The 121,896-nt window shown below is 40.0% G+C and overlaps 4 protein-coding genes across 11 annotated transcripts in view; 3 read left to right on the top strand and 1 right to left on the bottom strand.

Moving 5' to 3' along the window:
* Positions 1-23,291: 23,291 nt before the first annotated feature.
* FAM89A (family with sequence similarity 89 member A) lies at positions 23,292-29,605 on the top strand. Its single transcript, XM_074580167.1, has 2 exons — positions 23,292-23,608; positions 27,556-29,605. Exons 1-2 carry the CDS (start codon positions 23,357-23,359, stop codon positions 27,712-27,714), a joined length of 411 nt encoding a protein of 136 aa, XP_074436268.1. The 5' UTR covers positions 23,292-23,356; the 3' UTR covers positions 27,715-29,605.
* On the bottom strand, positions 24,787-57,423 carry ARV1 (ARV1 homolog, fatty acid homeostasis modulator). Of its 4 annotated transcripts, XR_012586163.1 has the most exons (9): positions 57,274-57,421; positions 47,022-47,141; positions 45,241-45,394; positions 43,743-43,967; positions 43,033-43,252; positions 40,902-40,945; positions 36,802-37,030; positions 35,569-35,710; positions 29,733-32,705 (listed from the first exon to the last, which is right to left on the bottom strand). XR_012586163.1 is itself a non-coding variant. In XM_074580166.1 (5 exons), exons 1-5 carry the CDS (start codon positions 57,370-57,372, stop codon positions 43,146-43,148), a joined length of 705 nt encoding a protein of 234 aa, XP_074436267.1. In that variant the 5' UTR covers positions 57,373-57,423; the 3' UTR covers positions 40,630-43,145. The 4 variants fall into 4 exon arrangements, 1 of the variants encoding a protein (XP_074436267.1); XR_012586161.1 differs by lacking the exon at positions 29,733-32,705 and adding an exon at positions 24,787-26,363 and having other exon boundaries at positions 40,902-43,252; positions 57,274-57,423; XR_012586162.1 differs by lacking the exons at positions 29,733-32,705; positions 35,569-35,710; positions 36,802-37,030 and adding an exon at positions 38,260-40,606 and having other exon boundaries at positions 40,902-43,252; positions 57,274-57,423.
* A 156-nt stretch (positions 57,424-57,579) lies between these two features.
* On the top strand, positions 57,580-99,128 carry TTC13 (tetratricopeptide repeat domain 13). Of its 5 annotated transcripts, none has more exons than XM_074580156.1 (23): positions 57,580-57,820; positions 61,737-61,831; positions 64,772-64,847; positions 67,649-67,719; positions 69,939-70,004; positions 71,469-71,561; positions 72,628-72,744; positions 73,584-73,694; positions 76,343-76,425; positions 78,530-78,671; positions 80,044-80,218; positions 80,641-80,797; positions 81,928-82,058; positions 82,414-82,546; positions 83,048-83,140; positions 87,390-87,473; positions 88,984-89,068; positions 91,217-91,323; positions 92,003-92,138; positions 92,842-92,921; positions 94,089-94,167; positions 96,159-96,238; positions 98,978-99,128. In XM_074580156.1, the coding sequence occupies exons 1-23, from the start codon at positions 57,616-57,618 to the stop codon at positions 99,099-99,101; spliced, it is 2,523 nt and encodes an 840-aa protein (XP_074436257.1). In that variant the 5' UTR covers positions 57,580-57,615; the 3' UTR covers positions 99,102-99,128. The 5 variants fall into 5 exon arrangements, 4 of the variants coding, with proteins under 4 accessions (XP_074436257.1, XP_074436256.1, XP_074436259.1 ...); XM_074580155.1 differs by having other exon boundaries at positions 91,214-91,323; XR_012586159.1 differs by lacking the exon at positions 92,842-92,921 and having other exon boundaries at positions 91,214-91,323.
* Positions 99,129-104,757: 5,629 nt separating this feature from the next.
* C3H1orf198 (chromosome 3 C1orf198 homolog) overlaps positions 104,758-121,896 on the top strand; it is a 21,574-nt gene continuing 4,435 nt past the window's right edge. Inside the window, exons 1-3 of the mRNA XM_074580154.1 lie at positions 104,758-105,198; positions 112,833-112,883; positions 121,369-121,896. The exon at positions 121,369-121,896 is cut by the window's right edge and continues 24 nt beyond it. Coding sequence (XP_074436255.1) covers positions 104,851-105,198; positions 112,833-112,883; positions 121,369-121,896 — 927 coding nt within the window. The 5' untranslated portion in view covers positions 104,758-104,850. The remainder of the gene's footprint in view (positions 105,199-112,832; positions 112,884-121,368) is intronic.

The following is a 121,896-nucleotide window of genomic DNA, read 5'->3' as shown; positions in this document are numbered from 1 at the left end:
TCTGTACTAGAAATGCAGCTACATATTGAATTTTCTCTGTCAGAGGAGTAAATCTGCCATAAAAAGTATAATTCACAACAGAGGACAATTCCATACAATGGAATTTTATTCAGACTGTCTGCTGAGTGTATGCTTGCTATGTTGGTTAAATGGCAAAAAATGGTGCTTGATCCTAAACATTGCATGACAAATACTGACACTTCTAAATCTATTTCAGCAATCTATGAATGAAATTTGACACAGAGGAAAATACTGCTTTAAACATCTATGCCAACAAAAAGTGATAGGTTGGCACGGACAAATTTCAGTAACAGGTCGGTTTCAACACTTCTTAACAAATTTGTATTGAAAAGAAAGCACAAAGAAAGCACAAAAGGCACTAACCTACAATCAGGACTCTTGAAAAATAAGATCTCATGTTTCTGTGATGTTGTAAAAATACCTCAGCCTGCAAGCCTCTGGAATTACTCCAGGGACATCTTGGCTTTTCTGGCTGCGTGAGGAGCCCTCTCTTTGTTGCTGTTCCTGCAGTGGGGTGAGATCCTTTCCTTCGCTGCTGCAGTTCGACCTGCAGACAGTGTCCTCAGGAGGCTGCTTGCTCCTTTCAGAGGCGAGAGGACGAGTGCGATGGACCCTGAGCAGCTGCGTGTACAGGACAGCAGGAAATTGTGCCCTGCTTTGGACTCGTTTCAGAACACCATTGGCGATGGGATCATGGTCAGCATATTCACAATAAGATTATTATAGAGACCTCTCGTGCCTTTGTTGTATTTGCTGCCCTTTTTGTTTTGAAAGTGCGTTAACTTCTCACGGAGCTGATTTGATTTCAGTGGTATTATGGCAGAGATTGGGTTATGGCTCCTCATTTTGTTCCCCGTGCCCACTTGAGGAGAGGGTCGTAGGAAGCTGTCCTGGGCACGGACTTGCAGTTTGTCTCAACCCTCTGCTCCCGTCCTGCTGTGGTTCTCTGCTCTCCCCAGCTGTCCCCGTAGTCATCCCACTCATGCCTATAAGGGAAAGAAGCTTATCTGGGTTTTTAAGAAACTACCCAAGGATTATATAAAATCCAAACCTGTCACAATATTCTCTTTTGTCAGGAAGACTGGAAGGAGGTAGGAAACAGTAATGGCATCCTAAGCATTGCAAGGAGGGAGGAAAGAGGGAAAAGGGACAAACACCCCCACCAAAACCAAAGGAAGAGCAAGTAATCTTAACATTGCAGTGCCAGCCTTTCCTAAGAGCACTGAAAGAAAGGGCTCAAAGAAAACAGGCATTTGGAAAGGAAGATAGACTGGATTAGGTACTTGTATATACAATTGTAAAGTAGAGGTAAATTGCCACCATGTGGCAATCTCTCCACATGTACGGAAAATCTTTACATAAAGTGGGTAGGGAATTTTGGTCCCTGGAAGGGCAGGCAGTATTCTGTGAACTGGGCTAGGGGGCTGATCCATTTGTGACTCACCGACAAGGATCTTTTTTCAAGAACCGAGGCTCAAGTAGCTTTTCTACAGCTTTACTTACTCTACATAAGAAAAGATAAAAAATGCTGTTGTTGTTTAGCAAAAGACAACTAGTGAGGAAATGTCTCTGAGCCATGAAGGATCTATAAATACCCTAAAAGATGGCTTTGCTTTTCTGTTCTGCAAGTAGATTGAGATCAGAAGCTCCCACAAGGTCTCCAGAAACTACGCCCTGAACACGTATTTTGAAAGACTGGGAGACCTGTGAAAACTGACTTAGCTGTCATTACTGGGAAAAAGTTTACATGGATTTCTAGTGGGTTTGACCAAAGCCACCTCTACTTATTGCAACATCACCCAGGAACATCGAAAATCAAGAGACTTGGAAGCTGCATGGAGAAACAAGGAGTAGGAGCCAAGAAAGCAGGATGACTGGGGAGAAATGTCGGAGATGACAATTGTGAGTGAGGCCAGATTGACGGACTGCAGAAACACAGGCTGCCTTGGGCTTCCTCTTCTCTTTTTAGCTTGTTTTCTGTTAGGTAAACAAGAACTCCTACATTGTTATGCACCAGAGACCTCTTATGAGCATGGGCGCTCGTGTCCTGCTAGTTGGTGATGAGATGAGCACTGTAATCTGGCATAAATCCCTGTCACTGCTGTGAAGAGAGGTCCTTTCTGCCACTACCCCTAGCTGCCCATTCTCATCGCCTCTCCTGCCTTCGTGGTGGCTTTCACACAGCCACAAGAATTAATCCAGCCCAGGACAGTTAGTTTCCACCATCAGCATCTTGATTCAGAGATGCCCGTGCCTGCACAAGGATGGGAGTGGGGTGGAGTGGCCACTTGCAGCACCACGGAGAATTTGTACCAGATCCAAAGAGCAATGTCCGTGTCCTGAGACATCAGCATCAGTCAGGTAGGGAGGCAAGTCCACAACATGCCAAGCATTATATATACCTTTTTTCACCAACATAACAACTTACCTACCTGACATTTATGTGCCCCTCTCTTCAGCAGCTCGTTGAGCTGCCCAGTAGGAGGGAGAAAAGAGGTGTCAGCCAAGACAATCGCACGTGCACCATCGATGTATTTTATTGCTTTGTTTAGCATTACATTTTCTGATTTGCAAAACAACTTATTTCTGCCTTTGTCCTCTCTTTCCCTTTGCCTTTTCTTTCCATCTATGATAGTATCTTTCAATAGTCTTAAATAAGTACAGAGATTCTGCTTCCCTCTTCCTTATGCTGCTTTCCCTCACTAATCTTCACTCTCTCCTTGTTGCAGAGAAACTCCCTTGAGAAACTCCCTTCATCCTCCCCTCCTGACACCCACTGCTGCCTTTCTGCCCTTCTCCTACCACTCGTCCCACAGACAGACACCTCCTCCTTCCAATACTCCTCTTGTTCCCCACCTCACACCCAGCCCAGCCCTGGGTGCACCTTTGTCTCCCCTCTGGACAAGTGGGAAGTGATCCGGAGAACATGGTTCCTACACAAAGAGGTGGAGTTTATCCCGTCAGTCCTTTGTACCGGATATGGCAAGAAGCCCTCATTCAAGGGAAGGACAATTTGCTACCCTCAGGCACTCAGATCGATCACACTTTTCCTGCCCTCACTGCAGGGGAAGGACCAGCCAGCTGATGGGGTACAATGCTGACCATGAGGTTTTCTTTTTCACATCACTGTGATACAAGAGGCAGAGGATCTTCCCTGGGGAGAACCCCTCACGTAAGAGATTTTATTCGTCAGTGTGCACTGCCTAATGCTAGGCCCTAAACAGAAGAACAGCAGAGAGGTTTGTATGAAGAAAGCAGCATCACCTGACTCCTGTGCACCTCCATCAATCTAGGTCATTGAGGGATGCAGGAAATGTTCCCATTTAGCCTACTGGGAAGTACTAACCTAGAAAACATGCAAGGCCCTCTCTGGTCCGGAGTCAGAAGGTACAAAGACATCCTACAGACACACCAGACAGTCTGGTCCATCAGATTCAAATTCTTCTTTATGTCAGTTTTGCACCATTGTAACCACTGATTTCAATAGCTTGAGCCACTTTTCACCATAGCATGTAATGTGAAGTATGCACAGGATCAAGTATATACACTGGCTGGTTCCTCTTTGTGCTTCTGCTATGGTCCTGTAGGAATGGCTAATCCACTTTCAGGCCACCTATTCATTCTTTGAGCTTCGTCATTTCCCTGTATGCAGCACGTGGGAAACCAGAATTCCATAAAACCCGCTTCTTAAAAAAAAAAACCCATCCCTCAACCATTACCAATCTGATTCAGTTTTCTCCTTATACTTGCTTTGATTCCCACAAAGATAAATGAAATGGCAATATTTGTGAAATACACAATCTACTGCACGCGTACTTAAAACTGAATTTGTCAGCACATTACCCCAGCTGCAGAGAGATTAGTCAGAATCTCCCCCCTCAACTTTTCCCTCCTAAGTCTCTTGCTGGGCTCTTGCCTCTGAGTTGATTCCACTTTTAATTTTATGTTTCCATCAATAGCAGAGAAGTAAAACAGCTGACGGGGATAGATAAGGGACTTAGCCCACTACAACCACCATCCGACTCCAAATTGGATTGACTGGCTGAGTGCCCCCAAATCCTCCATGGATATGCAATTCAATAGAAAGAAAAAACTCCACACACAAAGAAAAATATGCAGAAAATAATAAGGCCACTTTATGAAACATAACACTTTCAACAATGTGTATGTGATTATTTAGCCTTAATTCAAATGAAATGTAACATACATGCTCTTATGTTACACAAAGAAAAAAGAACCCCAGCTGATTATTTAATTTGTTCTTTTACTAAATGATTTAATTTTTAGCAAGCTGTTACCCAAGGAAGGCCATATCACATCAGCCTAACGATGAACCTGGTCCACTTTGTCTTTGACAGCAGCCAGGAACGGACACTGAGGGAAGACTACAAAACTGGAGTGCAACAAAACAGGTGGGGAAAAAAAATGCTAAGGAGAATTTGAGTAAGAGGAAGAGGAAAAATAGGTTAAGGCGGGTGGAGGAACTAAAATAATTCCCTTAGTTTTGTGGACAGCTGTATATGTGCCGTATCAGTGCACACAAGGCTTTACTCCCATGGGTGAGCGCACATGGATTCCTAGAGAGGCAGCTCCAGGCGGGAGCAGTGCTCGGCATGAGCAGCGCTCTTGGCTGTGCATGAGTGCTCCCTTACCTGGCGGCAGTGATGGAGATCAGCTCTCCTGCCCCCAGAGCAGTGGGGATTTGGACAACCATTTATTTTATTTTTTTTTTCTCTTTTAACTTGAGATATTGCCCCTAAGATTCAAGCAGAAACTGTGGATCATGTTGACATGTACATGTTGACATCTTCTGTAATTGTTCAGTTAATGGGAAGGTTAAGATTATAACAGTTTTACCAAACTCCTTTGTCCCAAACCAGGCAGATTGTTGCCCTAGTAGTATGCTGTGCTGTCCTTGTCTCTCCCTCTCACTAGTCTTCTTTTAAATTATTCCATTTGGCTTCACAACTTGCCTTCCCTTGATCTCCTAATAGGATGGTGACCCCCGGTCCCTTTCTGGGACCTGCCTGCAACCTAACCTTTTCAGACTGCCAAACTTCCATTTGCTCCTTGTTTCCCTCCTGCTGTGCCACCGGTGTCATCAGTCCCTTTCTACTTCTCCAGCTTTCCATTTTCTTTCATTATTTTTCTGCTAGGAAAACTCAGTTTAGCTTATTCACTGCTGAGCCACCACAGTAGTTGCTGAGTAATAAAAAATCAGTGGAACATTACAACATTTGCAGCAGCTCATTTAGCAGCGCCACAAATGTCTTGCACGAGGAGAGCACGGTGATTTGCAGTGATTTCTATTTGTCCTAATAATCAGAATGTCTCCAGTTTGAACATTGCTGGGTTTGTTTGGTTGTGGTTTTTTTTCTGATTTGATAAAACTGAGTCTTCGTTCGTGATGTCCGCACAGCGCAGGTCTGCAAGCAAGAGGTGGAGGGTGGGATTGATTTCACCTGGAGAGCGTGGCTCAGAATCACAGAATCACAGAATGGTAGGGGTTGGAAGGGACCTCTGGAGATCATCTAGTCCAGCCCCCCTGCCAGAGCAGGGTCACCCAGAGCAGGTTGCACAGGAATGCGTCCAGGCAGGTTTTGAATGTCTCCAGAGATGGAGACTCCACCACCTCTCTGGGCAGCCTGTTCCAGTGCTCTGCCACCCTCAGAGTAAAGAAGCTCCTTCTCATGTTCCTTCTCATGGGCTCATCCCACTGTGGGACAGGCACCTCTGGCCATGGCGACCAGACACACTCCATGCCACATGTGCCCCTCTGGGCCACTGGTGAGGTTAGACCAGACACCCACCCTTCAGGTAGGTCAAGCTGGATGAGGGAAGTGCTGTCTCTGGGGACTTTGCCTGCTAAAGTGACAGCAGCAGCCCCGGCTAGGGGCTGGAGAGGTGCTGCAGGCACGAACGCTGGAGGAGATGGGGGCATCGTTCTTTTGGCAAAATACCAGTTTGTACAATAGATCCCCAGTCTACTCCCTGTCCTGCCTGCTTCTGGGTGTCAGGTTATTTCTGGCGCTGCTGACAGCTGTTCCTGTTCATACGATGTCTATGGGTAGCACTGCTAGCTCTGACATTCAGACTTAATTGACCCTCATCCCTCAAGGACATGGAGCAGAATAAAGAAAGGCTACACTATAAATACACTGAAGTAGGCCACGCATCCTTGTCTGGAGAGCCCTTCATCTCTCCTGTCATCATCTTGCCCAGGGGCTCAATGAGACCGTAGGTTTTCCGTGGTGTGCAGGAGCAGCCGCATGGCTGTGCAGCCTTCCTCTGGCCCACAGAGATGGTCCAGCCCCAGCCCCACTGAGCGCATTGCGCCCATCTATTACTTCTTGCGTGCTGAAGGATATTCCCCAGGTCTTCCTTGTCTTCGCAGAAATTGTTACTAATCCCGGATGGCTCACTTCATGGCTTGTTGGGTAGGGCCATGTGTTCAAGCATTTCTCCAGTGGAAGCCATAATTACCAATATTTCAATCTAAGGTGCAACTGCCACCAACAAACACCCCCGGCTCAAGCAAAAGATGGGACATTCTAAGCTAAAACTTGGGTGATACACAGGTTGTCACAGGTAGTGACATCATCAGTGAAGTCATTATCTGAGACAACAGAAATCTCAAAATAGTAGTGGAAAATTTTTTTTTCATGCATGTAAACCTATTCTACATGAGTATATATACATAAGACATACCTCTTGATCACCTCTGAGTCATTTCAGTCTGCTTTTCTGTAGCTCCATCGCAATCCAGAGAAGGTGGATGGGAATCAGGGGAGAATGAGGTCTCCAGGAATTCTGGAAGAGGCTACTGCCATCCGCTTGCTTCTTCCTTTTTAATATTTAAAATTTCAAATATTTTTACTGAGTCATTTGTCAGTCCGTTACTAACAATGACAATGATAATCACAAGATCACCGTAAGTATTACAGTGTGGGTTTGTGATGCTGTAAGACACCCAGTTGAACAGTATTACATAATAAGAAATTCAAACTATTTTTCACGTGCATTTTTTTTTATTTATTTACATCTCTATTTAAAAAGTAAAGATAGTATGCCTTCTATCTGTAACATAAAAAAGCAGCTGCCTTCACATTCCAGCAATATGAATGCAGCATGGCAAACTAAATACATATATATATATCTATATGCACATACACACACCCCTCAGCCTGCACAGCTGTTAATAAATATGTATTTTACGTTTATCCAGTAACTGCTGTTCAAGGTTTCTTTCCAGATGCTCAGGGACGAGTTAAACACCACTTTGATTACAGGGTGATGCATTCCCCATATCAAAAGCTAGCAAAAGGAGCTCCTTTGATAGCAAAAGAGACAGCCAGTGGTGATTAAAACAAGCAAATGTCCTGGGGAAGTGTTTGAAGCGAACCGCGGACCCTGATCAAAGCACAGGTAATGTAAGCAACACAAGGCTAGTAGGAAGAAATCCAGTCTTTTATTAGACCGGCACACGCTGTTGGAGAAAATGGGCAACTTTGGATATAGAGGCCTTTCTTCAGGTTTGTCATTTGGTCGAATAAAAAAATGTGTTGTGCCTCCCTGCCTGTGTTGCTTTTCTTGTGCTCGCAGACCGCTGCTGAGCCAATACTCCTGCTGCTACAGACGGCTCCCGCTTGCTGACAGGCGTGATTGATGCCACGCTGTCTAACAGTTTAGGGGAATAATCTCAGATCTTAGTTATTCCCGTACAGAAATGCAGCTCCCAAGGAGAATTTATTTGAATTATTGAAAGAGAGCTCTGTCACCGGAAGAAGAAACACGCAGTCGAAAGACGTGTTTGTGGAAGCCCAACACTTCTGTTACAACAACGCCAAAAAACTATTTTCCAACGTGGTGAAGGTTATCGTGGAGCGAAGCTGTCTGAAGTCTCAGTCTCTCACAATCACTTTCTGGCTTTGCCCAACTTTATTGCAGTGACTTCAGATATTTATTGGTTCCTTAATTTGTAGCTACACACCCCTCTGCCCTACCTGACTGTCTGGTTGCCTGCCCAAATTGAGACAAAAAAAGCCGCTCTGCCCCTTTCTCCCAAGAGCTGCAAGACTGACAAGAAGCACATCTGAGAGCAAGCAAAGAGCTGAGAAGAACCCTCTCGAGCTCACGTTTGCAAAGGGTTCACTGCTTCTCCGCTCTTCCTCATCTCTCAGCAGCAGCTTCCTTCACCCTGAGGACTTATGACCTCCGCAGGGAAGGTGGCTGAGCTGACAATAAGAGCCTGAGCCACATGTGGTAAGGCAGAGAGAAAACAGCGGGACAGGGAGGCAGAAGGGAAAGGTGATCAACCAGGGTGAGAATTTCTGCAAAGGCAGCATTTGACATAGAGGTGATGGGCAACAACTTGGAGAAGAGCCTCAAGTCTGTGTTTGGGCTAGATAAAGACATAAAACAGATGTTGAGGTTGGAATTGATTTATCCTGACCATCAGCTGGGTGCTTTGGAGAACTGTGGGATGGGACTGAACTGGGAGGGAGGTAGGTACAAGTCCTGGGAGGGGAGTGGGGCTCTTTTGTGAGAAGCTTGTTTAAAACTGCCTCCCCTTCGCCAGGGTGTGCGCGAGGTTCCTCCAGGGAAGGAGTGAGACAAGGACGAGAGGGACAAAACATTAAGCCGAGCCTTTATTTTTTTGTGCTACTGAAGTGAATCCTTTAGTGAAGCATTTTGATTGAAGGTAATGCTGACACATGCTCCCGTTGTAGATCTGCCAGTTTGCTTCCAAAGCAGCTGTGATCGGAGGAACATTTTCACCAGCCTGCTCTGCTGCCAAACAGGTGGGCAAGCAGGAGCGAGACTGGGTGGCTGACTAATTTCCAAATGTCAAGGTTTGCCTTTAACTCTCTCTCTTCCCCCAGTATGACAGAGGCACGGTACCCATTTGTGATGGCAGTGCCTTGGGCAAAAGGACTGTTATTGCTCTTGGGACACGGGCTATCGACACTGCACACCGCTCCTGAAGTCTCGGCACACAGTAATCCCTGAGGAACACGTCTTCATCTGTTTCTTCAGGGGCTGTTTATTTCTTAGGCTGTGTAATATTGCGTGAGAAGCTGCTGCAAAGTCCTGCACAAATGTCACTTGCACTTTCCTTGTAAATGAAGAGCTGAGCTCATTACAGATCCTGTCTTTGTACCAGCATGTACCTGCTTATTCCTCTTACAGAGAGATACGGTACATTGTGTACGAGACTCTCCAGAGACCGCGTATATAGTTTAACAATAACACATTGCCAAACGTATTCCATCTCAGAGACAGACGAAGAGACAGTATTTCCTGAAATAAACATCCCCCATCCATCCAATCCTTCCACATTCCAGCAGACAAAGACCTGGGGAAAGAAGCGAGGGAGGGACTCCTTCTTTATGAGGGAGCGGAGTGATAGGACAAGGGGTAACAGTTTTAAACTGAAAGGGGGGAGATTTAGATTAGATATTAGGAAGAAATTTTCTGTGAAGGTGGTGAGGCACTGGAACAGGCTGCCCAGGGAAGTTGTGGATGCCCCATCCCTGGAAGTGTTCAAGGCCAGGCTGGATGGGGCTTTGAGCAGCCTGGTCCAGTGGGAGGTGTCCCTGCCCATGGCAGGGGGGATGGAACTAGGTGATCTTTAAGGTCCCTTCCAGCCTAAACAATTTTATGATTCTATGATTCTATAAATTGTGACCTTTCCCTGAAAGCCACTCACAGTCCCTGCCTGACTAGGACATGGCTCAGTGGAGGTATTCACTGGGAATGTTGCAGAGCTGTGGCACATTAGACCTAGGCACACAGTTTGTAAACCTACAGCAGCTCTTAATGAAAGAATTTGCTCTGTAGCAGCCCAAAATCAAATGCTGAGGTATATGCAGAAGTAAACAAGAAATGCCTCCAACTGTTGACAAGCTGGGTCTCGGAAATGTCCATCGGTTACTGCCCATCAGGTCACTTCACTCACACTGCAAACCATCAGATGGTTTTGACAGCTGCGTGCTGCTGAGGCTGTAACTTCTCTAAGAACTCTCAGGGGTGATGCAAAATGGGGCAACCCCATCAGTGAGTCACATATATATGGGTAAACATAGAAAAGCTATGCACAAAGGTGCAGAGAGATGCGAATGGAAAAAGTAAGAGCTCTTCACTATGTGCATTAACATGAGACGAAATGGGGCAATCAGAGCCCGCTCTCCCCTGCATGCATTTCAGCATAGCCATTCTTGTTTTTCTCTTTCCCCCCTTCTTTTGGCTTCTCCTTTCTGCGTTGCTGACCATTTTAATAACTGTTTTAAGGGTGCTATTTTTCTGAGCACTGTTTCCAGCAGATTTTCTTTCCCTTTGCCACGTGTTTCTTTTTATTTCTTTATTGTCTCACTGGTTACATGGTCACCTTGCTGCTGGGGCGATATCCCCCAAACATGCACTTCAAATTTGCTTATTCTTCCCCGTTATCTTTGCTCCAGCTCCAGCCCCGGTGATCTTTGAACTCAGCTCCTTCTTCCTTGCAGAGGTCTTAACCTCACGAGCAGCTCTTCTTCTCTCTTTACCTTTTTCTTGTTTCACCGCTGCTTTTTCAATGTCATTACCTCTCTTTTCCACCACCAACACAACCACATCAAAGCTGCCCCTATGTTTCTTGTCTTCCAGCCTCTCCTGAGACTCTCCTCATTGAATTTCCCATAAGGATCCCTGCAAAGATCACAGGACCCCTAGAAACCCCTGCCAAAGTGATGAAATATGTATCGGCCCTACCTGCGCTGACAGCGATAGCCCTTTCGAGCCTCCCACGTCAATCATGAACTCTGCTGTTCACATGGTATCCTGCAAAGACGATAAACTAAGCACGGGCTCCTGCAGAGAAAATAAAAGCCGGAAGGGCTCCCTTGGTGCTTCACATTACATGGAAGCTTCAAAAAGGTAGGGATAAATATATTCAACCATTTCAAGACAAGGAAGTGCAGCAAAGTGTTGCAGAATGACTCATTTAAAGGTGTTTCAGAAATGTGAAGGAAATACACAGCGCTGGGTTAAGACGCAAGGGTGATACTTAGGTAAACTCCATCGAAGAAAAAGGATATTGGGACAAATTAGAGCCTGGAAATTCAAAGTTAAGTTAACCAAACTGTTGCATGTATAGGCAATCAGGACCACATTGGCTTAATCTGTCTCAGCACCTCGCTGCCCCAGGCTCTCTAATAGACAATGTTTGTCCCTAGACTATAAAGTATTTGACACCCTAAACCCTCTGTAGCTTTATCAGTTCTTTGGCCCATATTACTGTCATCCTAAACTAGGTCTAGCCCAATTTAAGTTGCAGAGAATACACATAAGGGAATATCCTTGCACACAGGGCTGTAGTCTTTTAGAAAATCATAAAAGCTTAAAGTAGTTAGCAATTTCCCAACTACTGACATCAATAAATTATATGAGGAAAGCGGATTGGAAACGAACTGAATCTTTGGATGAAGTACAAGAAGAAAAAGAGGGCAGGCACTGCTGCTGCTTATCAGAGCAAGGACAGGAGAAAAGTGTGTGAGCGTCTCATGGCCCTTCGAGCAGATTCTCAGGTACAGCCACGGCTCACTCTGGGGCAAGGACGCTAAGCAGACTTGAGCTCTTCCTCCTTTTAGCATGAGGCAGCACGAACAGGCAGCACCTCCAGCCAGATCATGGATGTGTCCCTCCTCCACTAACTACCTGACCCGGAACTTCTGACATTCATGTATGCAACTCATTTCACAGAAACAAATTTTGCAGGTGAAGCTTTTGCTCAAAACCAATGGATTCTGCTTCAACTATATTAAAATGTAGCTTTTTTTTCTCTAAAGGCCCATCACAACTTGATTTTTCCACTGGTTTTATATAACCATTTGCTTCTACACCAGAGAACAGATGATGCCAGCTAAACACAAATTTATGCCAGTATGACTTTAATGATTTCAGTGGAGTTGAATTAAGAGTGATGTGTTTAGCCTTGCTTGGTAGTGTTTCCTTCCTTCTGTTTTTGATAAATTAACCAGTTGCGATTATGGGTTTTTAATAAACGACAAGGTCTAATTTCTTCTTACAGCTGTGGGCTCCCTACCTGATGAGCATAAAACAAGACTTACTAATACCACTGTTTTAAGCCATCTTTTAACCTACGTTATTCTTGTTTGCATTTCGCTTGAGTGTTTAATTTTTTACTTATCCATTATTTTATTTTTTGCCTAAATACCAGTAGAAATGAAGTAATGCATGATGACTGCGAAAAATGACTATACGAGCAATAAACATTAATTAGTATTTAATTAATTTAAGGAAAAATACAATTAATGCATAAACAAAAAGTATGTAGTTGTACAGTGCTGTAAACTGGGAGGAGAGGAAGCGCCGGGGGCAAATAATCCTGTGTTCAGGCTAGGCTGCCTCTGTCACCCGAGAGGACAAAATTAAGACAGTAGGGCATTGCCAGCCCGCACTTCCACTGCCATCTGAAAAGTGCCCAAGGGGCGTTGTGCTGTGCTAGCTCAAGCTATTTTCCATCCCATCTGCTCAAGTTGATTTAGGGAAGCGCATTATGCAACTGCTCTGCTGTAGTCCTGCTCTGCTGACGTTCAAATGGATGTAGCAGCGCACTTAACACTTCTAGGAGAAGTTTTGAGGAAAAGGAGGGATTATACCAAACCAGGCTTTCCAGTCTGCAATGGTAGAAGTATTGATGTATGTCTGTTAAAAAAAAAAAAAAAAAAAAGAGGGAAAGACCTGAGGAAAGAAAAAGATTAAAATTGAGAAAGGCTGAAGTACACTCAATTGTATCAGCAAGGAGCAGTAATAGCATGAGAACCAATCAGGGCAAGACTAAAGACGCGTAACCTGCACAGCTTGGGCGCTTGGCAGCGAAACAGCGATGTTATCGTACACCAACAATCCAGGGCACAGTCACCTGCAGTCCTTCAGATCGTCTCATACCACTGCCAGTAGGGGAAGTAGCTCTTGTAAATCACACATGTTAAGGGCTTGCACTCAGTTAAAACAAAAATAAAACCTTTCAGTGTCTATTTGCGAAATGTGATATAACATCCCTATTGGTATTTAGTTTAATAAAATCCTTCTTCAAATTCCCTACGTTTTCTGTGATGAAACTATCTGATGGTGTCCTTTACGCAGAATAGTATTACAAACGATGTTGTCTTGATCCTTGTTTATGTGACTGTTACGCACCTCCCAGCTCTATTTGGTAAATCAGTGTTGCTCTAAGGACCTAGCTCCCCCAGGGAGAAGGGTGACAACATGTTTGTTCATCAGCTCTTTTCTGAAACATTTGATGTTCAGACACCACAGACATCCAGTTCTTTTCTAAGAGTAGGGAGAAGTGGGTTGGTCACAATGATTTGTGTGACCAACCGTTCCCAGCTCAATCTACCCTCGTTTCTTCCAGAGGTGAACAAGAAACCCCAAAACCATCACTGCACTGATTCAGCAGGGCTTATACGGACCTGTCTCAGGCTGTTATGTCACAGGTTTGCACTAGTCCCAGGAAGCCCATTTTGCCCAAGAACAGTCCAGGTTGTAGTTCAGGAAGGTGTGGATGTTCAGGATGAAAAGCTAAAGAGGCCATACGTCCCTTGACAATACCCTTGCATCTGGTGCTAGCTTCAAAAATGCCCCATATGCCTTGATTTATCTCTATGCTGGGCTGTGTTCATGTATTATGAGCAGCTGTAGGAGTCATCGCTGCTGCTGGGATGCATTTGACAACCAGGCTGCTGCCCCCAGTAAAAACTGACATCAGCTCGTCTTTGAGGCTGAGTATCACTTACTTGATGAGCAGAACGTGCAGAGGCCTTCGATACAGAGCTCATTTCAGTCCTAGGACTTAACCCAATTCCCTCTACAGCTGAAGTCAGTGGACAGACTGTCACTGACTTCCACAAGATTTGGGTCAGGATTTGTGGGGCTTGTCTTAGGAATGCCAGAGGTCTCCAGAACATACTAGGAAGCATCTTCTTACATAAATCTTGGAAACTATCTTATATTGCACACTTCTTGCAGTTTTAACTAGCTAGGGCTTTGCTGATATTTCATTAAATGAATAAGAATTAAAAGTAAATGATTTTCAGAATCAAGTCTAGAGCAGAGACAGAAAAGTATTTAAGTTCCGAAATGATTCAAAAATCACAGTATTTATAAGTTATTATTTGTTTATCTTCTGATCTATGACAGTTCACCAAAGTGATACAAAATTATCATCTCACCTCTTTCTCTCTCTGCCTCAAAGCAATATCAGAGCAAAGAATGACTCAACAAGAATAAAGTTGGTAAATATAAATGGCTTCATCAAAAGAACGAGTGCCACAGGATGCAAGTAACCTGTTTTCAGAGCACTGACAGAATTATGTCGATTCTATTCTAAAAATTTTCATAGTCACTGAAACATAAAAGAGCTGGTTCTTGCTATTTTTTGCTTACAGTTGAAAATTGACAGGAATTGTGAGATATCTTAAGAGTTATTTCAGGTCACTGATATTCCAAAAAGTTCTGAAAACTCGTAATTAATTAAAAAACAATTGCACTCTGAAAAGTGACCATGTAAAAATGCTAAATTGAACTCAAAGCACGTATAACTTGCACTCCGAGTCTTATTTCTCACACTGTAGGGGTTTGTGGCCTTGTATAAATTATGTTTGGTTTACCCTGTCACAGTTTCTAAAAAAGAAGCTGAGAGAGTAAGGAAAGTGAGAAGGAACAAGTTCCTTTTGCCTGTCAGACCTGTAACTGCAAGAGCTGCAGAAGATCTCCACCACTTTTTTCTCGTTAGCACTCGTTGGATGCAAGTGGAAATCAAGTTATTGACAGGCCTTAAAACTGACTTTTAGGACATATTTTTTCCTATTACCTACATTTATACATCCATACAAAGTTGCTAGTTACTGACACGCTAAGCATACAGAAATAAAGAAACAGGAGCCTGCGAACCAGTAAGCTTGTACAATGTGATGTTATCAAGAGTCCATTTTCACGGCAAGTGTTGGCTTGTTACAATCGTATTTCTGATGGCTCCTGCTCAGGCAGCCTCTGTAGGCTTCCATCTTCCTTGGATAATTCAGCAAAGAAAGACAAAGAATCCTTTAGTTCACATTCGCCCAGGCAGAATGACTCTTATTTTTCCAGACTTGCCCAAAATACTTCAGAAATCCCTGTTCTTTCCTTCTAACTCGTTTGTATACCTGTTTGTTCTTGTCAGCGACTGCTTACGGCTGCAGTGATCAGCTGGATCTGATCTCATTTCCAGCACAGATGTTTGGTTTTCGCAGCTTCCCCTTTTTGCGGATATTTGTTGTCGCATTTCCCCCTGCAGGGGTTTTAGTCTTTTGTTTTGTTTTACTTTAGTTTTTTGTTTCCTTTTGCAGCTTTGGCAGATACTGCAGGTTGCTTTTTGGCTTAGGCTCCCTCTGTGCCATGCTCCGGACGGCACCAAGTTGTAAAATGGCAAAGAAATGGCTGGATTCTGGTGTGGTTTGATCCTGCCACGTGTGTGAGTTGTCTCCAACGATACAACAGGTGCCTAAGGTGTGCCCAGGAATCGTTGCACTCCAGCACGATTCCCACTGGGCAGCGACAGCTATTGGGATTACAGCTCTTCCCCAACGGCTCTGCCAAGGAAGAACAGCTCTTAGAAAGCTGGAGGGACCTCAGGGAGGGAAGGTGAACTGAGCCTTTGGATCCCCCAGTGCTCTGGAAGTGTTTCTCTTGGTCTACAGGTCTGTCTGGGACAATGATGAGCACAAGGGCTCAGCACATGATGAGAGGGAGCATCCTCCCTCTTGGCAGGCACAGCTGCAGTTCTTGGGTAGGAGTCGGAGAAGAAACCGTGCAGTTTGCAGAGCCTGAGAGGGGCATTTCTAATAGAAAAGGAGGGCAAAGAAGAGGGGTGGATTGGGTTTGTGCTATTTGAAATGTGAACTACTTTGACAGTATTTCTCTGACAGGCTCACGCCAGGTAGAAGTCTGATGTCATAAATACTTGCAACAAGAAGTTATTTTCAAGCATGATGTGTGCTGCATGGAATACATCTTATTTTTAAATACTGACAGTATTTTAAAGTTATTCCTTTGCTCATACCATTATAAAAGTTGATTGCCCATACTAAATAAGGCTCAGTCTAGCTGCTGTTTGGGTGCCACATGCTAAATTGCTGCAAGAAGCGACGATCATAGTTCAGCTAGTGGAACATCTGCCTCTGAGTCAGTAATTACCGAGTGCCCCTGCATTGAATTCAGGGGTCACTGGGCTGCTGAATGTGCTGTTCTTGTATGAAATATGAAACAAAAATTCTAATCACTTGTTGGCCATTAAATAACTGATGACAGCTTTCATCAGAGACTCACAATAGCTTTGCTCCTCTAACTGTGCCAGGTAATTACATTCTCTCTACCTAAATGAACTTTCAATTACAGAGAGTACTTTTCTCCTCTAAACTGTTTAGAAACAATGTTATGCACAGTTACGTTATTGCCCTTGTCCCACCTCAGCGGCGGCTCATTTTCAGCACAAGGCAAAGAGATCCAGGTCCATACAAGGACGCTCCACACAAGCTTTGGCCCAGCCTCAACTGGGCTTCTGGCTGCTGTGCTCTTGGGCATCCTCATCTCGGGCTCATCTGTCCTGCGCGACCCCAGCTGCTGGGAGGAAGAAGCCCAACTGAAATCTGCTCCTTCCGAGAGCTCCCATAGGTACACAGGTTGTTTGTACCAGCAGGCATTGCTCCAGCGCGGGCGGAGGGCGGTATGGGATAATAGCATTTGACCCAGCTGAACTGAAGGGTATGAATTGTTTGGGGTTTTTTTTTATGGCCTTGGTTTTGCATCTGATTATTCAGTGATTCCGTTCAGGCACAAGTCTGGCTGCTTGCATTGTGGTAGAGGAAGGTCATTTTTAAAGAACACCGGTACGTCTGGATATAAAATGATGCCCCCCTCCCCAGCAAGCATTATAGCCATTCACAGCCGAAGAGAAGTGTTTATCTCCTGAGCAGGGTAATCTACATCTATCTTGTGGAAATATGTTATCTAACAGATCTCCATATTCAGCCTGGAAAAAAAAAATTCATATATACATTTATTAAGAGAGAACACAGAAGAAAGAAGCAAGAAATATGATCTCTTTATTAACATTAGTTGAACACAACAGTATATAGAAACTTCCATGTTTGCTTACAATGGGCCATTTCGCAGAGAAATAAACAATTCTTTTTAAAAAATGATTGACGACTACTCCTCGCCCAAAAATGCTTCAAGGCAGATATCAAATTGCTCGAGAATCTGCAATATTCTGCACTCTGCAAGCACAAATCCTTCTTACCTCTCCTGCATACCTGCAGCCATCCCTGTTCGGCAGCGCTTGCTTTCTGCCGCGCAGTTTTGCCCGCAGATTTAGAACTCCCGTCATTTTTACCTCAAACGACCTCGGCCCAGCTTAGACAGCATCCTCCAGATTTGACCCCGATGCAGATCTCACTAAAGGAAAGGGTCTGCTCGGTGTCACTAGGATAATGAGGCAAATACCCTTAAAGCCTGTAGCTCTGATCCCCTGGCTATCTGCTTTCAGTAATCAGATTCTGGAGGGCCGTTACTGTAAGTCAAGGCGGTGCTGTTAAGAGTAAGCAGCGCCGTGTTGTGAGGCTAACTAACCGAACTAACGGCACAGCAGCGGTAATAAATGCCCCCTCAAGCCATCTTTTTGAAGCAGCAAATGCTTATCAGAACTATACTGAACTCATAGAAAAAGGGAGGGGGGAGGAATATCAAAAGGCACTTTGAAGTCCTTCTTTTCTTTTGTATTTTTGACACAGTTAAAGGAGACGAAGGGAAGATGTTCAGAGCCATTAAGAGCTGTGGGCATGAGGCTAGTTTATGACATAATTACCTCACAAAACTCTGCTGGGTTCTTTCATGGCTATGAATTTTCACATAATACTGAAATTACTAATTCCCACAGCCTACCATTGTTTCGCGTTTCATTTTGGGGGATTTGCTTTTACCAGCTGATACGAAATACTAAAATGGCTTGCTTTCTTAATTACAACAGAAATCCTGAAGAGAAGGACACATTGCAGGAATATGAATTCAGTGTGGTCTGAATCACAACTCGTTTTTTCTGCTAGAGTTCATATAATGGGGAAGAATCTATGATACTGGAGAGGCAGGAAAAAAAAAAGACTGATACCGCTACATATAATTTAATAAAGTGAGAGGACAGAGTGAGGAGATTTTAAAACCAATGTTGCGGAGCACTGAGTGATGTACTGTGGAGAAGATTTATAGTTTGATCTCAGGTTAAACAGAGATGTGAACAAGCCAAATTTTGGAATCATCAGGAAAATAAATGGTTGGTTACACTAACTGTAAGTCCCATCAACTTTACTATCAGATCACGTCCTTATTTCTCCCGGGTATGATCCCCCCTATAACCCTGAACCAGAATTTCTGATATGGAAGTGGAGACTTTGATTCTTTTTTTCCCCTTCACAACACAAACCAGCAGCACTTGGTAACTGATTGCAATGTGAAAAAAACAGCAGGAGAGAGGAATCAGACCCCTCGCCATTGCAGAAATGCAACTGCCTATTTGGCACATGCACACGCTCTTCAAATTTCCGTACTGCTTCTCACTGCTCTACACTGGGCATAAATTAGTTCAAAAACCCATACCATCCTCATCGTGAAAAGAAGAGAGGAAACAAAGCTCTGCTTTGAGTAGCTGCCGCTTGCAAACAAACAGGGAAAAAAAAATACCCCTACGTGCCTTCAGTGGTGAAACTGTTACTCACACACAGGTCTCTGCAGACCAGTCCCTCCATGTAACCTCTGATTCCTGCTTCCTTCTGCATCTATTGCCCTTGCTCTGCCCAGTCCTAATCTCCCTTCTGTCACGCCTACCCCTATACCCTAGACACATTCTTTCTCTCCTGTTGTCAAAACTTTGCTTTTTTGGATCTCCATGAAAAAAGGAAGAACTTGCAGTCTGACTTGGCTGCAGAGGGCTGAAGGGCAGCATTAGATATCGAAGAGAAGCTGGGGAAGGCAGCAGAGAGAGTGTGCACACGGCAGCTGAAGCAAGAGGGAAGAAATTCTTTACTGTGAGCGTGGTGAGGCACTGGAACAGGTTGCCCAGGGAAGCTGTGGATGCCCCATCCCTGGAAGTGTTCAAGGCCAGGCTGGATGGGGCTTTGAGCAGCCTGGTCTAGTGGGAGGTGTCCCTGCCCATGGCAGGGGGAGTCGGGACTAGATGGTCTTCAAGGTCCCTTCCAACTCTAACCATTCTGTGATTCTATGAAAAGCAAAAGGCAGACATCAGAGACCACAACTAAGAACATTGCTTCAGAACAGGGTCCATGCAAGGACAAGGACAGCAACTGGTGAAAAAACAGAAACAAGGGCAAGAGGAAGAGGCTGGGAGAGCAAATGGCACACACAAGGATTTATAACCACAAGAATACCATCAAGAACTTTAAACTGAAGCCTGGATCCCCAAGTCTACGTATTTCTGTGTTTCTGTCTGTTAGTTCTGAACCCCACAGACAAAGGCTGAGGTGTCCTTGGGTATCTATGTGGTAGCAGACCTATAAAAAAGATAAGAGCCAACTATTGCTCCTGCTTACTCATGGAGCTTAAATGGGAGGATCTCTGCTCTTCATCCGATACCGCTTTGCTAGGGACCTAGCTGGAAACCACTGTGTGCTAGAATATACCTGGGTTTTCGCTTTTTAGGCATAGATATGAAAATATACCTGAGAAAAAAGTGTCAAAATTAGGACTTGACCATTTTTATTTAAAACCACTTCTCTGGTGAAAAATGATGCCTAGGAATTGAATGATCTTTAGCTGAAAATCTAATTTCTGCTTGGATATGCCACTACGTGGCGTCATATATCAGATACCAATTATACCCAGCATCTTCTAAATTCTCCGTAGCCAAACGACAAAATTTCATGTAATTCCCCCAGCACCACAGAACAGCGTGATCTCTGTTCCTTCACATCAGTGATAAAAACCACAGGCCTCAGAAGAAATGGAGTGTGTTCAGGCATTCTGACTACAGCAGCAAATGGAAGAGTGTGTCACTAATTATTAATTTGTCTTCCATAAGCCCAGTTTGTGATACCTGGATCCTGACCTGTCCTTGACAAGCAATCCTGACTGCAAGTTAACCCAATGAGTAACATCTTGCAAACACAATAAGGACTTTAAAAGGCTGATGGCACTGACAGATGAGCTCTGGTGCATCTTGTTTGGCAAGTTTTGAGATATCCCTGCTGCACAGCAGACAAAATATGCCATTAGCGACATCACTGAAGAATCCGGAATCTTACTTTAAATCTCTAATGAAGGTGGCTTTAAGCAAAGATGCTGGTCTGCACAGGGTAGCTTGAAGCAGAGGCACACATCCTTCTGTCTGTTCTGTCAGGCGGAAAATCATCCCTAGGAATCACAAACCAGGCACTTAAAATTACTAGCCCTTTTTTACCATGACCTACCTTTAGCTCCCCGTGTCCTGGTTACAATGTGGATAACAATACCACCTTCTATCACCAGGTTGTCGTGAAGAAGAATTCATTAACATTGGTAGACAAGTCAGTTATTAGAAGGGAAAGTATCATAGAAACGGCTGTAGGAAACAGTCTTAATATATCAATTCAAGATACGCTATAAGAGTGTACTCAAGAGACTATTCAAGATCACCACATTTGGAAAGAGGAATGTTAGTAAATGATGTACAAATGATACACAGGCATCGCGTATCCTCATAATGAATGAGGAAAGGAAAAACCATCACATATGAACATGTAAATTAAAAATATACCATAATGCGTTTGCGTAAAGAAATGGTATGGGACCTCTCTTCTGGCACTTCCTAATTCTTTATGACATAAACTACATGTATTTTTAATGTGGGTTTTCTTAGGTAACATCCTCAGCAAAGGACAGTTTAGATAAGTAGCACATTTCTGTAGCTCAATTCCAGGAACCAACAAAGACTGAGAGGTTTATACAGCCAACAAAAGCTTACTCTGTAACCAAAAAGATACAACTGCAAAAGATTCTAGCTTCCATTATCACCACATTATAACTAGGTCACACTAAATAAAGCAGTAGATTTAGATTTTAAAGGATAGTTATGAATTTAATATGACTGAAGGCTAGACAAGGTTGCCAACTGCGAGAAGGATCAATGAGAAGTCAAAAAGTAATTTTTTTTATTTTTCAGATGACAAAGTTGAGCAGGAAGCGAGCACAAGAATTTTTGCAATAGTAAAGATATGGCACCAAGGTACCTAAACGACCTGAGTGTGAAGAAAATGCACTTAGAAAGTAATGAGATCAGGTAAGCTGAAAAAAATAACTAAGATAAGTTGGTCTAGATAAAATAAGAATATTCACAAGCTTTTCCAAATAGCTGTCATCTGTGAAAAAAGTGTGGGGGGGAGTGCATTGGAAGGAGAACAAATAAATGTATTTGCTAATAAGCAGGAAGATAATACAGTGCCTACATCCTTAGCAAACGGAATCAGTATTTTTGCTGTCAGGCACCCTTGGCCTGGAAGGACAAGGGGTTTGTTGACGCTTTTAATCAACAACAGGCATGGTTTTAAATCCTTTAGTTTCATAAAGGCTATCAGCGCTATTTTATTTTTCACAATCGACCTGGGCAGAAGTGGCATCATCAGGGGAAAAAATATCATCTTGATTCCAATGTACAAAGCATGAAAAAGCACATCAGGTTGTCTGAAAAATCAATCCCTAAAGTAGCGTGTAAACATGAATAAAGATTGGCAAAAGCTTCCTCCACTGTAAGCGGTTTTAAAACAATTGTCACAGAGCCTGACAACATTTAAGCCATGAAAAAGGCATGCGAGTCTGGGAACAAAATGGGAAATAATGTAGAGGCTTAACTTAAAATCACTATATCTGGTTATTTACTGAAGAGAAAACCCCACGGGCAAAGCAGGGTTGTGGCAATAGGACTGCACCTTTAATCAGTCTGTCTTTGCAATGGCAGCACATTCCCATTTTATACTCTGCTTCAGTTTGGATTTTGAATGATCCAAAATTGCCGTAATTTATTCAAGAGACTCCAGCGATACCAACATGTCAAGGAAACGGGGTGTGTGTGGAAATAAAAGGTGCAGAAAAGCACCGAGAGCTGGCACACTGAGGCTGTGCTCTTGTGGTACCAGAACCATGTGGCCGCACTGGCAGTGCCAGGGATTACATCCCCCCTGCCCAAAAACACCCTGTCCTGCAGCTTGGCACCTTTGCCATCAATCACCCTCTCACCAGAGTGCGTGGATATTTAGAATCATGGATTCATCTAGGTTGGAAGGGACCTTTAAGATCATTGAGTCCAACCATCAACCTAACACTGCCAAGTCCACCACTAAACCCTGTCCCTAAGCACCACGTCTACCCGTCTTTTAAATACCTCCAGGGATGGGGACTCAACCATTTCCCTGGGCAGCCTGTTCCAACGCTTGATAACCCTTTCGGTGAAGAAATTTTTCCTAATATCCAATCTAAACCTCCCCTGGCGCAACCTGAGGTCATGTCCTCGTGTTCGATTTCTGTAAGCCAGGGCAATAAACTGCTCTGTGAATACAGCTGGAATAAAAACACAGAACTATCTCCCAGATTGAGAGATTTGATTCACAGAGCAGATACACCGAAGTTTGTTTTGTTGCAAAGCTTGGAGATAAAGACTTTTGACCCAAAGCTTGGCTGTGAGGACACGAAAGCAAACAAACACCTTGGCGGGAAGATGAGAGCACTTTGCTGTTATCGGGTGACTGAAATCATGCCATCGCCACAGTAGCCTGCAGCATGTAAGCAGCTTTCATGCTTGCTTTCACTGCACTTCATCCCAGCCCGGCACCCCGGGATCTAGCCCCGGGGGCTCAGCCCCGTCCCCGCAGCGGCCTGCCGCTTCTCCCAAGCCCAGGAGCGGGCGGCTGCTTCTGCGGAGGACAGGCCCGCCGGTCTCCGCCCGACCCCCCGCGCTGCGGCGGGCAGCAGGCCGGCAGGCCGCCGGGCCCGGACGGAAGGGACGCTGACCACTGCTCCCCACCGCTTCTCGCCTCGCCTCAGACAAAGCCGCCGTGGTGCGGAGCGGCGGCCGGGCCCGCCCCCCGCCCGTCCCGCACTGCCGGCCACCTGCGGCCCGGCCTCCCTCCGCCAGCCCCCGCCCCGCCCGCCGGGCCTTCCTCCCCGGCCCGGCCCGTAGGCGGGGCGGGCTCCGGGCGGTGCCTCCCGCAGCGGGGCCGAGGCGGCTCTTTCCGTCGGTCGCCGCCGTCGCCGCAGCATGAGCGGGCCGGGGCTGCTGGGGCCCGGTGGCGGCGCGGGGCTGCCGCCGCTGCCCAAGAGCCTGAGCGGGCTGCTGAACTCCTCCTCCTCCGGCGGCGGCGGCCAGGGCGGGCGCTGGCGGGACCTGGAGCGGCTCTACGCCCAGAAGTCCCGCATCCAGGACGAGCTGAGCGGCGGCGGCCGGGGCTCGCCGCGGCCGCCCAAGCCTCCCAACCTGGACGCGGCGTTGGCCCTGCTCCGCAAGGAGATGGTGAGCGGGGCGGGGAGGGGAGGGCCGGGCCAGGCCTCCGCGGGGGCGGCGGACGTGGCCGGCGGCGGCGGGGGGCGCTGCCGCCGCCCCACGGCCTCCCCGCGGCGGGTGCGGGCCCGAGCCCGGGCCGGTGCGGCCCCGAGTAGCCCGGGACGGCTGCTGGCGGGGCGCGTACCGTGAAAGACGCCGATGAGGGCGTCGGGGGAGAGGGGGGACCCCGCCGGCCTGCCTCGGGAATGGTGGGGCTCCTCCGCCGGCGGGGTGGGAGCTGTTTAACCAGCGCCGCGTCCAGTGGCATCCATTTGAACCTGACACCCATTTAAAAAAGCTGTCGGTTAAAAAAAGAAAAAAAACAAGAAAGGAAAAAAAGCATCAGCCCTGATTCATTCAGTTGAAGTGAGGTGCGATTAAACATCGCTTTCTTCAGGACTTTGTTTTGATGCGGCGTTACGAGCGGCGTTCCTCCCGGCGACCTGGCGCACCTTGTGATTAAACACTGATTGGGGTGTTGGCGCTTTGCTGGTGCAGCTGCGGTTGTAATGACTAATAACAACCTAAGCGTTGTGCGCTTGGTATTCTGGACCATATAAAATGGGATGTGGCTGAAAATCTGCCCATTTTAAGGCCCGTTTCTCATGGTAAAAAGGTGTGCGAGCACAAGAAACTCTGCTGAAGGGCCTTTCTGTGGGCTTAGAAAGACAATGGTGTGTGTGGAAATCGTAGTCTGACACCAGTGGTTCAACAAGTAGCTCAAATACAGTTTGAAATATTATTAAAACTGTGTATTAGAGTTGCCAGTTTGCATTGAAGCGCAGGAGACACAAGTGGGTATCCACCGCTGGGGCATCTTCTACAGTGCTCAAAGGGGAAACAAGGATACGATCTTAGTCATCGTAATCCTTTCCAAAAAAGCAAAGATTTATAAAAGTCTAATCTATTTTTCCTAATGGAAAATCAAATTAGATGCTTGTTAAAGTCATTTGACAACTAGACTTCTCCTTTGATACTCTGTTATCCTTGATGATAACTTGATAAAACACTTCTGAAGAAAAAAAATACTTTATCTCTGAATGCATCAGAGACTGTAAAGCAACAGTCTCCTCTGTTCCAGGTGTACTTTTTTGTGGCCTGTACAAATTAGAGAGACTCTCACATACTAATAGGCTGCCTTTCATCAAGTAGATAATAGCACTTTATTATTTATATTGAACACTCTTTTTTGCAGCAGTCAAAGATGGCACTTCTACTGAGTAATGAGCTTGCTTTAAATTTTCAATAGTGAATGAGGAAGAAATGCGTAGCAGCATCTTCCCCTGCATGATCAAGCAAGGTACTATGTATGTAAGTTTCTAAAGATGAGAAAGTGATGGATTTAGATGCTTTGGAGAGGAGGGAGGAGAGGAGAGCTCACTTTGGAACTGTGATTCTGAGGAAGAGTTGATCGCGTGGGACTGTGCATTATAGGTTGTCTTGTAGCTGCTATGATAAAACTCTAGAGTCAAATGCAGATTGGCTGGGATTAAAAACTATATGCTTGTGCTAGCAGGCTTGGACATTTCTTCAGGCTTTTGCTACCTTGGGGATCGTTCTTGAAAGTTGTGAAGAGCCAGAGGCTGCATTTTTCTCAATAGACTTAATGTTCTTGTTTGATTGTTTGACGCTAGTGGCAGCTACAGAAAAATAAGATACTAAATGTAACTATTTGGTGTTAAGGCCTGTGAAGGTAGTTCTGCAGAGCAATTTCTGTCTTGGAGATTGGTCTTGGCATAGAACTGATCTTTACAGAAAGAGCTGAAGTGCTTTACAGAACTGCAACAGGAGATCTGCTGGTGAAAATGCTCCTGCATTCCTCAGGAGAGGAAAAAACAGTCATCTGTCTCCAGGCTGAGTTTTCTGGCTCAACTCACTCCTAATCAATCTTTGAGCAGTTCTTCACCACAGTCTTGTCCTTCAAACATTTATCTCTGATGCAAGCCTGCCTGGTGGGTCTCATGTTCGCACATCATAGCGTTAAGTCCAGCTTCACAGCATCCTTTCTTACCTGAGGCGAGCAGTTTGTGTAGGTGGGGCAAGCCAAACTTCATCGACTACCACCTCCAAAGGCTGATGTTCTGACTTTATTCTTGGGTAGGTAAACAGTCATTAGCTTAACAAGTCTGAAGAAATTACTTCAGCAGGGCTAGGTGGAGGGTCAGGATATGGTACAAATACCTCTCTTTTATTTTGCCTCCTCCAGTCTTGTTTGGTTCGTTCCTTTTTGTTTGACAAATTTTTGCAGAAGGAGATTTGTACAAGCACTGGTTTCCTCTTACAGAATAGAGAGAAGGAAGAGTAGCATATGTTTCCCGCGGAGTGCATGCTTAAACAACGAGGGGAGAGAAAGTTGTCATGTTCTTTAGAGAGGAAAATGGAGATGGGTAAGAAAAGCAGCATAGATCCGAGGTGGTGGAAAGGCTTGTCTATAAACTTCTGGCAGCTAGCGCAGCATTCCGCGTCATGTCCTAAAGTCCTCATGTTCAGTCTGTATGGGACACTGTGTCTTGGTTTCATGACCTCACAAAGTGTTATGTGTTGGCCCTGAAAGATGCTGTATCCTATTTTTCTGAGTTGAGATGGCGTTGTGGTGTGTGATACTTCCCCACCCCCTCCGTCTTCTTTCTTCAGAAAAAGCAGGTGATAGGATAGTTCAGCAATGCCAAAGGAAGGTCTTCATGCTAGCTTCTTGTGGTTTTCTTGTGTGCTGAGTGTATCTGTCCTTAGAATTTAGACATATGAGGAGAGATTTTTGAGGTAAGAGTTCTCATTCTGGGTAAAATGTGGCCTGGCGTTCAGGCTGCAGTAAAGGCTACTAACATACATTTATTCATTTATTTATTTCCTCTGAACATGAGTTGTAGCAAAAACTTTTATTTGATGAAGCTGAGGCGCTCAGTTTGATGAAACTGGGAACGGCCTGTCAACAGCTATTTGAAAATTTAGGCAAAAACGCCTGCTTCTCGAAAATGTTAAATTGGGTAGTGGTTTTAATTTACTGCAAGGCAAAACCTAGATTTAATTTGATCTGACCTGGATAGGTGACAGTGTCAAATGAACTCTCTGTTTTGCTGCCAGAGAGGGAAACTGCTCTGAGTTAAATGACTAGCCTTATTTTGCTTTGCAGTGCAACCTACTGGTTTTGTACCTGACATAAACATGCAGGCTACAGGGTAACATTTTTTCAAGGTTGCTCCCGATATTTAATTAGCTCTGGAACTAATACTTTTAGAAGTTTGGGGACCAAAATATTAGGCGCTTCATTATAAATCAAGCCTGTGCTTGAGTAGCACGTGAAAATATTCAGATTTGCAGGCTGCAGTGTTTTGCTGCCTTCAAGTAGCATGCTGTATTGTGCTAGACGTACTTAGACTTGTCAGATGCCTATATATATCGATACAGAAGAGAAAATTATAGCAGAAGATAACTTAGCTGGGAGGTGGAAAACCGACCAGAGCTCCATTTGCAACTTTTAATCCAGGGCATTTTAAACAAAACCAGAGAATTTATGATACTGTGTGAGAAAAATGTGTGAAAGACACAGAGTGTTACTGGAAAAGCATGTCTCTTGCATAATGAGGAATAGAGTTTATGAATTTATCTGTAGTGCTTTGGATAGGAGTAAACTGCGTATTGGACGTTAAGCAGGGCCTTGTAATACGACAAAATCTTGAAGAATACTGTGCTCATGTTCTGCTGTATTGCATCACATTGTTCCTTGTTCTGTTGTCTAGTTTATCCCATGGGGAGTCTGTCACCTTAGAAAATGAATTGTACTTCCATATTTCGTAACTGTTCAAGGCAGAAAGCAGCTTGATCCTCTTGTTTAGCAATGAAAGCTATATAGCATTATACTGCCAGTAAAATCACAATTGTAATACTGATTGTTTGTTTGTGTAAATTCTTCCCCTCAGGTTGGCCTTCGGCAGCTAGACATGTCATTACTGTGTCAGCTGTACTCCCTGTATGAATCGATTCAAGAATATAAAGGTGCCTGCCAAGCTGACTCTAACGCAGACTGCACATACGCTCTGGAAAATGGTTTTTTTGACGAAGAGGAGGAATACTTCTAGAAGCAGGAAGATTCACCTCCAGGCTGACCGAGGTTCTTTTGTCCTCCTCTCCCTGTAACACACCTCGGCAAGAACGACTGGAATCTGTATGAATCCCTTTTCCTGAGAAGGAACACCCAGCTACCCCGAGTTGTGTTAAATTCACTTATTTTAACAGGCTGTCAGTACAAGTTACTCATGCAAATACCACTTGAGGAAAGTGCTGTACTCTAACTTTTTGAAGAGTCCTCAGACATGCTTGACAAGAGTTTTCAGTTTAATTTGCAAGGTGGGTGTTTTCAACTTACAAAGGTTGGTAGCTTATAACTGGAATTTTAATCGTAGAAGACAGCAGCGACTTCCTGACTTGTAATAACTTTGTAAGGGGGGAGGGAAGCCTCCGCTGTGGTGTAAATAGCTGTAAGTGATTTTTTTTTTTTTTTTTTTTTTTTGGTCAACGGTATTGATAAATGCATTTTGAACAGGCATCTGGATGCACGCACATCCTCAGCTCTACTAAGCTAGTTCTGCTCTTATCAGCTGCATCCAGTTTTGTACTGGGTGGATTGTTTACACAGTTTACTTTTTTTTTTTTTTTCTCCTTAAGCTAATTTTGACTTTTCCTTATTCCTAGCTTACAAGCTGTACATGCGATAGTGAATGTTATCAGCAGGTTTTTTTCTGTTGATCTAATTCACTTTCTTGGTACTTGTCACTTGGCATTAACTTTTATACTGTTGTCTGGGTTTCTCGCATCAGCATAGCTCTTTGACCTGCTAAACTCTGTTCTGAAATGGTTTGCTTAGCTTTTACTGTACTGCATAGTAAAAGCACAGATTCAAACATAGTCTGTCTGCCACTGTGTGGCTTGGAATAACATGAACTCTTGTGCAAGTGTTCTTGATCATATGAAGAATAAGGAAACCTCTCATATGACAAAATGGGACAAATTGCAATATTTTATACTGGGTGAACTTTGTTTCTGTAAGGGTAGACTACAGCTCTTTTTAAAAGTGCAAAATAAGTATTTTGAGCACATACTTTGCATATGTTAAAACTTTTTATACTAACTTGTTCTTTGAAGTATAACTTATTTTTGTTTTCAGAACTTACTAAAGCAGTCGGTTAAGTTTTTATTATTTCACAGTGTGTACATGTAATGCTTAATCAGCTTGGAAAATGAGAGTTGCCAACTATCTGAGTCTTCACCCTTCTCTATTTTAAGTAAAATCAGCTCCCAACGCAGTTTTCATTTCTTAACTTTAATTCTAAAGATTGCTGTAAAGCACAGTGCCTGAATCTGGACACAAGCTAATAATTAAGGGCTTAAATCTCAAAGGGGTTTTGCATGGTTCATGTCTGGCATGCATACAGTTTACAGAAAGAATTGGAGGTCACATTCTGGGGTAGCTCCTCTCTTAGTTTTTAGCGAAGGCTAGGATGTTGCAGTGATAAAAGCCAAGAGACTCCCAGGGTGGAGTTTTTGTGTATTCTCTCTAAAACTGGCTTATTTTAGTGGAATTTAAAGGCCACAAGAGTAAAGACTGTGCTGTAATTGTGTATGTGTATAAGTTATTAATCTAGTCTGTGGCAATGGTTGGATTTTTTTTTTAAATGCTAATTCTGGTCTAATTACTTGACTCACCCAAAACTAAAATGAATGATAAGGCAAACACAGATAATCCAAATGGCTACATCTATATTTAAAAAGTTGTGTGCGTATGTGTGTACATATGTATGAGTATATATACACACATACGTACATGCAAATTTTATGCTTTGACTTAAGAATGTATCGGCTTTGACTATAATTTGCTGTGCTTTTGGTATTTAGATGAGGCTTTTTCTAGTCTGTTGAAGTACTACTATTTTTTTGCTCTTGCCCAAAAAATAAAAAGCATGATGTTTAGCATATCTTTTTAATGTTGTGTGTATTTTAATTTACCATTTCAATGAATCCAAACCCTCCCCCTTTCCCAATCTCCTCCTAGAGAAACTAGGACTAGTCATCACCGCTGGATTGAAGCAAGCAGTTTTTAAATTACAGTGGAAAAGGTTTTACCTGCCTATATTTGGAGTGGGAATTTCCTATTTCTCTGTCTTAATTGGTTTTTAGTTGTTTTTGAATTCAATGGGGAAAATCCTGTTTCTATGAGAATCAAATATTCTGTTTTACACATCCTTACACGGTGCCATTCTTTAATAGTCCCACTGGTGACAATGGACTTGAGCAAAATTCACAGTACTTTCTCTTATATAAATGAAACTTAAAAAGAAAAATTATTTCTGTTTCTAATTTTGATGCAGCATGCTTGTGAGTTGGCGAACGTGGAGTGTTTGGCTTGTAGTTGTTGTACCAAGAGAAGCATAAAAGTCTCAAGGCATCACTCCACAACATCATCTGCCCTGGAAAAAGGATGGATTATTAGGACTTGCTAAGTTTTCAGCACCTCGTCTCCTTTTAATAACACCTTTTTGCATGGGAGAGAAGTTATATTCGTAAGGCAAATTCAAATGCTGTGAAGGCTGGCCAGCTAGACAAAGGTTTTAAAAACAGTAAATTTGTTACTAAGTCAATAAGCAGTTGTTCCAGAGGCAGATTTCCATGCCTGGTGTTTCAGTTGGGAGCTCTATTTCTTCACCACGTTATAACAGCATGAAGTAGGGAAATTGCTTTGAAAGAGAGCTTAAGTTAAGAGGTTATTAAGCTTAAGCTTAAATACTGAGTAATTGTTACATGCAGCTTCAAGTCAGAGTTTGGTTGTACACATGACATAACAAGCTGTGTTACTACAGAAGCTTGCTGTCCTTGGTCCACACCACATACCAACAGCAATCCCTTCCCCATTTTCACACTGTAACACCAACTTGAATTACACATAACCTTTTAAGGATACCTTTTAAGGGTATAATGAAAGAAACTCTTGAAAACTTCCCTACCCAGTGAATACCGCACAACTCTCTCAGTCCCGCGCAGCCAGCTTAGCCAGTACTGAGCTGGTGCAGGAAAAGCCAGGTTTTCAAGGAAACGAGGACAGTCGGGCTCCTGCTGCTCAGAGATGGAAAACTGGGAGTACAGCTGTTTGGAAGACAATCTACCATGGGTAACTCTTCACTGGCCTTTCTCCAAAGGGCCTACAAATCTGGTAAAGTGGTTAGAAATAAGGAATTATTAGGTCTGTGCTAACTATATTTGAAGATTTTTTTTTTTTAACAACATGCCATCCTCATTTTATTGCTATGACAACTGCAGAGTTATACAGTCATTACATCATGTCTAGCCCCTTTGAAATCTTCTTAGTCTACAAAAAGAGAATAATCTGGAAGAAGCGCTCCACTCTTGAGCAAGAGGGTGTCATAAAAAAAAAAAAAATTATAGGTGGCTGATGCCCTGGCGGCTGTAATAGAGTGGCTGAAGGCCCAGCTTCAGCTCCTAGCGAATTTACTGTCAACCCTATTCATTTTAGCGGGGATGGACTTCCAAGCAGGGATCTTTCCCTGAAGTCAGGACTGCTGCTCGCTCTCGTTTATTTCCAACGCTGTGGAAGAGCTGCATGGTATCTCCAACAACCCGTGATAACACACAAGAGGTATGCAAATCCACACTGCAAATGTTTTCAAAGGTATTACTTGGTAACGCAGTGAAACTTGCAGTAGACAATCATTTGAATAACTTGTAAGAAAAGGTCAGTGTTGCTTCACAGGAAGAGTCTTCCAGTAAAGGTGGGGCAGAATTGCACAGGTAGCTTGGACTCATCTTTCAGATGCTCGCTAAAGTTGAGTTTTTAATATAAAATCTAGTGTAGTCATGTGAAACTGGAAGACTGGGAGGAACATGAAAAAAATTATTGTATTTGTAAATAATAATTCGGTTCCTCATTGGTAACAACATAATTTTGCATGAATTTCTAAAATAAGTTGATTTAAAAAAAAAAAGCTTACATTTTCTTATAAATAATTCGGTTTGCAAAATTTTAAATGCAACAAAGAGAATAGCAAAAATACCAGCATCTTTATGAAAAAGTTGATCAACTTAGTATCTTACTACTTACCTAAGGTCTTGCCTCATATTTAGTCTGCTTCCTTAGGAACCAAGGTTTATGCAATGACTGTCCATGCATTTTCCATCAGTCTGTTTGCTATAAACTACATCTGATAGGACGGAAGTTGGAAAGTTGCTCTGTTTTTATAAGCCTTTTAAGAAAACTAGCAGCTGGAGGACGAAAGAGACTTGCTGCTTGCTTACACGGACAGAATCCCAGGTAAAACTCACCTTTTCATTTCTGTTTGGCTACACCGCAGACAGAAAGCAGCAGCTGGGTGCTCCCCTGGCTGCCGGCAGCTCTGTGGCACCTGTACTGGGCACCGATGGGCGGTGTGGGGGGGGAGGTGAGAGCCTTCATCGTGTCTTTTAGCGAGTAAGGACGAAAACTGGGGATGCAGCAAAGGGGAAGGGGCCCAGGGAAGCCCCCAGACATTGCCTTCGGGACTAAGTTGGATGTTGCAAGGTGTGGGGGTTGTGGTGAGGGATCTTATAGAGCTTTTGGAGGATGGAGGTTCGCACAGTTTGGAAGGAGATGCTGAGGTCCTGGGTCACAAGTTGTTTAAGATCCTGCGTTTCATTAGGTTTGCTGCTCACAGCTTTGGGGGATTTTTCGTGTCCTTTTTCAACCTGTTTTAAAGCCTGGGTATATTCTACTTGTCATGTATTTTTAATGTTACAGTCATTCGTTGCAGGTAGACAGTTTTGCTTAACTGGAAAGAACACATTTGCCTTGCTGCCTCGCTAAAGGCATTAATTTTGTTTGAGGAATTAGGTTGTTCTAAGGACAAGGGGTACTAATTCCCACACTCCGTCCTTCAGCTGACCGCTGGGGAGGAATGTGAAATGGGAGGATTAATCGGGTACGTGCCAAAGGGAACCCTATCAACAGGTCTTTTCTTCTCCAATGTGCAGCTCTGTGTCCTTCAGCCACTTCGAAAGAATTTGCTCCTGTTTTTGTGATACCTGCCTGTAGAGGATATATTATCAGAGTAGTTTTGGGTTCATATTCCTTTTCATATACTACATGCATTTTTGCAGAAAACACTCCTCAGATGTACGTTCTCCATCCAGTTATCTTTGTTGGTTTACTTGAAGCTCCTAAATTTAACTCTAGACAATGCTGCATGACCTTGTTCCTTTTCTTATCAAACTAGTTAAAAGTAATACGAGCTAATGCCCTGTATTATTTGCAAAGTCATTTTATATTGATTTTAACATTTCCTGGGAACTTCAAAGCTTCCTAACTGGCTGTTCTATGGTCCTGGCGACCCTAACCATGCAATTAGCTTTGCAAATGTCCAGGGTCTGCTGCAAAGACTAGTTTCTGCCCTGGCTTAAAGAAGCTGGGGGATCTGTGTGTAGTGGTCTGCACACGGTGACAAACTCTCCCAAACTGAGGTTTTCTGGAAGAGCGGAGGTGGCCCCACAGAACCCAGATGTTCCGCACGGCAGATGGGCTGGATTAAACTGTAGGTGAGGCTTGATGTGTCCTGGACTGGTGCCTGCAGCTTGTGGGGTGATTACTCCTTGTAAGGAAGCAGTAGGATTAGCAAGGAGTTCTCACTCCAAATGACCAGCAGTGAGTTTGGCCGTTTGTTTTTAAATAACGCAGGAGGGGATGAATATTCACTGCAGAAGTCTGTTTCCCTTATTTTTCTGGCTCCCTTTCATCCTTTCTGTTCAGGAAAATTCATTAGATGAATGTGGAAACAACCAGCCCTGAGTAATGAAGCCCACATCTGATTTCAGAGGAATGTGCTTTTAGCAGTAGAATTTACATTTTTCAGATAAGGTTGGTATGCAATTTAAAGAGACAAACCCATTTGCTACTAAAATATGCAGGTTTGTGACTATTTCAATCTTTCACTGAACTTTTGCCACGATTTTTAATGCATTCATGCTAAGCCATTATTAAGATAATGTCTTTAAGAGAATGTAATCTTTGAGAATTCCTCCATTTAAAATGAGAGGAGAAATCCTGTGGAAATCGCGGATTATTAGAATTTTAAAAAATGTGACCAAAGCAGACTGTTTAGAATTGTCAGTGCGTAGAGAGTTCAATCCTGTGGCAAACCGCTGCCTTAAATTCATGTTAGCAGAAGTAGTTCAATCCTCCTCGCAGCGCTAACTGCTCTCAGAAATCACAAGCATTTCTTCTGTGGGTCAGAAACGTCCCTGTGATTATCTGGCTAGACACATGAGTAAGAGTTTGAGAGCTCATTTTGGTTCAGGATACCAGGGACTGTCACAAGCAATAAAATTGCCTGTCTGAGCCCTACCAGCTCTTGCTTAAACTCTTCTGACTCGTCAAACAGCAGAATCTTTTAAATCATTTACAAAAAGGCAACATAATCAGGTCGTTACTTCAGTTATAAAAGCACCTGGATGACAGGGACAGTACACTTCATTGTTTTTCCTCTCAGCTCGACCCTTTACAGTGTCTTCAGTTTAGCTGAATCTGGAATTTAACAAAAACCCATAGCACTATTTACTTGTATTGAAAGCCCTCACAGCCTGCAATTTCGTTAGGGTTGCTTAAGATATTGGAAAGTTCAAGCAGGGCATGCAGAGGTGAATTAACAAGGCGTGACGCAAAGTTTTACACAGGTAAAGTGCAAGCTTAAACAGGACCACATGTCTAACTTGTTCCATTACTACAAAATAACATCATAGGTTGTTCATATCGTGGGATATTTTTTTTTTTTTTATATGCTACACTATACAAAAGGTAAACTACTGAAATATTAAAATAGTTGTTTGGTATAGGGGAAGGACATTTTATCAGACTTGGCTGAAAGAAAAATAATACATCGAATCAGAGTGAAAATGAATTTTTCATAGCACTACAGTATCCTGTTACCGTTTGGTTTTTATCCCGTATGAACACAGCGTGTCTATATTCTCCCTGAGATTCTTGATATTCCTTTTTCTTCTGTTTACTATTGTACAAATCATGTGCAATCTTGGCTTGTGTCTTTGAATTACCCTTGCTCTTTCTGACTGATGCTTAGTCATGTTGCTCAAATTGGAGAAGCATTTTCTTAAATACCTTGCATCATACAATATAACCTATATAGAGAAATGGAATATATAGTGCCTATTCACTATATAGTTTATACCTCTCTCTGTGTGCATTTTTAGAAGAGGGAAGACACTTATGAACAATGCTCTAGTGTATTTTGGGGACCATCATTGTGCTTGCATAAAGGATTAAAATTTCATGATGAGAGAGGTAGAAATTTGCAGTAATCTCTGTGGGGAAGAATGAATTTTGTTTTACGCATTTCTTTTATCCTGTCTCATGTCCTTTTCCATAGGATTTGCTTGAGGTCTGAGTTTTCATATGTAAATAGATTTGTCTTGTCTCCAGTGCTTTATGTGGTTACACAATAGGACTTTTTTCCCCTGCGCCACTTATCACTGGCCAGTCATTCAAAAAGTCCTTTCTATTCCTATTGCAAATGTAGTACTGTTCTAGGCTTTCAGTGTCACTTCTTCTCATAGAGAATAAAACTCTTTTCTATGCCTTTGAATGCAGGTGTGTATGGACAGAATACGTCAATCAGTATTAGAGAAGCCAAGCATATCTCACTATTAACGCAGACATTAATTTGTAAAAGCATCTGCTTAAAAGTGCGCTGACCATGGAAATTTACACTACAGTTTCTTTTGTAAATTAGAAGGGAGTTTGTACAGATGTGTTTATTCTCTAGGAACAGAGATCTCAATTCACTGTGCTCATTCTCTGAATTAAATGCTTTTGCTTGTAGGCAGTGATCGATATTTTTGTTTCAACTTAGCTGTGTGTAACCCAGTGTGTAAGTCCTTACCGGAAGCCTGAAGTAGATCCGAATAGGTACAGGCTGCCGTATTTATTTAAAAGTCTTAAATGCTTTGCAGTCCTACAGTCAAGGAGTCTGTCTGATGGATTTTCATGTTGCAGGGGGTAGCAGGGAATTGGAAGCTTGCAACCTGAAGAATAAAAGGAGGGGGACACAAACTTACTAAAAGATAAAGTCACCATCTTCCCAGTGGATTCCTCCAGTAAAATCTTGTATTTTCACATAATTGTATTGCTTGAATAAATGGTCATAGTTGAAGAACAACTGGGCACCAAACTGCCGCTGCACGCAGGAAGAGCTGACAGGTCTCCTAATTTAGGACAGGCGGCTTAGCTTTGGTCCCTCAGAGCCAGGATCTCTGCCTGACAGTGAGAACATCTGTCAAGAGCATCCACCCAGCCTCACAGCTGGAGGAAGGACCAGATGACCCCCGAGTTCACTTCTAGCCCCGTCCAATTCTGTGAAAACAAAACTGTTGCCATCAGCGGCGGCAGAGGCAGCTGCCAGCTCAGGACAAAGAGCTGAGCCTTCGAGAGCAGCTGCTGCGAGGAGTTTAGAGGAGCCAGCACTTTTCGGTATAATGGCATGAAATTACACACGGCACCTTCCAGCCTGCCATTAAAACAAGGAAGGATCCGCATGTGAGGGCTTCCTGCTTTGCCATCCTCTATCAGGATGTATTGTAGAGGATTAAAAACACCTCTCAACTTCTTATCAAAGCGCTCCTGCAGCCAAATTAGATTAGCATCACCATGCTGGCACTTTTTAAATGAAAGCAGATGAGTAACAACAGGGGAAGGGAGACATGATCTGTACATGTTTCTGGTGCTGTTTTATCAAGGACGTGACTCTATTTTTTTTTTTTTAAACTGATACAATCTGTCCTGTTCACGATAGTCAAACTATTGTGAGGATAAGGTGCTTTCTCCCAGGTGGCATTTTTTTTTCAGAGTAGGACCTTTATATGGTCAGAAGCTGCACGCTTTCATGCATAGATAAGGCAGAAAATGCACCGGCTGCAATGATTGACCTTCCCTCTCTCCATCTATATATATACATGCACACATCATTTAGCTAAATTGCACAATTCCATCGAGCAGGAAGGTTTTTAGGGAAATATCCACTTAAAATGAAAGAAGCGTAAAATAAAGTTTGAAAAGATGCAAGTTTTAATACAAACTAAGTCTTGTCATGTGGTTATGTAGAGAAACGAATACCTACCATTGTGTTCATCCACAGCAAAGTTAATTTGCTTTTCCAAAGGAAAGGTTTTGCATAATATGTCGACCCTTCCTGAAAAAATTCTTTGCTAATCAGCACTGTCTTATTTTCAATTTGCTCTCTGCCAGGACAGAATAAGAGATGGATTGTGTTTTCCTTGCTGTGCAACCCATCTGCCATTTCCATGCTCATAAGTAGGAGAAATGTCCTCATCGGGAAACAAAGATTCCTGTTGAAAAAAATCGATAAGGAGTATGCTTGCAGTGATACATTCACTTTCGCTCCCTATTCTGCAAAGTCCAAGCCATTTTTCCTGGTGCTGGTATGTGGCGCTTTCTTTTGTGCTCTCAATGGAGAATGTTTTATTCCTAGTTATTATTACACTCCTGATGACTTTTGATTACTTTTGATTTCTGGCCATCAAAAGAACACTGTAGTCCTACTGAGAGAAAGAGATGCTATCTTTGCTGTAGCCAAGACATGATACATTAGTGGCTTTGAAGGTTAGAACTAAAGCATTATACTGGAAGTGAAGTGAGACACCAAAGAAGGGATCAAAGTTTAGGAGCGCTGCATGTATGACAGCATTGGATGGGCTACAGCATGCATGGCTGGGAATCGCTATAAACTTAACACCCACGGATGCTTACAGAGTGAATTAGCAGTTCTGAGAAGGGAATGCAAGGTGAGTAAAAGCGCTTCTGTGTTGTTGGGATTTTGTTTTCTTGTTTCAATTTGTGCAATGTTACTGGATTCATTACTGCAAAGATACTGACAGTTTGTAATTTATTTTTTTAAAATAATTTTTACGCAAAAGCATCTAGCTCAAAGCCTCAAACTGTCACATAAAATACCTTAATTTTCCTTTCAGATAGCTGAAAGTAAGATCAGTTTATGTGCTAGCTCCCTCTCCTCCCAGTTTTTTAACTAATTTCATATTTATTTAGGCACGCAGCAGCTGCAGTAACTTAAAAGTCACAATAAGGGATTTACGATTTACATCTAAAAGTCTTCAGATATGTCTGTTATAGAACGGTATGCCAGCAAGGGTGAGAATTGAATCTTCCCTTAACATAACAACAAAGACTTCTTTAAACATGTCACCTTCAATATTCACATCCTCTGGCCCCTGGCATGTCTATTTCAGTATCATGGTGTTGACTGACTCCCAACAACCGGCAGCTGAGAGGACTTAATGCTTTTCATCTTTTTAACCAGACATGACCAAATTAATCCTCCTGTGAAGGTGGAGGTACAATCATTTTATGGAGCCACATATATGACTTGCTCAAGGTCACAGCAGTAGTTGGTCTTAGAGCCAGGATTAGGATTCAGGTCCTAATTCAGGTCCCCACTCCTCTGCTCAGATAGCTATGTCAGGCACTTCTGTGCAGCTTATGGACAACAGTTCTTTTGCCCAAAAGTGTACTCAGAATTACAGTTAGGGATTATAAGAAGTTATGGGGGTTAGCTGTATTTATTTCTGCAGCAGCCAGCACGTGTACAAACTGTATGAGTTCACACTCTTATCCTACTATGTAAAAGAATTTAAACCACATTTTTACCCAGGAAAAAAACCCCAAACAAACCCAAACAGCACCTGTTATCCGAATGAACAGCAATTAAAACATCATCGTCAGTATTTCCAGCTGCTTTGCAGACCTGCCATTTATTTATACAGGGCTCTAAAGAGCTTTGCAAATTTAGGACAGCAGATCATGTTTAGGAAAAAAGATTTTACAAAGCTCCTCGTGTTCAGATCTTCTTTCTAGCCACCTCAGTAATACAGTCAGCATTATTGGAAAGACTAAGAAGGTCAGAACAGCATTATAAGAGGCAGAAGAGAAAACAGGAATCTTGTTATATACACCTTCCTGCAAATTCTCACTGCAGCAACCTGGGTTTCAAATTAATTCAGCCACAAAATTCCTATTGATTTTTAGCAGTAGAGGAATGAATGCATTCACTATATCTTTTGCACCATGGATTTTCTCTGAGCTCACCAAGGCTACTCAGAATAATCCCGTCTTGCAGGACTGTTTATGTCTTAAACAAAGAGATGCTGTACTAAAATAATTTGCATTTTATAGCTTTCATGGTGCATATATTGAATTGACTTTGATCCCAAGTCACCAAAACAAGTATTTTGTGACCTGTTTTTCACCACTAACTTCACTCTAACACTTCTCCAAACTGAAAATGAATGGTAATTTTAAAAGCTTGAGTTTGTGATTTTACAAAACAAAAATTAATCAAAGAATACACACTCACGGTGCTTTTATGTTCCTTCCAGTTTTGGAAACAATAGTGCTTTACTTTTCAACTCCAGATGGCACTGTGGTGCTTAACGCTACCCAACTGGGGGAGAGCTGATGGATTGCAAAAGCATGCAGGCTCCTGAAAAACAATGGCTTTCTTGTTCTATGAGAAATCAGCAGCTAATAGCTTTCCAGTGCAGATGTCCTATTTTACTTTCAGTTCGGTGAAGACTGGGCTAACAAACGGCAGTTTATATGCCTGAGACACGACTTGTGGAAGAAAGGACTCGCTTGTCTGTGCTTGCATGAGGTCATGAGGGTAGTAGCACTTGCTTCCACCAGCCACTACTGCAGAATGAAGGAGGAAGATCTGCAGTTGCACAGCTCTTCCTATTCACAGGGATTAAATCTATCTCTCTGCAATTGGTAATTCTTCTCATAAAAGTGTATTTTCAAGGATAGAGTGCAAATCATTGAAGTAATGAGTAACTTTCTTAAGGAAACCCATAGACTTTACTCTTTGGAAGACATCCTTTGCCATTTCATATTACCACTTAGACTATTACAAAAATGTCTACAATAAATAATAGTCTTCTTTCACGTTCATCCTTCAAAATTTAGGAGTAGGATGTTCATATATTTGCTTAATCATACACTCATCTATACTGCATCTCTTCTTACATACGAATTTTTCTTGAGATTCTATCCCCTTAGTCTTCTCAACTCTTAATTTTGTAGAAGTCTGCCTGACGCCTACATTCTTTTAAGCCCTTCCTAGCTTATATGCTAATTCTCCAATTTTATATAGAGTAATTTCTAAATACTTGTTACCTGACCTATGGTCCCAGTTGAAGTTCCCAGCTCCCACTGTGCAATCACTAAACAGTTGCTCAACCCGAGTCTGAATAACATCACTGGTTCTTCTGTGCATTTCATCCAACAGGATTCTAGAATTTGCTCCGTAGGCCCATGAACTTCTCATAGGCCATGATAACCCTTTTGATTCCAAGCAAAACTCAAAGAGTTTACATGGGTTTATTTGCAGGCTGTTATATTTTTAACTCAAGTCAAGCCTTTCCCATAAGTTAAGGAAGCAACTGAAGATATATAGAAAGGGCAGGCTATTTGTCATACATCAATGACTATTTCATTACAAAGAGTTTATGAAAGAAGAGGAGCTCAAAAGACAAAAAAGAATAAAAGCAAGACTTGTTTTTGAACAGGCAGGACCTTAAAAATAGTCTTGGTTCTCTCAGGCACCATATGGAATCCTTTTCCAAAGGCAAAAAAAAAATGCACACAGACCTACACACACACAGAGGGCATCCTAAAGTTCCTCATGATTTATGAAATATTAGTGTATTTGTCATGTTAGTTCTGGTAAATGAATAGCCATAAAACCACAGAAGGCAATGTCCTACAGTACTAGACAATAACGATGCCTCTGAAGACTGACAACCTGTACAACATCTGCTTTCGTTCCACAGCTCTGTAGCTCTTCATTTTCTTCTCCATCCTCAGTTGCACAAGGACAGTGGTGGCTCCTGCTAGCATTACAGAGTGTATAACTGATATGTTATTGGCAGACATGAGACAGACAAGCATTTCTACTTTCGGGATATGTTCATGTCCATTCTAAGCCTTCTGAATAAAACTCATAAAATGTCCAGAAATCAATTTTTTTTTAAATTAAAAATAAACTTTAATTTAAGAAAACTGTTCCCAAACAAAATTTACATACATTGTATTTACAATTTTACTGCTGACTAGGTAATATCTATATTACATGTAATGCCAAAATCTTCCCCTTGCATTAGTCACACTTAAATGGGCTTCACTCACCCTTTAGACTGAAACCAGTGCCAGAGTAGACAAGGGAGAAATTTCTGAAAAAAGATAAAAATCTTTTGTGTATAATCACGACAAGATTTAAAAAGAAAATTAAAAATCTAACCTGAGAGGAACAAACCAAAGCACTGTTGTTACATCATTAGAAAAATAAAATTGGCAGTAGAAAGAACACACATTTCCTGAAGAGGGACACACAGAGTAGTGAGAAACTACTGGCTGCAATAAGGTCATACCAAGATGAACACAGAGGTGGGTAAAAGCCAAATGACAACTACAATAACAAACTGGCTTTGGCTCAGCAGGCACCAGCACTTTCCTAGTGCATATTCTTCTGTCATCCCCTCTGCTGCAGCACAACTTCATTCCCTCTTAAACTCAAGGCAGAAGGTGAAGAAGGAAAATGAAAGCACGCCTGACCAGCATCCCTGAAGCTTTTCTAAAAGATCTACTGCTCTTTCCCTTTGCACCCACTCACCCTGCAGCCTCCGTTGCAACGCTCTGTGCTGGTGTTGGGGGAGGAAGATGAACGCTACTCAAAGCACCTTTGGCAACATACTGTTTTTAAAAAAGCTTTTGGGGGTGGAGTATCTCCCCATATCTAATCATATACAGCAAAGCACGTTCTAAGTACTGTGTTGCCAAAGCTTCTGCTCAGCCAGTGAGCGACTACACACCTACACTCAATTTTCTGGCCACTGATTCACACCAGTAGCAAGGTGGATCCCTCATACACCCTCACAACTATGTGCTCGCTCGGGCAGCTGCAGTGCTAAACTGTCTCATGTACTTAAGAGGTGCGATTTGGGTTTTGTTTTTGCCTTCTCTAGCCATACCATCACATGCTCAGAAAGATGTCAAATTTAACACAAATGGCACGTGAGTGGTGTCAGTGTCTGACCTATTAAAACAGGATCAGCAAGCATTTGCCTTTCTGACCAAATAACTTACCGTGGCATGGGCAGTTGCATCAGACAAACATGTCTGATGTCTTCTGTGTCATAATCTAGACTTACTCTAAACCTGTTTGGAATTGAAGATGGAACTTGAAGATGTTGCAAAATGTTATTTGATGCATTTTGCAAAACACAGATGAGACTGCATCTGAGGAAAACGAAGAATGGAAGTAGTACCTACAGATAGCATAGCCTTCCAGAACTGAAGCAGGAGAATTAAACATTGGATGGAATGTAATGGAAATTGTGCAAAAGAAGGAGGTTCGTGTCCTAATTACTGTCTTGTGGAAAGTAATTCTGCCAGTTCCTTTGTGGGCCATCCAGCCCTCTCTTTGCCTGCTGGGGAAAAAGGTGCAGAACTTCTATAAATGTTTGTTCACTAATTTAGGCCTAAACATGTTTTGGTTTTTTGTTTTGTTTTGCTTTTTTTCTTTTTTTTTTTCCTAACAAGTACTACTCTATTGCTGAGCAGCCTCATACTTCACTGTTTGCTTCCACTAAACCTGCTGCCAGATGAGGGCTGGCTGCGGGGGATGTGGCTTAATGTTAAATGCAGAAGCAGCAGTATTCCAAACAACCTTGTATGCTGGGGATCAGAGCCCCTTCAGTCTGTTTTCAGCTTTCAGAACAAAGCAGCAGCATGTATGAGATCACATAAAATTTCAAGCCAGTTAAAACTATAGTTCCTAGAGACTACTCTAGCACTTGTTACTTTATTATTTTGGATCATTAGACAAGCATTCCAGAGAATGCAACTTAGTTTTCCCACTGTAGTTTGACTCTGCAATACTTGACTCTTCTCTAATAAAATGCTTGCATATGTCCACTTCTCTCTTTGAAAATCCGTTTTTGCGGAAATATCAATTTTGGCTTTTACATTTTTCCACTGACTCTTTTCCTTCCTCTTAAGGGAACGATTCATCCTCCTCTTTCTGCCAAAATGCAGTGACTGGAAGCAGTGATGAGCTTTTTTAGTGTACCTTTTTTGTTACAGCCAGATTTGTAAAGCTATTCGCATAGTGACACATTCATATTTTTTAATGGGAAAATAAACAAGCTAAGGCTGAAGATTTATGGCTCGCCACATTAAATAGCCAGACTTCTACAGTTTCTTATTTTAACTCATCCTAAAACTGTCTACACTCACCACTAATGCAAGTTTTTGTTACCTATCACCTTCTTTATCACTATGAAAATAGTGTCTTCGGAACCTGCTGGCAGACATCATTCTTAGAAAGTGATCATCACGTTGTTGGTATTTCTTCAGATCTGGGTTGACATTTCAAACATCCCACCCCATTTTCTGGAACAAGTAAACCACGCCATTTTCCAAAATTAATCCAAAGAAGATGGCCAACCAAGGGAGCATTCGGTTCAAGTTCAATGTAACTGCAAAAGAAAACAACAAATTTATCACTTACCATTTCAGAAGATCATAGAAACCATGTGAGAATTCATATTAATTTGTATGTATACGAAATCACACAAATCTTTTAAAAGCCTGCATTCCAAAGCTATACATAAAATTAACATGAAATTTTCATTTTCCAGACACACAAAGAATTCTATTTTATGTTTCAATGATCCATGATGAGTTGTCTCAAATTCTAACTGATGGATATAATACAGCATATACAGAGATGATGGTAAGATAAGAGGTGTTTTTTCTTTTTTTAATGAAGTATTTTTTTTCATTCACTTTCTGTTAAAATCTAAATAACACAGTTTTAAGCTAGAGCTATTTCAGTCACATATCTGATAATTAGAATTACAATCTTAATAATAATAAATTAAAAATTAATAATGACTTCTATAACAGCTGCATTCTCTCACACACGTTCTATACAAATAATGTAGTAATAAAAAACCAAAAACATACCTCTAATTGCCTGAGAGTTTGATATCAAGACAAACACTTTTATAAATGCAAGGCACAAAGGCGTGTAGTCATGTTCCCAAATAACAGCTGGAATTAGCAAAAGCTTTCCATAGCTGGACAACAGTAGTGCTTTGAGAAGTAAAATGAAGTCAGACTTTGTTTTCAGCATCTCAGGTCTCATCCACCATAAGGTAATAAAAATGCCAACCAAAAATGAAGTTTGTTCTAAGAGAAATAAGAGGAGTTCGAAAGAGAAAATGAAGCGCCAAATTCAAGTCCTTTTCTGGATGAATTTCAGTGAAATGATGTGTCCCAAATGCAACTGAGCCACTGCTATTTAAAAGACTTAGCAAATATGATGATGTCCTCCACCCCATCTCCTGTGTTCATTTTAATAGGCAAATAATACTATTACTTATGTAAACTAATTCAGTAGCATGACATTCAGAATAATTCTATCACAGAATTCTATCTGTAGCATTGTCATACTCGTAATTTCTGACACCATACAGCACAGGAAGTTTAGCATAAGAACCTCTTTACTTTTCCTTTTTAACAAAAGGAGAGGTTTTTTACAACTGTCTGTTAGCCTGTAAAACAAAATCCATACTTGTTTTCTTTGAAAAAGTCACCAGCAATGAACCTTTTCCATCCAGCATGAGAAAGAACACTAGGGTGAAAATATCATTGAGCTATTAGACTTTTTTTGACACCGCGTCCCTGTGTAACACCGGAATTAATGCAGATGTCAAAGCAACTCTCATGACAACTGTAATAGATGAATTACTGCTGAAAAATGAGTTCACACATTTTTACTGACATGTTATGAAAGCCTATTTAGAGCAACACTAGATAATAAATGACTTAAGTTAAACTCTGAATGTCTAAAGGAAATACTAGTTTTAGTCTGCAGGCTTGATTTAAACACTATCACCAGAAAAAGTATGAGAATAAAAGTATTAACCAAAATAAAACAAAAACCCTCCCCTGCCTTCAAATGTTGTCTTAGAGCACAGAAGTATTTACTATTTACCAGTGATAACACTGCTCTGTATCTTTGTGTATTCATTTAAAAAAAAACACCACAGATACAGCTTTTCCCAATTATTATTTACTTCTGTAAGGATCATCCTTAATGTTTTATCACCCTAATGAATAATAAACCTTGAAGTCAACATGAAATATGGAATAAGGCTGAGCTCTACGCTGATCTTCAAACTATGTAAATGGATTCAGACAAATATTTCTAAATATTGCCACTTTTCAGTGTTTTGATACCTAATGCTGATCATATCAGTATGAACTGTAATCAGGATCAAAATATGCATTTACATTAAATGAAGGCAAGTTAGAGTATGTGTATAATCGTTTAACCATACTGTGTTGGACATGACATCCATTGTGTACTCATTTGTGGAATATGGGCTTGTTGAAAGACTCATGAAGTTATTCAATGCTTGAAGAGTAGATAGTGACATGAACTAATCATTGATCTTACCTAAAGAAGCTATACCAAACATTCTATAAAAATCCCATTCCTTGGCATATCTGATTAAGTCATCAGGATCTGTATTTTGGCTTGAATCCTGTAGTTGCAACCACCTGAGATAAGCTTCACAGAGCAAACAAAATATGCAGAGCTTACCATGAATCTGGTAAATGAAAGAATAATAAAAGCATTAGTATGATATTGGTATTTAAAATACATTTCAACATCTCTACACAAACGTTTTTTTAGAAATACAAGCAAATTACTTTCATGGAGCCACTAGTTTAGCACATCATCCCTTTAAAATTAACATGATAGGCAAATTAGAGGGTGTAGAAAACTGCGTGAACAGTTCCATACAGAAGAAGGTATATAACTGTGGTTTCTAAAGCCTGCTCTATACTTTTTTTAAATCCAGGGAAGGCTTTTTCATTTAGGAATATAACAAAATTATGCCATAGCTATTACAATTATACTATCAAAAATTTCAGTTTAAGGGCAGCTGCTCTATTCAGTGAACTGGTTTAAATAGCCTTGTTTCTCTTTTTCCCTGGGACAATCTCCATTAGAAGAAACAGGTCATGTAGTTATACCAAAACCATTTCTTAGTTCAGATAAGGGTGAGGTACCAAAAATAAATGGAGCAATATAACCAAACAAAACTTAAAAATATCCTCTGAAGTGACTACAAAAACTATGCTGTGAGGGCCCATAGTTAGCATGTTTCCACATTAATCAGTCTATAAGCCAGTGTGTATGCTGGGTGAATTCTGTTTTTATACAGATGTAAATAAACCAATGCAACTTCTGTGCATGGATTCTGCTTTTCCCATTAGAGACTAGTTATGCCAATTGCACATACATGCACAGGCTAAGCCAGTTTAAAATTCAACTCAATTTCTTTGAATAAATGAAATTTCCACAGATGGAACAGTTCTTCCAGAAGCCTCACGGAAAACATCATTACCAGTCTCCAGAAGCATTGAATTAATTAAAAATCTGTAGACAGATTTATGCTTGAAAGATGAGGCGAGTATATTTATCTACATTGCTTAATACTGGACTGGCCAAGAGGTACCAACATGAACACAGCATGCACTTATGCCTGGGCATTTTGCTCTAGATTAGCTTCCCTCTCCTGGGAGATCAATCCTTAAAGTAAAAATATGCAATTCTGTCAGAAAAGCTGCACCTTTACACTCCAGCCTGGCGCAACTAAGGTGGCTACGTAACAATGTTTCATGTGAAAGCTACTATCTTTTGCTATAGTTTTGAGGGCATGGTTAATTAACTCAGGAAGAAACTCATGAGGAATTAGTACAGTAGGTTTAATTGGTATAGTATTGTTAATATGGTATGTTATGCTACTATAGCTCATTTCAGAGAGAATTGTTTCCAACAGAAATTTAATTTGGAAATTAATTTTAAATTAGATCTTTCTCTTCCACTATACTTTAGCACATCATCCTTTTAACATCAATTAACATGATAGGCAAATTAGAGGGTGTAGAAAACTGCAAGAACAGTTCCATACAGTTCCTTCTCTTCTCTTCTCTTTTAACGTGTAAGATGACTGCTGTATTTGCTGGCACAGTGGCATCACTACTGTGGAGACAGTAACTTTCTTAGTAACAGCTGGAGTTTGAGATTTCATGTGTTGCATTCATGATATAACTGGTAGAAGGGCAGGAGAACAGTCTCTAAAATTTTACAGCTATTACAATCAACTTACCAAACCGAAATATATCTTTAACCAAAAAAAGTCACAGGGTAGGGGCATAGCAACTTACATTTATCTTTGTATTGAAAAGAATGTGCCTGTATGCTTGTGCTTTACATAAAATAGCATTAATCAAGATGATAACAGGATCATACTCAATGTATTTGTCCACAGGTTTCTGGCAGGATTTCTGGAAGTCACAAAATAACAAGAATTAGGAAAAAAAAAAAAAGAAAGCAAGAGTTTATTAAACATTCCTCTAATCTTGACACAACTGCATGAATCCAAACTAGCTATTCAATTCTTATTAGTCTTTCCTTAATGTAATCTTTATTTTCAATAGGTTTTTAATCTATCGAGAAAAATTGCTTCCCCTCCCTTGACACACAGACTTCCCTTATAAAGACACATAAAGACACATTATCAATTTTTACACGCTTCAGATTAACACAGGTAATAAACTATGCAAGGATGTACTTAGTTATCACTTTGCACCCTACAGATGCAAAAAACCCAAACTATCTTCCCAAGACTCAAGAAATAGACCAGGATCATGTTACAGGTTAACTAATCATGGCTTGTCTGCTGGGTATTTTTGAAGGGTTTTCTTTGGGGAAAAAAAAATTAAAAAAAATTATTCTATCATTTCCTTCTTTTCAGAGATGCTTTACCCTCCTATCCTACTTTTTTCTTCCTTTCGAGAAGACAGTAAATGTTCTTTGCTGTTGCATTGTTCTTCTGTACTAGTAAATTGTCCAGATGTTTCAACTGATTTTCCATTATTGAACAAACACCAATATATTCAGAATACTGATAATGTAGTTTACACACACAGGTATAGCCAAAGAGTCAGAAGTTGCTACTCAACAGTGGTAAGACACTAGACCATTACTTCTCCAATACATCTGCTGGTTCCTGCTGCGCGTACTGGAGCACATTTCACCCAGACCACTGGGAACTGCTTGTCATCAGCCCCTTACTGACTTACCTGCATGGGTGACCACTCCTTGACTTGAGTTAAATGAGAAGGGCTAACAAAAGGCTGTTATACTAACTGTGAACAGGATGGTTAAATAACAGTCTTACAAGAGGCTCATCTAGCAGACCTAAAGGGGAAACAACTTCCAGCAGAGAGCGAGGAGCAGGAGCAGGTGATCAGAGCAACCCTTTCAGCTCAAACAAGTGCACTTGCAGAAGGGTGCTTGCCTGCAGGTCAACTTTCTCCTGCTAGGAACCGTCCAACCTGTTCTCAGCTAATCTCGCTCCCCCAGGCCTGCAGGTTAGCTGCCGCGTTCAGAGTACAACAGTCAGAGAAATAATCCCTCTTTCCATTTTAATGAGCGCAGAGCTGCGCACTGCCAGAAGAGAAATACATGCACACAGCTTTCTGAAATGCTGTAACGCTAAAAATGCAGCATTAGACAACATGCACCTAAAGACCAACTCCCCAGTAAGAATGAAAAGTTTTTTTCAATTTTATAGGGATTCCTTGTGTCCAAAATTAACTTTGCCTTGCTATTTACCAGAATTATTATTGGAAAATTTGAGACTGCAAAATTTCACTAGCAAATTGACTCAAAAGTCCAACATCCATATAAAGAAAAACATCCAAACAAATGCACAAGGTGAATAGAGTGTCTAAGGAATGTTGCTACTGCCAATAAGTGTTTCTTGGTCCAGCTCAAGAAAAAAACCCGACAAACTCATTTGCATTAGAAAAGTAAATACTGTGTATGAGAGTACACAAGTTAGAGGTAATGAATTCAAAAATTGAGTCAATTAACCATCAGTTTGATAGGTCTAAAATTAAAGTAAGCGAGATGGAAGAAAGGACATAATTAACAGAAGACCACAGCTACAGGATTTAATAGAGTGAAAAAGAAATTGCAACTATAATTAAAGGCAGTGTCTTGCTTCGTTTCTTTCTACAGGAAAATCATGAACAGATATTCTTATAGGTGGTAATTTACATATGTCAAATCTCTGGGTTGATGTAGCACAGGAAAATTACTTTTTTTTTATAGGCTTATTCACACAAGTCCTGGACAAGCACATATAAAAGAAGACTATTCTTGAACACGATGGGTGTCATGAAGGTTAGATGAAGGATATCCTACATACCTCAGGATTTATTATGCTCTCAAATTTTCCTAAAACAGAATATTTTTTGACCAGGGTCAAAAATCTTTCTGAGAAGAGTAAAGAATGATCTTTTCAAGTGGAGGGTCCCAACCAAACACTGATCAAAAAACTTGCAGTTAAGAGGTACTGAGAAATTTTCACTGACAGCTGACATGAATTCTAGACAATTGAAATATATATGACCAACTCTTCAGGCAAAACCAACAATACAGAAAATCTACTGCAGATATATAAGGAGATTGCTACAAATGAATACACAAATAGCGGTGCTACCCATAAGAATGGGTCTTCTGCTCCACAGCTTCTGGCAGCCACAACCAAATCTTTGCAGCTGTGAGAATGATGTTTAATTCTGTATTTCAGCATACCACCACCAAACACTTAAGAATCCTATTTATCTTGTGTTACATCAACAGCAAAAGAAAATGTGATGTATCACGAAAGAGCGGACATCTTTAAGGACTTTCCACACACAGACACATTCCTGTCTGCCTGTCTTCTAGAGCTGGATGAGAGCCCTATTCTTAATATACTTTCTTTCTATTTGAGTGTCAACTGTATGAAGGAAAAGTCCTCTGTTCTTACCCAGCCAGTAACCTAGCTAGCATGAGTTCATTCAAGACTTGTGAGACCTACAAACCACCTTACTGCAAAAGACTCGTGTGTGCACTGCCACAGGCTAATTGGACAAAATGAAGATGGCCCTTGCTATACCATGAAAAACATTACAGAATTAATAGACCCTCTAGGATGAAATTGTCTCCGTACCTGGCTTTTTTGTTATTTTTTCCAGCTGTAAGACTCAAATATCTGACACTGACCTTAAATGCCTAGGAAGTAAGGTTGAGATTACAGCCTGACTTCAGCAAAATCAGTGCAAGCAAGGGTTAATGAAGTTTAAGTACACATAGATTTAGGTAGATAGCTTTACATAGTTAAAGTGATATAACTTTATGGACATCAATTACCACCAGCACTTTCAGAGAAGATCAGTATAAGCAGCTCAGCTATGGAGACTGCTTGAATGCCTACTTTTAAGATTTTAGTCAGGCAGTTTAGAGAGAATACAATGTTGGTGCTCACACCTCATTCCCAATTGCAGTTCTGCACAGCTGTAGACAACAGCCTGTTCAGCATCACTAAAGAAGGCACATCTTTAACAAAACCAACCTTTTTCAATCTTCTTTGGGATTTCTCAAATAAATGCCTCAGTTATCATAACCAGTTCTAAAATGATAGAAAGAAATAACTGATTTCTCTATGTTTTTAACCATTTTTTAATTTCTTCCTTAAATATGTAACTGACATCAGAAATAACTGGTATCTTTCCCTGAAAAAAATAAACATTACTTTGATTAAAAGGTACTTTCAGATTACGTTGCAGAAGAGAAAGGTCAACCTTGACACCACAAATTCTATTTATGCCTCATCTTCTAATTTGGTAAATTTAAGGAAAATTACAAATGTTTGATACTGACATACAGAAGTCCAACAGATACAGTGCTCCCCTGAAAAAGGGTGTTGAATGTATTTCAAAATTCTAATTACTTTAAATGGATATTAGTTTGGGATTTGTTTGACTATTCAAATATTTAGGAATATTTGACTCTGCTTGTCTGTTTTTTACCAAAAAACCAAAAAAGCTTCCGTTTTCATAACTTAGAAATTTGCTTAGTTATCTGAAAAAATTTTTTTTAGAAAAATGAGCAAAGACAGCTTTAAGAAAAAGAAAGAAATCTTCAAAAGTTAGTACAGCCACGTTCTTTATAGTGTAGTGTATCAGATTCTATCTGATCAAAGCACTCCAAAACAGTTAGAGAAACTAACATATGTTTTAACATCTCAGTTGAATTAAATAAGACAAAAGAAGTACTGAAATGTTAATTCTGACTACATGTTTATCAGCCTTTTATAAAACACTACTCAAAAGACATACGTCTTCGTTGTTCATCAAAGATACTCAACTGCAAACACAGTTCACAAACATATGCCAAATACAATACAGTGTACAAATATTTGAGGAAATACCTACTGTCACTGAAGGGCAAAGTTCCTAGAGTATATGAACGTGACTTTTTTGGAGTGCTCTCTCCAACATTAAAACATAACTGAATTTTTAAGTAAAAGTATTTTGGGATGACGATGGTGAAGGGAAAAATGTTCTTGAAGACGACGACACAGGACACGAGAAAATAAAAATACACATTGAATAACCAAGCTTTATCCTGAACTAAAAATACCATGAAAACCACACCAGGAGTATGTTTGCAAATCTCTAGACTTTAGAAACACCAATGAAACAGTCTCATTTCAGCATTCCTTTCTCCATCTCCAGGGTTTGGAGTTTGGCAAAATTAAGCTACAATTTTTTTTGCTAGACTACATATACAGCAAATTTTAACAACATTTACGTAGCTTCAACATGAACATAGGTCCATTTGCATGGGCTCGTAGGGCAAACTAACACAGACCCATCCTCTTGCGAGAGCGCCCTTAATCCCAGTTGCACCCTTAAACAATAAAATGTAATTAGCTGTGCTGCTTTCAGGAATGGGTTCTTTATTAGGGATGCGGCTAAGTGTCATAATAACCTGAAAAACAAGACAACCCAGTTTCAGATGCATTCCATTTCAGAAAATTGAAAAAAAAAATATTGGTTTATCATTTTTTGCTACATGATGTGTTTTGCAGTAGTGAGTTGGCCTTTAGATTGAGTTACATAAATAAGAAAAATAATATATTTTGTTTTCCAGGATGATCTTTGTACTCTTGACAGATTCTTTACCTTACCACATAAATGCTTTGCATTCAGAGCACTTACAGTCTCTCTGCCTTGCTGCAATAAAAGAGCTTTTCAATTATTTTTTAATTGCAGAAAAGCTAAATGAAGTGTGCAATGCTCAGGCAATTTGGCTTTCTTATTACAAAACACAAGGGGGATCCTGACTGAGCTCTACACATTGCAATGAATAATTTCTTTCCCTTTGTTGGGATCTGGAACAATTAACATTTTTAAGCTCTATTTTTAAACACAACAACATACATGTAATTTAAACCCAAATTTTAAAAAAAATTGCATATTTTTCCTTCTATTTTTGAACAAGTCAAGTTTGCCAATTTCCTTTTATATTCATTGCACCTTGACTGCAGAATTTATTCCAGGTTAGCTGAATGTGGATTTAGTTCAACTATTGCATTAATACTATAGTGGCAATATTATCTGAACAGTATTTTTTGTTACTTTTGTTAATGGTTGGTTCTTAATATAGTCAGTGAAGATTTGTTGCATTATTTACAGATCATTTAAGTATTAAGGATCTGAAAATAATTAACAAACATCTCCTCTATAAAGAACCACCTAGGCTTACTTTCACCATCACTTCTGGTTTGGAATAGGGAAAACATCAGCACATACACAGCCTAGGACTAAAACCAGACCCACGAGTTGCAAAGCGACCACCAAAAGTCACCTTGTTGGAGGCAAGCCTAACATGCCTGCAGATCCCACCACCACCCCCCCGTTGTCACGCTGAAGAGAAAGAATCTTGAACAGGTCTCCCTGAGGAGGTGAGCTTCCTCAGAATTTTCTTAGCTGTTTTTAAGTACCTTTAAATTCTTTTTAAGGAGCAATAATCCACCTGTCTCTTGTAATGGCACTTGCACAGCAAAATATACGCAGGATGAGAAAAAGGATCATTCACTAAATGCAAATCTCGAGCAAGAAGGAATGCGCAATACCAGAAGTCCGGGCTAGGCTTCTGCTGAACTGACCTTGATTAAACAAAACAGATTAAAAATAAGTTACAAAACTTGAAGAATTGTGTCAGTTAGCCATGTTGCAGAGCTCTTAACAAAAGACGTGACCTTTCCATACCAAGTTTCATAGTACTGTGTGGACTTCTATGCTTGATAGAAGGTTTCTTTAGTTTCTTCAGTATCTGTTGCAAATTTATTTCCAGAGTGGATGGTAACACTTGTGAGGTCTTTAATGCTTGACCACATTAAAATTACAATATGGAGCTCAAATAAACTTTTAGTTATCTTAAGAGCAGTAACAAATGCTGCAGGAACTAAACTAAAGCAACACCGTGAATATTAGGCTGAGTTTCCAAAACTGTACTCTAATGTTGTGGGCTGGACACAGATGTTCCCTAATGGAAGCTTTTGTACTTGCCTCTGGAGAAAATCCATTCTTCTCTTCAACAGATAAATAACAGAATACAAAATCATGGTATTCTTTTTAGGCATTGAAATTTAAGTCTTCCACCTGAAAAGCATGTGCAGATCAGATTAAACACATCCCAAAAATAAATGCAGAAGATGCTGGCAGAAGAATTTAGCTTCTTCAACCTCGAGGTGATGTTCCAAAAGGTGTTAATGACAGGAACATCCTGAGAATGGCAAAAACCTTTTAGATGCAGATTTATTAATTTATCAAGGATAACTTTAAACTAGGGTTGGGGCAAGTCTGTAGGTCAGTATAAAACAGTGATGATCTTGGCAACGTTCTTCTTGTTCCTAATTTTCTGGGGCCCTTTATATTACATATCATATGGAATAAATGTTGGGTTGTTCGTTTTTTTTCTTAATGTCCCAGTATTTTCATGTACTACTTGAAAATGTGAATGAAACACAAGCATCCCAAAGCTTTTTAACAAAAAAATTATCTAGATAATGTCCACTGGCCTCACTTTGGCCAATCTTTCTATGTTCTTTTCACTTTTTCTCTCTTGAGCTACAATGGAGTGCAGTACTCAATGCTCTAATTCCACAAAGACAGATGAAAACTGTTCTCAGGCTGGGTGATAACACCTTCTAATCTCACCTCAATATTCCAAGTTTTTCTTAAATACCTTCACCTTTTCTTAAGTTTTTAGAAGCCCCACCTGATAGAAAGGATGTTTCATACTGGTAAGCGGGATCGTCATATTTTCTGAAGTGAAGAAGACTCCTAACCTATCATTATTTTCAGGTTAAGATGATTCATAACACTGACAAACTCATTATAATGCTGCTCATGAAATTTTATGAAGGGTATCAAATGACATTCTGTACTTGACTATTTTTTGTTGTCAATAGCGTGATGCTGACCAACTTTTCAGGTCTCTGGCCAGAGCACAGCATTGCCTGCATGGAGCAGAATGCCTGCAGAGGGTTAGTGCAGTGACAAAACCATCCTTCCAGTTTAAAAGTAAACCAAGAATTGCTCTGTTAGAAACCATGAGGTCTTGGTAGATGGAGACCATAGCAGTGCTTTCCTGCAATAGGCAGATAAAGCTGAATTCACATCAGTTCAATTGAAGGAATCTTTTGATCTTGGCAGTCTTCTAACATTCTTGTCTCTGCTTTACAAACTGTGAGCTAACGTGTTTCTTACTAACATGCTTTGTATTGTCTGTTCCTCATGTGGACCGCTCCTACTCTCAGCACTTCCTGGGTGGCCAGAAATGGAGAGAAAGGCTTAGGGATGATAGGACATGCACCATGTAAGAGCAACTACGACTAAGGCTGCAACTGAAGCATGACAACCCACAACATAGAGACTGGAAACAGACTGATAGGAGTAAGTGAAAAACGGTATTAATCTGGACCTGCATGCATGAAGAAAGGTGGACAGAATTCCAATTTGCTAGGAACATGTGATTCTTTGCTCTTTCTTTTACTCTGTCCTTTACTCTTTATGCAAGAGTTTGGCGTTAGTGATAAACACAGCAATGGGGACTTAAGTCTTTCATTCTACATGGGATGCCACAGCTCTGGAAGATCAAACTCTTCAGTCCTCAAATGGTTAAACACTAAGAGGAACGGGTGCCATCTACTGGCTCCCAGTTTGCCTTAGAGATTATCATAGCCAAATTAATCACCATAATTGATGACCTGGGTTTACAAGATGTGCTAAATCTTACGTGATATGGCTTCAGGCATAAGCTTTATACTTGTCCTTTTGTATCCAACTTGTCCTTGATTTCAAAGATGAGTTTGAAGCTCCACATGAAAGAGCTCCAACGAAAACCATTTGCATTCGTATCATTTACCAATGACAAATTTTGACTACGTGATTTGACTATCAATGATTTGATGTAGTTCATATCCACTACTAAACATGCTACATTATAGTAACAGAAAAAAGCAGATAAAAATAAATTTTTCCTTGCAGTGTACGTGTCTAAAGCCAGCAGCAATCAATATCTATTACTTTGTTTGTCTTTTACCTAAGAAAACTGCTGATCTCTCCAGTTTTTGAAGTATTTGCAGAGATTTTTGTCTAAATTTTCAGCTGGTTTATACTCTACAGCAACAAGCTATTTTAACTGACAGCTGGGCTGGGAAAAGAAAAGGATGTGAATCAGCTCTTTCTAATATCATCAGTAATTTGTACATATCTTGTTTTCACAGCCTCTTGTTGACAACAGAAGCTGAGACCTAACGTGTACATCTTTCAGCTTGAGCTAACCACTATTTCCCCAAATATAAACTGGCCACAGACCACTATGAACTGGTTGCATATGATCTCTATTTTTGATCTAAGAAATGCTTGAATGACTCAAAGTTATAAAGCCGTAAAGGAATTCATCACAGGTTTCATACAATGCTTTCTGGTCATCTGTTATGTTTATAGCTTCATGGTTAGTAAATTAACCCGTCTTCTATCACCATTCTCAAAATGCCAAGGGCTACAAAACTGTGGGAAACAACCACAATGGAAGTTGGAATGGTACACAACTAATTCCTTACAAAATACAAAATATCCAACAATTGGTTCAAGCACAAGGTTTCCCAATTTTTTAAGGAGAAGACGGGATGTTGTGAAACACAATCACAGATAAGATCAAAGGCTTAGTCAAGATGTATTTCCAGATGCCACCATTCCAAAATTCTGTTTTTTCTCCCTATGCTGAAATATAGCGTGCTAAGTGATCCAATTTTTTTTTTACACTATAAAAAAGAACAATGTCAAAACTAACCACTGGAGACAAGTCTACATAAACCGTATCAAAACCTGAAAACAGTAATTTAGAAATAATTGAAAACACTGCTTAGAAAAGTAATTTTTTTTTTTACTGTGGCTGTGAAATCTCCAGGAAAATGTAGGAGACACTAAAAGAGAAGAGAGTTATTTCAACATTATGAAAACACTATGGAAAAAAAATGAACTCTGTGAGAGGCAAAGTGGGAAGGGAACAGCCTAGAACGTGCCAGTACCATTTTGTAAAGTACAACCACTGGGTAAGTAATACAGAAGTACTTGCATGCACACAGATTCATTATAAAATCATAGAATGGTTTAGGTTGGAAGGGACCAACTTCCTGATATCTAACCGAAATCTACGCTCTTTCAGTTTGAAGCCATTACCCCTTGTCATGTCACTACATGCCCTTGTAAAAAGGTCCGTCTCGAGCTTTCTTGTAGGCCCCTTTAGGTACTGGAAGGCCACTATAAGGTCTCCCCAGAGCCTTGCCTTCTCCAGGCTGAACAACCCCAACTCTCTCAGCCTGTCCTCATAGGAGAGGTGCTCTAACCCTCTGATCATCTTTGTAGCCCTCATCTGGAATTGAATAATCATCAGTGAAAACCTGACATTTAGATATCATGAAGACATTTTTCACTGTGAGGGCGGTGAGGCACTGGAACATGTTGCCCAGGGAAGTTGTGGGTGCCCCATCCCTGGAAGTGTTCAAGGCCAGGCTGGATGGGGCTTTGAGCAGCCTGGTCTAGTGGGAGGTGTCCCTGCCCATGGCAGGGGGGTTGGAACTAGATGGTCTTCAAGGTCCCTGCCAACTCTAACCACTCTATGATGATTTTACGATTTAGGTCCAACCGTTTCTCAACTGCACTTAAGTTGCCCAACCACGGCGCCGCGCCCAGATCTGCCTGTCAGCGAGGGAAAGACACGCAGCGCAGGGACAGGCCCGTTGCCGCAGGGCCCCGTACAGGGGCGCATCAAGGCCAGCCAGGAGAGCGCTGCCAGGCAGCTGCCCTCGGGGAACCGGGGAGAGATGGCGGCGGGAAGGACGGCCAACGGCGCCAACGGCGCCAACGGGCCAACCGACACCCGGGCGGGCCGCGGAGGGGCGGGAACGCCGCCACGTGCCAACGCCGCCGCCGCCGCCTGCTGACGTCGAAGCCTGCCGCTTGCACCCCTCCCCTCCGGCCTCCCCCGCCCACTACCCGGACTCACGCAGATGGAGATGCGGAGCACCCCGCGCTGGTAATCCCTGTACAGCTCCGCCGCCTCCCGGTTGCACTCGATGCAGCGGTAGGCGCCGAGCGCCGCCATGGCACGCGAGAGCACGCCCCGGCCTGTCAAGGCTTCAAACTGCCTCGCTTCCGCCTTGGGGGGGGCGGGGCCGCGCCGCGGTGCATTCAGGGAGTTGTGGTTTTCTGGCGCCTCCGCCGCGGCGTTGGTCATGCGGCCGCGGAACTCCATGTCCCAGGAGGCAGCGCAGCGGCACCTCCTCTCCCTGCCGGTCCCGTGGGAGGGGCGGTGGGGCGCCCTCCGGCCCAGGCGGCGGCGGTGCGCATGCGCTCTGGGAAGATGGCACCTGCCGGCGGCTGCGGGTCCGTGAGGGGGCTGTGGGTGCCGCTGGCCGTGCTGGCCTTGGCCCAGGCTGCTCTGGCCCTGACTGAGCAGTACCCGGCCTTGTCCTTGCTGAAGCAGCGCCAGGGCCCGGCGGGGGGCTGCGCCTCGGCTGGGGAGTGGGCCGAGCAGTACTCGGCCGAGAGTGGTGAGTCGGGGGTTGCTGCCATGGTGACCGGCCCCAGCCCCGCCGTGGGGCGGCGGGGCCGTTCCTTCGGCGGAGCCCTGAGGCCGGGAGTGGGCGCCCCCTCCCTTCGTCCCTGGGGAGGGGGGCGGGGGCGGGAGAGGGAAGGGCGGCTGGGTCTCGCCTCCCGCTGAGGTGCGGCGGGTGGTCGAGGGGGCGCTGGCCCGGGCCGGTGCGGGGGGCCGGCGGCTGGACTGCAGGCCTTGCTGCTGTTCAGCTGACTCACACCGAGGCGTCTGGTGTGTGTGAGCCGCGCCCCCGAGCAGCCTTGTGCCGCCGTGCTGTGCCGGGCAGGGACGGCCGCGGTGGCACCGAGCCGGGGAGAAGGTCTCGCCCCTTGAGCGGGTGAGCCATCAGGCCTGTACTGTTAAGCAGAAGGAGTCCTGTTGTCCCACTCACCGATCTGCCCAGTCTAGCTCCTGGACTCTGTGCGCTTTTTAATCCCTGCACTCAGTAGTAGACAGACTCCCCAATGCTTTGTGCTCCTGTTGCATCCAGCTCTGGAGGCCCCACCGTAAGAAGGACACCGACCTGTTGGAGCGGCTCCAGAGGGCCATGAAGATGATCAGAGGGCTGGAGCACTTCTCCTATGAAGACAGGCTGAGAGAGTTGGGGTTGTTCATCCTGGAGAAAAGAGGGCTCCAGGAAGACCTTACAGCATCTTTCTAGTATCTGAAGGGGACCTACAAGAAAGCTGGAGAGGGACATCTTACAAGGGCATGTACTGATAGGACGAGGGGTAATGGCTTCAAACTGGGAGAGGGTAGATCTAGATTAGATATTAGGAAGAAGTTTTTCATTATGAGGGTGGTGAGGCACTGGAACAGGTTGTCCAGGGAAGTTGAGAATGCCCCATCCCTGGAAGTGTTCAAGGCCAGGCTGGATGGGGCTTTGAGCAACCTGGTCTAGCAGGAGGTGTCCCTGCCCACTGCAGGGGCGTTGGAACTCGATGATATCTAAGGTCCCTTCCAACCTAAACAATTCTATGATTCTGTGGTATTTAGTTGAATATGTCTTGATTTATTTCCAGCTACAGTTGGAAATAAACCCAGGTGAACTGGGTGCTCTTCTTTACGAGTGCCAAGTTCAGGTAGCAGATCTGGTCTTTTTCAAGTTAATTCATGGCTTGTATCACAGGCACAGTTAAAAATTTTTATGTGCTTAAGTATCAGCTGCATCAGGATCATGGGACTTAAGTAATCTGTTATGATGTTTGATCATGAGCATAGCATGAGTGTGCTATACGAAAATGCTAGCCTGAATCACAATGTACATGTAATACAGATGAAGAAAAAGGTTTTATCAATTAAATGCAATATAGACACTCAATTATTTATATGAGAATAACCAGTGTTGTGGTATGACTGCTTAGCTGTCTGCAATGTTTTTCACTCTTATTTTTTTCACTCTTATTTCATAAAGTCTGTGCTCATATCAACAACTGTTGTGGTCCCCAAGGACAATATACAGTTAGAATAATCCACTCAAATTTCTAGAAATACCTTGTTATGAGTTTCCCACATCTGCTTTTCTTTTCCTCTGCATGTGGGCTTTTGTCATCACAGCTTAAAGTTCTTTGGTTAGTTTTTATCTATATCAGCTGTGTTAAGTAGGTATTTTACATCAGCTGCCTTTTCTTGGTGGGGGGGAGGGGAGGGCTGCTACAGATCATGAAAGTTATCATAGGTGACCATTGCTCCAAATCATTTAAGCTTAAGCATAAAACCAAAAAAACTTTCCCCCAGTGTTGAGATAAAATCTGTATGCCATATAAGTTAATAAATGGCAAAGCATGTAATTACATCTCTTATGTTACTAGCACATGAATGATTGACTTGGGATACTCCTTCAGAGGTATATTTGGAAGATTAGATTTTGATTTAGTGGTGGGTATTGTTTTAAAGAGACCAGTGTAACTAGGATTAATATAAGGAATTCTGCTTACATCATCAGGTACCTCAGGTACTTCGCATGCACTGACAATAAGGTAGCCTTTAATTACAGAACAGCATACTTACCACGAAATAGCTCTATACCGGTTCACTCCTTGCTATTTAAATCCTGTGGCTAAATAAATTTCCAGTTGAAAAATTCCCTTAAGCTCTCAGTCTTTGTTTTAGTACAACTTTCCCAGAAGCTGAGAATCTTTTTGTCTCAAATAGTTTCTCTTGCAGCCTACTACAAGCTCCAGGGTAATTTCTCTGGTTGGTGTTTCTACTTGTTCGTGAGGCAGTGTGGTACAAGTTTAACTGTATCCAACTTGTAGACAAAGGCAGATCCATTCTTGCCCATGAATAAAGCAGTTTGTTGCCCCAAGAATTGCAGTATTTGATGGGTCCTTCCCCGCTGTAGCTTGTAACAGATAGACTGTTCTTATTCCCTGCCACCTTATTAAAAAATTCTTTCACTAAATTCTTGCTGTTATGCAGAAAATTATTCTGGAGGTAGGCCCTGCCTGTACCTCTTTGTTTGTGAAGCAAAAATTGCTCAGTGAGTCCACTGCGATGGCTCTTAATGGTCACTCGCTTACGAGCACCAATGTAGAACAAGTACTGTGTTAATAATGCTGCCATAGCACAGGAGGGTTTGGTCAACATCAAAAACAAAGGGCAGTGTTGAAACCTTTTACTGTCAATGCTTTTTCTGGAAACCATGGGTGGTGAGCCACTGTGCTTACTGGACTTCCTGACTTTAAACTTTGACCTTCTGCTTTTCACCACTCTTGCTTCTGTTGTAAAACTTCTCCCACCAGTTATCATTTATGGTTCAACTTAGTTCCAAGTTCCTATTTACAGGGAATTATTTTAGATGTTGTTTCGACTTCTCTTTATAGGAAGACTTTCTTTTTCTCTTGTAGCACTGTACTTGTGAGAAATGGGGAGTTAACTAACTGCAACCCTTATGTAATCAAAATATAAGAATAGCACTGTCTATAAAAGTAAATTAGAAACACATGCTGCCCCCCAGTCTTTAAAATTAAGCATCAAGCTTATATTTACAAACGTTAGGGGAGATGATAAAACTTGGTATTTGTCACATGGAATCAAAGAGATAATACTGTTTACTTGTTCTTTCTTGTTTGCTCTTGAAATATTTCAAGTTAATAGAAACTTTAAGATCTGGAGATTTAAAAGCTAGCAATTCCCTTGCAATAGTAGTTAAAGCACCGTGTAGGTGAAGTAGTGACTTGTAGAGTCTATCAATCTGGAGGGTTTTATTGATTGTTATTTGTTTCCTTTTTTTAAACTTTTTCTCTGCTATGCCAACAAGCTGTGTTTTGACTTTTCATAGGTTTGAATTAACCTTATACTTTTTGTAATGTGCTTCCTAGTAATATACCTGTGAGGACCTTTATATATATTCAGTCAGTTACGGTTTATTATTCTGTCTGTTTTTTACTGTCTTCATATGTCTGTTTCCTTCATACCAGCTGTCTCCCTACCTCTGTATGGTCCATTCCATTTAACTTCCTCTCTGGGATTGAACTGATAATTTGGTCTTTAATTTCTTGGGCCAAAGAACAGAATCATAACGCTAAATGGGGATATGTCTATCCCAAACTTTTCTTATTTGCTTCCAGCTTCCTCCCTTTTTATCACCCCTTCAACCTCCCCCTCCCCCGCCATGTATTTTTAGCTGAAAGTATAAGTGGATATGGTAATAAAACTAATTAAATAAAAGCAGTCATGTCAATTATTGCTTCCCTGGCTGTGTGGATGTAGTGCTGCGTGCAGAAAGCACTTCATGAAAGTTCTGCCCTGTCGAGTGCCCAATGGGAAAGCTGTTCAGATGAACATGAGGAAACGTGAGATGTGATAATAGAACATACATGTAACTCTTTGAGTTCCTAAAGCTATTTTCTCTCTTTTTTTTTCCCCAGATTCATCATTTTTGCACTTCCGTGAATCAGATTGTGACATAGGAGGGTCTTCATCTTGTGAATCTGTGCTTTCTCTCAACACAGAAAAAATTTTGGTATGCTATCAAGAATATAATGTCCAAACCAATTTTAATAGATTGTTGAAGTCACAGATCACTTTAGCTACATAACCAGTTAGAATGAAGTTCAGGCAAATAACTACAAATAGAGTCTAGTAATCAGTAGGCATAGGTCCCCAAAAGGCTTCAGTATGAATGAACTCAAGTTGCTCATGAAAATATGACGTCCTAGTACTCATCATTAGTCTCTAAGGCTGTCAGCAGTTTCAACTAATTGAAGCTGATGTTTCCACTGAAGGCTAACCTTCACCTAGATTAGTCTAACAATTAATTTTTTATTTTCAGGGGTGCAGGGGCTATGGCTATGGAAAGGTCTGTTAGTTTTTAACCCAGATTAACTACCTAAGGAGGCTTACCACAAAATGCATGTAAGAGTAGGACTGATAACTTGCACTTGCTACAGAAATAACATTGTGCACAGATGACAGAGTTAGAAGCTTCATGCCATATTTCAGTAAATGTAATACAGACATGGTATGTGGAGAATATACTAATGAAAGAAGAGTATCTCTTGGTAGAGAGACTTCAAGAGGATTATTTTGGAATTTGGGTTTTCCTGCAACACTACTGTTAACCTATTGATCTTGAACAAATAAAATCTTCAGTCTACATCAGAACACAGGTTTGATGTTACTTGTCAGTTGAGTAGAGTCACAGATATTGAAAATCTTTAAATAATTCCCATGTGAGTATACAAAGAAGCCTTGGCAAATTTGTAGGAATTATTTGCTATGGGGGAGCGTGGAAACAGTATTCTAATTTGAAGCAACTTCTCTGAAGGTGGCATTTGGAAATAAAACTGCTGCAAATCCACCAAGTCAATTATTTAACTTAAATATTCTCCTTAGACATTACTTCACCAGATAAAGATCACATCTTCTGTCTAGTCTACTCTAGCGGTACCAGCAATTCTTTCTAAGGCTATGAAATATATATTTGTTAGAAATCTCCCTGTTTCAAAAAAAAAATTGTTTTGAAGAGAACAACAATTCAACCTATTGGGAGCTGTTGCTGTGATGAAAATTCTTCTCTCATTTCTTGAAGGCAGAATGACTTGCAATTTTTTGTGTATAGAGCTGCAGGATATTTAACTTACAACTGGATTCAGAATTTGTTGAAGAAGTATGAATCGCCTTCCTCCCCCACCCCAAGAACCAAACACTATTCTGTTGTTTTGTGATAACAAAAGAGACGAGGTGGATGAGGGTGGGGGAAACTTTGTGGTACTTCTCTTGCTGAGTGTCACATGCAGCTCTGTAATTCATAGGATATTAATGTAATGCCAGATTCTTTTGATTGTAGCTTATTCTCCAGTACCCAGCATGGAATCTTCCTATATCATATCTTTTGTCCGCAGGCAAAGTGTAGGCCTTTTTTTGTAAATCCACCAAGGAAGAGGCTGTACTTTAGTAAAAGTGATTTTTTTTTTTTTTTCTAATGTTAATACAATTATAGAAGAATAACATTTTGCGGAGTTAAATATTGAAGGTCACTTTCTGAAGTAGGTTTTCTGGAAATTACCTGAAGGCCATTGGCGATATAAAAAGGTTGTGTTTGGAGGTGTGTGATTTGTAAATATGTATGGTCTGCAACGTAGATTTAGTTTTCTCATCGGCATACTTGTTGAACCCTACTCTTGTGCTGTTTTTAATGCTTTTTTTTCTATGAGGAAAAGAACTTTTCCATTCTCTTACTGTAGGTGCAGCAGTAGGTGGAATAATAATTCTCAGAACCTTATAGCGTAATGTAGAGTTCATACATGATCTCTAATTTCAGTAAAAACAAGGCTTGTAAAATCCAATTTGCTAATCGTTCATACCCTCCAAAATAATCAAGTTTTTAGAGCAGACTGGACTTTCCTCTCATTCCCAAGATTATTATGTGAACAGGGTAGAAACTGTGCAATGGGATTTGGCCAGTTACTTTTGCACTTTGTAGATCATTAAAATCTCTGTGTCATGGACACATGTAATGAGGTTACCTTTGATTGAAGAAGCCAAAAAAAGTGGAAGGGAGGAGGACAAAGTGCAGTCCTCTCAGTAGAGAAAATAATGAGTTAAATATGTTCTCTGAAGTTTAAGGTGTTTACCTGTCTTCTCTGAAGTTAAAGATGTACATATGAGCTGTTAAGCTGAAAGAAGAGAACTGAGAGAAGTTATTTTTTCCCCTTCTTGCTTCCTAAAACAGTTTGGAAGACCTATTGATTAAATGAGAATTTTGTATTTTCATGACATAAACTGCTCTGGTAGGCTTACATCTGTCTATGGAAAATACTTGTGAAAATGAACAGAGTAGAGTATTTCTATATTTCTGAGGGGTTGTCTTTGGCAGTTTTTTTTTCTTTAGGCACATTATTTGGGGAACAGAAATCTTAGATGAGGTTCAGCTGGCTGAACAAAGTCTGTAACTGATAGAAAGTTATTGTTAAAATACTTCTTACTTTAGAATGGCACTGTTAAGTTAAACTTGTTTTTGTTGCTGAAGCGATACTCTTTTGAGCGTGTCATTTTCAGTGTTCTACTCTTCTGTAGTACCCTTGCCTTTGCAGGAGATGAAGGAATAATCAATGGGGTAAAGAGTATAAACTTTCCTATGGAGTGGCACGTAGTTCTGAAACTTCATGTTAAGCAGATGTAATGTAGAAACATCGGCCACTGGTAAACTGCTGACGATGTCCTTTCATCTGAGAGGTTTGGTTAGCCTTATGCTAGAGAGGATAACAGCAGCACCTGACTAAAGAGCAGTTTTTATCCCTGTGGAAGACTAGGAATTAATTTGTTTTCAGTTATTTTAAAGGAAATGCACTAGTCTTAACTTCTTGATTTAAGGCGTTCTCTTAAGAATTTAAGACACAAGGTTTCTATTGAATTCTTTATTGTTGTTTGCTGAACACTTAAAAAACATGATGTTTTACAGAGTCAAGCGAAGTTACTTGCAGAGCAAAAACGATTTCCATTTGCTACTGATAATGACAACACAAATGAAGAATTGGGTAAGATGCCTTATATAAGGTTTGTGCAGGTGAATTACGTGCTAATTATTAGCACTGAATGTCTTGAAACTAAACCGGTGACTCCTTAGTGATACACTCATTTTAAAGTGATCCTAATAAGCCTGAAAATACAGTGAGTTTTCTCTGGTCTTGCATATATGTATCTCTCTTCCTAAAAATCTTTTCTGCTTTGCTCACTAGAATTCTTCACCGTGTCTGCTTAAGCAGGTGTTCAAAAAGCATTTTGATTAAATCCTGTTAAGCAATCTCAGGTACTTCCTGCTTGCCTTTTTCTGTCATTGTTGATGACTAAATGGAATATGCTTTCCATCAAGCATAGATCTTGCCCCCCTTCCCCCCTCCAGCTCTTCCCAGCAACACTTATAGGCAGCAGGAGGACTTTCTGAATTGTGTCCTTAGGGAGGCTGCTACTTGATGTTTTTTCAAAGCACACTAATCACAGAAAATGGAGGCATTTCAAATAAAGCAACAGGAAATACTTTTCTCAAAAGACTTGAGGAATGATTACTTGCGCTGCTTCTCCAAACTGATATCCTCTGTAGGAAGTAGAGGTATTATGAGGCGGCAAAGAGATTGTTGAGGATGTATGTCAAGGAAGGCAGCAGACTGTCTTTTATATAAGAGCAAAGGGAGACTTTCCTCATAAGTTGTCTCATGAAATTAAAGCAATTGAGTAGTTTTTTGTTGACATAATTTCTGCCTTCACAGACTTATCCAGGAAAACTTTGGGACGTAATCTTTTCTCATATTCCTAGCATACCTGTGTTCATAGAATCTTGCAGGGAATACCGAACTTCCATCCAGCAGAAAATATTTGAGGCTTTTAGTATCTGCTCTGTAGACTTGGAAGACTATGCCAGAAGGTTCCCATCCTCGTGTTTGGCCTGTAGGCTGACACCTACCTACCCACTTTATTTCAAGCATGTCACGGTGTGAGGAGCCTGAGTCCTTGTTTGTGCGTGTTACTTTTAACTGTTCTGAGGAAAAGTGGTGTGAAATGTATGGGGCATTGTGAAGCGATGTTGGTACCCAAATGCTTGAGATAATGGACCATTGTTAACCCTTAGATTTTTCATAATAAAGTACTTGTATTTTTGTAGTATTTAATTAAAGATGAAAAGAATAATTGAAGAGATAAAATTTAAAAGCAGCTGATACTGTATCAGCTACTAGCTGCCAATCACTTGCCACAATTTTACAGACATAGTCTATGACCTGTGTTTTGCCCGGAGTCTTGGATAAATAAAATAAACTCGTTATCAGCAAGACAATGAGTCTTCATTATTTTACTTCCCCCCCTTTTTATTTAATGCAGTCATGGTTGAGTTGATTTTATTTTACGTGACAACTGTTCTGTGTTCTGGGCTTGGAACCGTAAAGATGATACTAAGATCTGTGTAGTCTTGGAGGAGAATGAAGTGAGGAAAATTCAAGAGCTCTTCAACCTGTCCTTCACTCTACCAATTTTCTTTCCTTTTTTGGCAATGCTATGTATCTGTAGCAACTGAAGCTGCTTATGTATTGAGGAAAAAGCTTATATTGTACACAAGTACTTCCTCTGCATAATACAAATGCTCCAAGAATGAGGCAAGCTCTGGATTAAATACATTTCTTATTTCTTTTTCATTTAACTTTTTTCTGCCTTTAATGAACAGTGCTTAGCAACACTACCAAAACAATGTGGCTCTGCCTGCATGAAAGTCTGTGTCCTATTAAAAATACCTTTGTTCTAACTGGCTTATTTGTCTCTTCTCATGTTTGAGTAAATAATTAAGCCAACAGGCGCCTCTTCCATTCTGTTTAGATGACTGCTAAACCTCACTGAAAGTATGGGGAAAGGTGAACCCCTGGTCTTAGTTCCACTGCCAGCCATTCATGTGAACTGTCTGGGAAAAAGTTGTACTTTAACTTTCGTAGCTCTAGTCTGCAAGACACTTGGTTTTTGTGAGCAGCGTAGACAGACTTTAGTCCAGAGTTAAGAACCGTGAGAGATTAAAATATGTGAAATGAAACAGTCTTAAGATATTTCGCTGTCAGAACTGAACTTCAGTCATGCAAGCGCAACCACAGCTTTCCAGTCCTGTGACTTGACTGTATTTTTATATCTTGTGGAGATTACAGGAACGTGTTTTTAAAACAGTGTTCGTTTCTTTTTCAAACACTTGCTTCTGCTCCAAAGTGGGGGGAAATGCAAGAACTTTAAAACTTTTCATAATTTTAACATCGGTAAAGATTCTGTTATTTTTTTATTGTCATTTTTATAAGCAAAGGAATCACTTTAGTTGTAGTTTTTCTAGATAATGCAAATGAAGGAAAAACTCATTGTGAGCTTGTAAAGTTTAGCAAAATGCATACAAACAAGTACAATCAGATGTTCTGGAGTGGAAGTATCAAAAAAAGATAGCCAGTGTTACCCAGGCTCACTTACAATTGGGAAAGCATTTAGGGTTACTAAATGGGATTATGGTACTTTTCCTGGTCTAAGTACTTTAGAAGAAAACATGGATCCTTTCCTAAACAACTTGCAAAAAGGAGAGAGAAAAAAAACCCAAATAAACCATAAGACCTGAACCCAATTCTGATGATCACAGTATGAATTGAATAATTAATTAATGATAGGTAGTGGTTGAAGGAAGTCATTTCAGTGGCAGTTCAGAAATCATTTGACTATTTAAATCTTTCAGTGCAATGTAGGAACTTATGTTAAATACGGCCAAATTGTAAAATGTATTAAAAAAAATGTTTTTTCTGTTTTATTTATGTTTGTAATTTTTTGTTAGCAATTGCTTACGTGTTGATTGGCAACGGCTTGTATGATGAAGCCATACGACATTTTTCAACAATGCTGCAGGTAAGTTTTCTGTTTGGACCCCTAAAAAATCACTTTATGCAATTATCCATTACGACATATGGTTTTACTGAAACAAAGATTCAATTAAGGATTTTAAAATGAGAGTAATGATTCTATTATTTGTTCATTTTTTCCATCCAAACATAAGCATACTCTTAAAATCAGGTGATTCAGTATCTTGGTTATTTGTTGAGAATTTTTCTCATCTGTAGGAATAAACTTTTTATGGCACTTTGACAAAGAAAAAAAGCATCTTCCCAAACCTGACCTGTGCAAAATTGAAATTCCTTTAATTGCTCTATTAATGTGTAGGCTGAGATATTTTAATGTGGATTTTTTCTGGGGCAACAGTTAACATGTTGCCAGTAACATCAGAAAAAAACCTGACAGAGATCACTTATTCTAGCGACAAGTACCACATTGCTTTTGCGGTGATAAATTATTTTGTATGCTGGTTTTATCGTTCTTCAGTGGTAATTTAATGTGTGTGATGAATTTAATATATACGTAAAATCTAACTAATACTTCAAGATTATTTTATTTTCTGACCAAGGTAAAGAATTCAGAATCTTCTTCTAAGAAGTAGAAGGTATCCACTTTTAAAACGAAATCAACCCCAACGGTTCAAAAGCTTCAACTAAAGCTGATTTCAAAATATTGTATTTTCATGGCTAAGAACCTGGGACTACCAAAAGCATGGACCTGCTTTTTGATGTAAATTGGCTGTAGTACACAAATGCAAGATGAAAGTAATACTGTGAATACTAGCATGTATCTTTTTTTAACTCAAGTGTCATATGTCTCATACTTGAATTGGGTGAAAATGTGGCAATTTAATGGAGTTATTCTGGGGAATTTATCAGAGGACAAGTATGTTTTTTGTTGGGTTTTTTGTTTGTTTGGGTTCTTTCAGGTGTTTACTGATATCTGTCTTCAATTTTTTTTTTAATGTGAGGAATGCTTTTTTTTTTTTTTTAACCTTAATGAGAAATCCTGCTTCAAAAACCACTGGACTTATATATGTTTCCTGCCTTCTCTTTATTAAGAGGGAAACTTAATCTAAGTGAAGACAGGCAAGATACAGCAAGTCTGTATGAGAAGTATGTATATAATAGAGTACCTTTACTATGCACACATCTCAGTTGAAGTGACTATCATGCTTATTGTATGCCTGAAAGGCTGTAAAGCAGTTGTGATTGTTCACTGTGTCTTCCATAAGGCAATTTAAAATACATATGTAGTGAGTATTAAAACATTCAACAGAACAAACCAGCCTTGCTTAGCTACTGTATTAGAAGCAGGCAAGTTACCTGAAGTTGATGTTGGCAAGTGTACACTTGGAATCAGCTCAAGTCTGGCAATGCTGACAGCATTGGTGTGCTACACCTCTGCTGTTTGTCAATGAAAAAATTTGTTTCTTGGCAGTTGTCCCAGTTCAATGAGACCAGGTCTACACTGCAAACTTTTGTAGGATGGCTGTGTTGGTTGCAGGTGTGAAGATGTGTGATTCCTGACTGGTTTTCAGGGAAACTGACTGTGTAGGCATTGTTGTGCCAAGAAAACTGGTTTTGCTGTTGTAGTTCTTCAAATTTGGGTGGGAAACCATGGCTGGAGTAAATAACGTTGAACAAGAAGTAGATTGACTATGTAAGATGCATCGCCTTAAGTGCCCGAGTTGGAAAGCCAAGGAGTTAAATCTAATGCAAGGAAGGTTCGTTTGAATTTTGAACTATTTAGGCAGAATACCTCTAGTTTTAGTTGTTGCCTGAATGCAGATTTCATCAGGATGTCACGACTTCCTGCTTCCATATTTTAAATCTTGAATTTAATTAGGAACAAAGCAAGCTTTGACTGGCTGAATTGTATTTTTTTTTTTGTTATCACCTCAATGACATTAGACAAAAGAAGTCGTATAATTACCAATGAGTTACAAGTAATGAAGTTTGAACAACAGAGTATGCTAATGTGTACATAGCTTCTGATGGGTGGTCACTGACACTGTAACTGCACTCTGTGTAGCTCATTTTCCAGACAAATACTCTAGAACAATTCCAATAAATTGAATTGGTAGTTGTGAGCATATGAAAGTATGGACAGATAACTGTCATTGTTCATTGCTTACTACTTAAGATCAGCAAGAATTAAATACCTACCGAAGAAAGATACCTTTTAAAAAGAACCAAGCAACTGATCATTATGTTAATTTTTAATCTTAACAGGAAGAACCAGAGCTGGTTAGTGCAATTTATGGACGTGGGATAGCATATGGAAAAAAAGGACTACATGTGAGTAGATAATTATTTATATTATTATCTGACTGAATTATTTGAATCCAAACTATAACAAAGCCTATAACAGGAGGAGCTAGACTGATTAGAACTTGATAGGTGCATCCCAAAGTCTTTGTGCTGTTCTACTATAATGACGTGTCCATCCCTTGGTATGTGCTCCATAACATAAAGGGATCTAGTGGATCATACTGCTCAAGCCATAGGTACATTTGCTTTGTGGGACTGTGGAAATAAAGCAACGTGAAGCAAGGGTACCAAAGGAGAATGCAGGCACAATTGTGAGTGGTGGATAGTAAGGCTGGGAACCACAGCCACTTGAAAGAGTTATTAGATAACAGGCAGTTTGCCTCTGAGAAGTAGGTTTATGAAGTCCCACTGAATTTGTCTTCACATCTAGTCTGTATTTGGAAATGAAAAAGACTTTTATTGCAACTTGGAAACATCATCAACTCTTGCAATCCAGTAGGCTTTATGTTCCTTCTTGATCGCCTATTCCTCTTCATACGTATACCACCTTGAATTTGTTAAAAAAAAATTCAAAGTTCAATTACTGTAGCTCATTTATTTACTTACATTTGTTACGTTTGACTGCTCAAACAATTCCCTGAGCAAAAATAAATTTAAAAGTAGACTATGGTCCTTGTAGTTTGAGTTTGTGGCCTGTTGAATTGTGATTCACTGGTTGCTGGAATTCTAGAAGAAATAATAGTTCAATAACTATTTAATAGTGCAGAATATTTAATTCTTCAGTGGTGCTGGCAGGAGCTTGACGTCCCTCAGATTTGCATGTTTTTAACACCAACATGAGTTTGTTTTCTCAGTTCGGCTAGATGTTGAGACAGCTTCACTTTATAAAAGTTTCTGTGAGCGACACTTTCAAGATGCAAAGATGACGTTAACCACATGCAAAATTTCTTTGCCTTGAAAAAGAAGAAAAAGATCAATGAAATCTAATAGAGAACTCACTATATAACCAGTTTGGATTTTTTTTTTTTTAAATTATCTGCTTCCATTCTACAATTTTTTGAGGACAATATAAAAACCTAGATAGGCACAATGCTGACGGTATCAACCCATTTGCCAGTACTACTTGGATTAAGTTGCAGACAGTACTGAGGAAAACGCTGGTGGGTGAGTGTATGCGTGTGTGTTGGAGTTCATGTGGGAGCCATATAGAGCCATAAACCTAATGTTTATTCACAGAGTTATACTAATAAATAATTGATTATTTGTACAAACAAAGTTTATTTTTCTTGTTTATAGCAGATAGGTGGGGTGGTTTTTTCCAGCTATTTGTAGTATACTGCATCTTAATGTTATTAGAAAAGGTGTGAAGAGCTTTTCATGTAAACTGATACACTTTCAGAAATTTAGCCAATCTAGTTGTCCTTCAGTCTTCGGAGTATGTTACTCTAAGCATGCACAGTTGTTTACCTTGTTTATTTTTCTTCTTTTCAGGATATGAAAAATGCTGAACTTGCTCTCTTTGAGCTAAGTAGGGTGATTAGTCTAGAACCAGATCATCCTGAAGTATTTGAACAGCGAGCAGAAGTGAGCGCTTTTTGTCTCTCTTTAGATTTTTGGAGAAGTTGCAATTATACGGTGTTTTCAAGTATTTCTTCGTTGATTTAGTGATTAAAGTTCTTATATGTGCTTTTCTTCAAGCATTCCTCCTTTCTTTTAATATATATATATTTGCTCCCAAACAGTGTACTTTGTGGAGTGATTATTTTTAAAATGAAACATACACCATACAGAGTTACTGTAGCCAATAGAATAGCATATATTATGTCTAAGTGTTTAGGTTTTGCCATACTGTATAGCAAGATTATGTATGTTTTGTTTGGTTTGGGTTTTTTTACCTTAGTAAATTTATTGTTAGGACTAGTTGGTAAAATGCCAAACTTGTAAAGAATGAGTTTTTAATCAAATGTTTTGGTGTTATATTCATGCATGTAAGTTAAATATCATTCAGATACACAGATACTTTTCATTTTGAAAATCATGTTTAGTTTTTTAGTAATTTAATATTGCAGAAAATGAATTTCAAGAAGCAGCTTTGTAGAAAAATCAAAAAACATAAATATTTATTAAAGTCAGCATACCGTATAATAACTGCCATAATATGAAATTGTAATTCACAATTTTCATGTTTTAATGAATTGCTAATACACTGTTTAATAATCTGGATCTAAAAATGTGAAAGGCATTCCAATAATTGGAAAAAAGACCATTGGGGGGAATACTTTGTCAAAATAAAAAGGTTTATGAGAATACTTTAATTACATTTTCAGTTGAATGTGTTGAAATAAGTTGATGTAGAGAATTTTATTTTGGCTGACTTGTTTTTATTTGGAATACTAGGTTCTGCAAATGTTATTGGTGATGTTCATGTATATTTACCAATATTTTTTGGAGAAAAATGCTTTCAGATTTTCCCTCTGATAGCGGTTTAAAAGCAATAAGTACTGAAATTTATAGGAGAATGTTCCAGCCTGTTCTAGCAAATACAGCTGCTCTGTTACAGCTGAACGTGAAAAAGAATAATCTTCATGTTTCTAAACCAAATCTATTCAGCCTGTTTACTCTAGACTATGCTTTTGTTTTATACTCTTAGATATTGTCCCCACTAGGACGAATCAGTGAAGCATTATCTGATCTCACCAAAGCTATTCAGCTACAACCATCCGCACGGCTCTACAGGCACAGAGGTACCCTTTACTTCATATCTGAGGTTAGTGGATTTTGGGGATTCTGTTTGGTTTTGTTTGTGTGGTTGTTGTTGATTATTTTGTTGTCATTTGTGCCAGTTGTTACTTCTGTTCAAGAGCTTCTTTCCTATTTAAATTAAAAAACCAAAACAACAACTAAAGCCTTGATTTTCCTGTAGTTGACTTTCTGACAGTTCAGAGGTATTCTTCAAGTATTTCATCTGCATATCTATTTAATACAGAGAATCAGAGGGCAAGTACCTTGCAAGCATGTCTTGGATTGTTTTGTATGTTTGAGGAGTAGGATATGGATAAAGAATTTGACTTGATTTATAACCTACAGCTGCCTTTAAGTAGTGTGGTTAAATGCCACTCTAAAAAGGAAAACAATTATGGCCAAGGCAGCAACTGCCCTATATACTTAAAAAACCCAAATGTACCACACGATGAGAAACAAAAAAACCTTACCAAAAACGCTAACATCCTGTTTTGCTATGTAGTCTGTGTGTGTTGTTCTTACTCTTTAATGTAAAACAGGGAACTCAGTCTTCAGAGATTGTATGAGTACTAAATAGCTGATTTCCCACTTTATTCTTCCGATTTCACTCTGTTTGTTTCCAGCTAGTTTTCCGCTTACTTTACTACATTTTATATAGCACTTGCTGTAAAAGTTTGAAGTGTATTGTGCAGTCCTTATTCTTTGATACTCTGACTGGCAGTTGACAATCATTGCTGCTTAGCCCTGAGACTGACTTCGTATATTAAACAAAATTCTGTAGTTTACTTTTATGAAGATAAAAGTATGTATTTGTCTCTATTTGTACTGTGTTTTCTCTGTCATCTAAAATTTACTTTATCCCAGGATTATGCAACAGCCCATGAAGACTTTCAGCGCTCATTGGAACTGAACAAAAATCAGCCTATAGCTATGCTTTATAAAGGCTTAACCTTTTTTCACAGAGGACTTTTGAAGGTAAAGTTATGTTAAGTAATAGTTCATGTAGAGCAATACCCTCTATTTCAAGTTACTTCTATAAAATAGTAGAAATATCATAGGTGTTGATATACGTATTTTCTTTCACATAGGGAAGACCTTTTAAGGCAAAAAAGTGCAAGCAAAACGAAAAGGTGCCATTACTGACTGTAATACTTCATGGTATGACATGTAAATACTGCTGGTCTTTCTGGATCTTAGTAAATCAATAACTGAGGTCTTTATGGAGTGCTTTGAAAGACGTTTGTATTTGGCACCTCGGCTAATATTTGTATTGTTATATTCAATATGTCTTTCCATGGAATGGAGACTCCCAAGGCTTTGTGAAGAGGAAAGGAATGAAGAGGCAAATAATTTAAAATTCTTCCTTGAATGACCTGTATCTGCTTTGCTATATATGTAACTTCAAATACAATGTTTCTGTAATTTGTTACTTCTGTAAAATAGTAGAAATATCATAGGTTTGATATACATGTACAATCAAGGAAACTGCTGATAGAGGGCCCTGCATCTGTGCATGTATATTTCAGCTGTATGTTGATTCTGTATCTAAATTGAGGGAACGTAGTTGCTCCCTCAGATTCTAAAATCAGCAGGGAAGTAAGTTCTTCCCATGCTTTTCTTAATGGTTCATTATTTTCTGACTCAAAACTCCTCTATGTTTTAGGTGGAGTAATATTGCACCTATTTCTTGCTTGTAAAGTATTTAGAGATACCGCTGCAGTTTTTCTGATGGGAGAGTAATTAGACAAGTTGTCTGAAATCCTCAGTTTGAAAAGTGAGGATGCAACTATGTGATTCCTAAATTCCAACAGAGTGGAAGCTTTTTTTTTTTAACCTCTGCTTACAGCTTGGGATTCGTAAAGGGTTGTATGAAGAAATCCTGTCAGAACCTGGAGACAACCCAGGACTCTTGAGTTTCAGCCCAGTATCTTTCATAGGCAATTATGGCATGTTTGTTTTTTATTTTTTTTAGCAAACAGGCTACTTCTCCATTTTCTTAGTACCCAAGTTGGTATTTTTTTCCACACTCTCAGTGTATGCTGTGAGAGCTTCAGGCTGTGATTGAACTTAATGTCTCTATCTTATTGCAGTCAAGTGAGTGAGTTGCAAATAATAGTTTGTTTGAATTTCTGATTTTTGGTGGAGGTAGCAGAGAGCCCAGAAAGCGATGATGGAAATATAACTGACAAGGTGTCCTGGTTTTGGCTGGGATAGAGTTAATTTTCTTCCTAGGAGCTGGTATAGTGCTGTGTTTTGGATTTAGGATGAGAATAATGTTGATAACACACTGATGTTTAGTTGTTGCTAAGCAGTGTTTGCACTAAGTCAAGGACTTTTCAGCTTCTCATACAAGGATAAATAACGTCTCAATCTGTAAAATAGAAGCAATGTTTTCTTCTTTCTGATATGCAGATCAACACATTTCTGCACCACCATCTCCTTCCCCCCAATTTCTTTTCTCAAAGCAAGTGTCTTCCCTCTCCAATATTCAAGTTCTGAGAAATTGTGACTGAGTGACTTTTCATGCCCAGGTATACCTCAGCGTCCAGTCAGGTTCAGACTGCCTCTCAAAGGAAGGCCATGCACATCATCTGTTAGGTTTTACTAGGCTTGCTGAAAACTGAGATTTGGGGTGAAGGTGGGAGAATATTAATTTGGATCATTGCTTTGGGGACTAATCCTCTTGGGGTTAAAACTTATCTAGAGGACATGAGCCTACCGGTAATGGTAGGTGATTATTTTATATTTTTGTTCAGTAGATATTTTTGTGCATGTTGTAGTGCTCAGAATATATTTGACAATTTTTCTGAATAAGAATATCTAAATTGACTGAAGATACTAATGATTCTTTCCTTATAGCATTTAATTTCTTGCACTATAGACTTCAGGATACTTTTCAGTTGTAAAAGTAGTAAAGTAGTTGATTATTCCATCCTTAATTCCAAGTCTCAGTACTGCATTTGCTAATTTATGTAGCCAGGCCAGTTTAAAAACCTGAGTTCTTAATAAAATCCTTTGAAGAAGATTTGTTTGAACGTATGCATATAATTATTTTCAGCTATTTTATTTTTATTACGTTGTGTTCCTCACAGCAGCAGTATGTGCTATTGTGTGAAGATGATTGCTTACTCTGTAATCCCTCAAGAGAGCGTTTGCTGACTGTGCAGCTAACACAGAATGCAATAAAACAATGAAAGGCAGAGTACAGATTTGAAGGAGTCTTTTGGACTGCAAAAATTAAGAGATGTACTATGAATAAAGAGGGAAGAGCGTAAGGAGAGACTGCTTTGCCGTGGGGACCAGACTGAGCTTTGAAAGCAAACTCTGATGGGATCTCATCTCTGAATTCTATTAAAATGCTAAAAGAATCACTCATTCCAGTAGCATATTAGACAAAGGAATTCTATCTAAATCTGTCATTATCATAAAAATTGTTGGAATATTTCATTTGTTATATGATGATGATTACTTTATAGATTTTTTTGTAATAAATTAATGCCTTGTTTGTTCCTTCCAAAGGTTTTGGTGAATAACTGTAAATCCATGGCTAGTAACTACAGAGGATGCTAAAATTAAGTAAATACAGTAAGTGACAATTTTCTTCTGTTGGTGTCCTTCTGTAGGAAGCCATTGAATCGTTCAAAGAAGCTCTGAAGCAGAAAGCAGACTTCATAGATGCATATAAAAGTCTGGGACAAGCCTACAGGTAATTGCATTCAGAAACTGTTTTAAAGTCTGTTTTCTATCTGATTGTGTTCTTTAAAATGCAATCCTTAAGTTCTACAGGTTTGTTACAAAACTGTGCAGAACCATAGGTCTATTTGGTAGCTCCTACTGTCAGTATGGCTATGTCAGGATTTGTTCAATATAAGTAACTCCTAGGTTTGCTTTTTATTTTTAAGTCAGTCTCCAGTAGCTCTTTGAGTCTTCTAGACTCAAGGTTAGGTAAGCGGTGTTTTTCAGCAAATGTGTTTTAGGTATGCTAAATGATGGAAATGTTTAATATGAACAGTTCACTAATATGCTCATTAGTTGCCATCTGAGATTTTTGTGCTACTTTTTAATTTATGAAAAGCTCATTGCATAGTGCATATCGTTTTACAGAACTGCTAGATACTAGATCAATCTCTCAACAAGGAGATTTACAGTTCTGAGAATTTAGCTAATTTCCTGTTTAGGGTATTTTTAATATAGACATGTAGTTTCTTACCTATTAATCAAATAATTAAAAAAAAAAAGCAGTCTCTATTTAGTAAGGTAACTAGTTACGTTTTTCTTTTTTTAACTTACATTAAAGATTAATTTATAGTTGAATAAAATGTATTCTTTTAAAGGTGGTCTGCACATAACTACTAAGGAGAAAAGTACACGTAGCTTGTATATAACAAGAAAAGCATATAAAATAGTCAGCAACTGCATATCTCTGCCCATTGTAGTTCTTTTCCCAACCTGCTGTGTCTTGTCAGCTTTTTATTTTCTGTTTTACATTTTTATTTTTGGAAAGCATTGCTTTACAGCATAAATACTGCTGCAACATAAATGGCTTTTGTGTAGCAAGGGTAAGTTGTGTAGGGTTGGTGTGCAAGCATTGCATGATCATGTGCATTTTTTTTCTTCAGGCTTTATGCTTCCTTCAGCGTACAGAACATGCAATGTTCACTGAAAGCAGTGTCAATCAAATACTTCTCTCTTTTTTTTGGTATTTTTTTGCTCTCTGGACTTGTGCCTTATTTACCACAGTATCTAAATTCTGAACTCACTAATTTCCTGGTGAGTTTTTCTGTGGTGCTTGTTATTGTGGTGTATAAGTACTTTCAAGGTGCTAGATAATAGTAATTTAGCCTGGAAGATGTGGGGTCGCATTCTTACATTTTCAATAAACACTTTAACTTTTTTGGTTTGTATTTGGATGTGGGACTGCCTCTCTAGTTGATCAGCTGTTCTACCCTGTGCCCAAGAAACCTTAATCTGAAGTTTTATTTTGAAGGAGAAAAAAGCAAGCCTTAAAATGTCTCATTTTGCACTGCACTGTTGTTTTATAAAGCAAAAGTCACTTAACCCCAGAGTATTCCTAATCAGCTTAAATTTGTGGCTGTTATTCCCTTTCACTGTCCCCTGCCTCCAAAAGTTCTCTGATCCTCAAGAAATAATAGGGGAAGGAATGTACAGAAATCTACCTCTTCCTTTTTTTTTTTTTTTTAAGAACTTCATCTACAAAGCACAATTACTGTTGACTCTTCTAAATGCTCAGCAGTTAGAGAAGGGCAGAAGCGGAATAGAATATTGTTTAATAACCGATGACACTGTAACTACTGACCAGTGTAGAGTCATTAAGTTTTTAGTTAGTTTCAGCTTTCAAACACCATATGCTTTCTTCTTATTCAGCATTTAATAGTTAGTATATTTTTAAAAATGTATTTATATTTAGAAGTTAAAAAGACCTGTTGAAGATAGTGTTTTCCAAGAATGCTTTCTGTGGAAGTTTTGTTTCTTTTAGTTTCTGAAGAAATACCATAGGTATGTGTGTTTTTATGGTTTCTGTCCACTGGGATTGTGAAGATTTATGGTCTCGTGGGGTTGTATTTTGGAGTGCATATTTCTGGGAGTGAAAAACTCTGTCCAAATGTTCTGTTATTACCACTGAAGAACAGTTGCAAAATTACTGCTTTTGTTAAAGAAATTTTCCATTAGTATTGTGGTGTTCTTTAATTATATCCCCTTTGGAAACGTTAAAAGAACTTTTAACAAGTAATTTCATTCTCACTGTTGCCTTCTATATTCTTCATTTTCCACTTTATGGAATCGCCTAGAGAACTTGGCAACTTCGATGCTGCTACAGAGAGTTTCCAGAAGGCTTTGCTCCTAAATCAAAATCACGTTCAGACATTACAGCTCAAAGGAATGATGCTTTATCATCATGGTAGCTTAGATGAAGCACTAAAGAATTTTAAGGTAGGCAGGCCTTAAGTAAGTACTACGTTAAAATTTTTTAACAAGGACTAGTATTCAACAAGTGCAATAAAATGGACAAATGTCAAAGGTTTTCATTCTGAATGTGTATGTGCATTTGAACTAAAACTATTTTTTGTGAAGTCTGTCTTAAAAGATGTATAAAATCTTAACAGTTTTTAATTAAAAATGGTAATTTGTTAAAACTAAGATACTTCCTTTAACTAAATTTCTAAAACCAAGCTCTGGTTGAAATGGTTTTGGGTGATATTTTTTTTGGTTTGTTTTTTTTTATTTGTGGTGTTTTGTGTGTGTGGTTTTTTTGTTCGTTTTTTTTTTGTTTGTTTTTTTTCTTTAAACTGGTGATTGTGTTCTTGCTAATATTTTAGTTTGGTTTGAAACCTAATGCTTTTGTGATACCTGATGGAAGAAGGAAAGTAATCTTAAGTTTAAAATAAGCATACAAAGTTCCAATATTTAACTGATTTTTTCTGAGGTATTTTCTTTGTTTTGAAAAACTCAGAATATGTTTTGATTCATTGTAAATATGTGCGTGTTTCCATAGGTAAACAAAATCTTGCTTCTCTCCATTGGCATTAAGTAATGGCTTCATTTTGTAGACAGAACAATAAAGGCATATGTTAATCACATGTCCATATCCTTAAAACAAGGAAAGAAATAAGATGTAAAATTGATTACATCCCTTATTCCACCGAGAACACTGTATATGCATTATTACATATTCACCTTTTATAACACAATTTGTAGATACTGGTGTAATTAAAAAAATATTTCAACTTGTAAGATGGAGGTGCTCTTCTAAAGACATGTAATTGCTAGAAGAATCAGAGCATTAATTTTTGCATGATAAATATGAATTTGCTGTGTGTTTAACATAGTAAATAATTGACTAACATAATAAAGTGTGCTAAAGCATGAACTAGTGAAGATGTGGATGGAAGAAATGGCACGATATACGTGTTGAACTAGCCAAAAATGACTTGTTACTAAAATTATCAGGAGTATGTTTTGTCTAACTTCATTCAACTAATGTTGAAACTTCTGTAGTGCTAATATCATTACCACTAATATCAAACGTGATTTATCTTCATAACAATTAAAGTGTTATCAAAAGCATATTTGCACTGACAGTTCCTTTTTTTTTTCCCCTTTAATGAAGCTGAAAATATATTTTTCTTACATTTGCTAGCAATTTTATCTGCTTAGCATCATTGAAAGAAAATTGTGATGGAAGGGGATCTTAATATTCACCAAATCTTTTCATGCAGGTCTTCTGACCAAACAGGTTAGTTCTATTTGAAGATACTCCTTCTTTCTCATGATTTATGGGTGTTTTGTTCCTTTCATCTCCTAGAGATGTCTCCAGCTTGAACCATACAATGAAGTATGCCAGTACATGAAAGGTCTCAGTCATGTTGCAATGGGACAGTTTTATGAAGGCATAAAAGCTCAGACTAAAGTTATGTTAAATGATCCACTACCAGGTCAGAAGGCCACCCCAGAATATCTGAAAGTGAAATACCTCCGAGGTAAGTTGGAATTGTTTTTCTTTTTTCAATATGCTTAAATCCTTTGAGAACCCTAAAAGTGCAAACACGCTTGTAGCTATGGCCATTTTAAAGAAACCATTGTGTGTTCCCATGAGTGCTGTTGAGTACGTCTGTTAAAAAAAACATACACTGATTCTTATTTGTTCATAAAGTTAAAAATGAGGACCACAAATGAAATAGACATTTCTGTATAATGGTAGAGAGTGTTGTGATACTTAGTTGAAATGGACTTATTTCTATCTTGGAAATTAGCTAATAGCAAAATTAAGTTATCTAAGAGTGATGACTTACTAAAGTCGTGTTGGTTAACTGACAAACACATAGTCTGTTTTTTGTTTTTATGTGATTACGTAAGTAGGCTGATTATGCAAATGGTATTTAATTTTCTTTCTTTCCTCCAGAGTATTCTAGATACTTGCATGCACATTTGGATACCCCTCTTACAGAGTATAATGTTGATATAGATCTTCCTGGAAATTTCAAGGACCACTGGGCCAAAAATCTTCCTTTTCTTATAGAGAACTATGAAGAACAGCCAGGGTTACAGCCACATATAAAGTAAGTACTTTTTAGTTTTTTAAAGCCTACTCCAAATGTTTTTTTCAGTTTGATTTTTTTTTTTGTTTAAAGTGCTATTCCGATGCATTATAACAGCATAAATGTTTAATACTATAAGAAAGTGGAATTCCACTGAGTGCATAAATCCTTTTCAAAATCATAGGGATTGGAGTTGGTTTAGCTCATAGAAGAGGAAGAATGAAATTTAGGATGATTTTCCTCATGTAATCAATAATATTCACGTGAAGTTGTTTCATATTCTATGGCTTTACTGATTAACTATTCTCTTTCTTGCAATTAATATTAAGGAGTTGATAAGTTTGAGATGCTCAGTGTAGTGTTATGTAGCATCCTTATTACAGTTTCTTGTTGTATGTTAAGCTTTTATTTTGTTATAGGTGTAATTTTCTAGATACTTAATAGATTTTTAATGGCAGCTGGGTTTCACTGTGAAAAAATATTCTTCGCAATAATTTAGACAACCAGTATTTTAGGAGGAGGGTGATTTCAGTCAACAAAGCAGGGGATTAGGCTTCAAAAAATATATAGCTAAAGGAAAGATAGCAATTTCTCCTGCTGTAAACTAGTTTCTAGATATATTTTCATGTATTGGCTTTGTGTAAAAAAAAAAAAAAAAAAAAAAAAAAAAAAATCGCTGAGTTAAAAATTTGTAGCTCTTGTTTATATTGACTAGAATCCACGTTTTTAGCACAAGAAGCTTTTAAAGAATTAAGGGAGAAGTGATGGAATAAGGCTTCTGGTTTCTATACATATTCTTTTCTTACTTAGTGTTGAAGTTCCTCAGGGTGAGTGTAATACTGAAGGATAATATATTATCTGTGAATTTTGCTTAGTATCACTTATGAGCAAGTCTGAAGGTGAAACACTGGTTGTGACAGTAATAAGACCTATCAATGAATTTGGGAAGATCAGGATTGAGATATTGAGTGTCACTGCCATGTACTGTATATGTTCAGTGGGGTGGGAGGAGGACTGAGTGTGTTTTATACTGCTTTTAAGTATTTCTCACACAAACGGTATTGATTATCAGACAAACAAATTTGTGGTTTACAACTTTCAGAATTTTTATTGCCAAGTTATGTCTGATGCATGTTTTTCTCCTCTGTAAGAGATGTGTTATTTCAGAATTTTGAAAGCTATAAGCCTGATGTGCAAGAACTCATATGTGTAGCCGATCATCTGGGTTCCATGATGCAGTATGAGACACCAGGATTTCTCCCAAATAAAAGAATACATAGAGGTATACTGAAAATACACAGTAAATTTCAGTGGGGAAAAAAACACACAATGTGGTGATAATAATGGTGATAATAATCACAATAATAATGGTGATAATAAAATAAATTAACTTTATGGTCTGTTCCTTTCAAATCACATCAAAAGTTTGAAATGAAAGTAATCATTATGTGAGCACTTTCTTGACCTAATTGGGGACTGGAAATAATGATCTCCCAGATATTATTGATGTTGGCTATTCTTTTCCTGTAAATATATCACTTTCCTGCTTCAGTTTTTCTATCTGTACAAAAATGAGTGTTTGGCTCTAACTGGTTTTCTGTTGTTGTTTGTCCCTCTCTCCTCCTCCCCCACCGCAGCAATGGGATTGGCCACTCTAGAAGTAATGCAAGCTGTGCAGCGGACTTGGGCAAACTCAAAAGTTCGGATGAATGGGAAAACAAGACTGATGCAGTGGAGAGACATGTTTGATATTGCTGTGAAGTGGCGAAGGTAATGGTAAAAGAAGAGAAAGAACAAGCCTTATGTTTGCTGTAATAATGACGTGTGTGTGAGTTAACCAAAGGGCTGAAGTCACAGAGGAAAAAATGAACACATGCTACCACTCTAACTAGAAAGTGTTCTGGTAAAACATAAGGATGTTTCAGATACAAGGAGTGCAAAGAAGAAAAATAGTCCATTTTTCTTCTTTTTTAAAAGAGGGAAAGAGTTCAGAATAGCATTTTCTGGTTAAGGCAAAGCTGAGAAAGACCATAGGATACATTGCAGCTTAGGCTAACAAAAACAAACAGTTTCAAACTCCAGCAACATAAAATGCTTAGGAGTTGGGGTTTTTTTCTTATGAAAATCGTAAATGCATTTCAATAAAAAGTTTTTTTGTGATCTCTGAATTCTAGCTTTTGCCTGAAATTATTCTGTGTGTGAACAAAGCTCAATTAAAAATATTACATGGAGTGAAATGTGTGCCATTATTAATGTCCTTTGTCTTTGTAGGATAGCTGACCCTGACCAGCCTGTGCTTTGGTTGGACCAAATGCCTGCCCGAAGCCTTAGCAGGGGTTTCAATAATCACATTAACTTAATCAGGTATGAGAGTTTTAGCACACAGTCTTCCCACGCACACTAGGGATTGTACCAAAACTTACCGGCTGTTCATGAAACAGCATATTTCAATATTGAATGTATATTTGCTTATTGTTTTGCTTTAATATTTATTTTATATTTTCTAATGGAACATTTGGGGTTTTGCACCTCACATTTTCCCTCACTTCCTCTTTTTCCTGAATTTCAATTGTACAACTGAGTTATCGCAAGATCTAACTAGGATCCAGAAGATGCATATTTTTATGTGCTGTTTTTAATTCCCAAATAATTTAATTTTTACATTTAACGTAAAGTTCATCACAGTTGTAGTTTTTGCAAATGCTGCTTCTCAAAGATAGTGGCAGCAGTAGTGAAACAATGCTGTTCTATTAGCTTTAATACCAATTTACAATAGAGAGGAAAAACATAATTCTTGTAGTTGTTTTCAAAGCAGGCCAAAGCAAAGCAAAAATGACAAAATAAGTAACCTGCGAAAGGTAATGGTTGCACTTTCAAAGAAAGGTAAAATTTTTAAAAGTTTCAACCACTGTTGTACGTTCCATCTTCTCCCATGCTGCAAGACCCAGTATCGTAGTCACGACAGTGCTACCTCCTATGACGTGGTAGAAGTGTGAGAGGCTCAATGTGGCAACATCACTGTCAATCACAGGAGCAGAGTGTGTTTGTGTAAGTAAATATGTAGCCAGGTTTCATCTTATTTCCTCCCTTCCCCAGCCCTGCCTATGGGAAGTACTGAATCTTTGAACTGTCATTCTCCTTTTTTATCTATTTTCTTTCTTTTTTTGAGAAGCTGTGTGGAAAAAGGATAAGGGAAGCGAAGTCTTCTCAAGAATTATTTCAGGCAGAGAAAAGCAGTGATGCTGTAATGCTCACACAGAGGCTAATGAGAATTTGTCCTCGCTCTTACTTCCACCCTAGGGAATGGAGCCTAGCATCTCCTGCTTTACTTTAGGGAGTGGGTACAATGTAGTGTTAAACTCTAATGCAGATCCAGTTGCCTTGCAGGACCTGCTGCTTCTTGAACAGTCTTATGCTTGGGCTTCTGTCTTCCCTCAAGCCAAGTGTTACGCTTGGGCTTCAAGCTCTGTCCGTCTTTGCCGTTGCTGCATTTTTCTCTTCTCACACGTATAATGCAGCAGAAAATCACAATCATCTGTGCTTTGAGGCAAGGATGTGTTCCATACTTCATCTGTTTCTTCCTGGTTTTTATTTTAAACAGAAGAATAAAAGCTTAATTTCTAGGTGATCTGTTCTGGCAGAAGGGCATTCATGTAACAACACTTTATTATCATGCTGAAAACAACGTTGAACATTTAATCTGGGGAAATGCGTCCCAGGATCTGTACAGGATCTCTGTGTCAGCAACTCTGTTTTTCACTGCCCAAACTATTTGACTTATTTTCCTCTCATCAGAGAATGCTAGCAAAACTCATGATTTATTGTTCCCGTTGTTTTGGTGATTTCATAGAAATCTGAAACATTCTGAGTGGTAGGCCCACAGTGAATCTAATTCTGACTTTTTGGTTTTGGCTCAGCCTTAACTTTGTGGGATCTCATCAGCATTTTGGTCTTGCTTTTTTGATAGCTAGGTAGTGGTTCTTTGAAAATTATTGACTTGGCTCTTTTTTGGAAGGAACAATAGATTTGAAGCAGCCTAAATACTGCTGCCTTAGGAGTTGACCATACTTCAGTAATGGATGGTGATTGCATCCTTTTTGATTCTGGAAACCTGTACTACTTTGATCATTCTGAATCCCAAGGATTCGCTGCTTTCATTGGTCAGCTTTCTGTAGTGATTTGTTTCTGCTTTTGGATTCCCTCCTGATGATTTCGCATGAGGTGAGGGATAAAAGAAATTAATATATTAAGTGGTAATAGGTTTTCTTTAAATTTATTTTATTTTAATTTTGACACATGTTCAAGTCCATTATGATGTCTAAATGACTATTTACTCTTAATGGATTATACAGATCTGTATAATCTCCTTGCATTACTCAACTGTAAAATGGCTGCTGATTGAAGATATTAATAGGCTACAGAGCTAACGGCTTTTTGTTGATATTTGAGACCACTTTATGGTCTTTTGGCTGTTTTTCAGGAATACATACATTGCTTTATATTTGGCTTATGATTCAAAAATTATTCTCAGAACTGTCTAACTAAAGCTGAATTCTTTCTGTAGCATGACTACCCGAACACCAGGTGTAACAGAATATTATTTAGGCTGATAAATGGCCCCTTTATGTTTATTAAATATACAAAGATATAAGCTGTTCAATCAAGTAAGAAGTGTAACAATAACAGTTGGGTGTTCTTTTAGTATTCATAACAGATGTAGTCATGCTGAGCTCAAGCTGTCTCTAGGTTTTGTTTGGTCTAAATTGTACACCAGTAATTTCTGTGTGCAAAAATATTTGGATTTGATATCTGTTAACATAACCTTTTTGTTTACTCAGAATTCTTTGCATTTAAAGTCCATTATTGTTCAGTGATTCCTATCAAATGAGTCTTGGCATGGAGGCGCTAGCATTTAGTGACTGCTGAATTAAAGATTCTTTTCCAGAGTGGCAAAATGTTTGGGGAGTGTCAGAAAATAAAAACTTTTTTGTTTGTGTATTTTGAATCAATTTGGGGACCTCTTTTTAAAGGTGCATAAGAAACATCTTGCATTTCAGTGTTTGATAGGCTTCCAGATCTTAATATTCTCAAGATGCAATTATATTGGCTGTCACTACTTCTTCATGGGCCTATAGACAAGTGCAACTTTACCTTATCTCTTTTCTGGCTTAAATGATCGAAGCTACCAAGTATTGTTTAAAGTAGAGAAAATGTTTTTGAAAACTTAAGTTATTTTTGGAGGCAAAATAAGGATTTGGGATCAGCTAAACATTAATGATATAGTCAATAGTCTTATAAAAAAATGAAGACACTCTCTGAAACACTGCTATTTTTGAATTCTTGGTGGTAGTGTTTATTAAACAAGGAGAAAGAGTGGGAATAAACACAAATCACTTCTGACCACCCACCATAAGTCTCTTCTTGGTACTACTGCTTCTAGATGGCCTTACAGAATGATAGGTCTGATTTGGATGTATTTTCTAAGATGCCACTAAAGGAAAATCTAGTTCCCTTCACTGACACGCTTCTGCCTGTTGTACAGATGGTTTTTTTAATACAGATGGAAAATGATGGGACGTACAACAAGGGCAAATTATATATATAGATTTGTCTTCATCCTTCTGCTTTCCCTACCTCCCTTTCCTATGTGCAGATATATATATGTGTTGTAATTCTGTTCAGTTTTTAAAGACTGATTCTCCCATTATTCTGAGACTAGGCCTACTAAAGCGCAAGACTGTTGAGTGAGACATTAGACAGGGACTTAAGCTGCCAAAAATCACTTGGAGTGGAAAAAAAGCTAGGTGTACACACCTTCCTGTGATTGACAGTGGTTTTGCTTCCTCAGAGAGCGATAACATTTGCTTTATAAAATCTTGTTTTGTAGACTGGGAGAAGAGGAAGGACTCCTACAAATGCAATAATGGTATGTAATTTTTCCTCTCAGAGTGGTTATAATCCTAGCAGAGTTCTACCAGATTTCTAATGTATATTTTTTCCTTAGTAGTCAAGGGGGAAAACCAACACATTTTTGATGTTTTTGTTTAACAGCCACTACTTGTAACTGTAAGGAGTCAAAACAAAATTACTTCACAATACAGGGATGTAGGTGAATCAAGAAAAATGTCTGCGGACTGTCAGAGCAGATCAGCATATATATTGGCAAAATGTAAACTGGAGAGTGTTGGTTCTCCAAGTAAATCAGTGTGCAGATTGAGATTTCTCTCCTGTTCTGCAATATCTACGTGTGTAAATAACTGTCTTAGAAAGATTATATACTTGTACAAATTGATAATTATGATATAGGTGAGATTTACTGGACATGGGCACACTGAAAATTGGGAAATACGCATGAAATGTAGTTTATCAGAGAACGCCACCACTAATGGTACATGAGCTTTTGCAAGTTCACTATGGAATCTGTGTTCAAATGGGGGATTGGCAATTCACCACTTAAGACAAACCTCTAGTTCTGTCCTTTAATTTACAAAGCATCTGTGAATAAAATTCTGTCAAATATTAATGAGTAATATTTGTGTCGTAGCCCTGAAATGTTGTGTTGAAAAACAAAGCTTTAAAAAACTTTAAAAAAAGGCTTTTATTTTCTTTTTAGGGGACAGGTCATTAACATGCGGTACCTGGAATATTTTGAGAAAATTCTTCATTTTATCAAAGATAGGATCCTTGTTTATCATGGGTAAATTACTGATTTATTTATTTTTTCCCCCCTACTTCACTCCCTGTGTAATAGTGATTTGAAATTTACATGATACTCATTTCAGAAAGTCTGAGGGAGGGATGTTTTCTTAATATTAGTAAGCTCTAGTTTTCTTAGTATCTATAATTGTCTTATTTCCTACTGGAAATGCAAAATCCTATTCATTGCCACATAAAGAAACTTAATCTAATAGAAAAAAAACATTGGGAATTACAGTATACCTAAAAACTAATGACAGTGTTGAATTTGTACACACAGTTTTGGCATGAGCGGGTCTCAGTTTTTTCTAGAAATATGTTTTATTAAAGATGTTGGGTTTCCTACTGGTAGAATAGAGTGCAGTTTCTCTGAATATTGAGATTGAGTTATTAAATAGTAAGAGTGAGGGGAAAAAAGGGGGGAAGAAGATATGGAAGGTAATTGTAATTGAAACTGGTGTTTGACAAGTAGGTTTAAAGGAGCAGAGAAATTTTACTACCTGTTACATAGATGGGTTAGTAGACTTTGTCCTGGGACAGAAGACAGTTGTAGAATCTTGAATGAAAGAATGTGACTAAAGGTAATCTGAAAACTTATGTTGGCATCTATTTCAGACTTTGAGTTTTTTGTGAGTAAAGTGTCTTCCCCACTTGTAGCTCATTTGTGGCAACAGTGTCCTGATAACGTTAAAAATTAAGAAACTCCTTTAGTTTAAAATTTTTCTAATTTTCTTTCTTTAATTTTTCTTTGGCCTGGTAACATATTAAATATTGAGTTCTGTTTTTCAGTCTCGTTATGCTACTTAAGTATCAAAAAATCAAAGTGCAGAAAATCCTTATAACAGTTGAAAACATTTCAGTTTTAGAAAGTTTATAATAGTCGCTGAAGGTATGTAAGTTCTGTAGTAACTGGGAAGTCTATTCTCTGTTGGGAAAAAGTTTGTTCAGAGTGAGCCAGCTGCATTTGACCTTAAACCAGAGCAATTTGTGCTCTGATCTTTAAAATAATTCTGTTCTTAAAATCTGTCTGTAGAGTAATTAATAAATGTTAGAGTACTAGTTCGATAAGTTTCTTTGTGATCCAGCTGTGCCTTCATCTGTAGTATTGGCATACCTTTGAGGCTATACAGATGCATATATTTTTGAGAAGAACGTTTCTAACACTAACTCTGTTGTTCTTCCATCTTTCCTCATCAACAACCCCTTGCCCACACGCAGTCGTGCAAATGCTGTTTAATGCTTTAGAGTGGCCAACAGCAAATGAATAAGATAAACCGGAAGTTTGAAGTTGAGGTTTGAAGCTGAAAAAATAAGATGAGCTGATACAGGAGGAAATTACTCCTTGAAAAATAGGAGAGTGTGCAGCCAAGTATGAAGGAACTAATTTTTAAAAAACAAAGAATGAAATAACTTTCAATAGCTTATTCCACTATGGCTACTTAGGTTAAAGCTAGATGGATTTCCAGAAATGCTACGTGTTCAACAATTGTGATTCTGTATTTTTTTTCCAGTGCTAATAATCCAAAAGGACTGTTAGAGGTTCGAGAAGCTTTGGAAAAGGTACATAAAGTCGAAGATCTTCTTCCCATAATGAAGGTAAATTAAAGAAAAACTTCAAAACATGATAAAAATAATAAAATGTATTCTGGGAGATACCCAGTTCGTCAGAATATAACCATTGTGTATAAGCTTAAAATGAATAACTGGAAACACTATCTCAGGTTATTTCGAATCTGCATATGTAGGGTATGACCTTCCCTTTGGTCTATGCAGGCTTGTGATGTACATTTGAAAGGCTTGGCCTAACTGAATTGGTGCAGGTCACTATGTGGTGGGGCTGGCAGGGGGGGAATGGGGGAATAGCTGCCCTTAGTTGACTGATAGCTAATCTGAAATGAAATCCTGGTTTACGTTCTTGTGCTTTGGAAGACCGTCAGAGGAGGAGTGAGGAAACCTGCAGGTTTTCTTCTTGCTGGTGGTGGTCTTCATAGAAAGGCTTTGGATATATAATGTGCAAAATGATTTATACTCTTATCTCAAGTAATAAGGCTTGAGCTGTGTTTAAGTAAAAGGCCTTCCCCCTCTCCTCCAAAATTAACCTGGGATGAGGAGTGTGTAAGTATTTCGGTTTGGGGAAACACTGTTACAAAGTATTTCGTTTTAAAAGGATTGGACAGGATTTTATTTAGAATAGAATAAAATTTGGGTAGAAAAAGTCATTCTACATACAGACAAACTCATTGCTTTCTTATCGGCTGTGTCCACATTGCAATTTCATATGTAAGCAAAGCTGATGGATTGCCATAGAAGAGAGCTCTCTGAAGATATGTTACTGCTACTACTCATAGACTGTCTGGGTTTGGATTTGTTCACGGTAGTACTGCTAACTTATTGTGCACTGCAGATGTCTTTACAGTAACCACATGGCTCAAGCACTAAATTTTTCTATGGGTTTTTTTAATATGTATTACTAATATAAGTGTCTTCAGAGAACATACCATAATTTTGGAGGTCCTTTTTATATTACTGTCTTGTTCTTGGCCTTGAAAGATGAAGCCAAGTGGATAGTAACTGAACTTAAACAAAAACTTGTGATGAAGAGGTAATAAATGCTGGGGGGTGGCCAGGCGTACGTGTAGGTCAGTAGGTGTTCCCTACTGACACACACATGTACAAATAGGGCCCTGTAGAGCACCTAAAATGGCTACTGTTAAATTGTAGGCCAGAAAAAATGCTATTAGTGGAGTTAAAAATATAGGTTACTCGAAGAGGATGATGAAAATATATAAACATAATGGACTATACATGACTTATTTCAAAATAAATGTCTCAACTTGCAGCAAATATTCTTACTGGTTTTCATGTATATTTTGCTCTTTGAATATCCTGTATCCCATTCCAAATTGTATGGAAGTGGAATGCTTTCTCGTTAGAGGCGTTTAGATTTGTTTCTTTAAAATAAATCCAGATTCTCTTTAAACAAAACGTCCTGTATCACAAGTTCTGTCTTAAAATAAATAATTGCATGAGTGGTTCATTCAACACTATTGGGTAATAGTCATTAGTAGTGCCTGTATAAAATGAACGTCTGCTCATATTGTTGTAGTTTGGCTATTCGGGTAGTTGGGGAATGTTGTATGTCAAAAGCTGGGCTTTTGGCTTTACTTAAATACAGTTTTTCCTGGTTTATACAACTCTTTGGCTATAGTATTATACTTAGATAATGTAGCTTTGTAAAATTTTTAAACTTTGTGATATTTTTGCTTATGATGAGGATAAATATTAATTGAAACAGGATCACAGTTAAGAAATTGTTGCTGTGAGCTCTTTTCTGGAACCTGTGCTTAGACTAATGCTGCTGCTTCTTAGTATAAACATAAAATAGCCTCTTAAATTCTTGCTTTTCCGTTAACATTGTTACACCAAAAGGTTGCTATCAAAATGCAACTTGGGGAGAAATCTGTACAACTGAAGCTGCTTTGTACAGTTGCTTTTCATAAACAGTGCTGCTTTATAGTCACTATATAAAGTTGAATGTCAATATGCCTCATTCAATGTTTATGATTTCCATTCAGTAGGAAATAAAGGAGAAATGAAATAATGTAGTTGACAGTAACTCTTTGTCCTGTTCCCCCAGTTTGTCCATTTTAATTTCTGCTCCATGTATTTTAGGTGTTTCAAAACAACAGCTAGGCAGTCTGTCTTCACCCTAATATTACTTTCTTTTTTTTCTTTTGAAAGCAGTTTAACAGTAAAACAAGAGATGGGTTTACTGTGAACACAAAAGTCCCAAGCCTCAAGGATCAAGGGAAAGAATATGATGGATTCACAATTACGATAACAGGAGATAAGTATGTTTGCTATTTTCAGGGGTTCATGTACATTAAATAATGATGTAGTATTAGCAATTAATTTTCTCAAATGCTATTTCTATTTGCATGAAGTGGGTTTTGTTTTTCACTAGTGACATTTTTTTAAATAACTAAAATATTTTTTGGAGAAAAAATTTTGGTGTCAGTAAAACAGTCTAACTTTGTTCTGCACAACCTTTGTTCTCTATCAGTCAGACTGTTTTGATCCATAGCTTGTAACTATACTTTTATACCAAAACAATTCCCTTTTGGTAGCTCAAAAGTTAATAAGACTACACTTTACATTCTATAGAAAAATCTCAAGCCCATGAAGATATTTTAAAATTTCATATTTCTTTTTTTACCTACACTTTAAGTGAAATGCTAATGCTTGGCACATATTCTTCAATGGAAGTACTTCATCTGTGATTAGACAGCAATCTTTATGTACTCTTTCAGACAAACTTACAATGTGACAAAACAGTTTTGATTCAGTGATTTTTTTTTTTTAATTTTTTTTCCTAAAAAGGGGGGCAATGCTTAGGGAAAATGATAGGAAAAAGGTTATGATATGGTATTTAACTGTGGTATGTTTGTAACTTACCCTGGATATTAGATTATGCATCAAGTTCTGTTCAAAAAATTTCTTACCTCCTTTTTTGATTTCTCTACTTGATAGAGTGGGGAACATATTATTTTCGGTAGAAACTCAGACAACAGAAGAGAGAACGCAGCTGTATCATGCAGAAATAGATGCGCTATATAAGGATCTAACCGCTAAAGGAAAAATTCTAATTCTGTCTGCAGAGCTGGGGGTAAGGCTGTTCTAATGGAAACGATGAATTCCTTGATAAAATTTTATTATGTTTTCATACCTTATGCTTAACAGTCAATTTTCTAATAATTTTTGACTGAGATCTTAAATAATAAAATAAGCTGCTTGTTTAAGCCTGTTTATGACAAATACCGTAATAGGTTGCCATAATTCCATCTGTTACTTTAAAATTTGCTATGCTTTGCTGCAGTAATAGAGTCCAGACAAGCTCTCAATATCACAGTGTATTCCTTTCCCCCTCCCCCACCTTATTTTCTTTATTTTTCTCATGGGTCTGTGTTCACTGTTTCATCTTCCTGATGAGCACTGCCTAGGAATTTGGTTCATGGTGGCTACACGTAAGATGAGAAGTAACAGGAATTCATGAGAAGCACTAGAATTGTGTTGATTCGTATCGCAGTGAGAATCTGACTACATCTGAGCTTGTGCTTTCCATTTTTCATCCTTTAACATTGTGTAGATGAAATATGTTTCAGCTAAATTTTAAAGGTACAACCAAATAATTTGCTTAAACATCTGTTAATCAAACTTCAACTTTTCAGCTTGACGTTTTTCACATTTGAAATGGTTCTTTAAAAAAAATCATCATAGTACTGTAAGACCTTCCAATATGTGTTCCTTTATGTGGTATTACCCAGCTATTAAATTATCGTTAATTCATTGTTTTTTTCCCCCTTGCTTAGGAAGTAGATGCTGTTTGCAACTTGATCCTATCATTAGTTTATTACTTCTATAATTTAATGCCGCTTTCAAGAGGATCTAGGTTAGTGGTTTTATCATATCTGTTATCTTTGATATACGCTGTAAAATGTCCATGTGCTGCAGTATCTTAATATATTTTGGAATATAAAAAAAAAACTAAAAAAGCTCTAGGTTGAGCTGTGTGGCCTGCACAGTCTCTCATTTTGTGCTGCCATGGTGATGGGTACTGACTTAGTACTGTTTTAAAAGCTAGTTTGCAATTGCTGGTGGTAACTATTCATAGCTGCATGTATATTTAAAATGATGAGTAGTCTGTATTTATAGACTTCATCTCACAGATTGAGAAGTGTCATTTTTAAATTGTAATGCTTGGGTTCCTAGTCCATATTATGTTACACCACTGTAATTTCACTCAAAAAGCGTTACGGAAATGTGTATTTAAGACAAAATATACCTTCAGATAAATTATTTTAACAAAACACACCAAAATATTTTTTTATTAATTTACTCAACTGTTAGGGTCACCAAATGAAAACCTAGAATAAAGGCCCATACGTCACAGGTCTCTTCAACTGAAATTCTAGTTTAATTCAAGCCTAGCTACATCTAAGACTATTATGAATCTCTGTTCCACAAAGCACTTAAGATCTTTAAGCTTATTATTAAACACAGTTCACTAGAAAATAAAATTTGAAAAACCTGCAGCTTTCATTGTTATAATCAGACTTTGCCTTTATCTTACAGAATGTAAAAATTAACAGAAATTCTATCTGTTTCACAAAAAAAGTTGTTGTGTTTTTTTTTTTTTTAAAAAAGTAGCTGAACAGCTTTACAGTGCCTCTAGCTCTGTTGCCATAGAGTTCATAAACTCTTCTGGGCTACAGCAAAGCTTCTTGAACAGGGGGTTGCTTTGTTTTCAGCTCTATGGAGTCTTAAGAGGTCTTAAGTCTGAAATTAAGATTCTGACTACTGTAGTGCTCTTCGGTAGTTAAACTCCATAGGATCATAACTTCATTTCAGTGCTGTTAGAAAGTAACAGTGATTTCATTTTTTAAGGGTTTCGTGTTTGTTTTTACTTCTAAAATAAAGTAACCAGGACAGTAATTTTTACTAGTCTTCTATGAAACAGTACTATATTCTGTTTGTTTTGTAGTCCAAAATAGCATTATGGAAGGACTTCTACTATACGTTGTTTGTTGTTGTTTATTTTATTTTCTTTTTTTTTTAGTGTGATAGCTTATTCAGTGATCATGGGAGCACTAATGGCAAGTGGAAAAGAAGTATCAGGAAAAATCCCTAAAGGAAAGGCAAGTATCAAAATACGCTGGTTCAGCCTTAATGGAGGAAGTAATACTTGTAAATGTGAGGAAGGAGCTGTAAGAATGAACAGAAGTTGCACACTTGTATACTGGAGATGGGTTAGCTGCATACTGTGGTGTCTTGCAGCCTGAGAGAGTTTTGAAAATTTCATTGCTGTTCTGACACAGGTGAGATTTGGAGATAGTATGTGCAGTAATTCTGGTTGGTCAAATTGCAGCACCCTGTGTTCCACAGTAATTGCATATTTGTAACTGAAGCATTTCTAGTGTGCTGGGCTGCTCTTTCCAGCTTTCTTTGAGAAGGGTTCTGAGAATACTCAGCAGAATTAGTGACTTTTCTGTCACACGGCAGAAACTTTCTGTCTTTGCTCTCAACGTATTCCAGAGCATTTAAGGCTTGGTAAGTAGAAATGTATTTGTAACTTTTCTTGATTTCTCCTTCCCCTCTGTATTCTGCTTAATTTAAAATAACTCCTAGTTTTAAAGTAACTATGTTTGATTAGTGTACCACTTTGCTCAGTAAAGGGTTTCCCTTTCTTTATTCAACTATTGGTCTGTTAGCTGTGTTACCTTTTTGGCATGAAAGGAGTGAGAACATTTCTGTTTCTTCAATGTATTGTCAAAAGAATCAGTGAAATCCTAGTGAGAATCAGAGTTGTTGAAGAAAATATCCTGTGTGGGTAACTGAAGAAAGAGCGACTTTCCCGTTTGTCCTAGAAAGCCCTGAAAACAATGACGTTTGTCCTTTCAGTACGATGAACTCCCAGTAGCTTTTAAGAGCAAACTGTACTTGCTTAGTAGCAAGAAAGCTTCCTTTTCAGTATGCCATGAAGTTGGTATCCCCACCGTTCTGTGGGAGTTCAAGCTAAAGTAAAAGACTTACGTGGGTTTTCTTATGCATCTTCTTAGGACTTAATAGGGTAGTGCATTTTGCTGACTGATTTTTATGCAGGCAGCCAGAGTTTCAGGATTACTAAAAAGCAGGATTTGTGACTTACAGGAAGCTTTGGGGACATTTTTACATTTGAGGGTTTTTTCCTGAAACAGAGTGCCTGACTTGGAACAAAACCATTTTTTAGAAAAGTTTTCACCAGCTGGAAGAAATTGTTTTCCCCTGTTGAATGAAGCTGGGATTTTATTATATTTTTTTTTTTTTTGCTAGATTCCTTGGAAGGGTATTTCTGGTCCCAAGCTTATGACAGCATGCATTAGACTGCTCTGTAGACAAAAATGTCTAGTAGTCAAGAGTCCTGTTATTGCCTGGCAGGTCAGTCAGTAGCCACGGCCAGTGTAGCTTCCAGTATTGGTTGTGGTGGGTTGTGCAAAGCCACAGAGAGTTTTAATGCCTGACATGCATGCTGACTTCCAAACTGGTGATGAGGGACAAAGTAGTCTGGGTATGGACTAGTTAGTAAATTTACCCCTGTCTTACCAAGAATATAGGTAGCGTGCTTTCAGAACCCTTTCTTGAATTCAGCCAGAGTTCACTGAACCACAAGCGTGTCAACTTAAATGTTTTAGTACTAGTGAACATTGACTGAACGTTGTTTTGATGAAAACTTATTTTCAGCTGTAGATAGGAAGTTGCACGGAGCTCTTGGCTATATGTAGTCAGCCTTGTCTGAAAACCCACTGTGGAAAGAAGTAATACAGAATGCCTGGAAAGTCCAATCTAAATCTGCCAATCGTGATACAGTATTTTGCAGAATACAGTATGTAGTAATGCGAAATCAGCGTTTTATTTGGATATTGTAATAAAGGGCTGAAGACGGTCAATATTTTCTGGCACTGACTCATTAGTATAAACATCTTGTTAAGACATAAAAAAAAAACCCCACCTAGATTTTGTCTCAAAGGAAGGATATGTTTTTCAAGATGAATTTGTATGTTAAGAATATTTGAGGATTACCTTCCTGAAATTATAGAATTTAAAACTTCTCTAATTTCTTAAGATCTCTTTAATTTTGTTGCGTTTTCAGCTGGTTGATTTTGAAGCAATGACAGCACCAGGGTCTGAAGCTTTTAGCAAAATAGCAAGGAGTTGGATGAATCTAAAAAGGTAAATATTTTTGTTCAGATGGCGGGTGGGAAATAAAATATGTGAAAGACTTTTTATATGTACAATTTAAACCTATACTAAAAAATGTTACTTAGAAATGACAAGTTAAGTAAAGGATTCAGTGTATTTTTTAACACTGTTTAGGAATTGATAGGACAAACTACTCTGTGTGTAAATTTAAATTTTATTTCTAGTCTAACAGAGTAGTTAGTAGTCTAGACATTGTTATGTGAGTGTTATCCTCTGAGAAAATTATTTGGGTTAATATTGTCTTCATTTTGTCCAGTGGTCAAATTTGCTATTTTATTATTATTTCTTTATCATTAGTAAATCTGGCAATTGAGTGAACAAAGCAGGGGAAAATTTAAACTTCTAGGTTTTTCCATTCTTATGGATCTCTTCAAACTATATATCAAAAGTGCTATTTTAATTTGTAGGAGTAGTATTTTCAAAGTAGGTAGAAGTTTTGAATACACAGAATTACATTACTTAGTATAACTGCATGACTTCTGTATAATGCTTTAAAATTTTTATTTTCTTATGAATTAATTTTTTTGAATACTGAACGCATTAATTCCTTGTCAATATTATGAATCTAGTGCGTTTGATTTGTCCCTTGGTGGTTATTCCCCATGCAAAATCTAAAAGTCGGGCCAGAGACAAAGCCAGTTTTGTCCTTCGAGTCAGGGTCAGGACACTTAAAGGGTGCTGAGAGAACTGGCTGATGTCCTTACAAGGCCATCTATAATCTCTGAAAGGGTGTGCGCATCAGGGGACGTTCCTGGTGAGTGCAGGAAAGGAAGCTTTGCGTCTGTCTTCAAGAAGGCCAGAAGGACAAACCAGGGAAACTATAGGCTGGTCAGCCTCACCTTAGTCCCTGGGAAAGTCATGAACTGAGTCCTCTAGGAAAGCATTTCAGGGTGTATGAAGGAGAAGGTGACTGCGGACTGTCAACGTGGTTTTACCAAACATTGCGCGACCCAATATGATTGCTTTCTGTGATAAAATGAGTGGATTTGGGGATGAGGAGAGAGCAATTGTTGTTGTTTATTTTTACTTCAGCAAGGACTCCCGCAATACTCTCATACCAAGATAGCACATTATGGTCTGGACAAATGGACAGCTGGATGGGTAAAAAGCTGTTTGGATAATCAGATTTAGGGGGTACTCAGCACTTTAGACCACATCTAGAATACTGCCTCCAGTTTGGGAGCAGCTGCCATAAAGGCTGTGATAAATTGGAGCAAATTCAGTGGAGAGCCACTAAGGTGGTCAGGGGGCCAGAGCATGTGCTTAGCAGTAGTGAATTGGGCTTGTTCAGCCTGGAGAAGAGAAGGCTCTGACCTAACAGCAGCTTTGCAGTACCTGGGAGTGTTGAGAAAATGGAGCTGGCAGTGCTTGGTGGGAGGACAAAAGGCAATGTTCATGAGTTGAAAGGAGGTTCAGACTGAGCATAATCTTTTCACTCTGAAGGGTAGTCAAGCAGCAGGGTGGGCTGCCCAGGGAGGCCGTGCAGTCTCCATCCCTGGCGATTTTCAAGACCTGACAGGATAAAGCCCTGACACCTTGGTCTGACTTTGCAGCTGACTGTGCCTTGAGCAGGATGTTAGGTCACAGACCTCCTGAGGTCTGGTCCAACCTGAGATATTCCGAGAGCCTGAGGAACTCTGCAGCTGCTGTTAGTGCCTAATATCTCATACTGATAAGAGTTGTTTAACTTAATCATTATCAGTGGTTTTCAGCCTGGTGTATTTTACTAGACTATAAAGTCTCTTCCTAAATGAAGGAGGCTTTTAAGAAGACTCAAGGACATCTTTGTCAGACTCCAGCTGAAGGTCTACGTGTAAATGCAGTCAAATTCAGCATTTATTACGGAGTGTCATTTTTAAACTACAGTGTAGCAAGTTGTGTTTTTTATTAAAAGTAGTCGGCACAAATATTGTGACTTGGTTGTCTTGGAAATATAAAATATTTATGGTTCCCACAATTTTTTACTGTAAATCTCCCAATTCATATACTCATCTTCTTTCTTAATCCTCTGTTCCTGTCTCTTTTTCAGACATATCTTTACCAAAGGGGAAATTCTCTTTTTGGGAGCAAATTCAACTTAAGTCAATTCCACCTTACCTATGTGTTTCTGACACTCTCAGTTGTACTCTTGGAATTCGTGGGAATCCATAGCAAACTAGATCAGGGAACTGATTTGTGTTAAAAATAACCTTCCCAAACCCAAAATTTATTTTTAACCAAGACCATTTTGTAGCATAGTCCCACCAATAGTATTGCTGGCTCAAATTAGATGTATAATGGGCAAGGAACGAGGCAGAGTGAAGAAAATGTTAAAGTTGGCTTTGCTTGATGCTGAGAAAAATTTCTGTAGAACCACGGCCTAAAGGACTTGAAGTAATAATATGAAGGTAATTAACCTGAGTGGCTAATTTGTCTGTGGTAGAGGAATAATAGTGGGTAAGTAAGGCTTGAAAACCTAAAGTAATAACATTTTGCTTTAACTTCTGCCACTTATGAAGGCTCTTTTATGTAGTCATTATTTTCATTCTGTATAGCTGTATAGTGAGTGAGAAATCATGAGAAGCAAGAGCTGGTTGTGGGCAACAGATTCTTAGCATCAGGTCCCAAATTTGTTGGAGAAGGGGAGGAAAAGAAGTATAAGCTAATATGTTAACTTCCAGGTAAATCATAATACTCAGCAAAAGATAATTTTTTTTTCTTCTCTTTCAGTATTTCACCTTCCTACAAGAGCCTACCATCAGTATCAGAGACTTTTCCAACCCTGAGAACGATGATTGAAGTACTAAATACAGACTCATCTCATTGTCTAAAAAAAACTATAGTTGTTGTATAATTTATGCAAATAAAAGGCCAAGAGGTACTGCTTCGTAAATTATTTTGAAGGGGAAATTACGGTCAAAATGGTTTGGTTTTGTTTGTTCTTTTTAATAGAGTAAACTTACTTGACTAGTTATCATCAGACTAAAAGGTATCTTTCTGTGACCAATAATATTAAAAAGGAAAAAAATAAGTAGGACAGCTAATTTCTTGTATTGAGACATACTCTAACAGGAAATACAGTTTTTCAGGGGCCAAACCAAAGAACAATAAGAAACTTCCATCACAGTTATGATCTGAACGTACTGCAGGTGAAAAATTATATATTTATTTAAAAAAGTAATCTGCATTGGAAGTACCACTGTTTTACTTCCGATTTGGTTTTGTTTTGTTTTTTTCTTCTAAAGCCTCCGTATTCTGCATGGAAAACTTCATGAGCTGTACATGTGTAAGTAATTGGTAAATACACAGACATGAGATGTAATGCAATCCAGTGAAGGAACAGATGTCAGCTTAAAAGAATGGATTTCAGGAAAACATCGTTTGGAAACAAAAACAAACAAGTGACATATTTGGAGTTAGGCTCCTGGTGAGTAAATGTCAGAGACGCAGCAACTGTACATCAGTCTCCCTTTCCAAGTACCCATTGGTGGTGGCGGTGGCTGGCAAAAGATATCAGCGGGTTAACAGTATATTGGGAGAGCTACCTAGGGCTCCTTGAGTTGTTTTTGTTGGAAGGGCCTGGCAGCGTTCCTGTAGGGCGGGGCTAGTGCAGTTCAAACAGCATGGGCACTACCATGAACCAATTTCTGATTACACTAGTGATGGTATTATTTCTGGTGAGTCACAATTGAATTGTACTCATATAACTTGAGCTCTGTGACTTTAGAGCTCTTTACCAGGTTAAGTGATTTCAGAAACAGCAAGCAATGGTGGGACGTCTGGCTTCCTCAGTGGCTTTGATCAACTTTTTTTTCCTGTCTGAATGTTCAGCATTTCAGAAAGCGTACAGAACTTTTCTGGTTTAGATATAGCTTTCAACTTGTTTAATATTGATGGTTTAAACTGTGATTCTGTTGCTGTCATCTTTTATGTGAATACTCTGTCCTTTACTTTTCTTGTTTCCAATTTTCCAGAGGTTAGGGCTTTGTTGGGCAGTTGCAAATATCTGTCCTAACTGTGTAATACGATATATGCAAAAAAATAAGACATTTACCAATGGAAATGGGAAAACATCCTGCATACCACAAGCGTGCTGATAGCAGTGGTGTGGTTGCTTTGGCTACAGCACGACAGCACAGGGCAATCTCAGTCCCCTCTTCAACGAAGAAAGAAATGCAGCAAGGCGTCAAGATGTTGATATAGGTGACCTGCTTTAGTAGTGGAACTGAAAACAGAGTGGATTTATTGAATGGAGGGTCTCTTCTTGATTATTCCACATAAGTATTTATCGGATTCCAAGTGGACTCTGTATGTGTGTTTACGTTTGGCGGGGGTGGGGGGAGGGGCGGGTGAAGTGCCACAAGGTAAGTTAGAAGCTGCTGCGAATACTGACATCCATTATAAGAAAAGCCCTGTTGATTTCTTGAGTTAAAGTTAGATTTCATTATTTGTTACCTTGATCACTGGCAGAATAGAACAGCTACATGGGTAGCTAGAGACATGTATGAAGGATTTTTGCGGAGATAGAAAATGAGTCCTGGAAAGCGGATGCGTACTGTGTCTATGTTAGCAAGCAGTGCATCCCACCCAGTATAAGTTAGCTCGCTTCCCACACTACGTGCATTTCAAAGGTTTTACTTTTGTCTGCTTGTCTAGTGTATGAACTGTCTGCTCATTGCATTTGGAGTGCATGTTAGCAATGCATCTTCCAGTTTGGACATCTTTGGATGAAACAAAATGTATTCTGAAACCTTGCTGCACTGTGAACCAAAATGTGGTAAGTGGAGAGAGGAAATGAGGAGACGCACTTCAAAAGTGTGTTCCCTATTCAAATTAAAGCAGGGGTGCATACATACTTGTGGGAACATTTTCATGAACTCTTATATTCTAAGACTGTATGTTGAAAATCCAAGGGGTAGGGAAAGAACGTGCTTTCCTTCCACTTAACGCCTTTTACCATCTATTGCTGAAACAAATACTGCTGTCTGTGTAGAAACTCTTCCTCCCTAAGAACAAGTGCTGTTACAGTATTAACTTGTTGCCATGATAACTTATGGTACTGTTACCAGACTTGTAAGCACAGCAGAAGTAATCTCATTTGAAGGCAGGGGAAGGAATAGGAAGCAGATTTTTTGTTAGGTGTTTTTAATCCTGATTCTGGTATGTCTGAGAGTAGGTTTAGAATCTATTTCAAAATTTTCGGACTGTACTAGAGCAACAATGGTTAGATTTGATTTAAAAAATAGTGACCTGACTCCCAGCCAAGGGAAGAATGATTTAATGTGCTATGCTTTGAACTGTAGAAATCAACATCTGTTTTGCAAATATCGGAAAGCAAATGGTGTGTCCAGGTCTGAGCCCACTTTTCCTAAAGCCTATTTTTCACTTCTGCTTGTTTGCAGGGGAAATTAAGTAAGTTCAGGTACATCTATCTGATCAGGGGATGCATAACAGATGAGTGCCCAAAACACAAGGAAATCTAGAAAACTGTTTGGAATCTAAACAACCTGTTTGGAATCCAATTGTTAGCCATTAGTGAGCACTAATGGCATTGTAGTGTTGCTAAGCATTTGGAAGGATAGGTATAACTTTGAGTAAGTAAAACTCATCAGAAAAAAAAAAATAGAAGCAGAATTTCATATGCAGACCTAAGGTTCATTAACGAAACCATAATAAAGGCAAATTTGACCACCTGTCTGGGTGGTACTAATGAATATGCATTTTTAAACCTTCTTGATCAGAATTTTTAGGGACAAAAGTAGGTATTTCGTTCCAAGTAAGGATAAAGGAGGCTTGTGAGTTTTCATTGGAAGAATTGGATTGTTGTCCAATTGTGACAAAGGTATTTTCCCACCATTCTTTTGCTTGAGCACCTTCCCCTTTCCCACTAGAAATAAGCCCTTTTTGCTTCTATGATGTCTTCTATTTAAAGGTCTACAAGTTTAAGAAAGCTCTATTAGATTTCACTATGGAGGAAAGGAATTGTTATTTTCTGCCTACCTAATGGAGAAACAGGTACAGTAGTCAGGAAGAGATGCCTAACTTTATGCTTTGATTGTATTCTAATAGTATGATCTTTCCTTTAGGCCTGTTAAGTTTTCTTATACCTTGTATTATTCATTAAGAAAGGGGAAATCTACATTGGCACTGACCAGACAGTTCGTGGAACTATAAAAATAAGAGATTTCTTGGTTTAGAGATTAGACCAGAGGGAATGGAGAGAAGGGGTGTTGGGGAAGAAGAAAATTCCCCAGACAAACAAACCATGTACAGCTGTTCAAGTTTCCTTCTCCTCATTTCTCTTACTCCTGTAACTGACTTCGTATCCATGCCCTTGCCAACTGATAAAAAGATGATACTAATGGGAGATCGAGGGAGGGTAGGTGTAACCTCTATGAGAGCGTGTGTGTGTATACGTGTTTCAAAGGCTTGTTTCTCTGGGTGTGATGCAGATGACTAAGAAAGAAAGCGAGCTCAAGTTAAATGCTCTCAAACAAGTTTAACAAACAAAACAGGATTATCTAACTGGCCTGGTATGTGATGACTTGGAGAACTGTAATTACCTCCTAAGAACCAGATACGTGGAGAAATCTAATTATGATTTTCCATCTTCTTCTGTGTCATCTTAGACAGCTGGTCTAGCGATACCATTTGAACTCTTAAATGGGAACACTAATGTATTGCAGCCGCAACCGTTTATCTATTAAGAATAATATTAGAGAAAGCAGAATGAGGGGAAAAAAAATAGGCTAAGCAATGAAACCCCCTCAATATTTGTGTGACTTTGTAATATATCTTGAAGATAACAAAAATTCCCATGCACCTAACTAGGACAAATGGCAAAATGGATTTAGTCTCAGATAAATCTTCTGACATTGACATCTGTATTTTGTAAGCTTGCTTTGTTTTTGTGGAAAGAAACTATGCTTCCTGCCCCCCCCCCGCCCCCCCAGGAGAAGTCTGGGAGTTTGTCAAAGCCAAAGTTAGGCTTTGACAGAGGTAAAGAGGGCAGTTGTACAGGGAATGAGGAGCTATCTGAGAGGGAGAAACGAGGTGGTGTACTGCCCGGCAAGCTAAGGTTAGTGGTGTAGTTTGCCAATGACATTTACAGGTTATGGAAGGTTTGAGTGTGTTAATAAAATAAGGCACAGAATAGTAAGTAGGGAGAACTCAACATCTGAAAGTACCTGAAATTATTTTATTGAATACAGTTTCATCCCAAGTATTTTGTAATTTCTAAATACTGAGTTCCAAGTTTGGGTAATACAAGTTGCAACTAGTAAAATTTGCTACAATCAGGTGGCTTTGGAGAAGGCATATAGAACCCTCGCACGTGTCAGGAAAGATATTCTTAGTCAGGATTTTTTTAAAGATGTTACACAGCACTGATGGGCTGTCCTCTGCAATAGTGGTGTGTTGGGAAGTTCTGGTGGATGACTCCAGCCACTTGTGGTCAATAAAGATGACTTCAGACAGCATCAAGTGTGGGGAAGGGCCAATAGAATGAGCAGGGCGCTGGAGTGAAGGTTGATTTAACATCTGTAAGTAACTCCCTGTAAGTACATTAGTCAGAAATGGACACGCAAAGAGTTGAGGCTAAATAGAACCCAACTCTTGACACAAGCTGATCATCGCACTGGTAACTTAATTTCAGAAAGTTGTAACAGTTTGGCAATGAAACACTTTTTTTTTTTTTTTTTAAAGATGGTGGTGGTGTGCTGCAATTATTGTTCAACTACTTTCTAGCCCCCCATTCTCCTAATTCACTGAACATTTGGAAGAAAGCATTCTTCCTCTTGCAATACACCCAAGATAAAAAAAAAAACAAAACCTATTTATTTCAGACTCTAGGAAATCTTTTTTACTGATACAACTATTGCCTACTGCGTGGACTTCTTACACTTGGGCTGCAACTTTTTTGTTTTACCGAAATAACACTGAGGTTTGCTGCTGAACCTGTTGAGTTGGAGGGAACAGCCCATCCCAGGCATGAGGGCTCTTCTGACAGAAGCTGCTGGACCTGCTGTCGTGTCAAGCAACAAGTAAGACTTATTTGGGAGTTGAGAAAGGCAGGTTCTTGTCTCTGGCGCTGCTCTTCCAGCTGAGCCAAGCCTTTTCCTGGTGCTTCTGGCCCCAGCAGCCTGGGAATACCCCTGCTTTGCTGTTCCCCTGGAACAGGCGGGGAAGGGCTGCGGGGGAGACGAGGGGCACCGAGGGCCGTGGGGCCTGGGCGGGCACGGCCGCGGCCGCAGCCTGGGGCCGGCTCCGAGCTGCTCAGCCCCGGCGCCACCGACGGCAAAGATACCGGAGCAGGCTGGGGGTAGGCGGCCTCCCTCTCCGGCCAGCTGAGAGGCAGAGGGGAGGAGAAAGGGCCGCCTCCCCGCTCCCGGGAGCGCCGGGCGCCGCGGGGGAGGCCGGCAGGGGCTGCTCGGGGCGCTGGGCGTGCGGGAGGCGGGGAGTGCGGGGCGGCGGCCGGCCTTTATAGGGAGCGCGGGGAGGCGGCGTTTGCAGGAGCGGAGCAGGGAAAGGGAGGAGGCGGAGGCGGTTCCCATTCCCATTCCCGCCGGCTCCGTGCGTGCGGGGCTGGCGGCGGCGGGGTGGCCATGGCTTCCATGGCGGCGGCGATCGCCGCCTCCCGCACGGCGGTGATGAACGGCAACCGGCCGCTGGACGAGCGGGAGCGCAAGCGGTTCAGCTACTTCTCCTCGCTGAGCCCCATGGCGCGCAAGATCATGGCGGAGAAGGAGCGGATCCGCGAGCGCTACGGGCCCGAGTGGGAGCGGCTGCCGCCCCGCCAGCAGGACGAGATCATCGACAAGTGCCTGGTGGAGCCCCATGTCCAGGCCCGCTACGCCGCGCACCGCGGCGCCGCCCGCCCCGCCGCGCCGCCCCCCTCCTACCCCAGCCTCCGCCTCAACACCGGACAGAAGGTGGTGCACTTCGGTGACGAGGTACGGCCGGGGCGGGCGGGAAGGGGAAGGGAAGCGAAGGGGGCGCCGCCGGGGCCCGCCCCGCTCGCTTCAGCACCCGGGCGGCTGCCGTTGGCACTCGGCTGCCTGAGGGGGGTCCGCCATGGCGGGGCCTAGGGGCGAGGGGCGCTCCCCTCCGCCTCAAGGGCGGGGTGGCCGTAGCCTTGTCCCGGCTTCACGGCTGTGGAGAGGAGCGGGCGTTTCTCGTTGGCAACGGGGAGAGAGAGGGAGGTAGTCGCCCTGGTGATGAACGGGGGAGAGGTTGATTTCTGTTCTGCCCCCCTCCATGTCCGCGCAGGGTGGCGGGTTGCTGGGCTGTGAAGCGAGGGGTCTCCGACAGACCGTAAGGGGAAAAAAAAACCAAACCAAAACAAAAAAAACAGAAAAAAAAAAACACAAAACAACAAAAAAAGCTGGAAAGGCACCAAATCGGAGTTTGCCCGAGATAAGCAGAAGTCGCCCTGAAGTGGATTTCGGGAGACTTGCCGAAGAGGCTGGTACCATCCCCAAAAGCGGGGCACGGCTGTGGCTGGCTCTGGAAATCGTCCCTTGCTGAAAACTGGGGCTGTAGGGAATGTTTACACTAAATTACATCTCTTCCTTTTTGTTTCTAATTTTAGACACAGTTAAAAATACAGCACTGAAAACATTCCAGCTCTTGGTATTTTTGACACCTTAAAAAAAAAAAAAATGCAGCCTGTTCCATGTCCCATGCCAGGAAAAACAAGGGTGTGGAAAGATAGATGGCAAAAAGTATGGATTTTGGAGCTTCTGAGGGCATTCTATCTAATGATGAAGTGTGGCAGTCCTTCTAGAAATCCATAGGTATAAGTGCACCTGGTCCTGAGCAGCAGGTTGTGTTACTGTGTGATGCCTAGAAGAGGAAGGTCTAACAATGCTTGCATAGACCTGATAGTGCTCTTCAGATATGTATCTCTCTTATTCTGCATATGAGATTTCCTTTGTTTTGTTTTCTTTTACATCTTGATGTGATTGCAGAACCAATATCTTTCACTATGTTCGTATAATATCTTAAAGTGTTAATTAACTTATGTGGCTTCTACCAGAAAAAAATAATCTGCTTCTGCACTTGTAATCATCAATCCAATTTAAAGAGAACAGTGCTGCTTTTAGCCTCCTCATCAATGTCTCTTGCAATGGGATTTGTAAGAAGCGTTTGAAGCACTCAGATGCTAGAATACTGCCCGCTCTGTGTCGGGAAGGTGTGACAGTCTGCCATGAATACATCATATAGAGAGCATATGGTCAAGCTCAGTTTTGTTTAGTGCATGATACTAGAAATTCTGGGTGAATATTTGCTATTAAAGAGACCATAACTGCTGGTGAAAAAGAGGTATAGAAGGACGCATGACAGACAATTTGGTTGTGCAAGCAGTCTTTGACAGGAAACCCAGACCAGAAGTTGGTCGTGAAAGGATTTAGGCTAATGATAGTGGAAAGTGAATATGTTTGGCTTTCCCAGTCTCGGGCAGCTTGGCTGTGCCGTCTGCTTTGAATTATGTGGATTCATCAGGAAAGCAAGCAAGTTTGTAGGTTGTTGTGCTGCACTGGGTTTTCTGCTTGACAGAACTACAGCTAGAGAGTCCATGTGAAATTTGGCAAGTTGTTTTCTTTCCCCCCTTCCCTCAAAATACAGCTATGATACAAATAATGTTGTTGTTAACGTTTGTGTAGCCATTAATCAAAGAAAGCATGGTTCATCAAAATATTTGATGCGAAGTGTGTAATTTTGGAAGCATCTGCCTCAACTGACTTCCTCCTTGACTTCCAAGCTGAAGTTAATATAAATTGTATTTCTGAAGAAAAGAGATTCCACTCATTTTGGCATCCTCCATTTCCAGTTTAGTTCTTCCAACCGCACTATTGAGCCTTGGAGCTTTTCCTGGCTCTTCATCTGATAGCTTCCTCTCCCCTGGCTCCCTTGCTGGCATTCGACCTCATTCTTGGACACTTGCCCTGGCTCAGTAATTGTTCCTCCTTGTCCTACTGCTACAGAGACACTGTGGCCAGCCTCTTGCCATTTCAGTTCAACTTTCCAGGCTTGCAAATGCTTTGCCTATTGAGCTTTATTATCTTGCTGTCTCTGGGATGACAGCTTTCTGAGCTGTACTACTGCCATCTATGTAAGATGTAATTGCTGCATATACCACGGTCACCCAGCCCTTGGTGAGAGGGGCAATTAGATTGGTCCTAGCTCCTGTCCCTGTCTCTTGGCGTATGGTATCCTGAAGCAAGGAAATGGAGAGTAGTCTGCATTCCTCAAAATCACTTGATGTTGCAGCCCTTTCAGTCTGAGTGTTCTGGTTTGACGATGTTCTTGCTGACACCTGCTCCAAAAGCTTCATGTTTCCAGCCACAGCTCATCTTCCCTGTTAACTGATGTTGAAATCTGTAGCGATCTACCTGTGCTTGCTTAAGCATGGAAAGTTGATCTCTTTCACCTTGTGTTCTTTGGAGGACTTGGGAGAAAGCAAAACAAGGACGAATGCTGAAGATACTGATTTACCCTTCCAGGACTCTCACCATTTCAATCACACTTTCCTGCACGTGACCACTTTGATAGTGTGGTCCAGAGAATATATGTAGGGGTCTTGTATCTGTGGACAAGTGGTTCCCTCTTTCTTGCCCCCACCATTTCCCATATATCTTTTCTAACACCAAACCCATCTCCTGAACTTGTAGCCCAGGACTGTAAGTTCTCAAGTATAAGCATCTCTTACATTTTCAAAACACCTTTCCATATGCTGACTGTGTGGGAAGGCTGTGACAGAAAGTAGATGTGCAGTACAGTAACAGGACCGTGGCATCCGGTAGCCATGATCCAGTCATTTTTTAGTGCTGTAGCACTGCAGCACCATGTGTGACTCCTAGCAAATGTCTAGAGTCAGCCAAATGCCACTGCTCCTTCTCTTTCATTATCTCATCCTCATTGCGGCATTGCCAGTCACAGAGTTGATAACTGAAGCTGTACATGCACTGAAGGTATTTTAAAAAACTCTCGAAAAGCTGGATGAAAGAAGTGAAAGTACAGGAATCAGGTTCTTGATTCCCCAAACAAAGTTTGTCTCCCACAAAATGGAGTTGGGTTGGGTGGTGCCCACTTCACTTGTTACCTACCTGTGTGCACCACGCTGTCATGGTGAGGATGCACCAGCTGTTACGTGTCCACCGTCGGCCTCACGGTGTCAAGTTAAGACGTTCTAGTTGAAACAGACCCCAGAATACACTAGCTCAATAACCTTGATGGGGTTGCAGGCCTTGATATTTTCCAACACCACCTCCTAATGAAACCTAACATCTCTTGTCTTTCTATCTTTTTCTGTTTTCTAGAGTCATGTATTCTAGGTCATGCATATATTTTCATTTCTTCCAGGCTAACAGGGTCATTTAACACCCCCATGAAGGAAGTTTTTTCCTCTTTGCTGAAGATTGACTTGCTATTGCACATGAGCCCAGCACCAGGAGACTATTGCTTCACCGTCATTGCCTGTGTCTAGACAGCCTAGGCCTTCTGGCTGAGGGCTTTTGGAGTCCAACCTTCAAGCAGAGCTTCCTCTTTTCTAACAAGCCTGCGATTGCTGGCATTTCTCCTTTTATGTCTAACGCTCGTGGTGGTAGAAAATAAGGCTAACCGAGCAGAGGAAAATCTGGAAATAGAATCTGGGATTGAATATAAATGGGCTATTTTTGAAATATGCCATAAAATATGAGCCATCATGAGGAGAATATGTGGAAAAACAGCAGTCTGTGAGAGGCTACCACCCTTTGACCGCTGTAGTGGTCAGCTTGTGTTAAGCATCTGATTTGATGTTGATGCCAGTGGATCCTCCTTGTTTAGTTCAGTGGAAGATAACTTAAATATTCAGTTTACAACAAGTTCTCTCTCTTCTCTTAATACTGTCCCTCTTTATCCACAAGTGTGTGACATACACATGGATTTAATGTCTGGTTTTTCTTTTTTTTTTTTAGTTCTTTTTATTTTTTTAAGGGACATTAAGTATTTGAGCTGTAGGAAGCAGCTCAGAGAATCAGACTTGAAATAACTAAACTGTTCATTGAAGAAAATGCCACGTGCTTTAGGAAGTGGTAGACGTTTTATGTGGAGGAAAGACAGGTGAGAGAATTTGGTTAGCTTCATTCATCATCTTTTAATAGGGAAGCTTGACTTATCTACCTGAAGGCAGATATGGTATTTGTTTTGCTTAGCCTTAAGAACTTTGGCACCAAGCCAAAGGATCAACCTCTTTATCTCCTACTTAAAAATGCTTTAAAGCAACAAATATTCAATGTAACAATAGCTTTTATGTTGGACTTGTTACAGATTTGTGCTTTTTAAAAAATCAAAAATGCAGGGCAGTTTTTGAGTGCAGTTAGACCCCAATAACCAGCATGTCCTGTTCTGATAACACTTCTAATATGTATTTGTTGGTGGGTTTGTGATTGCCTGATTACTCTCAGCTGCTCAGAGCAATGCTCATGTCAGATAGGTTGGCACGTTTTTATCAGTGTCTTCTATTTTGAAATAAAGATGCTGTTTTGCAACAAGCTGCCTATGTATAGAAAACATAGTTTGCAGTTCTTTTTTATATATTCAGCATCTGGTTCTTGAAGTCAAGTATATGACTGGATTTCTGCCTCCCATTCTCTCTCTTTTTTCTTTTTTTAGCTATGAAGAATGTTGCATGAGGCCCCATTTCTTACAAATAGGTTGTTTAATGCTGGTGAACAAAAGTTTATTTATTTGCCCTCTTTCTGGAAGAAGGCTTTGTTGTGTGCTGAAAACAAAAACTGATCAGATACAGATCTTCTCCGATTCGTGTTGATGATAAATAGCCTCGAAGCCTTTTTCTCTAGAATTTCCACTTGTAATTTATTTTTGTGAGTATTAAAATAGTTGATGCTTTTGCTCCCATTTTCTTCAAGTGTGTGAGAACTTGTTTATTCTAAGAAAGCAAAGTTATTTCTCAGATTTTGTTGGTGATAAACATGAATCAGACACATCGGACAGGAAAGTGATGAACTGTGGTGTTCTACCGCTTCTGACTTGGACCTCTGCATGTCCTCTGTGTGAGGGCACAAGGGGTGGATGCCACAAACTTCCTTCCCTTCCCTGACAACGGACAGAACCTGACAACTCTCTCCTTCACCCTACCTGCAGGCACACCTCAAATAACCACAGACATCACTCCTTGAAGCTTTGTATCCCCAAACCACGTCTTATGCTATTTTACCCTTTGCTAGATCCCATGGAAGATCTCTTGAATGTGGGCAAAGCTCATCAGACTTACTGTCTCTGAGGTGTGCTGGCTGTGCAGCCTGAGATACAATAAGCCGTCCTTTTTAGAAGAAAAATCTATGGTCCTTTTCTTTCAGGGAACTGCTCCTGCCTAACAAGCGTCTGCTACATCCGTCTTTTGAAATAATCTATGAAAGTCTTAGATTTTGTCTGTGGGTTGAGGGCGCGCAGGGACCATTGGGTGAAGAGGTGTCCTTCCCAGTGCTGTGTACACTTGCCTCAAATATAGCAAAATAAAGAACTGGCTGTCTAAAACTCAGGATGAGGATGGTGTTGGCTTGCTCCCAAATTTAAAACTGGTCCGTGGCTGGTTTGCGTGTCCTGTAAATGGCAAGAAGTCAGAGCTTCCTTTAAACTCCTTAGGTAAAGCCCACTGACGGCTATGCCTACGTGTCTGGAACTTTAAGGCGCTCTGACAGTATGTAGGAGTGTTACCCTGTTTGCTGGACTTCATTTCTGTCCTTTATTGCCGTGGTTGAAGTCAAGTACTGATCTGTCCCCATGTGGACAGAATGATTATGGTCCTATCTCCAATGAGTGAGACTCAATCCAGCGGCTGGGCTTTCCCGTCTCTCTTCCTTCCTGGAGTGTGATTCCTGTCATGCATGCACCAGTTTCAGAGGCAAAGGATACAGTCCTAAAATGATTTTGAAATAATTTGATACCTGCTGCAAGGCATTCCACCCAAATGGTGTGGCATTTCCACGTGGTCAGCAGCACTCTGCAGTGCAGACATTAGAACAGGTACTAAAAAGCAGACACTTACTCACTTTGTTTCCCTTAAATGTTAACACACATGAGTATCCATTTCCTAGAATGAGAGAACCTGGTATTATACTTGTATTCTTGGCAAAAATTTCCTGTACCAAATTTCCTTCTTGGCCAGAATGTGTGGTCCAGCAGAGCCCAGGCCTTTCCTTTTAGATGGTCTCTGATCAGTCCAGTTCTTTTTAAGAGCATGGGATCGCCCTCGTATATACCACAAATGAAACCCTGTGTTTCACAGATGAGCAGTAGTTGGAGAATGACACATTTTCATGTTTAGGAGATGGTTTTAGGCACTTCTAGTTGCGATTTCATAGCCCTTGGCCAGCCAAATTTGCCTAGGGTGAAATAAGAGATAGCAGATCAGGAGAGTGCTATCAGATGTCTGAGAAATGTATTTCCATAAAGGCAGAGGTCAGAAATAAGAAGAAAAGGGTGGTCATGGTAAGATCTGGAGTTCCTGTGTTAGCTTAAAACATGGTCTAGTTTGGTTATTCTTTGAAGAGCAGGAGCGTGAAACAAGCACTCCAGGTCTTGTCCTGTCCTCTCCTTCCCTGTGCATGGTTACTCCTGGCCTTTCTCCTTCCATCCGCTGTCCCGACTCCCTTTCCTCCCGTGATGTACTGGGGTGGCCAAGCAGTGGCATATTCACTATGGAGGGTGCAACTCATTACCTCTGCCAGTGTAAACATCCAGTGTACAAATGAGTCTCATCCACGACTAGGAATAGAAGTGCGATCATTTTGTTGCAAGACTTGAACGAAGATGAACAACAGTTATTCATTTACTTCTTTTTCATACCTTCTTTTTTTTTGATGTGGGTCACATGTCTTTCTGGAGGCCGTGCTGTGTATGAAGAGATTATTTAAGTTTCTCAAATTGGGATTATTTTCTGAAAAAAATTGCTTCTTAAAAGAAGCAATTTCAGATGGGGATTTTACTCTGGACGTTGTGTGGTTCTTTCAACAGCACCGCATACTTACTTCAGACAGATCGTCATTAAAGTGTCATAATGATGTGTCTTGTCAGGGCTGGATCCAGCTGTGGCTTGGCCTGATGGATGTGCAGCTGTTTCGCTGCCATGTGACTGCCTGGCTGCACATGTGCTCATCGGTTTGTGGAGGGAAGGAAATGGGACTTTATTTCCCTAAGGCCGCTGGTCCTCTTGTTATTTCTGTCCCTGTGTATTGCTAGTGGCTCCCAAAGAAAATGCCTAGTAGAAAATTGGAAATATATGTTTTATAGCAATTTGTAGAGAAACTGTTTCAAGAGGTTTAGACCACATTAAACCTTAATATATTTTGTAGATTAAATTGGTATATTAATTGGTAATCCTCCCCTCAGAGATCTTGCTTTCAGTCAGTCTTAAACTGCAATCAGTGCCATCCTCAAGTAGTGCTCTCACTTCTTAGCTATTTCTGTGGTAGTGGTTGTTATGCTTCCAGCAGTGCAATGTAATGTCATCTGCTTATGGTGCTCCTGAGCAGGTAAAGCTGCTTGTCTGATTTTCAGTCATCTTTAAATTTTATTTCAGGACATAACTTGGCAAGATGAACACTCAGCTCCGTTCTCCTGGGAAACAAAGGTAAATATGCAGAATTTTTATTTTTAAAGTTGGTTTGTCATTTTACACTGTTCCTTGTACGTTTATATTATCTTCATTTTGAGACTTGATAGACTAATGTCTTTGGGGTGTGTAAAGTGACCATCCTACAAATGAAACAGGGCTGGTGTGCTTCGATTTACATCAACAGAAACACAAAGTATACTTCATGAACTGATGTTCTGGTGTGAAGTGCAGGTGTAAAACTGATTCTTTCCAAATTATGTGACTTTTTCATAGTAAACTTCCTGAAAAACTTTACATGTTTAGAGAAACAGTGCCTCAGGTATTGTGTAAGCATATCTGCATTTCACTTTTGAAGTCAGGAGTGAAGTAGTTAGGGAATGGGCTGAGAAAGATACAGATATCTAGTAACTTCATTAGATTTTTTTCTTTAAGCCTATCCTATGCTTTGGTTTTTTGTTATATACTGGAATGTAATGGAACTTGTTAACTTGGGCTATGCTAGAAGCATTGTGTTATTTTCTCTCAAAAGGCGGCTCCTTCAAAAACAGTATTCTGTGCTGTGTTGTTTTGGGGGTTGGGTTTTTTTTGTTTGTCTTTTGTTTTGTTTTACTCTACCTCTGGTGTTTTGTTAAGGTATTATTTATGATGGGATTCTCGTAAGGCTAACACAGAGCCAGAGTTCCCCATCTTTCTGAACCTGCAATGTGAGGAAACGTAGTTGTACCATGCTTCTGGTCAGAAATGAAGTTTAATTCTTCTTGTTGAAGAAAATATGGGAGAAAAAAATGCAGCTCATTGTCTTTCTCAACTGGATATACGTATTAATTTAATCACGCGTTTCAGACTTTATGTTTTCTGGCTTTGTCTGCCAGAGAAAGCTGCTCCCCCTCCATTTCTTCCATTTTTTTGCCCTTGAACTGTGTAGATAATCATGTATGAGCTTATGAATATAATCTTAGCCTAATGCAGAGTAATTATTTGGAAATGCCAGTGAATACTAAATTAATCCAGTTGACCCAACCCTAGACTTGCTGTCAGTCTTCCCTGCTCAAGGTCGCTGCCTCTAGCTAGCACCCCATCTGTGCTTTGCAGATGCTGATTAACCTGTGACTTGGTGTGGCTCCTGGGTCCCTGCATGCTACAGTGCTGCAGTTTAAGAGAAAGCATTGCTGGTCTTCACTTGCCTTAAAACTCCCTTATAAGCTGTAGTGATTCAAGAGTCAGTGGAGAATTTCCTGCAGTGGAAGCCAGGTAGCTCAGGCAAGCTCTTGTGTCTTTCAGGACCCTTAGAAGAACAAGCCACTGGCTTTTAGTATAATGTTGAAAAGGCTTTTAGAGTGAGTGTACTTAGGTGAAGCTGTCAAGAAAAGAATAGTAGCAAGAAGAGTATGGACCTCATTGACAGTAAGGTGAAACAAATCGTATGTTGGAAGCAGCAGTGTTGTCTATCCTTTACTTTCTGGTGTAAAACGCAGTCTTGGGAACGTGGCAGCTGTAATCTTATTTCTAAGCTCTCTCTTGACAGGATTTTGTAAGTTCTGAATACTCAGACTTCCTAGAGATAGTGCTTCCTGTAATGTACTGCTTGGTGATCCATAATGAGATGCATCTGCACTCAAATGGATTTTCTCTTTAACTGATAGTTGTCTTTTCTTTTAAAAGCTTGTATGTCTAGCGAAGTCTTTTTCAACCCAACCTGTGACGTACTTCTTGCTGATCAAGATTATTTTTACTGTCCTCCTGGTGTCTCAAAATGAGGGACCACAATGGATAGATGTTCTAGTTTCATGTTTTTCTGTAACGAATGAAGGATCACAGAATAAGATGGCAACACTCGTGACTGCTGAAGAAAAGTGAGGTGGGGAGGAGATTTCTTTAGAAATAATTACTTGTTTCAGCTAATGAAGCTGTGCTTACCTCTTCCCCCTCCCTCCTTGCTGGCCAGAGATAAAAGCTGTGCCTCAGCTGTAGTTTGAAAAGTTGCATGACCTTTTCCTTTAGTAAAACTCTAGAGAATCCATTTTGTCTGGCTTTATGGGGTGTGGGTTGGTTGGTTTCTGTGGGTTCCTCCTTTTGGTTTCTCCCCAGTGCCCCATATTGTGTCATTGTTTCATCCAAATCCTTCAACTGCTGAGTCTTCCACTTCTAAAGGTGGAGATCTTGCTTCGTGCTTACTCTTTGATCTCTCCCCTAACCAGTACTTTAATAAGATAATATTGGAAGGCAATTTCTCCATGAAGTATCCTTGCCCAATCAGTCCAGCATGGGGAAACAATGAAGAAACCTGAAGGAGCTGTTTAATGAGGTTGACATGTTGTAATGCACGTTCAGTGTCTTGTGAGCCAGATCTGTTCCCACTATTTTTTGGGTCTGTCAGGCTCTTTCCATTCCATGAGCTCTACCTCGTGATGGGTTATTCTTTCCATAATATTTTTTTTCCCTAATCTCCCTTTCATGCAGAGTTTTTGTTTTGGTTTGGTTTTTTACGCATTATTGCCATGATGACGAAGTGCCTTTGTTCTTTTGCAGCTTTGCATGAATGCATCCTGGCTTAGCCAAGGAGGGGAATGTGGCATTCAGTTTCTGCTTTTGCAGAGGAAACAGCAGAGATGCAAATCAGTAAAACGAATAGGCTTGATTTTTTTTTTAATGTTCAGATTGTAAGAAAATAAAGCAGCAAAATCAGTATTTGCCTGTAACTTCAGGAAAACTGAGAGGGTAGTGAGAAGTGTAGAGAAGGGGGAGGACATGATTTCTGCAAGTTGGAGCCTCTCTCAGCTGTTACAGTGATACCAGTGATGGTTCCAGTTGATTAGGTATGGACAAATTTTTCTCATGGTAGCTTGTGCAACAGATTCTCTAATTCCATGGCTGTCAAACTTACCCAGAGAACAGTGTACTAAATTGCTGTCATTTTGACTAGAACATTGTTGAAGGGCTTGATACCTTTAGTTCTGTCAAAAGTAAATTTTCTGTGTTCTCACTTTAAACACAAATGAGAGATACGGCTTAACTCGTCACAGCAAACACTTGCATGAATATCTCCATTCTTAGCTGTTCAGGTATCTAAAGTTCTTGTCTTTTGTCTTACCTCTTCAAAGCCTCAAACAAGGCCAGCAAAGCAGAAAGACAATGTAAATTGCTGAGTTAGCTGTTAGACGGCATTTAAAGTAGTAATATTTTTAGTAGAAAACTGTAGCACTTCTCAGAAGGAAAACTACTTGGGAAGCAAGGAGTTCTCATGGCACTGCAAATAATCTGACATTTTAAAACTAGAGATTGAATTGGAGGGAGTGATTTGGTTCACGGGTGGAGCCCTCAAACATAACACTTCTTGAAATGCGGGTTACATTTTTAACTGGAGCTAAAGCCAGGTTTATGAATTTAGGGCATTCTATTTATGGCTTCAGGTTTAAGTGAGATGAAAGCTGACATTTTGGCCGAGTTTAGCCTTTGAGGTTTCTTGGTTTGTTTGAAGTAAAAATTCAGTGAAACTCAACACGGACCCCAAGATATAAATGGAAAACAAGAATCATGCATGGGTTTGGAAATAAAATTTCTCTGCGACTCTGCCTGAACTCAAAACTTGCTGGTTTTGGTGTGTTTTTTAAAAAAAAGAACTTAGTACTGGGCAGAAAATATAATTACAGCCTGCCACCTCACGTAACATGTTGAATGCACAGAGCAGCATGGGAATAAGTTGGAATCTATTTGTAGTACATGCTATTAAATAAAATAGGTTTTATTCCAAAAGTTTAAAATTTACACATGCACCTCTTGAAATTTGTTGGTCTGGCTACAGGTAGAATAATTGCAAAGGTAGCTTCAGAGAGTCCTTTTTGTACTTTTTTGTTTTTAACTCCTGGCTTTTTCCTCCTTTGGCTCTCTTCTACTTTGAGCAGGCTCTCAGATGTTTGTTGACAAGAGAAGCCTTTCAAAGTGTCTTTAAAAACAAATAAAACAAAACAAAAAAAAAAGGCAAAAAGAGAAAGTGTCACGCTTCAGTCCCCTCAGCAATGTGGTTGCTGTCTCCCTGCCTGAATTCCCCTATTTATGTTGCTACAGAAGTGATGTAATCCCAGCAATGATTTAGAAAGAAAAAATTATGTTATATTTATGAAAAATATGGTTTGCAAACTCTGTTTCCTAAATCTAAGGTCTAAACCTAAAAGACAGTCTTCAATATCCTTCCTTGTCCAAGTCCTAGTTGTTCTTGTGGTTTTGTTTTTTGGTGTGGGTTATTTTTTTAAATAGGAATAAAGTGACAGAAAATATTTTTTTTCCCCTCTCCTTCTTTATGAGCCTGATATTAGAATTGTTTGTTACAAACTATAATTCGATGTGGTTATTTTAGTCAAGCTGGCATAAATGGCAATGCTTGCTTGGAAGTACAGAAGAGCGATGCCTGAGGTTTGGGGTTTTCCCTTCGCCTTTTTGATCTAGACTGCAGATGTTTAAAACACAGTGCTGTAAGACTACTGTTGACTCGTAGTTCCTGAGGGGGTGGGGGGGTGGGGGAAAAGCCAAGCTGTGGTAATAGTAGCTGTGTTCAAGATTTATTTTGATCTGCATGGCCAGGTGTTCTTGGCTAAGGAATCAATTACCTGCCTCAGTCTGGACAGTTGTTTTTGAGCGTGAAACCATGCACATACCAGATACTGGCAGTATGAGTTTGCTCAGACTAACCAGTTACAGTGGCAAACTTGCATCCAGGACTAGAACACTGCTCATATCACTACAGAGTAAATCGTGAAATTTCCTCTAGAGCTACACACTGTGTATCTTTTCAAAAACAATTTTTTTGGTGTTGTCCTTCTGTATGGACTAAAATTACTTAGATTGTTTTTGAGTCCTTTGCTCTATTTTTTGCCTTTGCAATTGATCTGTGCTGACCTAAGTAGTTCTTTCTGATTCTGAAAATGTCCTGAAAACACCCACTGTGGTCACAGGAAACAAAGCAAAAACTGCAACTACTTTGGGTCCCATATTTATTTTGGTTTTGTCCATTCAGCAAAGCAAAGTCATCTTCTAAATCATTTTAAACTTGGCTTTCTTACCTCTGCATATATCAGGCTGTGCTTAAAACAAGTTGCTTTTGACAGTGTTTCTACAGTCTTTGTCTCAACGATTTGGACTTTTCAGGCTGCCAAGCAAAACAATTTGTTTTGGCCATGTTTGCTTGACTGTTTAGTAAAATACTACACATTTCTCATGAGTGAATAAGATGCTTAAAAAAAACAATTTTCTGGAATCTTTGTGGTCATCTTGCTTTTAGTGTAGACTTATGAACTGAGACCTGATTTTATACGGTACTATTAAATCACTGTGTTCTTAGTATGTGGTGCCTCTCTTTTAGAATACATTGTTTCCCATGAGTATACAGTCCTGTTGTATATGGACTGTTTCCCATATACAGCCAGTATTACGATTTGGTGGATTATCCCTGCCTTGAGACTGAAGTTAGGTCTAAATTTTTTAATCTAATAAATAAAATTTATAAATACCTTAATATGGTCTCTTTGTGACTTGAAAGATATTGCGTATGAATTGTTTTCTTTCATCAGCTGCATTTCTCAGGGGTTCAGATGTCTTAACCTTGAAAGTCAAACAGAAACATGATAAATTACAAGGAAAATGGAATAACTTGTGACTCGTCCATAGAAGTTCTCGGCTTCTTGAGCTAAATGCTAGAAGCAGAATTGTACATTTGACCTCTCGGGGCTGTATTTACATCGTGCTGAGACTAAGTGCTTTTGGAACCTGTCAGGGTAGTCTTGTCTTTGCCTTTCTTGGGGGAGGAAGCAAACTCCTGAAAAAAAAATGAAATTTTCATTCAGATTATTCTGTGTCATGTTATGAACTGTTTGATCTCTAAAGCATACCATGATACAAATACATAATCTTAATTATCGGGTGATCCTGTCTTCTGAAATGGAAAGGTGCACACCACGGTTTCCATTCTAAATGGACAAAGAGGGCATCTTCGGCAGAACATGCATTCTCGAGCTGATTGGAAAGGGTACAACTGCCTGAAGCTGTGCCGCAGTGCCACGCTCCTGTCTACACTAGGATTGGTCTGCCGCTTCAAAGCCAGACCTCCGAGTTGATGTTTGTACCCCTACAAAGAACATAAAACATGACCACAGGCAGTGGCTTTTGCTCCGCAGCATAAGAACTTCCCCAGAGACTTGGCCTTGCTTGTCTATATTGTTGCTGTCGAAAGGCAGAGCCATCTTATTGGTTTTCCTTCTAATTTTTGTTCTAACAGACCCCTGTTTCCCTTCCATCAGTGTTTTTCCTGGATTTTGTTTCCAGCACTATTCTGGTGGATGTGGGGCTGTGCCCTCTGGGCATTGACCGTGTCTCTCTCTCTCTCTCTCTTGGGCTGAGGGGTGAAGGAATCATTTTACTGAAACTGACTGCTGCTGTGGTGGCCTTTAGTTACTGTCATCTCTAGTGAGAGCCCTGGGAGAGGCTACTCAGAAGAAGGAAGACTGTTGAAGGATAGAAAGTAGCCCTGTTTTAATTCCTACGTGACAAGGTACTTAAGTCTTCCAAGGTGGAAATTTATGTATTTATTTCCACTTGGATATTGGGGAAGTGCAGGTCTATTTTATAATCTATTGTGGGTTTTTTAAGCTGGGATTTTATCAGTTCTGAACTCTTAAATCATCTTAACTTCACAGTGGTAAATCTCTATTCAGTAATATTGCCAAATGAGCTTAGGGAAATAAATCTCTGTATTTTAATATAGGGAATGGCAGTCACTATAAATAATCCTTAACACCATTGCATCCGTAGTTTGTTTATGCAGAATGTATCTAAGGAAAAATCTGCTCTAAACTTTACATCATGACTTTTGTTTTAAAAAATAATAAAATTGGAGCACTAAGGTTTTTCCTTTTATTTTTTTGGCAGGCAGGGTGGGGTGTTGAGCTGTTTGGTAAGAGTTGCATGTATCCTTGCTCTCACCTTATTCTAGCTGAGCTGTGATTACTTACAGCCTGTTTCTGTTCTGCATCTTTTGATAACATAGTATATTCTTAATGAAAACACAGAACTTGGTGCTTCCTTGCCTATAACCTTGGAAAAATATCTAGTGTATCTAATTCTTTAAAAAGTTCAGATGTTAGTCCGTGAATCAAATTATGTGTAGTCATCTGCTGGCTGTTTAAAAAAAATGAAAGTTTTATAAATAATCAGTTGCTGAGTTAACATTTGCACTTTGATGAGAAGTTACTGAATATTAAATACTAGGCATGTGACACCTGCTAGATCTAGAGTCCCTTTGAACTTAACATGCACGATAATCCAGGACTCGAGATCAAACGCTTCTAGTGAAAATGATATGCAACTAGGACTTATTTTAGGCTCAGGCTTGTAGATGCTATTGAAGTTTTATTCAGGTAATGAGGTAGAATGGGGAAAACATCACAAATCTGTAATGAACTTCAAAAGTATCTATTAACCGCTTGTAGCAAAAGCTAGTATTTGAAATGTCCTCAGAATTTTTTCAGAACTGATCAGGCCCATAATGACAACAGTGTAGCTCTGACAGTAAATGCAGGTTTTGGGGTTTTTTTCTCATTGTTTTTTCCATTTTACAAACAAAAGTCAAGACACTAGGTGGTTCTTTTCTGGCACTTGCTATGGTGCTGTGCTCCTAAGTACAGTAATGTGTGTGTGTTCCTCAGAGTGAAATAAGGCTTAACTTTTATTAGTCTAAAGAGCGTTCAGCTAGTTGACAATCAAGATTACTGAAGTGGTAAAATGAACATTTTGAAGTAGTGTTCACTTTTGGATGGCTTTTGATCTGTACCATGGTTTAACTGTGGTCACTTGCTTCCTTGACCCAGTGTTACTCCTCAGAAATGAGTACAGCTAGCCTCATTGCAAGTGAAAACAAAACAGAAGAACTGGTCCTACTGGAGTTGTTTCTCTTCCTTCAGAGGGGCATTAGAATTGTAAAAACCACTTATCTATGCATACCCATTACTTCTAATCCTTTATCTTGGAAGTAGATGGAGTTGTAACGTGTTGCCAACTATATCAAAGACTGTAATGGGAGATTGCCTTTTAAACTACACTGTAAAGCTTTTTTGCTTTGTATCTTCATGTAAAATATGTATGACACTCAAAATGCATCCACAAATGTTCTAATGTTTTAGTACTGCCATTCTGATGTTTCAGTGCTGTGCATGCTATGCACCACTGTCTTGGATGGCACTGAGTAACTTGAATACGATTGCTTTGACTACTCTGCAGCAGGTCTGGGACTCTTACGTTTGCTTGCACTTCAGACTTTTAAAAATCATTATTTTTATGTAGCTACGAAGATAGACATTTATGGAGAAGAGAAGTTAGCTTTGCTATGATACCTACTGTCTGGGAGTTGCCTAGCCATGGGCAAAGGTGTTATCTCTATGCATCAAGATCCGAAGTTCAAAACTACGTCTTTATGAAGGGCTTTGAAATACTGTTTTTCTTTAACCCTGAACAGAGTCAGATGGAGTTCAGCGTTGCATCTCTGTCCATACAAGAACAAGGTGGTGCCCAGTTGCAAAATGAACAGAGGCAGCCTGTTAAAGCAGCGCCTGGTGTCCAGGTCCCTAAATCTTCTCAGGCCAATAAGACCCCTGGCTCTGATGGTTTGATAGCATCCAGAAAGGAAGAGGAGTCCTCTTTCTGGAAGATAAATGCAGAGCGCTCCAAGTTTGAAGGAGACAAGTCTGAGTTCCAGTCCCTGACCCCCAGCCAGATCAAGTCCATGGAGAAAGGAGAGAAACCCCTTCCCGCTTTTTACAGACAAGAGTCTACTCCAAAGGAGATGGTAAAAGCTGAGAAGCCCAGCATAACTAAACCAGAGAAGTCTGTCACCCCCAGCCTACCTTCAGTATCTCTCGAATGGGAGAAACCTCGACCCACTCAACTCCCCGCTAGTTCTCTAGATGACTTCTTTCTTCCTGACCCACCACAGGACCTGGCATCTTCTAGGACAAACAAGGAAGATACTGATGGTACTATACTT

The sequence above is a fragment of the Larus michahellis genome, chromosome 3 (assembly GCF_964199755.1).
Source record: "Larus michahellis chromosome 3, bLarMic1.1, whole genome shotgun sequence".
Classification (NCBI taxonomy): domain Eukaryota; kingdom Metazoa; phylum Chordata; class Aves; order Charadriiformes; family Laridae; genus Larus; species Larus michahellis.
Note: the sequence above shows the minus strand (reverse complement) of the source record. Positions and strands in the feature narration are given on the sequence as shown.

Coding starts and splice junctions, on each gene's coding strand:
- FAM89A (XM_074580167.1), top strand. CDS start 23,357: ATGAGCGGGCCGGGGCTGCTGGGGCCCGGTGGCGGCGCGGGGCTGCCG. Junction 23,609..27,555: donor CCCTGCTCCGCAAGGAGATG/GTGAGCGGGGCG, acceptor TCTTCCCCTCAG/GTTGGCCTTCGGCAGCTAGA.
- ARV1 (XM_074580166.1), bottom strand. CDS start 57,372: ATGGCGGCGCTCGGCGCCTACCGCTGCATCGAGTGCAACCGGGAGGCG. Junction 47,142..57,273: donor TGCTCCGCATCTCCATCTGC/GTGAGTCCGGGT, acceptor TGTGACTTCCAG/AAATCCTGCCAGAAACCTGT. Junction 43,968..45,240: donor GTTTGGTATAGCTTCTTTAG/GTAAGATCAATG, acceptor TATTTCTCTTAG/AACAAACTTCATTTTTGGTT.
- TTC13 (XM_074580155.1), top strand. CDS start 57,616: ATGCGCTCTGGGAAGATGGCACCTGCCGGCGGCTGCGGGTCCGTGAGG. Junction 82,059..82,413: donor AAATAAAAGAATACATAGAG/GTATACTGAAAA, acceptor CCCCCACCGCAG/CAATGGGATTGGCCACTCTA. Junction 83,141..87,389: donor AATCACATTAACTTAATCAG/GTATGAGAGTTT, acceptor TTTTCTTTTTAG/GGGACAGGTCATTAACATGC.